At 35.0% G+C, this 112,788-nt stretch overlaps 11 protein-coding genes across 23 annotated transcripts; 5 read left to right on the top strand and 6 right to left on the bottom strand.

Moving 5' to 3' along the window:
• Nucleotides 1-6,478: 6,478 nt before the first annotated feature.
• Nucleotides 6,479-9,261, bottom strand: LOC138942459 (G kinase-anchoring protein 1). Its single transcript, XM_070312700.1, has 6 exons — nucleotides 8,798-9,261; nucleotides 8,577-8,642; nucleotides 7,955-8,192; nucleotides 7,589-7,846; nucleotides 7,316-7,470; nucleotides 6,479-7,179 (listed from the first exon to the last, which is right to left on the bottom strand). Exons 1-6 carry the CDS (start codon nucleotides 8,984-8,986, stop codon nucleotides 7,147-7,149), a joined length of 939 nt encoding a protein of 312 aa, XP_070168801.1. The 5' UTR covers nucleotides 8,987-9,261; the 3' UTR covers nucleotides 6,479-7,146.
• Nucleotides 9,262-11,295: 2,034 nt separating this feature from the next.
• LOC138940897 (uncharacterized) lies at nucleotides 11,296-24,549 on the top strand. 2 transcript variants are annotated; one of them, XM_070310153.1, is made up of 4 exons: nucleotides 11,296-12,106; nucleotides 12,402-12,692; nucleotides 12,774-12,850; nucleotides 12,976-24,549. In XM_070310153.1, exons 2-4 carry the CDS (start codon nucleotides 12,517-12,519, stop codon nucleotides 22,236-22,238), a joined length of 9,516 nt encoding a protein of 3,171 aa, XP_070166254.1. In that variant the 5' UTR covers nucleotides 11,296-12,106; nucleotides 12,402-12,516; the 3' UTR covers nucleotides 22,239-24,549. The 2 variants fall into 2 exon arrangements, with proteins under 2 accessions (XP_070166254.1, XP_070166257.1); XM_070310156.1 differs by having other exon boundaries at nucleotides 11,296-12,300.
• Nucleotides 24,550-24,744: 195 nt separating this feature from the next.
• Nucleotides 24,745-29,532, bottom strand: Pi3k59f (phosphatidylinositol 3-kinase 59F). The gene is made up of 10 exons (XM_070310144.1): nucleotides 28,629-29,532; nucleotides 28,172-28,366; nucleotides 27,663-28,092; nucleotides 27,487-27,582; nucleotides 26,755-27,369; nucleotides 26,215-26,687; nucleotides 25,953-26,141; nucleotides 25,693-25,868; nucleotides 25,543-25,617; nucleotides 24,745-25,473 (listed from the first exon to the last, which is right to left on the bottom strand). The coding sequence occupies exons 1-10, from the start codon at nucleotides 28,700-28,702 to the stop codon at nucleotides 25,073-25,075; spliced, it is 2,724 nt and encodes a 907-aa protein (XP_070166245.1). The 5' UTR covers nucleotides 28,703-29,532; the 3' UTR covers nucleotides 24,745-25,072.
• Nucleotides 29,533-30,349: 817 nt separating this feature from the next.
• On the top strand, nucleotides 30,350-33,023 carry Cct3 (chaperonin containing TCP1 subunit 3). The gene is made up of 4 exons (XM_070310110.1): nucleotides 30,350-30,567; nucleotides 30,749-30,810; nucleotides 31,222-32,359; nucleotides 32,454-33,023. Exons 1-4 carry the CDS (start codon nucleotides 30,531-30,533, stop codon nucleotides 32,867-32,869), a joined length of 1,653 nt encoding a protein of 550 aa, XP_070166211.1. The 5' UTR covers nucleotides 30,350-30,530; the 3' UTR covers nucleotides 32,870-33,023.
• A 7-nt stretch (nucleotides 33,024-33,030) lies between these two features.
• Cog8 (conserved oligomeric Golgi complex subunit 8) lies at nucleotides 33,031-36,131 on the bottom strand. The gene is made up of 10 exons (XM_070310097.1): nucleotides 35,675-36,131; nucleotides 35,498-35,569; nucleotides 35,276-35,400; nucleotides 34,918-35,193; nucleotides 34,635-34,848; nucleotides 34,383-34,543; nucleotides 34,050-34,325; nucleotides 33,749-33,937; nucleotides 33,531-33,686; nucleotides 33,031-33,422 (listed from the first exon to the last, which is right to left on the bottom strand). The coding sequence occupies exons 1-10, from the start codon at nucleotides 35,727-35,729 to the stop codon at nucleotides 33,153-33,155; spliced, it is 1,794 nt and encodes a 597-aa protein (XP_070166198.1). The 5' UTR covers nucleotides 35,730-36,131; the 3' UTR covers nucleotides 33,031-33,152.
• Nucleotides 35,777-37,167, top strand: Mrpl48 (mitochondrial ribosomal protein L48). 2 transcript variants are annotated; one of them, XM_070310131.1, is made up of 5 exons: nucleotides 35,777-35,811; nucleotides 36,036-36,226; nucleotides 36,352-36,441; nucleotides 36,537-36,670; nucleotides 36,735-37,167. In XM_070310131.1, exons 2-5 carry the CDS (start codon nucleotides 36,203-36,205, stop codon nucleotides 37,018-37,020), a joined length of 534 nt encoding a protein of 177 aa, XP_070166232.1. In that variant the 5' UTR covers nucleotides 35,777-35,811; nucleotides 36,036-36,202; the 3' UTR covers nucleotides 37,021-37,167. The 2 variants fall into 2 exon arrangements, with proteins under 2 accessions (XP_070166232.1, XP_070166223.1); XM_070310122.1 differs by having other exon boundaries at nucleotides 35,782-35,871.
• A 351-nt stretch (nucleotides 37,168-37,518) lies between these two features.
• Frtz (WD repeat-containing and planar cell polarity effector protein fritz homolog) lies at nucleotides 37,519-43,909 on the bottom strand. Of its 4 annotated transcripts, none has more exons than XM_070310063.1 (15): nucleotides 43,744-43,909; nucleotides 43,493-43,622; nucleotides 43,239-43,416; nucleotides 42,969-43,162; nucleotides 42,781-42,881; nucleotides 41,766-41,880; nucleotides 41,453-41,662; nucleotides 41,107-41,270; nucleotides 40,899-41,006; nucleotides 40,611-40,819; nucleotides 40,406-40,529; nucleotides 40,153-40,322; nucleotides 38,360-40,086; nucleotides 38,087-38,216; nucleotides 37,519-37,980 (listed from the first exon to the last, which is right to left on the bottom strand). In XM_070310063.1, the coding sequence occupies exons 1-15, from the start codon at nucleotides 43,824-43,826 to the stop codon at nucleotides 37,895-37,897; spliced, it is 3,729 nt and encodes a 1,242-aa protein (XP_070166164.1). In that variant the 5' UTR covers nucleotides 43,827-43,909; the 3' UTR covers nucleotides 37,519-37,894. The 4 variants fall into 4 exon arrangements, with proteins under 4 accessions (XP_070166164.1, XP_070166173.1, XP_070166181.1 ...); XM_070310072.1 differs by having other exon boundaries at nucleotides 40,899-41,003; XM_070310080.1 differs by lacking the exons at nucleotides 41,766-41,880; nucleotides 43,239-43,416; nucleotides 43,493-43,622; nucleotides 43,744-43,909 and having other exon boundaries at nucleotides 42,969-43,054.
• A 691-nt stretch (nucleotides 43,910-44,600) lies between these two features.
• LOC138940833 (small ribosomal subunit protein mS27) lies at nucleotides 44,601-47,066 on the top strand. Of its 2 annotated transcripts, XR_011448066.1 has the most exons (3): nucleotides 44,601-45,748; nucleotides 45,835-46,245; nucleotides 46,413-47,066. XR_011448066.1 is itself a non-coding variant. In XM_070310056.1 (2 exons), the coding sequence occupies exons 1-2, from the start codon at nucleotides 44,687-44,689 to the stop codon at nucleotides 46,117-46,119; spliced, it is 1,347 nt and encodes a 448-aa protein (XP_070166157.1). In that variant the 5' UTR covers nucleotides 44,601-44,686; the 3' UTR covers nucleotides 46,120-46,326. The 2 variants fall into 2 exon arrangements, 1 of the variants encoding a protein (XP_070166157.1); XM_070310056.1 differs by lacking the exon at nucleotides 46,413-47,066 and having other exon boundaries at nucleotides 45,835-46,326.
• On the bottom strand, nucleotides 46,286-49,588 carry LOC138940825 (coiled-coil domain-containing protein 22 homolog). The gene is made up of 8 exons (XM_070310049.1): nucleotides 49,416-49,588; nucleotides 48,843-49,014; nucleotides 48,448-48,748; nucleotides 48,103-48,347; nucleotides 47,614-48,030; nucleotides 47,095-47,535; nucleotides 46,818-47,009; nucleotides 46,286-46,696 (listed from the first exon to the last, which is right to left on the bottom strand). Exons 1-7 carry the CDS (start codon nucleotides 49,463-49,465, stop codon nucleotides 46,890-46,892), a joined length of 1,746 nt encoding a protein of 581 aa, XP_070166150.1. The 5' UTR covers nucleotides 49,466-49,588; the 3' UTR covers nucleotides 46,286-46,696; nucleotides 46,818-46,889.
• Nucleotides 49,589-50,338: 750 nt separating this feature from the next.
• Nucleotides 50,339-74,511, top strand: Pns (DENN domain containing pinstripe). 6 transcript variants are annotated; one of them, XM_070310006.1, is made up of 19 exons: nucleotides 50,339-50,735; nucleotides 59,165-59,274; nucleotides 59,612-59,832; nucleotides 59,925-60,119; nucleotides 61,091-61,562; nucleotides 62,008-62,144; nucleotides 62,225-62,412; nucleotides 62,496-62,665; nucleotides 62,796-63,007; nucleotides 63,126-63,332; nucleotides 63,736-63,910; nucleotides 64,139-64,403; nucleotides 64,897-65,004; nucleotides 65,568-65,832; nucleotides 66,360-66,627; nucleotides 66,803-67,115; nucleotides 67,363-67,539; nucleotides 67,600-67,810; nucleotides 67,949-74,511. In XM_070310006.1, exons 1-19 carry the CDS (start codon nucleotides 50,618-50,620, stop codon nucleotides 68,136-68,138), a joined length of 4,002 nt encoding a protein of 1,333 aa, XP_070166107.1. In that variant the 5' UTR covers nucleotides 50,339-50,617; the 3' UTR covers nucleotides 68,139-74,511. The 6 variants fall into 6 exon arrangements, with proteins under 6 accessions (XP_070166107.1, XP_070166113.1, XP_070166116.1 ...); XM_070310012.1 differs by lacking the exon at nucleotides 64,897-65,004 and adding an exon at nucleotides 64,575-64,610; XM_070310031.1 differs by lacking the exon at nucleotides 50,339-50,735 and adding an exon at nucleotides 57,275-57,520 and having other exon boundaries at nucleotides 59,626-59,832.
• Nucleotides 74,512-74,904: 393 nt separating this feature from the next.
• Nucleotides 74,905-110,856, bottom strand: Cycd (cyclin D). Of its 2 annotated transcripts, XR_011448065.1 has the most exons (6): nucleotides 109,684-110,856; nucleotides 103,091-103,306; nucleotides 83,536-83,698; nucleotides 79,434-79,579; nucleotides 78,098-78,629; nucleotides 74,905-77,428 (listed from the first exon to the last, which is right to left on the bottom strand). XR_011448065.1 is itself a non-coding variant. In XM_070310042.1 (5 exons), the coding sequence occupies exons 1-5, from the start codon at nucleotides 109,879-109,881 to the stop codon at nucleotides 78,405-78,407; spliced, it is 948 nt and encodes a 315-aa protein (XP_070166143.1). In that variant the 5' UTR covers nucleotides 109,882-110,856; the 3' UTR covers nucleotides 74,905-78,404. The 2 variants fall into 2 exon arrangements, 1 of the variants encoding a protein (XP_070166143.1); XM_070310042.1 differs by having other exon boundaries at nucleotides 74,905-78,629.
• Between the last annotated feature and the right edge of the window lie 1,932 nt (nucleotides 110,857-112,788).

The raw sequence follows: 112,788 nt of genomic DNA, 5'->3' as shown, positions 1-112,788 counted from the left end.
ATGATACTTTTGCACTCGGAATATGCGGCTGAGGTTTTAAAGGCATCGTGCCAGAGATTTTTTTTTTTTTTTTTTTTTTTTTAATGGAAATAAAACACGAGTGTGATAGACATCACGCGTGAATACATCGTTTCTAATATCATAAAGTATTCCAAATACCACGTATATGTACATCGAGGAAAGAATTAGAAAAAATTGATAATGGCCCAATAAAAATCCACCCGTATCTACAATTTAAAAAAATAGATATGTCTTGAAATTTATTGTTATTAATCTTGTGCGATATTTCTATAGATTAAACACCAACTAGATTTTTTTCAAATTTTCTTTTCATGCGAATCGAAATCAGAGGAATAATTCCAACATGAATTTAATTTACATACACCGTATCGGAATAAGGATCCATACTCTCTCTCGGAGCGTACATTCGATAATACGATTCGCATTTTATGCACGGTGAAGAAATAATAACGATGGAGCAGGAGGTAGAATATCACGTATGAAATAACAGCCACGATCCGGCCGCGGCTGAAAGGAGACGAGGTAAGTTCGAGATGACAGAGTGGGGTCACAGAGGATAACTCGGGTCTCGACCGGAGCTGCTTTTGACACGAATACGTTTACGGGATCTCGCGTGGCCTCCCGTTTCTCAGGACGCCACGCGAATACCGTCACCTCTATCTCGTTCCCCGAATCTATGACGAGATCCCCCCCTCTTCAAAAATTCTATCCTTCAAAAAAATTTTTTCCGCTTTTCTTTCACTTCGTTCGAAAGAAGATTATTTCCAGCATTCAGAAGCGCAAATAACAATAGTTACGAATAGTTATCGTTTGCGAAACTCGTAGATGAATTTTATCCGATTCGTGTAAAAAAAAAAAATAGAGGAGCCGGCGAAAATTGATGAAAAAAATGGAATATTATATTATATTTATTCTGTAATGATCTCCCGTTCGCCATTCGGGCGAGAAACGGGGAGAATTAATTGGACGCGCGCGGCATTAATAAATTTCACGTCGCGTCGCGCGATGATGCATACGGCCCGATTGCGAGTTCCGGTGACACGATGACGAGCATAACTCAAAGGACGCATTTAATGTTGGGACAATTAAATGCGATCCCCTTCCCTCTCCTCCTTCCCCCACCCCACCCCCTCCCCTCCCTCGTCACGGGAATGCGCTGCTTCCCGGACGGTAAGTTATCCCCCAAAGTTTCCAAACTTGGTCGCGCAAACAACTTTAATTAAATATCTACCGTCGCGGCTGTGTGCGTGCGTGCGCGCGCGCGCGCGCGTGTACTCGCGAGGAGAGGGCGAATTCGCGGGACCGGTGGTATAATTCCCATTTGATTGTCTTTTCGGGGAGTGCGCAACGCCGCCGTCGCCGTGGCGAATATATAAACGAAAATGAATAATGAAGGGTGCGCGTTAATCGTACCGTATCGACGGCAACGATAGAGGGGATAGAGTGAGGAAGGGCTGTGGGGAAAGGGGAGGATACTGCGCTGTGTACCATTTTCTAATTGTGTCCATCGTTAAAGGCATCGACCCTTGTTAATTATGATCCTCCGACGAATTCGGGAATCCCGCGGATCGTACCCCCCCCCCCCCCGATGCAACACGATTTCCCCCTTCCTACCTATACGAACGCGCAAAAACATCTTTATAACGAGCGGATTTTCTAAATTAATATCCGCGCGCTGTCCGCCGAATTTCAATATGAAAAAGATGTTATACAAGAATGAGCTAAATAATTAAATTTCTCGTATATTGACGCGTAAAATTAACATAAATGTATCGAGAATTTGTCTCGAGACAAGATTCTCGTCGTCTTTATGAATAATGCACAATTGTTGCATAGAAGAAGAAAAAAAAAAAAGATATATTTTTCTTTCGCATTCTTCAAATTGATAAAATCAAGAAAGCAGAGTCTCGTTCTCTTCTTCAAATTCGTTTAACAGTTAATACAGAGGGGTTGAGGGGCTCTTTCTTTATTTCCATTGATTCTGAAATGTTTGAAATCGTGCTCGCATCTCTCCTTTTCTTTTAACATTTTCATAGGAAGGGAGGAAAGATCCGTACGAACGATCGCTTTCATATACGGAAGGCCCGGATCAATTACATAATGGCGCGGTTGAAACGGATGCTCTCCAACCGCGAACGACCCCTTCGCGGCGAGGCAGCACCCCCTCCCCCTCCCCCCCCCACGCCCCGTCGCCCCTCCGCCTCCTCCCCCCGCGCGGTCGGCCCCCTTTTCGTAAAATGACTATAGAACAAAGGGTTTGAGCCTCTCTTCTCTACGGGACCGCAGTAATTATTATGCTCTTTGACGATCCCTCTGTCTGTCAACGGTTAACGCCGTGGTAGAATCGATACTTCTAAAACTTTAATCGTTTCGCGTGCGCGTACATCGACGAACGAACGAACGCTATGCGTCGCGGACTCGTCGCATCGGCCTCGGGGGAAGGGGATGTAGAAGTATCCCTCGATTCGAATTTGTACGGTAATCAAAGTCGCGATCTACGCGAGGATCGTTCATTTTTCACACGTGACGTTTTATACCGTTCCTTTATACCTTTCTCTTTTTCTCGCGACCTTTTTAGTTTTATGGCCACGCGCGGAGTTTGGTTTTATAACGAGATGGAGGTCGTAAAGGCAAAAAGTTTCTCGCGGAATGGGCGACGCCGCGATTTCAACGTACATCATTATGATACTCGCGGAATGTATCCGTGTACTCTCTTTATAAAACGGAATTACGGCGCGTGATTAGATTGTCTGTCAACGTACAGTCGCAGAAGGGGATCGAAGCTTGCGATAATAAGGTTACGCCCAATGGACCGAGCGGAGATGTATCACGCGGGATGTATCTTGGTCTTAAGCGGCAATTTGCCGAACGGTGTACTGAATATGGGGATGCGGTTTGATCGTTTGATACATTGTGCGAGATCTACTTGATCTTGGCCAGATGTAATCTGACTAGTGACACATTAGGTATTCAAAGGTCTAGTGGCCGCGACGATTATCGTTCAGTAATCTATAAATCATTATTCAGAAAGAATATTCATGCCGCGATATCCGTATGATGTCCAAATTCATGTGTACATGGTAGATAAAAAAAAAAATATATATATATATATATACACGCTACAGATTGCTAAGCGAAAAAATTTAAAAATAACTTCTTTAACGTATATAGCCGAATTTGAGTATACAGTTGAAATAATACGTAACAATGTGAACCCGCATCGGGAAGGACTGCAGGTGCAATTTAAATAGACCGTGTTGGCGGTTCAACATTTAAATTGCACCTGCAATCCTTCCTCACCTCTCTTTCTCCCTCCTCCCCCCTCCCCTCTCTCTCTCTCTCTCTCTCTCTCTCTCTCTCTCTCTCTCTCTCTCTCACTTCTCCCGCTTTTACAAAACAGATGTACAATCAGACATTGTTGCCGAGATTCCCGAGAATCTTCGCTCCTGATTGTATCAAATTACACAGAGAGATGCCGTTTGTCGATTTATCTCTCCGGATATTATTTCGATCAAACGAGGCGCAAAGATCGTGGATCGTTGCCGCGATCTCATTATCTTCTGCAGAAAATTCATTCTTTCCGTCATCGGAGTAAGTCATCATCCCCTTTGTGCTACGCGACAAATACTTTCCTCGTTACTCTTAATTTCGTCGCTTAACAATATATACGCGTATAGAAAGACGACGCACTTGGCGCGCGCCGCTATACATATTATATCCGCGAAAGGGCGTTAATGATACTGCGGATACGCACCGCGGATGAATGACATTGCGACAGCGAGAGCCCTCGCCGATCGTTGCCGCGGCTCCTTAATTTTCCTGCCTAATGTTCGAATTAATTTTCCGCTCGTCTTTTCCATTCTCCGCATCTCTCGCGTTTCCGATAAATAATAACCGTCCTTTTTCGCGTGGGAGATCGTCCGCGCCTTTACATTTAATTCATCGTGCATGAATACGGTATAGTTTACGGTGAAAGAGAAATAAAAGCATTTAAAAGCTTTAGAATAATCGCTCGAGAGGGAGATGTCTCTTTGCGTTCTTAATTTCGTGCAATTATTTTCGTCCGTTACCAATGATTCAATTTCGCGAAACTGATTTATCCAAAAATTATTAAAATCTCTTTAAAAAATCAATGGAATAGGGACATCGAAATTTAAAAACTCAGATTTTATTAATAAGAAAAAAGCGAATGGCAATTGTTAAGTAATATCGCTGCTTAAAAATTAAATTAGAATTAAAAATTTCAGATTCGTGAATAAGGAGAATTTTGGAAAGCATTCAACTATCGGTATTAGAAAAAAACGTCGAATTCGTCGTATCATCCATGGGTGAATATAAAGGCAAGAGAGAGAAGCAATGTGCATTATCGTTGTCGTGCGTAAGTGGAAGTGTAGCCAACTGAAATCCTCGACTTTTCAACAAACATATTTTTTTGAAGATATCGCGTTTCGTCACATATACATCTATAGAGAGTAGTAATGCCGCGGTACTCTTGGCTCAAGCAAAATCTCAGTCCGCAGGAATGACAATAGACTGTCAGATAATGAATCCCCACTGTCACCCCCTATACTGCCGCGCGTCCTAAAACCCTCAATCTACCGTGTTCTCTTTCGACGCCCCCTTTCCCGCAACCCCCTCCATATTCATCCACCTCTATCTCTTTCACCCTTTCTCCCTTCTCTCCTTCCCCCATACTCGTCTATCTCCCTCCGCAGCGATGGATTCGAGAAAGTCGCGTTTTATCTCCTAAAAAATTATATTTGCAAAATAAAAACGCAAACGTCCTTACGGAAGATTTCAGCAATTAATTAATATGAAACAAGGAGATCATCGAATTAATCTCAGATCTTATAAAATATCTTTTATCGTGTTTAAAGAATTGTTTCATTTTATAAATTATTAGCATTTCATGATATAGTAAAGTATAGAAAAAATAAGCTGTTTATATTGTAAAAGATATAAAATGTGTCTCGCGAAAAGTATGTAAGTATATATTGTGTGTTTAAAAATCCTCGCGTTTACTTCTAACTTTTTTTGGAAGTTCGATACATTGGCGGAACCTGTCACAAATTTGTTGGCAGTTATATCTGTCGCTAAATACATCCCTCGCGCTTTTGCACTCTCCGTTCTCGAGTAGCAAACAGGACTATGACCGAGTAGGCGAGGCGTCCACTTAGCGCTAATGCCCCTTTTATTGGTCAAGATTTCAGTCAGAAGATGAGTACGCGCGCGCTTGTACCTAGATCGCTATCACATATCAGTCTCCGAATAAAATTAAGCCATCATATTAATTGCTATCTATTCAACATAATTGTTGCGATTTTCATAGATAGATTTATTAAAAAGAGCAATCGTATTTCTTTAATAAAAACACAAAACTTAACACTAAAGATTTTTTGACTTATTGAAAATGGAAAGCTTGAATTATATATAAATATCTAATTCATTTTATTTCATGAATATAGATATCTAATTTATTTCATTTTATATAAATCATTAGTATTTCTTCAATTTTATATATATGTATATATATAATTGTTAATCTTTATCGTTCGCTTATAGGGATCATCTGTTTTTTTTTTTTCTTGCATAGAACATAATTCATATTTTAAAGCTAACACGGAATACAAAAATTCTTTTTTTACGCATGCTGAAGAGAACGAATGGAGCAAAGCCGTACAAAAAAAGGGAAAAAAAGAAAGAAAGAATCGCGAAACGTATCGAACTGCATGTTGAAGTCGCTGGGAGCGAGTTCGAAAAAAAATCACGCGGAATAACTCGAGGCAGAAAAAGCGAACAAAAAAATTTCCATAAAAATGCGCAACCGCACGTATAATCCGGATGAAGCTTAGTATCGTGCGAATGGATGTAGCGCCCACTGGAATGGTTGAAAGGACTGGAAATTGGCAGATATAGAGATGATGACAATCGCATAAAACGAGACTGAAATCCACGAATTTGGAAATCACATAGCATTAATTTCAAATCATCTCTGTTAAAATAAAGATCGCATTTTTCATATCATATTTTTTAAGTAAATTATAAATAAAATTATTTTTATAAAGATTTTACAATAATCCATGAATTTAAATTTACTCAGAGCAAAATATATTTTAACATGCAAAAATATATTGAAAATAATTATAAAAAATTATAGAAATTATAGAATTACATTTATACAAATCGAATAATAAATAATTAATAAGAATTGCTAAAAGAGTCAGATTTTTTTCCTTACTTATTAAATTATGTAAAATTTGTTAAACAAATTAAATAATTATATTCTGATTAATTATATAAAAACATGAGAAAAATAAATAGAAATGGTTAATGATTAAAAGTATAATATTATATAGAAGGTGTTTATTACAAAATATTTTAAACAATATGTGTGTGTGTGTGTGTGTGTGTATGTGTACATATACATATACATATATATATATATATATATATATATATATATTCACATATGTATATTAGTATATATATGTATCGCACAGTTCGGAAGATAATATATTATAAAATATTTATTCTGGAAGAGCCTTTGCAGATCTTGTTTATAAACATTGTGAATTTTTTTGTAACGTTTAATATATTGCCAAATTAAAAAAAAATATATATATATATACTCATTACCCCTGCGACGCATTTTAAATGAAAATCATCCGCTATATGCAGGTGATAGTATCCTATAGTATGTATAACAAAACTGATGATCGATTTTCAAAAGCGCATATATAAGCATTTGCTGTTTGCAAATGAAAGTTTACTTTTTAAGAATGCTTTTCACAGCTAAACAGTTTAAATAAGAAAAGTGAGAAAAATAAAGCATATGTTGCAATCTTTTGAAAAAGAAACAGAAATGGAAAGTTGCTAATGCATAGGCTCTAATCTTATTTTCATAATATACATTTGTGAAATAATCAAACTAACAAGAGCTGTCATCTAGTTGTATATCTTAAACTTACATTTAACAAGTAAAATATAAAATATATTATAAGAGATCGAAATTTTTCTTTTTGCAAACGTAATGTTTTTTTCAGATTGCGACTTTATCAGTATGTATCATCAATAAAAATTAGATCACAATAGTACAGTTCTTCGCAAAAAGCGAATTAGGCATTTTCATTGGCCGACATTTTCAAACCTTTTCTTGTTCTGAAACAAATATACAAAATGCATAAGTGTAACATTTTCTCCAATGGATTAAAAAAAAAAAAAAAAAAAAAAATTAAAATTATATATTATGCAGTTTTATATAAAAAAACTACATGATATTAAAATGCTATCTTACAATTTGTTTAGACGTTTTCAAATCTGCGCTGGATGTACGTGTTTTAGATCTTTCTTGCTCCAATTGAGCATGTAAGGAAGTTACTTCGGATGTTAATTCGTCTCGTATTTCTTGCAGTTTTGCTACTTCAGCTAATACAGATGCTTTATCCTTCACTAGGAGAAAATGATAATTACATATATATATATACATACACATACATATATATTCTTAGTATTCTTAGTATCGACAGATTAATGTGGACCATTTACTCTATAAAAATGCAATACTCACTCTCGCCATGTGATAATATTTGATATAATTTTTTATTTCTTTCCTTAACTTGTGTTAATTCTTCTTTTAATGTATGTACTTCGGTTCTTAATTGGCTGATTATTTCATCACGTTTTTCAATCTCTACTCTTAACTGCGCAGACGTTATATCGTCATCAATTTTATTTAATCTAGCTTTCAGCATATCCTTTTCTTTTCCCTTTGTTATTTCTTCTTTTGTTTCCTTCTCTACCCTCTCAAAAAACTCTGCGTCTATTTCTATAAGAATCAGAAAAAGTATCACTTAAATATTTTCTATTTCTTTTTATACTATATTTTTTCCATTCATTCCCAGATTATTAAACTCATTACTTCATAAATCATTACCTTTTGATTTATTGTCTACAGGTTCACTTGGTAATATTGGTGATGATACTAAATTTGATGATGACAGACTATTAAATTCTACTAGAGACATAGTTGCTTTCTTTGACTTTTTACCAGACTTTTTAATCTGTTCTTGATCTTTTTCATTCTTTGCTGTACTGACTAATTGCTCTTCGTATGCCAGTTTTGATAGCAAGATGGCTTGGTGTAATTCCTGTTCAAATGCTTCCTCGATAGCCTTAGGGAAATCATTATTGCATGATACACGAGACAAAATCATAGATAATTATAAAATATTATAAATATAAAACTGTAGGGAGATAATTATGGATATTGAATTATATATTAATTTTAAAATTAAAATTATATTAAAATTAGATCTCTCAAAATTTATGCAACTTTTCTCGTTTCTTTAATACAGCTTGTAAAACTTATGTTAACAACTTATTAACTTATTAAAATTACTAAAAATTTATTATTAAATAAAAAAAAGAGAGAAGATACTTAAGAGATTTCTAAAACACTTATTCTAACATCACAAATTTTTGCAATAAAATTATAAAGTAAATTATTAGATAAATAAATCTTACATATAAAATTCCATCAAAGATTTATATTTTACCATCGTATCTTTTTGCTTCCACTGTTCCCATTGTTGATCATCATTATTCATTTTTTTCTTCTTTCCCTGAAACCAAAAAGAAGCATAAAACTTACTGACAAGTGGAAAAAAAAATAAATTCGAAATGTCCAGATTTCCCGCCGCAACGTCACATCCGGTTGACGTTTCACCGGCTAATTAAAAACAACACTATCCACAACAAGAATGAACGCATGACTTACTTTGTTCTGTTTTTTTTTGTTTGCTTGCTGCTGTTGGTGTTGCGGCTGCTGCTGTTGTTGCTTCGGTTTGTCGCCTTTGTTCTTCGCGTTAGTCTTACTCATTGTCGTGCTTTTCTGCGTCTTCTTCGGCTTGAAGTCGTCATCCTCAATGCTAAGAACAGCGAATCGCGATGGCACGGCGGTCGCCATTTTTTCGTCTGACAACGAACGAAAGCGCACGTCAAAAGTTGACAGCGACGTCGAATCGGCAGCTCTTTCACTGTCAGGCCAGAGGTGTTTGGCAAGAAAATTGGCGAATCTCAGATCTCAGCGTCAAAGACGACCTCGTCTCGTCGACTGTCGGTGTTGCGACGCGTAATAAAACCGACAGGGCGATCGGAAGATAGAACGCGCGCCGAGAAAAATTGGCGCTGTTGAACGTCGACCGTCGACGACGTATCACCGGAAGCGAATCGCGACGTCAGCGTCACATTGCGGCGATCAGCGGCATCACGCCGCCCGGCGACACAGGCCGGCTAACTGCACCGCGATAAAAAATATTTCCGCGCGATTTCGCGCCATTGCAAAATATATACGAACTATGATCTACGACTATAGCTGCGTTCCTATATTCGCTGCAAGACTGAAAATCTATAATTTACGTCACGTACATTATAGATTCTCAGTATACTGGCAAGTGAATGTCGAAACGCAGCATATATAAATATAAATTGACAAGTTGTTTTTATCGCAAAAAAATTATCGCTACTGCAAATCAAGAAAAAACTGAAAAACGTTACATTTTTTTGTATTTCCTTTCTTTTATACGTGTTTATATATATATATGACATTGGCTGCATTCGGGAAGACGCTATTAAACGCTATAAACGCAAACGCTACAAACTTTGTTCGGGGAGCCAATATAAACGCAGCCGAATAAAATTCGCAACATGGCCGACATTGGTACAAATATAAACGATAAAGCAATAAATGTTTTCATTCTTGTTTTCGTTTTTTTTTTGGGGGGGGGGGAGGATTGTGCCTGCGCAATCAAGTGTTCGAGCATATTCGAAGAGAGAATAAGCGCCAATCGGTGCTAATAGCATCTCGTGCCTCACCTCGAAAATAATAGCGCGAAATAGCTCGAATAATGACGTCACGCTGCTTTTTAGAATGACGTCATCATCGATTTCATAGCGCCAAAAAGCGTCTCCTCGAACGATCTCCGACGATAATTGCGCCAATAACGTGTGCTCCCCGAATGCAGCCATTATACAATATTATATGTCATAGAAAATAAGTGATATATATCATGATTGACGTGTGTGAATTGGATAGTAAAATAAATAATAAATTCACACACCACACACAAAAATTCGTGATTTTTTTTTGAAAATCTATAATATACATATATATATATATATATATAATGACTACTAGATTCAACAATCTTAAAAGTGACGAATGAAGCTGCGCCTTATTTTTATTAAAATTATTAAATAAATAAAAATTAGTTATATATAGCATTTCACATGTCATCGATTCATATGTTCTCAGATGCATCAATAAAATATGAACTTTATAAAACGAGCGCAATTATTGTCTCATATGTATTTAACAAACGCACTCACCTCGCTACCTCTAATATTAGGATGAAAATTAAACATCTTTCTCCTTATCGAATGTTTATCTCTTCGTCACAGAAGCTTTTATGTCAGCTTCATTTTATTGCCACACTCCGTCAACGCGTGCATAAGAAACGTAACCTTCTGTTCATGCATATCTTACATCTTTCGTGATAAAAATGACGTATTAATAACTTTATAAAGAGAGGAAGGAAAAATATTATAGAAAAGTGCGGAATTTTTAGAAACAGGTCCATTATTATCATTATGTATATATATATATATATATATCGAATGTTATAACCATTATATGAATTCGCGCGGTACTTTCTTGCATCTATACAAAATGAAAACTCGATATGGTAAGCAATTTTCACATACCTTGGCTTTAATCGCTCGCAAATTAATCGGGAACTCTCGATTTATATCAAATTTTTCCGAGAAGACGCATCATCGTGTCACAAAAGTCATACTTATCCAATGAGCAAACAATATTTTCGAAAATGTTCTTAAAAGTTTTTGAAAAATATTTTTATAAATATTAAAATAATGGATTAAAAGTCCCCTTTTAATCATTAAAAAATATGTTTATATTTTAACATTTGCTATTTCAAAGGAATATTTGATATAGAATAAATAATTAATAAACATTAAATAAATGTTATTTTTACAATCAATTGTACAACGTACAATTAATATATGAAGAATAAATATTTAAAATATATTTAAAAAATATTGTCTGCTCATTGGGTACCGAAGGAGAAAAGGAAGTGAAGTCAAACTCGAAATCGAAACTTGAAACGCGCGCGCACGTGATTTGCGCGCAGTTGGCAAGTCTGCAACAATAACGTTCGAGACAGAGAAGGAGGTATTCGGTCTACACTTGTACACATTCAGGCATTCAGACGTCGCATCTATCCACCGTACGAGGCCCCGTTGCAAGTCGGGTAACCGAGCATGTACTACGTATGTCGTGTTGCGCGAGCGACGTAGCGCGCCTTCTAAACGTCGTTTTCGTTCGAAATTCGGCCTAGCCCGGTACAGCCCAGGCCTGTTTCTCTCTTTACGGTTGCATGCGCGCGGAATCGCGCGTCGAGGCGTTTCTGGCGGCCTCCTGGTGCTGCGTATCGAGGAGAACGGGAGTCCGAACAAGGTGCCGCGAGAACGAACGAGTGAGAGCGAGGGAGAGGGGGATAAAGCGGAGAGATAAGGACGGAAAGAAAGAGAGAGAGAGAGAGAGCGTGCGCGCGCGCGCGCCCGCCTTCCACCGTTGCGTTCCTGGGACAACGCTCGCGTTAATTTTCGACGCACTGTGTGTACATACGCGTGAAGGTGTCCGTATATATTCTCGCGTTGATTCAGCGGGAACGGATCTAGACGAATTGCAGACGACCAAGAATCAAGAATCGCACATCGAAGCGGATCGCTCGTCACGCGACTAGTCGGGCTAAGATGCCCGACGTAGTTGCTGCCGCATGTAGCAACGTCAGCATCGACGCAGCTAGAGCACGCACCACGCAGCCAAGTGCATTCCTTCAGTTTTCCGCGAGCACGCTGTGAGATCTACTCCTAAGGCTTAGCTCTGTATATGGTCAAGGAGTATGCTGAGTATTCCAGAGGGAGATTTGTTTGAGAGACAATTGCGGTGTGTTTTGCAGATGCGAGGGAACGTTTCGAAGGATGTACAGTAACAGTTCTGGTGATTGTAAGTGTATTTTGAGATTGTACATTGATTGACGATCTATGGAGAAAATCTACGAGTGCATAATGTGCTTGATGATTCTTATATCTAGAAACTGACTGCGAAAAAATAGAGAGATCACTGTGAAAACATAAAAGAATATAACATTAAAGTGCAATTTGTATATTTTATCGAATACTGTAATTCTGTATTTATTTGTACGTAGTTGTAAAGGCGTCTTGTTTTTTCTGAATAAGTTATAATTCAATCATATATTAAGATCACAATGTAATACTTAGAAACTTTTTTTGTTATATAGCATATTGATCCTGGATGATATTCCTGATATTCCTGTAAGAATAGATTTATAAGAGATTGTTTGGTATTTACCAATGTTGATTTTATGAGAGAACTCGATCAAATATTACGCTAAGATGTGTGAGCAAACGGAAATCAATTATCTCGATGGGGATGTTGTTTGGGTTAAACTGGGGGCATGCTGGTGGCCTGGTCAAGTAACTGGATTGAATAATTTGCCAGAAGATATACAAACTGAATTTCGAAAGAAGCCAATAATTGCTGCTGTGAAATTTTTTCAAGAAGATACCTAGTAAGTTGCAAAAATCTCAACTTTAGTGCATAATTAAATAAATTATCTAAAGCAGCTACTTAAATAATTAATTTTTTTCAGTGAATTTGTCAAGAACTATCAACAGATCTACAAGTATAATTGTACACTTAAAGATGAATTTATTAAAAAAGGCTTGGGTAAGTATCGTAACATTTTTTCTCTTAGATATATGATAATTAATATCTAATATATCAATTTAATTTTTTAAGTAGATTGTCTTTCTCGATAGTTTTATCATCAATTATTCAATTTTATTTAATAGATAAATACAGGAGCAAAAGTAAGGATGGTGCCAGTTATATGGACAAGTTTCCTGGCGATGTAGAGACAGCGGAAAAATTAACAGGAGGAAATCCCGACATATTGAGTCAAGGGAAATTCTGTCCAGAAGAGAAGCCGGATATTTCTGCTTTATTCGGCGAGAAGAAGATTCCGAAAAAGAAGCGCGATCGCGAAGATGGATATAGGCGAAGCGATGGTGCGGACATGAGGAAGATCACACATCCGCGCTTTTTGCGCGGAGAGAGCGAGCACGAAGTTCGCATTCGTCAGCAGCCCAGCAGCTTACCATCAACTCCGACTAACACAGGTTCCCCAGTGTATCGTTGTCATTTCTGTACTTTTACTTCCTCGCGCATTAATGTGATCATATGTCACATAAAATGTCATCGATCCGGCGACCCATCAACGCCACGATCGAGGGTGAAAACATATTCTCAGTCGCGCAGTGGAAGTTCTGATACGAGTACACCAAAACGAAAATATGTAAAGAAAGAGAAGAGTCAATTGAGTAAAAAGAAGAGCGAGAGTGGCTTGGAATCAGGTAAACGAAGGCATTCGAAACAGAATGAGAAATCCAGTAAGAAAAAGAAGACCGATCCAGAATTGCGTGAAAAACTGTTAGCTGATTGGGAGGATGAATCGGATGAAGAAACAATTATTAATGTAAATAATTCTCTGAATAGTAGTTCGTCTATGAAGAATCAATCAGATATTGATGATAAAGAATACAATCAGGAGAATATTGTAGAGAATAATGAGATTATAGCGGAAACAGAGAAATTACTTAAAGATACCGAAGGATTATCATCGATACAAATGATACAACAATTGAGTAATTTTGATAAGAAATCTGAGTCTGAAACAGATGTTAAGGTTGGCAGTGTATCCAATGAAACATTCAATAAGTCGCCAAAAAAGGACACTTCAAGTTCTGACAGTGAGAGCAAAAATGTTTCTGACAAAGATGACAAAAAGTCACGGCTATCGTGTTTCGATTTTGATGAGGATGATTTGAGTGAACCTTCTATACCACCTGTACGAAAAATTCCCAGAGTATTTGGTGAAAAAAATTTATCTTTGAAGAAAGAAATTATCAAGGAATTTGCAATGAGTCAAGCTTTGAAAAATGAAATAAAGAAAGAAGCCGAAATATCTGAACTAGGTAGAAACATGGAGTTAAAAGCTGATGAAATAATGGAAATAATACAAGGTAGTGACAATCAACAAGAGAAGAAAGAAATCAAAATAAATAAAAAGCTTGATGAGAATGTGTCACAAGATGAAATAGAAATGAAACAATCTGAAGATAAAGAGAAAAAGAAGATCATTCAATCAAAAAATGATCAACAGAAATCTAATATTAACATCTCCGAGGCTGAAGTGGAAATTGTAGAAATAGTTGAGAGAGAAAATGGTAATAATGAACATTCATCAAATGTTACAAAACATAATGAAAAGAAATCTAAGATTATCACACCAGACGTATCAACAAAAAGTGATGAAATATTGGAGAAGAAAAGCGAAACATTATCGGATATGAAACGTAACAATGATAAATTGCTTCAGTCCGAGAAAGATGATTCGGAGGACGTGATCGCAGAATCTAATGATAACATATCTACAAAAGAAGTGGACGATACTTTGTCGGAACGATTTACCACGGAAACGGAAGATGAAACCGTATCCGAATCTGCAGAGACTATGCCTGAACAAAGCGAAAATTCAGACACTGATTTATTGGATCGGGATCAAAATATTGACGATGGTCTCTCAGGTATAGGCCAGACATTAATCAAAAGAGGAAGAGGGCGACCACGGAAAAATGCGAAAACGATTAATAAAAATGCTAATATAGATAAAAGTTCGAAAATAAAAACCAATAGAGGTAGCAAGAGATTTCGTTTAAGCGAAAGAATTGAAATCGAACAAAAGACTTCGGATTCTGATACAGATCGATCGTACAGTGGTAGAAGACGCAAACCGAATAAGAAATACTTGGAATCTGATATATATGTTCAAGATTCTGATTACAAAGCGTTCAAGACAGATGAGAGTCAATCTGAAAGTGAAACTAAAGTTTCCGAAAGAATTATAAGTAAACCCAGAAGAGGCAGACGTTCGAGGGGTGCTGACAAAAAGAGCAGTGGACTTGTCACTCAGAGAGATAAGGAAGAAATAGAAGTATCAGATCAAACATCAGCTGTTATTGAAAAAAGCACTAGCAGCTTATCAATCGATATGAAATACGAAATGTTCGATAATCGCATTTTTAAAAAGGAAACATTGTCCGAAGAAGAAAAATCTGAAGAAGCAAAATGCGATGTATTCGAAGAGCGAATAAAAGCTGCTTTGGATGAAGCAGCTGTCACAAAAACTGATATAAATATACCTTCAGAAAATGTAGAAATGACTACAGTGTTGGAAGCTACAAGTAAAATGGAGGAAATAAAACTTGATTTGAATAAATCTGTCAAGGAATCATCAGAAGAGAAAGAAAAGAGAAATTTATTAAAATCAAATAAAGATATTGAGAAAAATCTTAAGGATCAGAAGAAATCTTTGAGTCTAGAGCAAACTGAAGATACCATCGACAAAGTAGAAACACAACAAGATGTTTCAAAAACAAGTGTGGATATGTTACCGCCAAAGAAGTCACAGATGAAAAAATTTGAATCATCACAAATAGATCTTTTTGATACAGATGTGCTGGCTAATAAAACTGTAGAAGACGAATTTGAGTCTGGATGTAAGGTTGAATTTGAATCTAAGATTGAAGTCGAATTTGATCCTCAGTTTGAATCTCGGAATGATGCTAAAGAAAAAGTAAATGAAGAAGACGAAATAGTGATAAAAACGACAGTAAATAAAATAACGGATGAAATCGTAAAAATTTTAGACACCAAAAAAGAGGAGCATGAAAACCTGAAAAACTTTGAACTACAGGAAGAATTAAATAAATCAGATGAAAAAGAACAAGAAACACAATCGATAGAGAGAGTATTGCAAAAATCACAAGATGTTAATCAATTTGAATTACAATCGCTGGAAAAATCATCCACAGTTTCCAAACCAGATGATGCAGGAAATACATCAAACAGTCCAACCAAAATGATAACCGGACAACAATTAACTCCCAAGAAGTCTTCTATGGAAACGAGATATAAAGGTAAATTTACTCCAGAAACGGGTAAAGGAAAAAAAGACAAAGATCTGTTTTTGGAAGAAAGGCCAGCCAATACATTCCAGGAAGCTTTCCTGAAAACTTTACAGATGGATAAGAAGAAGATTATGATTGAAGGTGCCGAATCACCTAAGAGTAAGAAAGAGAAGAAGGTTACCAAGAAGAAAGCTGAAGAGGTTAAAGTAAATATTACTGCCATACCTGTACAAAGTACAAAAATCGAAGATTCGAATAAAGTTTTAGGAATTCCTGAAAATATTCCAATTGAAGGAAATATATCAGATGTTTCGGTTGTGAACAATTTTGAAAATATTAAGGTAGTTATCGAGGAAAAGATAAAGATCGATAGCAAAATTAAAGATAGTAGTTTCGAAACTACTGATACCCGACTTAAATTATCGCCCAACGAATTTATTATTACATCTAAATCATCCGTTTCTGAAAATAAAACTATCTCCGATATTAAAAAATTGGGTGAAATCTCGAAAACTTCTTCTGGATCTACATCTTCCCTATCGTCTGATATCAGCGTACCGGTAAAAAAGCGCGAGATGCCGCGAATAATAGAAAATGTTACGTTGACCGAACCAGTGCAAATTTTGAAACCAAACAAACTATCGCAGAAAGGTGTAAAGCATAAATTAGAAATGGACGTTATGAAGAAAAGCGATCAAAAGAGTGGACCTAAAGCAAAAATAATGAAGATAGAAACTCTACCTTCGAATAGTAAGTTAAAAACTATAAAGTCCAATCAGACTAGTCCGCACATGTCTCTTACTAAGAAGCTACAAGTTTTAAAAACAGAAGAAACGGATGCATTTCTAGAGGCGCAGAACAAGGAACAAAGCAGCATACCCACGACGCAGACTATCGTAACTGTACCGGTGACAGAGAAATATATACAACAAAGCTCCCAAAGCCTAGCGGACATGGAGCTGGACATCAACTCAATGCCATTTGTTCTCAGCGAGGACGTACTAATGCCTGAGAACATTGAGCAGATGCCCGTTGTCATATCTTCTATCATACCATCCAGTTCAATTCCAGCCACGCTTTCCTTCACTCCGACCACGCAGATAATATCGCCTACTAAACAGACTCAATTTAAGATCACGAATGAGATCACCGCAGCTGAGACCTCGCCGACAAAGAAAAAGAGTGGCATGCCGGCAATATTAAAAAAAGAAAGTAAAGCGAAACCGACCATCACGAGCGTTAAAACATTAGTACCACCGCTTACCGGCGGTGTAAAGGGTTTGAAATTTCAGAGCGCCCAATCAACTGGTAAAACACCATCTCTCTTAACGCAAAAAGGCAAATATGTCGTTGTACAGACAGGAGGCACTCAACAACTGCGTTATAGCGTTCAAGGTAAATCTGATACTCAACAGAAAATTACCATTCCAACTACCAGCAAGCCGGCGGGCAACGCGCAAGTGATTCAACAAGGTAACAAAGTCGTCATACTGACGTCAGGTCAGTCTAAAATGGTACCATTGAATATTTCCAAGACTCTGAGCGGCAAAGTGCAGAGAATCGTGACGAGTAAGGGCCAGTTATTATGTCCGATCAGTCCGCAAAGTATAATCACTTCAAAGATCATTGCGCCGAAGGCTGACACTGCTGCCACTGCCAGCTCGTCCACCACATCCAAACTAGCTACCGGTAGTCATAAAATCATTAATACGCAAGGCATAATCACGTCTAAAGGTGTGCTCACTCCGATTTCAGGTACTATTGGTAAAACGGCATTATTAGGCACATTACCCCAGGGAATTCTCACGAAGGGTGGTATTTATACTCCAATTAGTGCTTCGTCTTTGAGCGGAAAAACTATTATTAGCTCGAAGACTTTAATCACAAAAGGCGGCGCAACTCTCTTGTCTCCGCAAACTCAAAATCTAGGCGGCTCGAAAGCGATCTTGACACCAGTGTCTCAAACTCTCACCGGTAAGACCATATTAAACCCGCAGGCTATCGTCAGCAGCAAAGGTACTATCCTGACGCCAATAACCGGACAACAAGTGAAGGCTATTGCTGCCAAAAGCCCAGTTAAAGGCGGTAAAATACAGTATCAGCCGGTACAGCAGAAGGTACAGCTACCTATATTGCAGAAGTCATCAAAAGTACCGATATCGGCTGCAGGCTCGCAGGCGAAATTATCTGGGAAATCACCAGGTAGTACATTGATTCTGCCGAATGCTACCGGCACAAGGACTCAGAAGAGCACGTCGCATAGTAAGAAAAGTATCAAGCAACAAGCGGTGATGCAACCAGGCGCTACCACCATTAATATTGCTTCGCCGAGGGGCGCGCAGCAGACGGTAACGATGGTTGCACAGCAAATGCAGTCGAAAGGCAAGACTGCAACTGTGCAAAAAGTTGTTATTCCTAAAACTGGTCGTCAGACGAAAACTCAACAAAAATTTGTCGTCCAGAAAATGCAGGAGCCGGCTGTATCGACGATGCAGAGTATCCCCAAACAGACGATCACCACGACAACTTCGACTAATATGCCAATCGCTACTAAGACGGTCGCCCAATCGAAACAAACAACGCCCGTAACTCCTCTGAAGTCCTCCACGAAATCTCACGCCTCAAGCAAGGCGCAGAAGAATATGCTGAATATCGCTATGAATTCGATGAGCACTGTCACGACAAATGCGAATATCGTTACGACTATGGCGTTACCTCCGCTGGAGCCGATCGACGCAGAGAAGAAGGCGAAGATGGATCTTCAATTTACGGATATCATTCAAAAGGAACAAAGTAAAATCGAGAAATTTCAAACTGAAAAAAGTAGCGGCGACGCCGAAAAAACGGAAGAACCGAAAGTGGTCGCGCAACCACAAATCATGGCCCTACCGACAGAAAGCAGTGATGGCACACAAACATACGTGTTGGTTACGATTGACGAACAAGGACAAATACAGCCCCTTGATAATAATGCTCTTATGTCATTGGAGGGAACTACGCAGAATCCTGATGGCACAAGAACCCTATATATAGATCCTAGTTCTCTGGGAGAAGCGGGAACCTTGGATAACATTGTTCTCCAATTCGATAATGGTGTCTTGCCTAACATACAGACCAATGTGACGGAGGCTAGTCAAACGACAATTATAACTGAGAGCTTCCCCACGTCGGAGATGATACAGACGTCCAATCAAGATATACTGGCAGCCGCTCTCGCTAATACAGATTTTCAGCAGGAGATCAACTTGCCAGAGAATCAAGCATCTGGCAGCGTCATGACTCAGACTGGTCTGACTCAGACGAGTCTTATTAATCAGACGATACTACAATCGACTATTATACCGCCTACGGAACCCATATCATCACCGTCGGTACTGGAGACCTCGTTGACTTTGAATCAACCAATCATGACGCCGCTCGAAGTACCAAGCAATCTGTCAATTCAGTCGACGGACTCGACTCCCACGTCGGTGGTATCTACTATCCCGTCCTCTCTCGAGCTACCGATCACCATTACAAATCCCAGCATTTCCTACATATCTGCTACAGGTGAGCCGCAGATTCAGATCCCCGGTAACTCTATGCCGGATATTGGCGAGATTATTGAGGGTCCGGCGTCGAGCAGCGGAGATATTGATCGCGCAAAGATTCCCGTGAGTACTCAATACTTGGTCATTCCAAACCTGGAGACTAACATCACGGCCGCAGAGACGCAAAACATGCAGACCGCTGAAATAGCTATTACGCCGTCGGTTTCGTACACGGTTACCATGCCGAGCAGTATAGTTTTAGAGAATCCACAGGTACAAACTACTCCATCGATGCCGATCATCGATGATACGTATGCAGATAATTCGCAATTCGCCACGACAATCGTTGCCGAACAGACGTTTGTGGATGTGCCAGTCTCGGAGATGCTAGTCTCTAAAGCGCCAACAGTCCAACATATGCCGTTAGAGGACATTGAGGCGACATCGGAAATGATTATTTCTACGCATCAAATTCCGGCTTTTCCACAAAAATCAATTATATCAACCGACAAATCTAAAAGTTTGGACAAGGAGCAGACCACGACGATGCAGGAAGTTCCTATCACAGCCGAAGAGTTGATCTTACAGCAACCGGCTAAGGAAGATAGCGCCTCCAGCACGATGAAAGTAGGCCGGGAAAAAAAGGATGACAATAAGGAGAGCGATGCACCGATGACTAACTTACCGATAATAGACGAAACCACCTCGGTTACATTTAAATCCAATTCTAAGATAAAGTCCATAGAACAGGTGAGTTTTGAAGTGACTGATTCGAGCGAACTTAAAGCCGCTGAATCGCACGAAGCAGATACGGTGGATAAACTAAAGCAGCTAACATTTTCTGAAGAATCTAGAAGTAAAACTAATTTGATAGATCAGCAGGTAGCCGGTACGTCAAACCAAATGGAGACTCGAGTAGTTTCGCAAATTCTACCAGCTGAATTGTTAAATGCCACAAGCGACGCGACTATGGAGGTGGACGAAGCAGTAGAATCGGAGTTGTATGCTGGTAGCACAAGTGACAAGAGAGATGTGAAAGATAGTCAAAAAGACGAGCCGTCATCGCAGGAAGAATCGGACAGGCGTCGTTTGCGTCAGAGCATGGAGTTGCATTTCGAGGAGAAGGAGGAGGTAGCGATTGCGGAAGCTAGTCAAGAGACGCCATCGCAATCTCAATACGAACAGTTTAATGTATCCATCAGCAGTGACTCCGCGGATCTACCTAGTCAGTCCGCCGGCAAGTTGGAAAGCTCGTTGGGCGAAGCCACGCAATCGATCGCGTACGAGTCGATGGAAACAGACGAGGAGACCGTCGTAGCGGAACCACCGACTCAATCTTTCGAACATTCGAAGATCAACGAGGCATCTCAGTCGTACGAAGTTTCAGTGGAGGCCAACCTAAATACACCGACGCAATCTTTCAACGAGATACAGAACCAAGTGGAACGACCGAGCGCCGACGAAGCGATCGACGATCAGAGCTTCCCCACGCAGAGTTACGAAATTGACAAGGGGGAAAATATGGCAGAGGACATGGAAACCGATGCTGAGATCAGTCAAGAGGGCAATATACCGTCGCAGTCTAACGATGTTGGTGCCGACGGTATTGGCACATCGTCCGTGTCAACGAACAATTCCGGATTGAACGAGGATGAGACGGCGAGCTCATCCTATGTGCCAGAGACACCCGAGAATCAGGAGCGCGATCAGGATCAAGAAAGTGCGATAAGCACATCGTCTTATGAAATTCCACCATGTGAAGAGCTCAACATTGCCTCGTCTAGCGTGATACCGGACACATCGGTCAGCGCGGAACACACCGGTATCCATGACAACGGCGTGCCGGAGATTCCGACCTCCTCGTCGTACAACTTGAATCCCGATATCACATCGACTCATCACGTGGACTCCGTGCCCACTTCCAGCTACGAAGACCAAGTAATAGTTGAGCAGAACGTGTCAACGTCATACGAAGTACCGATCTCGATGCCTGGCCTGGAGGAGACCTGCTCGCAGAATTTCGTCACGGAAAGTAGCGATCATCACCGAAACGAGCCGTCCAGTTATTACGCCCATCACCAAGAAGTGACGGCCAGTTACTACGAATCCGTGGACCAGGATGCAAACTCCCGACTGGAGGAGGATCCACATGAGGAGCACGTCACACCTGGCGGCTACTACGAGGGCAATCCACAGGAGGTGAGTCAAAGCTATTTTGCACCGACCGAGGAGGAAACGCCCAATTATACCAGCCATAGTATCTCGTCCGGCTACTACGATCCCAGCAGACCGGAGAGCGAGGCGAGCCAGAGCTATTATTCCACGGACGATCTGGATGGTAAAACGGAGCAGTCGTCGTCCTCATCGCCAAACATCGAGGCATCGCAAAGTTTTTATCAGGAGAGATCGAGCGAGTTGAGACTGAGGCAGCAGGGTGAGGCTACGCCGACCTATTCCGAAGGATACCCGGTGGACTACACACTAGAAAACTCGCCGATCGAGAGGCACGATCTTGTGGAGAGCTCGGTACCAGCCACCAGGCCTATGGACAGGTAATATATTGCGGGGGACGGTAGTAATGACTAAGAGTCCCCGCGCTGACTTTGCAGCCTCTGCAGCCCCGTCAACATACAGACTTTTTAGTCTATTTTCAAATGTAAATACAATGTTAAGATAAAGTTATAATGTGTTAAATAAGCGCTAAAAATCTTAAGATAAAAAAAACTTAGTGTTAGGTTTTATCATTAAGTCCCTTCGTACAAACAAATGCGCGCGTGCGTTTATGCATGTTAAAATGGAAAATAAAAAAAGCTGCGAATATGTGTAATTCGTTTTTAGAATCCGGTACGGAGGCATTATATATATATGATTTCTCATATTACATTATATCGTTATAATTTTGATTTTACTGTCATCGACATTTGATGAAGAAAGAGGAAATGTATATAATCACATATATAAAAATTAAATCAACTATTTATACAGGATGTGTTTTCTGTGTTTTCGAACAATGGATAGAAAATACCTAGCTTAGCATATTTCAAATAGGAATATGTCAGACTGGATATTTTTTATATCATTATCCGAGAAAGTGACAGAGAGAAACACATCTGTATATAAAAAATATATTATTATTCTTTCTTTAGAATATTATAAAGATTTATGTCAGAGATGTTCGATTTCTCCGTCAATATTTCTGTATATTTACGATATAGGAATAGTGAGAATCGCGATGGTGATCGCGATTTTCTTATAACAAGGATCTTTTTATAACAAAATGCTGAAAATAATAAGAAATGAAATATTCTCAAAACCAAAAAAGAGGAAGAATCGTAATCAGCATCCCAAGATTTCACTGCTACTCCGTAATGTTCAGTCGTAGTGTAAACAAGTTCGTTTATAATACACTTCTAAGAAATAAGAGAGAGAGAGAGAGAGAGAGAGAGAGAAGAGAGCTCATATAATAATTATATGAAAAGGAAAGAATCGTAGTAAATCCAATGGTGCTTCTGGCAATACATCTGACTTTAATCCTTAACATTATCGAAATTGGCATATTCTCGCTTGTTTTGTATCCTTTTACCCTGTACTCTGTCTGAGTGCTGCCTAGTTTATTACATTGATGCAAAAAGCACAATATGTCTCGTCATATATCCACTACAATGTATACTTTGCAATTTGGCGGAGACGCTATAAATGATATGATATAAATGAGAACCTTCTCATTTGAAGACTTAACTTTTTCGCGGATAAGTTATGCCACGCCTCGCTTTGCTCAATTGTATATGTGAACAATATAATAATTTTTAAATTGTGTGCGACATAAAATATGCAAGGCTTTGAGCGAAACGAGGATTGTTCTCTATTAAGCTTATGTTTTAGTTGTAGGATAAAAAGTTTATAGACAACATATATATGAAAAATAAAAATGTTTATTATTTCATCTAATAAGATGTGTATCTTATATGTTAATGAAACGATTGATGTGTAAAGGGAACGCGTGTAGAGATTTTATTACAGAAAATCTGTCGTGTTTGAGATGCCATTAAATTAGCTTGGAATCTATCATCTAATACTTAAATAAATCAATTTACTTCAGCAGAAATGGAATAGATGTTTAACAATAAGTAGCGAAATTTGAAGAAATTTTTTATTGCGCAATCCTCAAACAAGACAGATTTATTAGAATGTCATAAGAATGTTATACTATATTCTTTATATATAACTTCGTGTTATTTCAAGAATAAATCTGTTTTTATTTCTCGTGGCGTTTTTTTTTAATTATGGTCATATATGTACATATTACACGTCGATATCGAAAGGTAAAATAGATTTTTGTGAATTATTGTATTACACTAAATAACATAGATATAACTCAATAAAATATCGTAGAAAATAATAAGAACCTGAGAAATCTGCAAAGATGGACTGAATTGTTAATGTTCTGTAATTTTTTTTTATATATGTATATGCGTATATATATGTGTATATATATATATATATATATATGTATATGTATGTATATGTATATATATATATATATATATATCAGTTACATTAAAATTCGCATATACCTACAGATAACATATAGTATTGTAAGATGGGGAAATATATATATATGTAACTACATTTTCTATTAAAGAAAAAAAATTTTCTGATACAAATGAGATATGTATGTATGCTATATATACATTGCTATGTTTTGACTTCATTAAATTCATAAATGACAAAGTGATATTGAAGAATGAAAATAGAGAGAGAGTACTCTGCGTTTCACATATATAACAATCTAATATTTTCAACACTAACAATATAAATCTATTTACATTTATATTTCTATTGTGTGCACCACATACACGATTGTAACTAAGAATAAAATAAATATACGAATATTTACATAACAGCTTACATGTACAATGAATATATATTATTTCTATGCAATTAATATCTTATTTTACCAACTGAAACGTATTTAATAGAATAAATAAATAATAGTTATGATTAGATACACTTTTATTAAAATTTTGATAAAATAAGGTATAAAATATTTTATAATAATTTGTAAATTATTTGCCTAAAGTTTAATAATTATTTTTTGCACATATATCTAGAATATAATAATTATATACATTAAATAATCGTTGCCTGTCTCTCTCTCATTAATATATCATCAAAATCGATTGAAATAGTATCAGGCAATAAAAGTAATAATTCTTATCAAATATTTATTGCTTAAAATGCTCTGAAAATACAATAAATTATATTAATACGTTATATAAACATGTCGTGGTAGTTTTATATATAATATAAAATAATAATTCTAGCGCTTCTCTATGGAAAGGAACACAATTTTCATGATTTCGCTGTACATTGGTGTATGTTTCGTCTCATTACTTTCTCCAATATTGTGCGAATTTATGGAGTTGCTCCACTAGCACGGCCATCACGGCGGTGACAGACAAATCCAGAAGATTATGCACGTAATGTACAGCCTCTTCATCAGTCAAATCCAATCGTAATTTGTCCTGGACTTTTTTCACGGCTTTGTCCGGTTCCAGAGCGATATCAGGAACACTGGCATCCACCATTAGCGAGAATAGATTCAATATCAAATTGGCGTGCCTACGTAAATGAAGAAACGCTGTGTAACATTGTTTCCGAAATTCATGATAATGTTCAGAACCGACGCCGCCCATAGCTTCGACCATTTCTTTGCTGAGTTTCATCGGAGGAGGTAAAGGTTTCGGATCTCTACCCAAAATATAGCCGAAATCAATGTGAAAGAGCGTGCCTATAAAAATAGGTATTACAAATCATTTAGTTCATTCGGTTTGTACAGTCTTTTATTTGAAGAATATACCTGATGCTGTGAGAAGTAAATTATCCAAGTGACGATCGCCGACGCCTAGTACGTATGTAATTATGCAATAGCCAGCTGAAATTTTGAAATATTAATTAAGTAACAATAATTATTCATTTTATTTTATAGAGTTATATTAGTCATATTCACCGCAACTGCGAACATAAGTGTCCATAACTTCAGACACTACTCCATAAGGTCCAGTTTCAGAAGGATGATGTTTTCGAAAGAAATTCAATATTGATCCCTCATTAGCTAAAACCTCTGCAACTGTTGTGGATTCGATAAATTGTACAAAACCATGTTTAGTACTTGTTGCGAGTACCCTGAAATAACGATTAAAAATCATAAAACGATAGTTTTATGTAACATAATTTATATTATATAATCTTTATGTAAAAAGATTTTACCTATATGGAGTCAACTTTAAATCTAAATTCTCTCTTCTTAATAATTTATCCATAAGTGCTATTGTTTGTAAAATTAATTGATCTTGTCGTAAATCGTCTCCGTGTTTGAAAATGGCTATATATTCGGTATTATCTGTTGTCAAAAATGTAAGTTTTGATGGCATGAGTGCAGACTTAAAGAGACTTGCCCTAAATAAAATTAATAAAGTAAATTCGAGAATAATATATAAATTAACATTAATCGAATAATTTGAATATATACTTTTCTGGAATAATTCCTTTAATACAAATCTCGGGATCTAATGGGAAAGGTATTGGCTCAAAATTTGAAAAATTAATCTTGAATGCCGGATCTGGATCCGTTAGTAATGCCCTCAATCTATCAGTCTTTTTCTTACGATTTCCGCTTTCTCGCGCAACAGCTTTTACGAGAGATACCAATTGATCGATGAACACTTTCTGTCGTAAAAGAAACGCTCTTCTCTTTTGCCAAATGGTATTCCCCTGCGCTAATGTCATGGAAAACATTTTCATTACAGTGACATACATTTCTCTGACTCGCGTATCTTGTTTGGCGCTTATCGCGGGATCAATTTGATCCTCACACTCAATAGAGAGATACCAATAAAAATAATTAGCTAGCATCGAGTTCTGACAAGCACGTGTAATTAAAAACGATGCTAGATCCATAAGCGGTTCTTGACTCGTCGATAATTGACTCTCCGATTCACTAGACTGTAAAGAAATATAATTATGTAAAATATAATATAAAATTAATAGAAAAATGTTATGTTTGACTTACAGTTGTAACTGGAGTAGATGTAGAATCACTATTTCTTATGTCTTTATCTAATTTGTCAGTTTTTTCCATTTTCTCCAATCTTTCGCTTTTTTCCAATTTTTCGGTATTCCAACTTTTTGACTCCAATCTCTCTTCCTTCTCCTTCAACATTGCTTGATAAGCAGCCTTAATACTTTCAAAGTCTTCATATTTCAATGCTTGCACTAATTGCAGCAAATACAACATTAAATCATCATCTGGCGCTTGATTTAGTCTGCTAATCGCGTATCTCCTAATGGCTGGATGAGTGAAAGCAGGTCCTAATAACTCCAAAGCATCCTCAGAATCTGGTAGTGCCCATAAAGCTAACATCTCCAAAGCTTGACGTTCTTCACCAGCGACTTTCCAATTAACGCATTTTACGAACTTGGTCAACGCTTTCTTCTGGCTAGACAAATAAAATCTATACTTCCAAATCAAATCCTGTTCCTCGGTAGAAAGTGCAGTTGTCGATGGATATCCCAATATTGTATTTAAGGCATCACGCACAGTCGAAGTGGGTTTTAATTCACGAGTGTTACCGCCACTACGTAAACTACGGGCTAATTTATGGTGTTTTGCCTCTACAAGATTCTCCTGGAAAAAAAATTAAGTTCCATTTTTTTTTTCTATTATTTCAATATAGCTTGGAGCATATATTGTATATGCCTCATATACATTACTTTATATATTTTTTTTTTGTGAAAACCTTACTTGTAAAATCTCATAATCAGGAAGTGTTACAACATCTGGTTGTAATCTATGTTGAAAAACTTCGTCACCATCTTTTTCATAATACACAATTGAATACTATAAAAAAAAAGAAAATAATTATATGTATATTATTTTTTTATATATAAAAAGTACTTTAAATTAATTGTGCTATATACCGGTACACCATCCATTGTGACTTCTGGAAATTCTATCATCAAATACAAGTACTCTGATGCTCTTTTCTCCCTTTCATTGATTAATTCGATCTCTCTGAAAGTTAATCTGTCTAGCCAATCAATCTTATTTATTTGCCCATTTCTGTGTTTCTTAACAAGTTTTGCGAGTCTTTGCATTTGTTCTTTCCCATGATCTCTAGCTTTCCCTGGTGTACTGGTTGAAACACTACCATCGGCTTCTACCCCGGGCCATACTCTAAGATCCAACATGCCTTGTCTGTACACTCCATGTTTGCCAAACAGCGATATTGTTGTGCCACCTACTGGAAGCTGTCTGCCAGGTCCTGCACAATCGTACAGAGTTATACATAGCTGTGCATCGCGTGGCAGATCCGTATAGGAGATTGGTAAATAGACCCACTGGTTCCAGCTAAAAATATCACAATATTATAGATATCATTTAATGGTAACAATAAGTCATGTAATATAAAATTTGAAATGCAACCTACTTCCAACGAGAGATGAAGTGTTTGTAGGCTGTATGTATAGGCAGAGCCAATGGTCTACCACCAGCCCATACTTGCAGAGATGCAGCTAAATCACCACGAATCCCACCTGTCTCGTATAAACCTGAGTATTTGAGTAGAGGATCCAGAAGTAGCTTGTCGTATTCAGGTCTGTGTCTCTTGCCCTCTAAGGTACCTCTGTGAAATAATAGAACAATTATGTATCTAATAAATCATTTAAACATGAGGACGTCATATCCTGTAAATTACATGCAGTTGGTATTAAAGACAACGACCAGATGGTCGGACACACATATTGTTGCATTAATTATCCTGATCCGATTATATTTCACACTAGTATAATTAATATTTACATCATATGGAAAGAATATTAAAGTACTTTTATCGTCCGATAACCTGAGGTCGATCGAACAGTGACGTAAACGACGTCGAAACTCACATTTTAACTTGTATCCTGGTATCTAATGAAGAACTGTACACGTAGAAAAACTTATCGCTCGTACTCTCCATCATGTTGATGTCAATTAATCAAGAATTTGAACGCGAATCTGCTTTCCCATCACTGTACATTACATTCACTTACTGACGCAATTTGTGTTGGCATAAACACAAGTATGTAAATACACAAGCGTAGATAATGCGTATGCTATTCATCGAAGAAATCGCAGGACAATCTATCGAAATTTGCCCCAAGATATTGTATGAAAAGCTACTGATTGTTAATGTCATACAGAAAATTGCATCAGAATAAATTATTTTCGACGATACAATTTATAAGGAAGCCACACACAATCGAACAATTATTTCAACTGGTAGAATTGTCTACAGCAAAATTTCCAACTATATAATTCGTTCGTAATCTAATCTTTCCACGATATATAAACGCAATGAGAAGAATTATGTTAAAAATATTACAAATATTACAAGCTAATCAATTAATTATTCCAAATAGTCAAGTCGGTCGAAAGCAGACCATTCCAAGTTCCAAGTGTCTGCTATCAATATTGTTGTCAGCAAAAAGGCTAAAGATACCAATGAAATATTATTAAAGAATTAAAGAGATCGCTCTGGCCCTGAGTAAATTTTCGTAATCGTAATTATATCAAATGAGTCCAGTGGGCTCGAAGATGATAGAAGATTGATGACATTACCGGCCGTTTTGACTATAATTCATATACGATTATTTTATTAGTTCATTCAGTTATTTTATTATCGAAAATGTATAGTTATATATCGAATATCGGACGCAATTAGATGCAATGTGATTTTCCAGATAAAATCAGCTGTTTTGCGATGTTGCCAATTTCCTGCATCCACCAATAATTTCTCTGCCGCAATAATAATTATGCTGTAAGAGCATAAATATATATTTCACCAAATAATTCTATTATTAGAAAGTAAGCGCTCTATAACTGAATGGTTTGTGAAAGAAGCTGAGTGATGTATTTTGAAAACGTAATGAGAATTTTTACTATCTAAAACATATTACATATATATTATAATATAAAGTTAATTTGAATTTGATCAGAGAGCAGTTTTAAATAATCGGTATTGTTTATTAAGCGTTTAATGTACACATTCATTAAATCTAAATCTTGCTTTAAGATGTAGAAAAGTGTCGAACAAGTTTCATCGAAAATTGAAGTATGAACAAATTTCTTTCGATGCTAATTTTTCCCACCGTAATATATGTATATATGTAATATATGCCTTGGCATGCTTTGGGCGCGTTCCACTTAACGATCCCAACGCTCACGGTATCATTTCATCCTTGTTGTTCATCGAAAGTTAAACAAAGACAGATGATGCTCGCGAGCGTTGCGGTCGTTAAGTAGAACACGCCCTTTGGCGTTCGAAAACCCTGGGTAAAAAAAACAGTTATGCGGCGTCTACAATAGAGATTTTAAGCCCTAAGCCTTAAGAAATTGACCAATCACAATCAAGTATGAGAAGAATACTCGACTGTGATTGGTCAATTTCTTAAGGCTTATGGCTTAAAATCTTTATTGTAGACGACGCATTACCCTACGACGCGGTAACCAATCAATTTTTCGCTCTTATCGGAAAGTTGTAAATTGATTGGCTACTGCCTCGCCTTTAGTCGCGCGTTGCCGCGTCTTGCAGGAGTTATTTGTCGTACGTCGTACTCTATCAAATAGATTATTCGTGCTTTGTGGGCCTCCGTTTTCTCCGTTTAATGAATGTGCTTTTCGTACTCCTCCGGAAGACATACGATCAGTGTTTCTCGCACTCTTTTTTTTCGGAAAATCGCGATTGTATACGCGCCGATAATTGTAAGAAAGATCACAATATAACAAGGGAAAAAAAACTATAAAATACGATGTTTGGACCGGGAGCAGCGCCAATTGTGGTTCTAAGTAAGTTAAAGGTTACCTCTTTCACAAGTATCGTCGATCTGAGATCTAGACGCACGCATGCGTCAAAAAATCCCACGATCTGAAATTACTCGACCGTCTTTTGAATTTGTTATTTGGCGATTCGCGTATATTATAAAATAAACCGTTCCTCTAATCATGTCAAATATTCTGGTTATTGCAGGCCAGAACACGAAGCGGGATAGTGGCAGAAAAGTGCAGAGGGAGAACATTCAGGCGGGTAAGGTGAGCGTTTAACTTGTGAGCTAAGTACCGCCTTATAAGGTATTCCTGGCATTATTGCTGGCACACCCACATGCGGCTTTCCAGAGTGGCAAGAACCTGATAGCTCGTGGATCAAGTGGCGATTATTAATTGACTTATATTTATCGTATATTATCATTCTTAATTTATACATATAGGATTCTATAATAATAATCTGTACAAATTGATTCAGTGTAAAGGATTTCTCCCTGTACGCAATTTATAAATTCAGTTATAACATGATCATGGCTTGATTTTTAAATTTGACAAGAATGATAGTATCATGATCTCGGCTTATTTCAAGATACAATTTAAGTCTGACACAAAAATATAGAATATTTATATACGATGTTAATCTAACAAGTCTTGATTTTTATTATTTTCATTTTCAAGGCAATTGCTGATGTTATTAGAACATGTCTGGGTCCACAAGCTATGTTGAAGATGTTGATGGATCCAATGGGTGGCATTGTAATGACAAACGATGGAAATGCGATCCTACGTGAGATCACTGTGCAACATCCTGCTGGAAAGTCCATGATAGAAATTGCGAGGACTCAGGATGAAGAGGTGGGAGATGGTACTACGTCAGTCATTGTCTTGTCGGGTGAGATCTTGGCCACCGCTGAACCATTTTTGGAACAAAACATGCATCCCACTGTCATCATAAGAGCGTATCGTCAGGCCTTGGAAGATATGGTCACAATTCTTCACGAGCAAATCAGTATTGATTTAGATTGCAATGATAAAAAGAAATTAATCCAGGTGATAAACTCCTGTATAGGCACTAAATTTATCAGACGTTGGTCCGAATTGGCATGCCAGATTGCTCTGGACGCTGTTTATATGGTAATGCTTGAGGAAAACGGTAGAAGGGAGATCGACATCAAACGTTATGCCAAGGTAGAGAAAATACCAGGTGGTACGATAGAGGACAGTGTTGTCTTAAAGGGTGTAATGATCAATAAGGATGTGACACATCCAAAAATGAGACGTTACATCAAAAATCCGAGAATAGTGCTGCTAGATTGTCCATTGGAATATAAGAAGGGCGAATCTCAAACGAATATAGAGATAATGAAGGATACCGATTTCACGAAGATCCTAGAATTAGAAGAGGAGCATGTAAAAAAGATCTGTGAAGATGTTATCTTGGTGAAGCCGGATGTGGTAATAACGGAGAAGGGTGTATCTGATCTCGCTCAGCATTACCTTGTCAAAGCCGGCATATCCGCGATACGCAGGCTACGAAAGAGCGATATTAACAGAATCGCTCGTGCCTGCAATGCCACCGTCGTGAATCGTACGGAGGAATTAAAGGAAGAGGATGTTGGTACAGGAGCTGGTCTTTTCGAGATCAAGAAGCTCGGCGACGATTATTTCTGTTTCATCACAGAATGCAAGGATCCTAAAGCTTGTACCATTATTCTGAGAGGAGCCAGTAAAGATGTCTTGAACGAAACTGAAAGAAATTTACAAGATGCGTTACATGTCGCCAGAAATCTTCTCATCAATCCGAAACTTGTACCAGGTATGTGTGTGTGCGCGCGTGCGCGCATAAGATTGCTATTTTATTTTTATCGAAATTGCATTAATATATTTTATTATAATTCTCTGTTTCATAGGTGGCGGAGCAGTGGAAATGGCTGTATCGCGGCTATTAACTGAGAAAGCGGCGGGTCTTGCCGGTGTGGAACAATGGCCGTACAAAGCGATCGCACAGGCTTTAGAAATCATTCCCAGAACTCTGGCGCAGAATTGCGGTGCGAATACTATTAGAACTCTGACGGCGTTGCGCGCGAAACATGCGACGGAAGGAACTACTTGGGGCATTGATGGGGAAACGGGTAAATTGGTTGACATGAAGGAATACGGTATATGGGAGCCGTTGTCTGTAAAGTTACAGATATACAAAACGGCGATCGAGACCGCTATCCTGTTATTAAGAATCGACGATATCGTCTCTGGAATCAAAAAGAAGAAAAATGAGAATGAAACCGCGCAGCCGAGTCAAGTTACGGAGGAATCTATGAAGGAATAAATATTTTTGATATCCGTGATGAAGCCTAATTGCTTTGCATCTATTTTAAGATTCAAATATTTTGCATTCTCGCAGAATAATCGTCTATTGAATTTTTATTTTCTCTGTATGCATTTTCACACATTAAAAATAAGTTGTCCAGAATGGTAAAAATTATTTTTATTTACACTACCTTCAATTTTTTTTATTTACACTACCTTCAACATATATATAGAATAGCAAACAATATTGTGTGTTCAAAAATTAACAATTAAATACTTTGATTTATATTATCAACAAAATTTTACGAATTTTGTACATTGTTCGATATCGTTCCCTTTTGAGTAATCTCTTTCTCTTTTGTTTCTTCTGTTTCAAATACAATAGTCTTTGAAATAGAATCCACAATTTCTGTTGGCGAAGATATTACTGTTGTAAAGGAAGGTTTTGAATCATACGATGTTACTGGCTGTATATTAGACACGCATAATTTGGAGAGCAAAGGATCTTTTCTAACAGGCAACAGTGTAGCCACTGGTTCTAATATACTCTGCTTATCTAAATATGTAACTTTCTATAAAAAAAAAAATAATTTTACATTATTACATGTATCTATTTTTTACGCATATATATATATATATATATATATATATATATATATATATATATAATTGATATATACCTCTTTTTGGAGTACATTGACTGATATTCCTAAATGCATTGCAATCTGAACGGGTGGAAAAATCAAATGTATACAATATTGTATATAAGGAATCAATTGTTCGCTCAAACATTCTGTGAATTTAATCATATTCTCTCGTTCTGCTGCTGCAAAAGCCTGTAAGACATTTTTAAAGAATACAGAATTTCCTTATGAACAAAAATATTAAGACAACTCACTTGTTGTTCTTGCTTGTAAAATAATAGCATAGCTTTTGCCACATTATGCAATGATTCCTGCAGCAATTTTGTGCATAAGGTAGAAAATGCCACTGGTGAACAAAGTCTCAATTCATTGAAAGCTGTTATTATTCCGTTGCAATATTCAGCTAAAGGATAAAATTCTACCAATTGTTCAGGCGGATTTTCCTGATAAGAGATAATTGTACTTGTAGAAATATATATATATATATATATATATATATATATATATATATATATATATATATATATTTCTCGAAAGATAGAATTTTATACTTACAGAGATAATTGCAGTCTCCGCTTTTATATCGAGTCGTTGCGTTTTGTTGATCAATGTAAACGTTTCCATATCTTTCTCAAATTTCCTGGTTGTCCTACGAATGTCTTGTTCAAACTTTTCACCGATAACTCGCACAAATATATCCGATATTCGACCAGTAAAATCGACGCCTACTCGACCAAATGATAATCCAAAATATGTACACTGGCCTAGAATAGAATCTATGGACGTTACACCCGGTAAATCTTGCTCCAATGTACCAAGAAATTGCGATATCTAGAAAAAAAATTTAATCACACATTTCTGTTGATATTTCATCCGTTTCCTATTTACCTTTTCCTCCAGCCAATAATAAAATATCGCGGATTCATTTAGCGTCAAGTCGCGGCCGGGGATTACTAATTCGTCATCATTGAACATAGCTTTGTATTGAGTTATTATATTGAACAAGTGTATCCTGGATAATTCTATTGTTTTGGTTATATGAAGATTAGCTGCAAGTATAGAAAGGAATCAATGATTCTTTCAATGATAAATCAATATTTCTCTTGATTGCAGCTTATAATTCAAATAAAACGCTCTTACGATCTTCTTTCGGTATCGCGTTTAACAAGCCTTGGAGCCAGCTATCTCTTGCTTGAAGAAATTTTATACGAAGTTCTGATTCTGTAAACGCATCCATTGACCGTAGCAAACCTACAAGCTGAAGACATCTTGGAAGTGGTAGATCCCCTCTTAGAGATCCGACTACTTGTCCTACCATTCCTGACCAGCTGCTTTCAATCTCTGCTACTATAGACTGAAATATTCATAAAAAATGAAATCAAACATATACAAGAGTGTCAAAGAATTTCAATTAAGTTTATACCGAAATAATAGGAATATCTCCATGTTTCACTCCTAATTGACGGGCGTATTGAGACAATTCTAATGCTTCATTATATTGGTTGCTTCTCAAACATGATTCCATTAATTGGGGCATTTCAAGAATTTCAAGTAATTCTGCATTTCGTGTCAGTGTTAAGCTGTTTAATCTTCGATGTGCATTAATATCCTTTGAAGCGTCACAAAATGATTGACACTTTTCTATAAATTTTGGGATTTTTTGTACAAGCTTGTCAAGACGGCTTTCAGTCTCATTGAACTAAAAGTAAAATAATGCAATTTGTTAATATAATTATTTTGAAGATCTATGCATTCTTTTAGCCTATATTCCTTGAGATTACATGATTGAGTATCTCTCTTGAACTTTCTGCTGTCTGGATAAAAGTTTTGTAGTTCGCAAAAACCAATTCTTGTGTAGTTTGAAGCACTGCATTTTTCTCATCAGACAAATGATTGGGTTCTTTACCTGGAAAATTAGGAGTAGAGAAAATTAGACTAAAACAATCTTATAGATGTGTATTGCAAAGATTAAATTCAAAGTGAACTAATAAAAGTATCCTTACTCAGCTGATCTACATCAAAGCCACCAAGTTTTAAGAGATACTGATAAAATTCAGGATTTTCTTTCCATGATTCTAAAACAAAAATTATATAATTATAAAATTATATAATTATGTACACAATATTAAACAATATATTAACAATTAATTTCCAAGTATATATAGTAAGGGTAATCCTACCTGGAATACTTTCTGGAAATACCAGATTTATTACATTTTCCGTCTCGATGTCCATGATTTTCTTAGCAAGCTAGATAATATCAAGATTAACATTTGTTGTAGAATATTAGCACAAGTGGAAGATTGACAGGTGGCAGGTATCAGAGTTCTTTCGGCATGCTATATAATTTAATAGAATCTTCTTTTCATAATATGATGTAATTATTTCAAAGAACACTTTCTATCAATTAAGATTATAAAATAATCTTCTCTTATACCGCGATAATATAAATTTTACACATAAAAATTTGGCAAACTTTAGGTTAACTTATTTAGGATAGGATTTCCATGAAACGATACATCTTACAGTCGTCAACGTCAGTTTTAGGAACAAAGGGCGCAAAGTATAAGTAATCAGCTGATTGGGGATGAAAGATGAGAAGAACCTTATATTTTTACAAAAGTTGAAGTGACACTATTCTTGACAATCAGATTTTTGAATTAAAGTTTTCTGAAGATCAGTTTCGTTATTGTTTCTTATCACGGAAAATGACTTTAAATCTGATCAAACAGGTATATTGTATTTCCGTGATAATTAATTATCTAATTTTCATATTGAATAAAATGACATGTGAAAATGCAATTTTTACATTATTTATGTATCACAATATTGTGTTTAATTATTACTTTTATTTCAGATTATACCGATTAAACAACATTCAATCATAAGGAAAACCTTATCGGCAAAATTTTATACCGGAAGCTTATACGAGCCTGATTATCTAGAGGTTAGACTTTTGGATCGTAACATAAAAAAAAAAAAGTATATATATATATATATATATATATATAAGGGTTTATTTTTTTGAATTTTTTTTTATAGACAGGAAAATCGAAATTTCCACTTTTACCTGTGATAGATATACAAATTAAGGGTTACAACTATTCGGTGCTGGAATGTTATCAAACATTTATGGATAAATTGGCAGATAGTATGCAAATTGATGTAGACAATAGGTAAGTTTCCATTAATTTATTTAAATATTGTTTCTTCAATTTTTCTAACACCGTGTTCCTTCAGTTGGGCATTACCACCTCAGGAATTGAAGATTCAAAAATATAAAACTGGAACAACGGCAATTATATCTGAATACAATCTTAAAATTTATGAAAGACACACACAATTATCAGAGGTATCTGGTATTAAATGTTCCATATTAATCAGAATATTAGAAGCATCTCTTCCACAAGGTATTACTCTTAATGTAGATACTTACGATCCTGCATTAAAATGGAAGCGATATGTACCAGACAAAGAATTACTTGATTTGAAATCTACATTAGATACAATGAAGAACAAAACTTAATAAATTATTGCAATTGATATAAAATCTAAATGCAAATACAATGCTCTTATATGTATGTATATTAATGTATAAAGATACTTTTCCATTATAAGAATACTTCTTTTCAGTACATATAAATTTTTAAAACAGCAAAAACTTAAGACTTAACAATAAAATCAATGGAAAAAATAACTTTTTCTATTCTATTTCTTAAGATATATATATTTATAAAAATTTTTCTAATTTATAAAAATGCAGACAAAAAAAACAAACATAATAAATATAAAAATACAAGTATAATAAAATAATAATATGATAAAATTAAAATATAAAAGATTAATATTTGTGTATAATTCTCTTTTTCTGTAGTTTAAAAAAAAAAGATAACTATTTTACAAAAAACGAATTAATATAACAGTTTAAAATAATAATGTTGCAATGTGTATTGCTTTTGAGAAAAAGATATATTTTCTTTTTGTTACAAATTGCTTAAAATTTTGAATCAAATTGAAAATGAAATGTGTATACCTGTCTGAGAAAGTATATTATCTATATTTGTATCTTGTTTATGATACTAGGTTCTTAGCTCTTTGATAATATATAATATAAAATATATGTATGTATATGCACTCATATGTTACAATATGTAACAAAAGATATTTTCAACAAAGAAAATTTGTGAAGGAACTAGGGGGTGTTCAGGTTTTAAATATGAATTAAGGGGAGTGCTCGTTTTTGTGACTTAATTATCCGTCTGACAACCTCTATCTTGTTTCTGTCACTGTTTTATCATAACAATACACATACACATAAAATGGTATATGCAAATACAATTATTCTTACAACAGGTATTAAATTAATTCTAAAAAATTCTCTTAATACTTTACTTATAGATTTACAATAAACCAAAATGCACAACTTTAATCTTTGTACTGTCATCAGATTTGAGAGATTCTTTTACTTTCTCATCTATACCGTCTTCTGGAAAGTATCAAAAACATAGAACTAATGATAAAGCCATGTTCTATACAAATTATTTCTTAACACACATAAACATGAAACATATCATATTATGTAAAATACTTACTAGATAATGGTTGAAAATCTTTAAGATAATCTTCATTACCCAGGCAGAGTGGAAGACTTTCAGCTAGTTCACGTTTGGGATCCGTTACATGTACTTGTGTAGCAGGTCGTTTCTGCCTATGTACTTGAATCTATACAACATATGCATATGCACATACATACATACATATGTATATACATATATATATATATATATGTACACACACACATAAAAAAAGATATATCAGATATTATTTTAGATACAAAATATATCTTTGTTAAAAATTATACTTACTGTGCCAGGTACTAATATGTGAGTAACAGTATCCGAGAACTTCACTTTTGGCTTTTCATTGGAACTTACTGGCACGTCGATGAACGGCGAACTTGTAGTGCAGATCGAATTGGCAGTAGATGTATTAATCACAGGCAGAGGTGGTATGTTGGAAAATATTCTAGTTTCTTTATTTACATTAACGTTTTGGAAAGATTTCGACGAATACCTATTCTCGAATAATCTATGTTGCGCACTATAACTAGGATGAAAATTTTGTGAGGGAAAACTTTGTTTACCGGCCGTTTGTGAATAGTACTGCAAGTCTGTGTCATCGCGAGCACCATGAAATGGTACATAATCTAGATCGTAATTGTACCTATAAGTTTTAAAAGATGGGGTCGGGATTTTCTGGTTTTGAGATATGTTAGATGACATGGAATTTGGTTTTCGTAAAGTGCGCGACGGAACATAAGTCGCTTTGCTCGAGGGAAACTTGTGGATCGATTCGTCCGTGATGTCCGATAAACCTGGAGTGCTTTTGGACAAAGGATAATTTTTTCTGGGTAGACCATGAAGATAATTAGCGAGAGAACTTGTTAAAGAGGGCGGTGGTGGAATATCGACGTCCGTTTCTTTCTCTTCTATTGTTTCAAATTGTTGTAATTTAATACCTTGATCGTTGCTACTAAATTTATTGGGAAACATAATTCCGCTACTTTCGGAAGCAACATTACCTTCGGGATAGTTAAACGAGGTAGACATCAGATTGTTGCAGATATTATCTGGAAGAGGCGATTGAGCTTGAGGTAAACGATCGGTGTCAATGAGAATTCTGGTTAGTAATTTATCAGTTATCTTTGACTTCGCACTTTGTAACATGGAAGAAGTTATTTCAGAGCTATTATTCGTTGTTGTTACATTTAAGGAGTTACTATGCAAAACGGGAGCGCTCGTGATTCGAGTACTGAATGACGTTGACATAATGTTACTGTCAACAGCATTTAACGAGTTTGCCAAATATTTAGATTCAATGTCTTCAGATTCATACACCGGTTTGTTGAAGGGAGTTGAGATAAAGCTATCGTCCTGTGCACAAGTTGTCATCGCATTGGCAATGGAACTATCGAAGGAATATGGTATTTCATTAAGTAACGACTTGTCATATGACCTAGTATCAAAATTGTCGCCGGATTGATCATCGATTATTATTTCCGATTCGGTTAGAGAAACACTACCGAATGACGTAGTCATTAAATCATCTGATGCATTATTAAACGCCAGAGAACTGTTGATGATGTTCGTCGTGTTAACTGGTGTGAAGTTCGATTGTATATTGTATAATGATTTGTTGAAAGAAGTCGATGCTAGAAATGGATTCGAAAGGTGCGAAGAGTGATTAAACGAAGTTAAAATACTGTTAGAAGTATCCAAGAGCGAAGGTATTCGAGTATAGTCAGTCTTATTAATGGACGGAATATTGTTATAGGATGTAGAGAGTATGTTCTTGATATCGTGATGAGGATGGATAACTGGTAATGGTGGGATTTGACTGGAAGCTTTTCTATAATGGTGCCTTTTCGATTGTTTTAGATTGGCTCGGTCTTCCTTCCGAGAATCTTCGCTCTCTTCACTATATGTTTCTTCCTCCTCTTCCTCTTCCTCTTCCTCCTCCTCCTCTTCTTCTTCGCCTTTCTCATTGCTTGAATCAGAGCATATAGAACACGATGCTCTCGAACACGTTGAATCTATAAAAAATTGTAAATATATATTTTATCATATTCTTTTTGGAATATCTTTTATGCGATTCTTACGTGAGTCATTGCAGCTATTTGATCTACTCAAAATATTCTCAGCTTTTTCTTTAGCTGCAGTTGCTAATTCCATGTCATTTAGAACCACAGCATAGAAATGTATATCCATGAAGAGATCGTGATCATTTAAATCAATAGCTAGTCTGAAAGCTTTCTCAAACATTCTATATCTACAGAATTTATGGTTGTTAGAATAAATTTCGACACAATACTTTAATATCATACTATGATATCATTGTATAACATGCGTTACCTTAATAAATGATAGAAGAATCGTCTTGTTAAATCCCTCACTTCATCTCCGTATTCCTCTTCGACAGCCTGACTTATCGGTTTAATAGGCACATGAAAACTACCCAGAGCATTTTGTATCAGACCTGTTTCAAATTAATAAGATCGCATTTTTTTAGCCATTTGTAGTTTACTAGTAGATCAGAAACAACAAAATTTTATTTTACCTTCCCGTTCCGTTGTTAATGGTAACTTGAATAAATAATTTAAGATTTGATTGAGCGATTGCATGCATATATGTGAATGTGTATCCCAATTCATCGACAATAGTAAGGCAGTTGCCTGTTCTATTCGAGAATCGGACAAATATCTTCTGACTAATTCGTCCCCAGATAAAGTATTGCCTTCGATTACTTTAATAACGCCAATCGGTCCTCTGTTGACACATAACAGATATCGTTCATTTATATATCAAATATATATATTGTTATTACATGAAACAATGTGATCCTCACCGTTCGAAAAGTAACAAGAACAAAGCATTGTTATTATTGTAATAATGAATCTGATTTGTGTCACTTTTCCTGTTCCATTCCATATGTAACAAGGTATGCTGATTCCTGCTTTGTATAATTATTTCATGAGTTGGATCTTATTGCGAGTACATATATCTCTCTCTCTCTCTATATATATATATATATATAATTATTTTATTGCTTGTACTTGAAATACGGTGACAAGTCGAGAATATTTGCTGGCGTCGTTTCGTCGTTTAATGTCTGGCTTTTGATACACATTAAAGTGATATCAAAATGTTGAAATTGGCCTCTGTCATTGCCCACCACGAATATTATACTGTCGCTATGCCAAGCAGCCAAAGTAGGTATCTTGAAGAAAGAGAAAAAAAGATATCAATATTTTTCTAATGCTGCGTTCCGATTCCTCACCCGGGTACATCCAATATTATAATATATGTCATGTATACTATAATATCGGATGCAAATTCGGGTGGGAAATCGGAACACAGCCTAAAATGTGTATGTGTATGTGTATTGTATAATATACTTACAAACGCGGCTTTTACACTGGTGGTTGTCGATTTCGTTTGATCGTATATCATAATAGTCCCATCAATGCAACATAATAGCAATAATTCTTGATGAGGCGAAAATCTCACGCAACTTGTATGCGTCGGCAATGATACGGAGATCACGGCAATTCTTTTTAATTTATTCTGCCGAGAAACTTCATAAGTACGCCACTCTACAGTGACTTCTCCCTATATATTACATTGATATATATGCATTTTTTTAAATACAGCATATAACTAAATCTAGATTAAATTGAAAGAAGAATAAAATTATGAACTATACAACAATTACCTTCCTTGAAACTTTTTGTTCTACAGAATGAATAATGTTGTCATCACATATATCAAACATAATACACAAAGGATCAAACTCAGTACGAATGTAACACAACAATTCTAACTTTGTTCTGAAAATATGAATTATTAGATCTATATACATTTTTATATGTAGAGTACATACACACATATATCATAGTATTTGTATATATGTACATACATATGTAATATACAATAGATCAATAGTTTTACATGACCATAGCAACAGGCATAGCGATATGCATAACTAACCACATAACTTGACATCACAGAAAGATTTATAATAAGTAAAGTAAAGTTGTATAAAATTGATATTTATTAATATTATAAAAGAACAAATTGTGCTTAGAAATGTCTCAATATTGGCATGGCCATTGGACAGATGATGCATTTGCACCAAAAAGATTGCGAAATTGGGAAGTATCGAAATGGTATCCAAGTTTGCCAAACAGACACTGTGTTACTACTAAAGTTATTGCAGATGATAATGGACACATACTAGATGATGTCAACAAAGATAAACATTCACCATGGGGAATATATAAAGTTTGTAAAATTATAAATGTATTAAACATTTATAAATATAAATTATTTATATTTGTATAAAATAGTTTATTTTTTATATAGTATTATATTATTTCTCTTTTGAAGTTTTTCATGTACTATGTAAAAATTATATTAAAAAAATGTTGTAAGGGCACATGGGATTTACCAAAGAAGATTACCAGAAATATTGCTAAAGAATTGTCAATGATTCCCCGGTACAAGAAAGATTCATGGGAATTATATATAAAGAGACATCAGCAATTATGTAAGAAAATGGAGCAAAAAAAGACTAATTGTAAGGAAAAAGCAGAAGTCATGGAACCATCAGAAGATAATGCGAAAAGAAATCAAACAGACAAGCAATGTTGTATATTTGTTGAAAAGGATGAAGAGGATTAAAAAAGTATGGCATAATTATAATTGTAAGAATATTCCCTAATTCATACCCTGTAAGCCGAAACAGATGCATGTTTGCACGATGATATTGTTTCATAGCAGGACTCCATGGATAAACTTCATTCATTGTAGATTTTCGCCAAATTAATATCTATAAAGGTACATAATTTCCTACAGATTGGCTATCAAATATATTTTTTTATTTAAAATTTTTAGAAAAAATTTGGAGATTATTTACCAAGTCAGCAGACTTATTTACTTGAATTTTCTTGTCAAGTCTACGTCCATTAGATACAAATAAATCTGTTGTAATTAACTTAGGTTCTAACTTATTGATCTTATCAAAGACATGTGTTTTAACTTTTGAAAAATACACCAGTGTCACTAAATTATCATTGTATATACAAACTAAATGATTCTTAGTAATAATGACTGTGAACAAAGAAAGATACAATATTATCTTTGCATAGTGAATAATTTTTAGTGAATAATAAAAATAATGCATTACCATCGGACACATGTTCTGATAATTTCCCTACAAGATATTTATCAAAATGAATTTCTCGTATATCACCACTGAAGAGGCAAACTTGTATTTGTACCAACAAGCCATTGCTGAGCATTAATTGTACAACAGAATCATTATACCATTGGCAATAAATTACAGAATTATCTCTGAGTTGATCCTGTATATAATAATAAAAATTCTATAGCATATATTCTCTATAAACTTTATCTAAGACATTGAATGGATTATTATACCTCTAAATATTTAATAGAATATTTCAATTTGTTTCCCTTTTTGTTTTCTGGAACGTAAATCATACCACGTTCTTGGCAGTAAGATCTTTTACCTTCTTCATATGTGCCATCAATTCGTTTGTCATGATATCTATAAAAAAATTACAAATTATTACCAAAAAAAATTACATAAATTATTGCAATAGTGCAATAGATGCACTTATGGCAAGAAATATAGAAATTGTTATTAATAACAGATGATATTTCTTTACTTGAATGCACCAAAATCTGTATCTTCTATGTTTATATTATCGTCGAAGCTCCAGAAAATCACTTCCTTCATTAACGCAAACATTATAAAACGCACCTTTAAAATATCATGAGATACGAAAATTTGTGTATACTATGATACTACGTAAACAATACAGCAAAATAGGTTATGTGACACCGCACAAAGCCACAAAAAACATTTATAATAGACTGGAAGTTCCAGTCCCAAGATTGAGATTGAAGATTCAAGATCGAAATTCGACCAATCAGGATAAAGAAATTTTAGTTTCTTTTGTTCTCTAATTAGTCAAATTCCAATTTTTAATCTTCAATTTTCAATGCACAGTCTGATACGGGCTTTATGCATATGTTCATGCGACTATACAAATCCGTCTGGAGAGGCTTACTATATTTGATTTTCTTATATATTGTATGCAACTATATGCATTAATATGGTATATCGTTTTATATTTTATAATAGCTAATATATTTTAAATTTATATTGATTTTTAGGTTTTAATCTATACGTTTAATACATACTATTTTATAATTTTTAATCAATACGTGATAAAATTTTGGAAAGGCAAATATGTCTTTCCACGCATTATATCTAATTATTCGTGCATTATGGCTGCGGTCGAGAAGACGCTAGAGATGCTTCGAACATTGCATTAACCAAGATTAGAATAAAGAAATCTTTACTCTCTTTGCCCTGATTGGTCAATTAAACGCTTCAAAGCATTTCTAGCGTCTTTCCGATCGCAGTCTATGGCTGGACAAAATCGTAGTGTTGTATTGGTAGTAAATTTTATTATCGTCAAGTTGGCTATACTGACAGCCGGTGTTCTGTATAACATAACCTCAATTAATAAATAAAAAAAGTACCTACCATAATGATATAACGTTACGATCACGCAGTGTGAGGGATAATAACAAATAAACAAAATGTTGAAAACACTTAGATTTAGTCAGAGGCTCTGTCGCGTTTGTAGTGGATCTAAAAACGTAACACAGAGAAGATCATTTCTATCGGAGGCGTATCGTTGCGAGGAGTTGTGGAGTCGTCGATTGGAATCGCCGTTATTGCAGAAGATTGAGCCGATGACGATGTTCGCCGAGTTGGAACAGAAATACGGGAGCGTGGGCAAGATAAACGCCGTCGACGTCGACATCTTCGTGAATAGCGTCACCGATGATTCGTATATTGATGAGGTGATGAAGATTCTGCACAATCTCAGACAGTCGACGGAAGCGTCCAATATTCTCGACTCTACGCATCACGCCGCGATACGATATTTCTTGCAGCATGATTTTATTCAGGAACTGCACGAGGTGCTGAACGATAGACTCAATTACGGCGTCTTCCCCGATTATTTCGACTACAACATGCTCATGGACCATTTCGTAAAGAGAAAAGATTATGCCTCCGCCGCAAAGATTGCGACCTTGGTCATGTTGCAGGAAGATACGGGTCATCCTATCACGAACGCGTTTTGCATTTACGCATGTCATAAGTATCTGGAGAATCCTGACAATTGGAAGAAACCCGAAATTCCACAGGATACATCCAAAGAGGAAATAAAGGTGCGTGTAAAGTACTTAAAAAATCCTTACTTTGATGATCACTTTGATCTTACTGATCCAAGAGATCTCGTCGGCAAAACTCTGAATTTTCAAGGAAAGCATAGGACAGATGCTCTAGGAAGAACTTGTCAACTGAGAGGTTTAATATTATATAAAAAATATGATGATGTGTTTAAGTTGATAAAGGAATGGCTGGAGATGATACAAGACAAAATAGTTTATGAAGAAATATTTGAATTAATATCGAAAGACAATAGCAATCTTCAAGATCAAGATTTTGAAAAGTTCAAACTTGTGGAGGCTCCATTATCCCTCTTAAAGGAGAAACAAAACCTTAAAGAAAATTTAAATGAAACAATGGAGGATCTTATTAGAGCCATTGTAAAGGAGGAAGCTGAGAAAGATATCTCTAAACAGTGTCAGGTATTGAATATCTATGAAGGAAACTTCTTCTCGATTCGATTAATTATTCAATACTTGGCATGTTAATTATTTCGATTTTTTTTTAGGCTTATTCCGACTGGGAACATATAAGGGCTTCAATATTACAAACACAAATAAAAGCAATAGAAAAAGAAAGAAGAGTAGCAAATATAGAGAAAATAAAGAAGGAGTTGAAAGAGAGAGAACAACTTTTGACATTCTTTGATAATGAGGAAGCTCTCGAATTACGAATAGAAAGGATACAGGAAAAAGAACGCAAAGAGGATGAACGTATACATAAAATGCACAAAAGCGAAAAGAAATTAAGAGCACTGATTACTGCAGAGTCTTATATACCACCAGATATTTAAGATAGAAATTAAGAAAAGTGTGTTATAAAATAAAAAATAGAACATAATACATATACAAAGGATTAAAACGAAAAAAACCAACAGAACTGTTATTTTTCAAAATATTGATATTGCAATATTATATGTGTAAGTGTCATACATATACCACTTACTTTATAAAAATAATTTTTACAAGGAGAATATGTGTATAAAATATTAAAAATTGACTTTACCATTATTTGTACATATCTTATATATTTTGTACATGTTCTTTACTCGAAACTGATGCGTTTCAGCATTTATTTTATTTACAGCTGTAATCAGATCTTTTCCAAGCTGCATGAAATACGAAAGTTGAACTTGATGCTAAAAAATTATTAGGCTTTGTAACAAATGATGTTCTTTTGAGCATTGATGTTAATGTATCATTATACACTTGGCCCGAGGTTAGCACCTGACTATTCCAGGCCAAGGCACGTTTTTCACCAGCCAACTTAGATTCGCAAGGATTCTTGCTGGCAATATCGCGTTATATCTTGCCAGCTGTACGGCTAAAAATGTTTGGTCTTCGATGCTTTTGATCGTATTCATTTATATTCTGTAAAGAAGCAAAATAATGTCTATTTTATTTATATAATGTTACGGAGAAAAAAATCAAATCATTTATATATGATTCTGGTATCTATCATACACAATTAATGAAAAATAAACTTTTGTACCTGTGTTAGATATATTTTTATCTGGTCCTGAATATTACAATATGTAAAATGCGACCACGCTATACATAATAATCACGAGGCTTTACTCTGTAGTTGTGCCGTTAATGCTGCGGTTTCTTGTCTCATCTGTTTCAAATCGGCAGTTATCCTCTCCAAATTAGCACCGACATTCTTAGCGGATTCGGAATCGATCTGAATAAATGTTACATAGAAACATAGAGAATTTTTGCGCTACATAAATCTACATTTTTCATTTTGCATATTATTGTCATTTTACCTGTTCTTCCAAATCCCTGATTTCTCGTATTGTCGCGCCCGTTTCTTCGACTAAACTTACGAGTTCGTTGCAATCCGAGTGTAACATCGCTAATAATTTGTACGCTTTTCTCGAAGCTTCGTTCGTTCTTGCGTCTCTGAATATTAATTCATCGACAACGGTAAAAGATCTCTCTAATCTGCCAGTAAGCATATTAATCTCTTTCTGAATCTCACGAGTGTCCGCCAGAACTTTGCTTATTTCATCTCTCTGCTTTCTAACATTATTTATTATTTCTAAGATTCGTTGAGTGTATGCGGATCTATTCACTTCCTTTGGAAGTTTTTGAACTTCCACGACCAGCTGTGAATGCTGTTGATCCTTATTTCGACATTCCTCTTGGAGTTCTTTCTCCTTTTCTTTCAATAATTTTATTTCATCTAATTTCTTTTGGCTCGCATTCTGTAAAATAGATCTATGCGTTTATAAAATATAAATGATTTTTTTTTATCTTAAACTTGCTCATTTCGTATTACTTACAGCTTTTGTGGAATGTTTTTCCCTTTCTTGTCTATACTTCATGATTAAGGGTACTCTATGCTTCTCCCATTGATTTGCTAAATTAATCAATTTGTTTGTGCTAATCTCGATTGCACATTCCAATTTCTTTATATTCTCTGGTCCATCTTGAAGCATTTCGTATGCTCTTGCTTTAATCTTTTTTTGTTCCTCATTCATTTTTAATTCCTTTTCTTCATTTTGACCAATGATCGTCGCATGTGCTAATTTAGTAGTTAACTTTTTAATCTCGTTTTGCATTTCCTCTATATTTACTCTAAGATTTTCGCACTCTGCTTTCATGTTTTCTATTTCAGCTTCCTGTTTTGCTTTGTTTTCTAATGTTTCCTGATTTGGAAGCATTGAATGTATTGCAAATTCTGATTCTACTTGAGAATCCTGAAAGTTTAAGGATCATATTGAATTTGCAAGATATTCTGCTGTATAAGTTATATAACAAGATATACTTACCGCTGAAGTTTGTGTCTTGTTCTCTAACGAGAACTTGCTAAGCTCATTGACAATATTATGTCCACTTGAATGAGTTATTTTTTCAGACTGTTGGCTATTAAGCCAATTTATACGCTCCATAATATCTATCGAAGAACTGTTAAGTGCTCTTGCATTATACGATATCATAGAAGGTAAAAAGCATGAAATATTTTGCATTTGATCAGGCATTGGTTGTAAATAGCGCATGTAATAGTCTTTGTAATCTGCAATTAATGATAATACTTTACTCGTATATCAATGATATTGTTTCTTGCCACATTAGCAAAAACAAAAATAATTCAACTTGTATTGATATTACATTACCATCCTCCATATTTGGTACCGGTACTTCGATATTTACAGATACATAAGGGATACTTGCTCTTCCTCTGTTCCTGATTCCCTTTTTATGACAATAATATGGTAGCCATGGTATTGAAAGTCCTTGCGATATCGCAGATGCTACTGATTTTTCTAATAAAGCAACTTTGCTGACGGATTCATTTACAGTTTTCTCACTTTCCTTTGGCAGTTTTTCAATGAGGAACATGAATACCCTCCGTAAATCTGCTTCCGAGTTATATAGGAATGTTTGATAACCAATATCACCTCTGTATCCGAGTTCCTAAAATTTGAGTTAGTTAATGGAAATCAGTAAAAGCAGATAAATAAATCATGTTATATCCAAATTGAAAGTTTATTAAAAGAAAAATATTTACCATGCATGTTTGCGCAAGAGTAGCACCCAGTCGAAAACGTGCTGCCATGTTTACAGGTAGTACAATAGATAATCCTAAACCTGGCCTTATTGCTTCTAAGCATCTCACTGTTGCTTCAACAACTAGTTCAGTATTAAAGCCACTTAGGTTTATTACACTCTCTTCGATGTTACTTGAAAATAAAATTTATATTTCTAGTGAGAAAAACGAAAAGATTGTAGAATTTGTAATCAGATAAGAGTATCCTCGATATACTTCATTTGTAAGAATTTCTTTTTCCGAGGCATAAAAAAAGAACATATATTCGTTTCATCTTAAAAAAAAAAAATATATATATATATATATATATATATATATATAAAATTTTTTGCCATAATAATCCTTTTGTGAATTACGTTTAAAAATTCTTCGTTTCTGTTAATATGCAATTTGACCATTTTAGATGAGGTGATCATAGACGAGCTCTCATGTGTACGACATTAAATTACGAGGAACGTGCAAAAACACCGCCCATTGGAAAGAACAGCGAACATCTGTCTGTGCGAGTCGAACTGCTCGGGAATTGATACTTACCAGCCGATTTGTCGCAACGAGTGAATTATTATATTGTCGATCTCCTCCATTCTACGTAAAAAGATGAAAATCTTATGGAGCCGCTACCGCCCCGCTCGTATCTCGCGTGTTTATGAGGTTCGGCTCGATTTGATCATAGAGATCTAACCTTCCAACGAGCGTGACAAATACTGACATATACTTACAAATACTTCGAATCGACTCGCGCATATATATAATATGCGCAGATGGCACGTTTCAATATTGCCAATCGGGAGTGATTTGAAATCTCTCTAATCAAATTTTCAAAAATCTTCCTCGATATAATTTATATATTTATAGATCACGTATGTATAAAATTTTTCTTATTAAGTTGCGGCTCTATTAGTAAAATAAAATGCGTGGACCAGCGAATAATATATTGTCATACGAATTTATGCGCAAGTGTTTGCTATCCTGTAGGTAGATTACATTAAACATATATATATATATATATATATATATATATATATATATATATATATATATATATATAAAGAATATACTAATATAAATTAATAAAAATAAATTAATACAGAATATATGGACATAAAACTTAATTATATCTTTATGTGTCTATGATATTAAATCGAGCGATCCGAATAATATTAGAGTAAGTTGCAATGCGTGAAAGTTAAATTGTTGCTGCTCTTTTCTGTGCCTTTTTTTAAATTATATTAATTATTATTATTATTGTAAATTATAAATTGTTTAAATTTCTTTAGAATATTAAAATATCGTACGGAGATTGTGGGACACCATTCGTAATAGTCGGCATATGCTCCGAAATGAAATCAAATCGCGCGCCAAATCGCGGCGCGTTCGGCGCGCTTTGCGGTCAACTTCAAGCGCCGCGGTAAAAGATCAATCGTCCGCGGGAGACCCGCACTCCGCGCTCTGCAGCGCTTCGCTTCGCAGAGCGAGAGCACCCAGCATCGGGTCGTTTCGTGCCGTGTTCCACGCGCGTCGCGTGCCGTATGCAGCGGCGCTCGCTCAGCTGTTGTCTCGCTGTGAAATGACAGTCTCGCATCGCGTCGGTGGTGCGCGATGTGGAAATCAATTTCGTGAAGCTCGGCAGCGTGAAGCAGCGTGAAGCAGCGTGAGACAGTGCTGGGTGAAGTGAACCGCAGAGCGTCGCAACTACCGTGTTGCAATCAAGATCAAGATCCTGCGTCGGAAAAAAGATGAACGGGAGCTTGGGAATAGCGCGCGGCTCGGAGCAACATCCGCAACGATTTGCAGATTACTTCGTCATATGCGGCCTGGACAAGGACTCCGGCCTGGAACCGGACAAGTATTTCGGTAAGTCTCATACTTTTCTTTGCGTAATTTGATACCACTCTCGTCGCTATCTCGCGATTCTTTATTTTCGATGTGCAATAAATTGAGAGAGAAAGAGAGAGATAGAGACAGAGAGAAAGAATGTATATATATATATGCGCGCGTGTGTGTGTATATATTTCATATTAACAATGAGATAAGTTCAATTGTCATGGAAAACAAAACTTCTGTCAATAATAGGATAAAAATATTCTTTAAAACGAGAATTCTATAAATATAATATAATAATATAAACGAAAAAAATATTAATTTTTAGTTTGCAAAAGAAAATCTGCAATCATACAAAGTGAAGGATGCTACTTTGCTATATAATGTATTTCGAATCCATCGCTAATATTTGAGTAAAAGAAAACATTAAGATTAATATATGACTGATGATAAAATATTTTATTAATAATAACTTTGAGCTTCTTTTTCAGCATGACAGCATGAATTTAAGCTTTACACAATATAAGCATCATCTAACTAAAGCTTTAATTATTATTGAAGATCTTAATTCTCATTCGCAATTCAATTAGACGGTGTTGTATGTAAATTGAATTAAAAATGTAGAGTTTTAAAGATATTACAAAACCGATTATATTATATTTGTATGCTGAGACAATTCTTTATTTAATATTTGTGGATCTTTCTTTTTTTTTTTTTTTTTTTTTTTTTACGAATGATCATGCAATTAACGTTAACGAAATGGAAGACATGTTTTAAGAATAGAGTATATAAAGTGCAAAAAAGTAGGTTTGTTCGTTTCAGGGCTACTTTCTCATACTTTCTGCATTCGGAATGAAATAAACTTTCGGGACTTTCGGGGAAGAAAAAGTGCAAAACACAATATAGAAAGTATAGCTTTCCTAACATAAATCAAGAGAATGTTTAATATTTGATTTCTTTGTGAAGAGTAGCTGAGTTCATGGTACGCGAAATGGACCGCGCGGTCGATCCCGTTGGCTCTTTGTCGTTAGGCTACCGGGCTACCGTATACCATCCGAATATAGGGAGCATTACGATACGCGGGTGTAGCATCCTCCTGAGAGAACATCGTCTCGCTCGTGCGGGACGATTTTCTGCGAAAAGATCGTTTTGCTGAAGGAGACTCCCTTGAGAACTCCCGCAGCTAAAGGCGCTTATATCTCATGTTTCGCTGTCAGCTGTTGGCCAACATCATCCGGGACTCCAAAGCGCCGATATTATTTGCGGCTCTTGCTTTTGGACGTTTTAAGACTAATCTGGAAAATTATAGATGAATAAGAATTCATTAATCTTGAAAATTATATATAAATGAGAATGGGGGAATAAGAAATAATATTATAAAGGTATTTACTTACAATTAAAATTATTATTCTTTTTATTTTTTCACATAATTAAATACTAAAATCTGAGAAAATTGCTAGCTTTCATATGATATAATATAATTTAATCATAATCTCTAATTTCATATAATATAATTCGATTTTGCATAAAATTTAAGATTAATTCTTAGCAAGATTGGCAGCCTCCAAGATCAGGAGTGTAAAAATATCCGTAAAAAGAGATAACGCGTGTCCCTGAGAATAAGGTCAAAGTTTACATGTATGGGGAACAACATTTCCATTTTATTACATAGGATATTTCCGTAAAGAAATTTTTTTTCTTTCTTTCTCTTCTCTCTCTCTCTCTCTTTCTCTCCCGAGAAGCGAATAATATCTTGCGAATAAGATTAATGACAGAGAGTTAAAAAAAATTGAAATCTTCTTTCGGATTTAATGAAATTACACAACATTAGACATGATTGTCCGAGAATAAATAGAATGAAAATTTAGATTTATAAATTTGTATTCGAGAAATGCTTATTTTTTTGTATCTTAAGCAAAAAATAAATTTAATTCCCACAATTCAAATAATAGCTTTTATATAATAGTAAGAATCTAAATGTTTAATATATGCTGTCGTTTCATCACAATGTATGAATGCAGAATGCATACGTTATTTTCCTCCTATATTTCTTTAATTAATCTCTGCCACTTCTAATTAATCCACATGGCTGATCTCTCTTTCTCTTAGCTAACTTGCCAAGTTGCACATTTTGTAATATCAATAACTAGAGACTCTCGAGCACAGCACTTCACCCAGTTTTATGACAGTTCTTCATTTTCTACTTCAAACGGAATACAATAACTCGGTTGTCTAAGCGACTCTTTGTTAGAAGTATTAAATATACACCTATAATTATTCATTGGACGCATACATCGATGGATATTTCTCTGAACATTTCTTCTTACTTTATAATTTGTAGCAAATGTAAATTTTCTGATATCAAGAAAAAAAAAGAGATATATAATTATTTATCAAAATATTTAAAAATATTTTGTGCAATCTGAACGGTTTTTTTTTTTACTATTTTAATCAGTCATTAAAATATAATAATATATAATTCTTAATATAAGTTTATATTTATTTTTATAGCTTTTAATAATAATATTACTCTCTTACTTATATAAGTTTTAATGTGAATTTCTTCTTTTTCTTTTTAAAAACTCCTTTTTCTTTTCAAACTTCTATAGTTCTTTACGCCTTCCTTTTTTGACAAATATTAACTGTCGATATTTTTCTTATACTTCATTCCTTTCACTTAGGTTCTCACCCTTCTTTGCGTATGGGAATATATCCAATGATCTGCAGAAGGGTTGCATATTATCCCTTAAATACGTATTTTTAGTCTATTGGATAGAGATTTTAGGTACCTAGAAGATATTATTATATAATATGACAAACACTATAAAATATTTATGTTGTATCGATAAATTTGGACCAGCTATCGATAAATTTTTATCGTTACGAATTTGTGGGAAGCTACTCCGTTAAGTACCACTTTATTCACAAAACATATAATACAACAATTTTTCATATAAATTGCGAATAAAATTACAAAAAAGAATAATGTTTAAATAATATAATATTTAAATAAAATAATAACAGTTTTATAGAGATATATTTTATCATTAAGAAATTTTATATTTGAAAAACTTTGATTTTTTTGAAATACATATATTTAAAATTTACTATATTTCAGATTTTGCATTTAAAATAAATTTTTTAGGCGAAAATTGATTTGATGTGAAACGAGTTTTTTCTTTTTAATTATTATGAAGCAGAAACGTTTATTACGCTTATGTACATGTGTGTTGGTCCTATATAATCACGTTTCCGCCTTTTAAACGCATACTTAAGTGCTGGTAGCCCCTTTATGTATAAATGACCCCACATACGATGACATCATACGTGCTCACAAGAAGGGGAGAGCGACTTATCCGAACAATGGGGAAGTTTTAGACAGAACGGGAGCGAAACCGAAAACACATAATTTACTCTATTCTTGTATTTCTAATAAATTGCAAATCAGATCTGTTTTCGAAACTACAAAAATTTTTAAACAGTACTTTTTCAATTTTGTGCGATATGTAATATTTTTGAGAGAATTGAGACGTATCAATTATATAAACATAGAACCTAAATTATATTTAAGATAAATTATGTACATGTTTGTTTAATAATATTGATGTTTTATTAGTTGATGCAAGAGGATATAATTAAAATCTAGTTTTTTAATTAAATAATTAATATAATAAAATAATTTCTATTTTATCATGAAAGTTTTACTGAAACCAGAAATAAAAATTAGAAACAGATAATTTTTTTTTTGTTTTGTATATGAAGTTTGAGATCGTTTTATAATGAATATTGTTTTAATAAATATAGTTTTAATGAATATAGTTTTAATAAATTTTTCTCTCTATCTATATTCTATCTAATTATTGATTTTCAAATTTTATATTTATTCTAACATTTTATGTTATTTTATTAGTAAGAAAGAAATTTTATAGTAAAATTTCTTTGTAAAATAAAAATTATATATGTATACAATGTAGTTATTGATAAGTTATATACAAGTTAAGGTCAATGATAATTTTTTATGACTGCAGATAAGATTTATCCAAGAATGATACTCTCAAACGCAAATCATGAAATTCTATTATAAGATAGATACATATCATACATTTTAATATTATTAAAATTTTATTAAAATATTACTCAGCCTTCAAATTTTTATTTAAGTTTTCATTTTTCATTTGTATAATTTCTCTAAATTTTTTTGCCTAAATTAATTTTTTTTTTTTTTGACGAATTATTTAAAGAAATTATTTTCCAAAATTTTAATCCTTGATATTCTCAATAATCAAATTTAATATTGCTAATTAACTATAGATTATAAATGTTCACTGAAAAGTTTTCTAAGGAAATAATATATGTATTTAGTTTGTGTATAGTGCTTTTTCAGATATTTTATATTGCATATAATTTCGCAAAAAAAGTCTGCTCCCTTTCTTTCTAATCGTCGCGTGACATGCAGTTGATACACATAAGTACGCGTGGGCGAATGCGCACGTGTACGCACCATGACACAGACGGATTCATAGAAAATATTCGTTTATTCGACGCCTCACATATGTGCATCAAGCTCTTAAATCAATACTTTCCATGATACAGAAGCTTGTCGGTCATTTATTGCTCGTTTTGTCTTTTTCCCCCTTTCTTGTTTGGATGTATACTTTTCTTTTTCTCTTTCTTGCGCCTATGGTTTGCTTATTTTGCATCTTACGTGTGCGCTACTTCGTGTGTATATAAAAATCTGCCGCCGTTCGTGCATTGTTTATTTTTGACAGGCAAGTGTTCCCAGAACAGCACATGTCTTTAAAAGACGTCTAAAAGATGACTTAAAGATGTCTCTTATTGTCCTTTAGACATCTTTAAGATGTCTTTTGACCTTCTTTTGTGCTGTCTGGGATGTGAACTCTTCACAAACGAGATCTCTCAACGAGATATGCGAAATAATTTTGAATATACATGATATAACTTACAGAATAACTGTATGGAATAAATAGTTCCATATACATATGTATAAGAAATTTTTCAACTACAGTTTTGTTCAAAAAAGACTGCAAGTTACGAAATCATCTTCGATGACAAAATGACTTTCCAAATGCTGTGATATGACTCATAAATTACATAAAATAAAAAAGTAGGCATATTAAACTTACATAAATCAAAAATCCTGAAACAAGAATTTTGTTCTTAATTCTTTTAATATATCAAAGGTTTATTATAATTTATAACAATTCATCTTTTTCTACATTGTTTTATACATAGCAAAAGAGAAGCTTGTTAGATATTTAAGAACAGCGCAAGATCGTATCTTTAGACTACCTATTTTATTACCGTTAGTAGCCGTACATATTATTGAACGTAAGAGTATATAATTACGAGTATGTTCGTAATAAGAAACCATCTTGGCAACGAAGCGTGTACGAGAGTAGAAAGTACGCAGAGCCACACGTGTATCTGGATTTAAAGACAATATATTGGCGTAATAACTAGAACGAAGATGTAGTAAGAATCTATAAACGTGAAAATCTTTACGAGCGATGTTCGTACGATAATTGAATATGTGTTGAAAGTAAGTTTTTCTTTAAATTTTTGTCGGTCACATATACCATATGATACGTAATACATGAAATATACCACTAAATTATAAACAGATCTACAAGACATACAAGTGTTTAACTACAATATAAAGGATTGGCTAACAATTTTCTACGCTCACTTAAACATGATGACGTCGGATCTGCATGACTCATTTTCAAAAGAAGTATGCAATGATTTTAGATAAGTATTGTAGATCGTAGATAATTTTCGATAATACCTATTATTGGATACTGAATCATAAAATGCGATTTTTGTTTTGTGTGAAATATAAAAAGAGACATTTTTTGTCTTTGTTTAAAATAAATAAAATTAAAAAATAAGTTTTTGTAAATTCTAGGAAAAAACATAAATCTTTGTAAACTTTTTATACCATATATGCCAAAATATATTCGCATGATTGCATTGCGTAGTTTTCTAAAAATATACGAAACATGGATATAAAAACTAAAATTTGCTGGAACATCTGTCATGTGTAGCGGTTTATTCGGAGACTTTTCATGTCTGTAGATGGGAAATGAAAATATCGGAAAAAGGCTATCGGCCTATTAATGGAAACTGGTGATTTCGGCGATGACCGACTCAGTCGCTCTATTCGATTATCACCACCGTTACTCTGTGAATGTTATTTCCAAGCGGAGATTGACTGTTGATATGCTAGTTGATAACGACAATCAAGAGATCTCTAATTAAAATCAATTCTATATATATTTATTCATTATATATATATATATATATATATATATATACACTTTATATAATATATTGTATTTAATAAAAGCTTATTTTTTTATCTCATATTTTTTGTTATAAAAAAGCGTATTTAAAATGTTTATTAAAAATTATATAAAGTACAATTTTTGTTAGACATTTTTTATTTTCTGCAAATAATTTACTGACATATAAATAATATAAAATATGTGTAGGGAGAATAATATGTGATTAATATATTTATTAATATTTGTATTAATATTTAAGTTAAAAATATATTATAAATATTTTAATATTCATATTTTAATATAAAAATATAGAAAGCTAGTCGGAGGGTTGGAAGAAAAGGATTATTGTTCCGATTATAAAGAGGGGAGAGGACGGGAAAGTTTCAAATTATAGAGGAGTGACCTTGATACCAACGCTATATTATATAAGATCTACACAATGATACTGGCGGAGAGATTGAGAGACGAAGTGGGAAGAAAGGATACCGAAAAATTAGACAGAGTTTAGGAAGGGTAATGGATAATATATATGTTTTACATTATTTAGTACGGAGGCAAATAAGTAAACCAAAGGAAAAATTAGTGAGTTTCTTTGTGGATCTAAAGGCGAAGTTTGACTCGGTGGACACGGACTATTGGTAGGAACATTAAGGGAAAGAGGGGTACGAGACGGTTTAATAGAGAGGATAGAAGAGGTAATGAGGGAGACGAAAAATAGGGTAAAGATAGGGGAATTGAGTGAAGAGTTTTGCTTGGGGAGAGAGGTAAGACAAGGATATCCGTTGAACTCAGTTCGATTTATTAATTTTAATATACAGTACTGGCTAATTTTGAGGAGGTTTTGGCGAGAAGAAATGGAGAAGGGGAAGATATATTCATTGGCATATGTGGATAATATGATGTTAATAGCGGAAGACGAGGAGGGATGAGGGCGATGATAGCGAGAATGGAGGAATACATAGAAAGAAAAAAGCTAAAGGTGAATGTTGGTAAAACAAAAGTAATGGTATTTATAAAGGGTGGGAGAAGGAAAGAGAGGAATTTTACAGAGAGAGAGAAGGCTGAATGGTGATGAGAAAAGTGAGGAGGAATGCCGGAGTATGAGATAGTAGAGGAAAAAGAAAAAGAAATGGGAGGAAAGGGAGGAAAGACGAAAATCAAAAACTCGAATTATAATAGATGGTAGAAAATAATAAAAAAAGAAGATATACCGGAATATCTAAAAAAAGATGGGTAGAGGTAAGATAGAGGAGGACAGCAAGGTTTAGGCCTTTATAACAATACGCAACATAACTATTTGTTTAAATTAAAGCGAGATTCAATTGTTGAATTGCTGTAACATACGGCGAGAATTATTCCGTACAACGGATTCTCAAATGCACATAAGTAAATTAACCCAGAATACGAACTTGAGATGTGCTATTTGACTTTAATCAGAAAAAAGTTAGACATCGGTTTATAAAAATTTACAACATATTTTTGCATATGAAGTAATGCTTCGAATTCAATTTTTCTCCAGTTCTATTTATTATCTATCTTGATAGTCATAAAAAAGCGAGGTCTCAATTGATATCTATTGGTTGTAATTAATAAAGTTGCCAATATCTTACAATTTTTTCGGTGTGCTTTATTTTTTTTTATTTTTTTTTATTTTATTTTTTTTTTTTCATCTGGCTAGAACAGATTCATCGCCCGCTGTCTTGGGTGACTCTTTAATCACAAACAATTAACCTTATACAGAAGTACTCTTGTATTTCGAAGTAGTTGGATTGACGCCAAGGTCTCCTCGACCGTGTCTTATTTAAGTCTGGTCCGAGAGATCGTACGGCGTATTTGATAACAACTTGCTGATTCTGTTGTAAGATAGTTCTTGCGAGAGAGAATTTCCAAGCGAAATTTTCACGAAAGATTGAGCTCTATGCTAAATTTTCTTTTCCTCCATCATGAACATTTTCACTACATGTTTACGAAGAAAACTGCGTACCAGAAAAGTTTAGCGAGCGTAGTTCTTTATCTCTTTGCGCTTAAATGAAATTCAGCGGAAATCGATTGCAAAATATCGTTTGTAACTACATAAAGTCGTTTTTCGTAAGCAACTACAAATAATACTAAATATTCAGGAACGATGTATATCATTAGGGTTTATCGTTTTTGCAGGTGATTCATTGCAGTGCACGCCTCTGGATCGAGCATACAAAAGTAAAGTATTGGGACATTATCCAGACTCAGTACCATGGAATTCTTTCGACGAACATGCTGTGTGCATGGTACATCTATTATGATAACTAACTATTAATTGTAATTTCATTTTGAATTATATGTTAATAATAAATATAGATTTATTTGCAATTGTATATAATTCGCTATACTATCGAAAAATGCAAAAGACTTAAAGACCGAAATAAACATTTTTATTTATTAATATCTAATTACAATATTTATTCGGCTGTTAATAAAATTAATTATTGTTAAAATATATAAATTTCGATATTGTGGAAAGATATTAGATTCGAAGTGTTTTTAGCTCTCTGCTGTTAATTAGATTCAGAGAACATTTGCGTCGCGCAGTCAAGGGGAGTAACTTATCGATTACATTGATAATAGCTTTGTCTGCCAAGCGGTTTGCGCTTTCGCACCCAGAAACATTCGGTAGAGCCGACCTTCCACTCCTTCGTCCTGACGAAAGAAGACGGTCATAGAACGTACGGGTTCAGTCTCGTTTTCTACGAGGAGTGCCGCAATCGCAAAATATGCGCCGCAATGCAAACGTTACAAGCGATGCACATCACGGAGCTCAGCAGCGGTCAGAACGGCACGCCTCCCACGTACGTCTATTTTCCGTATATTTTTTTTTTCTCTATGACTCCTTGTATTACTATCAGTATTGAAACTTTTTAAGCATGGTTCGATTTTTCAGCGCGAGGAAGGGTCAGGATGGACATAACACGAGATCGTTACCACGTCATTTTAAATTGTCAACCCATTCACCTGGTGCTGCATTGGGATATTATGATTCTATCAAAGACAAGTTGCTAGTGACTAAATCAATAGCCTTGCTATGCCAACAGCCTTACCTCTTCGCGGCAAAGACGTTCCTCACCAATCTTTATAAGTAAGAAATCTCTCACGAATCTTTATAAATCTCTAAAACGAGCTAACATTGCCTTTTTCTTTTACACAATTGCGTTTATGTCATATATTGTAAAGTTATTCATGTTATAGTGTCAAATACTTAACGAAAAACTTCAAATAATATTAAAAGAAATAATACGAAATATTATAATATTGAAGACAATATTAATTATATATTTATAATATAGACAATGTTAATAATATGATAATATTATAAGTCAAATTAAATATTTAAATTTTGTCAACTAATGAACACAAGACAACAATTTGATTCCTAAAGACAATTTATTTTAAAGATTATAATTTTTTTCGTATAATGTATTTCTTTCGTTATTATCAATTTTCTTTGAATATCTTCTTTTTGGATATTGTTTTTATATCTCCACAAAAGCAAACTATTGATTACAATTTATCTTAATAGTCGTAACACTTTCCATATATGTGTATTGTAGAAATATTTTGTGCTACATTTATTGTGTGCACTATGGCTACATTGAATTTCGTATGGCGCGTAACGCTTTATATGAACTACATTACCGGTTATTCTAAATGTTTATACGATTTCTTCGAAATACTTTGATAGACTAACGAGAATATCTTGAGTTAATCTTCTTATTCTGCTGTGTAGGTCTGTTTTAGAACCTGAGAATTTCTTAGAAGCGATAAAATCATTCCTATTTTCGCGTTGAAGATTTAACGAACAAAATATATATGCAGCAACATAATATATGTATATTAAATTATATATATATATATAAAATTTAAGACACACACACACACACACACACACACACACACACACACACACACACACACACACACACACACACACACACACACACACACACACACACACACATATATATATATATATATATATATATATATATATATATATATATAACGATAATATATGATATTAAGAATTGTGATAATCAACGAAATTTTCAGGTGTGTTCCTAGACATCCTGGACCTGGTCTTAGCTTAGAATCTTATGTCTATAACCTTCTGTACAACGTACCGGTACCATTGCCTGGCAAATCATTGAAATTTTTCGTACCTAACGATGAACCAGCGAAATCATCCTTGGAACTGGTTATCTATCAACCATCATCATTGCTGGAGCTTCCGATGTTGGACTATCCTCTCAAGGACGTATTCACATGGTTAGGCGCAGACTGTCTGATTCAGTTGTTCACGTGCGTGTTGTTGGAGAATCAGGTTCTCTTGAGGAGCGCCGATTTTCACAAGCTGATGGTGGTATCCGAATGCATAACGGCACTCTTGTTTCCGTTCTCCTGGCAACACGTCTACGTGCCAATATTGCCCGCCAGTCTGCATCACTTCTTAGATGCACCGGTGCCCTTTATAATGGGTCTGCATGCACAAAGCGAGGGCGGCGTATTAAAGATTGCTAGCGAAGTATGTTTTCCTAGAATTCTCTTTTGTACTTTGTTTTTGTTTATTGTATTTGAAAGAAAATAATTGCATCTACATAAATAATAATGCATAATATTATTAATCTTTTAATGTATCATGCAAATCTGCAATAAACCGTAATTTTAATATTTTAAGAATTATTTAACAATTTCAATTTTGATGTTTTTTTCTTATTGACGTGATACTTCAAATGTCCAATATTGTAAATATTAAATATGATGATTCATTAATACCAAAAATTTTGAAAAATGTCGGTTTTACTTTTGTTTCGCATATCAGTTAAGATATATCTCTTGAATCAGAAAAAATGATACATGCAACTCTTTTTTGTTATTAATATCTTTTTTTATGTATTCTGTTGATAGTGAAAAATTAAGACAATTGTTTACTATTAGCCAAGTGTAATGTTAATTGTGCCTGTTTACAGGCGAATCTTTGTTATGTAGATATAGATAAGCAGAGTAGTCAATTTCCGGAAGAATTACCTGTGTTCCCTCATAAAATGCAATTTATTGCTGAGATTAGAACGCTTCTGAACAAGTACAAAATACCAAATTCAGGAAAGTGAGTTAATCTTTATCTTTAATTGACAATGAGATGAAAATCAGGATATTAGTATCTAAACCAAGCAAAAATTTTACTAGGACTGGTAACATGGTCATAAATTATTACAATGGCGACATCATGACTAGTAGTCTGACGCTTCCTGGTTCTGGTTTTCATCTTCCTCGCAGAAAACATTCTCTACACGACGTGCTAGATTGGGATCGACTGGAAACGGAGCCACAATCGGACAATTTGCAAAGAATAGTTGATATTGTTAAGAGATCAGGTAACGCGCAAAATCTTTTTTAATCTTTAGAGATATGTTATAATAAAAATTATTTCTTTTAATTCTTGATTTTTTGGCTACAGTAAATGTAGATGATATTGATCCTATAGAGGATAATATGGAAAAGATACTCACGCCGCAGGAGGAATATCGAGAAACTCTCGATTTCAATAATGCTGTTAGAGAGATTTTTTTGAATCGTTTCGTACAAATGTTTTCTAGTTATGAACATTTTGTTATTCAACCGAGTCAGGTACGAGAATGTAATAATGCTTCTGAAAAATAAAAAATTAAGAGAGATGTGTGCATATGTATATCATACTATAAGTATTAAAAAAATTAACTAATATATATATATATATAAATTATCTTACGTTTTGAAGGACAAAGATGAATGGATAAATAATAGAGATAGTATGCACGTTTTCGACAAAGCCACGTTTTTATCCGATCAGCCTACGCAACATCTGCCGTTTTTGTCGAGATTCCTAGAAACACAGATGTTTGCCTCTCTCGTCGACAGCAAAGTAATGTCAACGTGGAGCGAACTCGATTGCAATATTAAAGTTTTCGACCAAAGAATCTCCGTTCTTAAGTAATATAATGTCTTCCTTATTTAAGATTTTAACGATTTTTATTTATCATATGAATCATGGAACATATAGATATAGAGAAAACTTTTTAATCTCTGTTTGGTCCTTTCTGTATTTTAGAAAGAAAGTCGGAGAAAGCATCATACGATCGATGCGATATGAGCCTTACACAAATATCGCAGATACACAACAAATACTCAAACAGAGATTAACCAATGTAGACTTTGAAACAAATCCGCCTACGGAGATTCTTCCTCATAGAGCCGCATATTTCCGCAGTTTTCCTTTGCTAGATACCGTCGCATTAAATAAAGAGCCAGCTCAAAGGTTTGCTATAATTATTCACAATATATTGTACTTTTAATTGAATTAATATAATCTTCCATTTCCAAATGTATTAATGTTTGCTATCCCTATTTTGTGCTTCCTGTGTAGTATACTTCGGTAAGAAACAATTTTTACTATAAATAGAGTAGAATGATGGAGCTTTCCTTAAAACGCATTAACAATAAGTCTCTTTGCAAGGAAATAAGTCTAATTTGCAAGGTTAATCTAACATCCAAATTTATTTCGAGAGAAAATCTTATGAATTATATACTTGATCTATTTTTATTGTAAATCTTTTAGAAATGTATTTTAGCATGTATTTATAAATCGTGGTGTGCTCTCGTGGATTAATAATAATTTAACTAAATTTTTTTCGTCAATCAGTCTCTCTTTTCGTCTACAGTAGTAGAAGAGGGCAGACACAATGGAAATACAAGATGAAATCCATGGATACGAATGGAAAGCCTATAACGCCTCAAGAATCTCAGTCGCCTCGACCTCAAACTAAACTCTCAGCGGACATGAGCCCCGCTTTAATAGCGCAAGCTAATTGGACGTTCGTAGAAAAATTGCTCAAGGTACTCTCTCTCTCTCTCTCTCTCTCTCTCTCTCTCTCTCTCTCTCTCTCTCTCTCTCTCTCTCTCTCTCTTATAGATATTGTTTAATATAATTATTGAATGTTTTATTTCAGTTATTTTTATTAATTAATTTTATTATTTTGTAGTAATATCATTGTAGTAATATTATTATCTATATGTAACTATTACAATTGCAAAGTCGCTATAAGTATGTTATTTTGCGATAAGGATTGTAAATCCAAGATAAAGAGAATGCTGGTGGAGAAAATGGGATCGGAAGCTGTCGCGCTTGGTCACGGAGGCGAATCTCTGTCCGATGTCGAGGAGAATACTCTAGTCGCTAGCCTTTGTGATCTATTGGAACGAGTATGGAGCCACGGGCTGCAAAACAAGCAGGGCAAAAGCGCTCTTTGGTCGCATTTAACCATGTATCAAGAATCGGAGGAATGTAACGATACGACCAAGTCTATAGACGTCAATTTTCTTTCTCCCGGTAAGATATGCTGCTTCAATGTCGCGCAAAAAAATTACGGTTTAATATATATTTTAAAGTATTTATACCTATCTCTTTTGTATAATATAAAAATATATAAATACGTGTGTATAACAGAAAATAGTAATTCATTGATTGCAAATTAAATATCACTATTTTGCGGAAATGCAGCGCTAGCGTGGTCCGTGCTGCGGAAACGACTCGATTGTACGTGTCTCCGTTTTATAATAAGATAAAGTGTTATAAAAAGTAGAGATTAGTTCTTCGTACGTAGATATTCTGCACTATTAGTTTTGTAAGTGATCCACCAAAATAGTTCATATTACGTTTACGCTGAGCCGCACGTGTTATTTGAGTACAGAGATACTTTAGCGCATAATATTAAGTGAAGTTAGCAATAAAGTAAACCTACGCGAAATTTTATTATTTTTCTTTATTGTTATTAAGTTTAATTTTTCTTTCTTTCTATTATTTCTTTTTATGTTGTAATTAGCAAAGAAATTGCCTAATAAGTTTTTCGGAATACCGGACCGTTTGGTTTCATCTTTGAGAGGCAAAAGTATTATTGAAATTGCTTCTTACATCAAGGAAAATTTGAATGGTAAGCCTTGATATTGGCTTGCCGTAAAATGAAAGAAACACACGCGAACTAACTTAATGTTAGCGATGATTTTTATATTTTCTTTGCATCCTATTGCATTTTTTTGAATTGTATTGTAAAGCTCGTAAATGTGCTCGATTAATAAATATTTCAATAATAAATTATTATAAAGTGATATTTTCTTCATTACATATTATTTTAATATTCTTGCTTAAAAGAATCTATTTATAATATTTTTTATGGGGAAACAAAAATGCATGTTAAAAATTGATACCGTGATACTTTATATATATATATATATATATATATGAGATATTTTTAATAAAGTATATATAAAGATTATGTGTGTACGTGTGCGTATGTACATATGTATTTTTGACAATTCGCATAAAGCATGATATCGGATTTGCATGTGCATATTATTATAGCTGCAAAAGTATGTACTGAATACAATCAAAGGAATAACTGTTTGGCCAAAAAGAATATTGTTCTTGTTTTCGTATCCTTTGCTTGACTGGCACGGGAAATGTCTGTTATCTAAAATATTTTATATATTGCGATAGATTTGTCTAATTTGCAATTGGAAACGGACGTTTCGCCTACGAGGGGTACGGACAAGCATAAATCTCCCGGTGAGAGAAAAACCGTCGGCCCGGAACACTTAAGGCCTCTTCCGGATTCCTTAATCTTTGATATTCGTAATGTACAAGCGATGACTGATATTAAAACACACATTGGATATGCGAGAGCGTGGGTACGATTAGCGCTTGAGAAAAAATTGCTGTCGCGCCATTTGAAAACATTATTATCGGATAGTGCTTTATTGAGGTATGTTCCGAAAAAGATTATAAATTTGGTTATTTTCATCTTTGGTGCGATAGTATTAGCGATATAATACTCGATAGATTATTAAATGAAGCTAAATAATAATCATGTACGCTAATAATATACATATATTTTCCATATACCAGTGATTATGAAAGCGATACAAATATATGAAAAATTATTAAAAAATTGATCATATATTTTGTTTTCTATCGGCTGATAAGCAAGACACTCATGGAGATTATACAGAATAACTTTACAGAATTATACAGAAATAAATTTGTACATTATATTTTATATTGCGATAATATTGATACGCGGCAAGAAAATGAAATTTTATAAATATGTATTTTTAAACTTATTATAGGATAATTTTTTGATGCATACAACAAATATAAGATTCTAATTATTTCAAAGCAAACAATTTTTTTAGATTACTTCCATAATCACGGTGCGTAATTAATAATAGATTTAATTTTTTGGAGTTTTAAAATAATTATAGTTGCTTATTTCTTTCAATGGTTTATTAGGAGTCAGTATAAACGATCAGCATTTTTGCGTTGTGAGGAGGAGAAAGAGCAGTTCTTATATCACCTTTTGACCCTCAATGCCGTCGATTATTTCTGCTTTACGAACAATTATCCGACAACAAAGTTACCGTATCGAGTTGTGATATTTCCCAGCCGAAAAGCAAGTGCTGCTACCACTTCGGCTAATAGTTGGATCGCTATTTCCGGCACGCTCTGCGAAACCAATCCCGTACCCATACCGAGGGGAGCATTAGAATTTGTATTTCATGTAAGTATATATTTATTATATTATTGTTTTTAATATGTTGTATTAAATAGAATTATTAACTTCTCTTAAATTTTAATTAAATTAGTTCTATTTATTAACTATTTCAGTCAGTCATTTTTTATAGAATAAATACATTTTATCATAATTATCTCTATATATTTATCTTCCTTTTTAGCATAAAAATTTAGGCGTGTTGTCTACGTTAAGAATTGGACACGACAATACTGGATTGTCGCCAAAATGGATGGTGGAACATGTTGTAGTGAGAAACGAAGTAACTGGACACACGTTTAAATTTCCCTGTGGTCGTTGGCTTGGCAGAGGAATAGACGACGGATCCACCGAGCGTTTATTAGTAGGCGCTTTAGTACCACGCAGCATTGACAGCGAGGAGCTGGTGGAATCATGCTCCACGCCTCCGAGATGTAGATCTCCAAGTATACCCAGACGTCCCATACTCTCGCAAGTCGAATTGCAACACATGCTCGGTAAATTAGTAATATAATTAAATACTGTCTCTGACACTGTATATGTGTTATTATATGTGTGGCAAGATGTTGTAATTATTACAAGAAATAAAAAAATTTGTTGTTAAATTATAATGGTGTTGAAACAAATGAGGAAAGATTCATATATAATATTGATAAAGCAAAAGATAATGAAAGTTTTCTTATTACAATTAATTTAAATATTTAAATTATATGAAAATGTTAACTGGAATTTCATCTTATATAGGCGAGGCTGTAAATGCCATAGTCAAATATCACTACAGAAGAGAATGTCAAGACGGTTCTTTAACGGCTCTGTTGTGCGGAGAGGGCGGTCTTGTGCCGTCTTTAGAACAAATATTTTTATTTGGTTTTAAAAATCAAAGAATATTCGGAAGAAACTTTTACGTGTGGGACTACTTTTGTGAGTATAGTTAAACATTAGAAAAAAAATTAGGACAATATATAATTGAACCTATTGCAGTACGTGTGAAAGAGAATTTCGAGATTTCTTTGCTGGAGGAAATGGACGAATATTCTCAAAGACTCAATCGAGATAGAAGAGTATATACAGAAAGCAACCAAAGATTTACTATCTTAAGATGTTACTGTCATCTCATTGATCAAATTAATATGTTTAGTCAAACTTTAGGGAAGGATGGGAAATTTCAATTATTTATCTGTTTAGCAGTGAGGTATATTTACGGAATATCTTTGGTTATATATATATATATATATATATATATATATATATATATATATATATATATATATATTATCTATCTTTGATTCGTCTTTCATTTAATGTTATCAATCATCAATGTAATTTCTAGAGAGCAGCTTCTACATCCAATGTTGCGTCCAATGAGCGACGCACGTTCCACAGCAGATATGTATGAAGAAAATTCGTTTTTACGAAATCCTACGTTATTGACTTTCCTTGTTCATATTCTTGAGCCGTTGAGCGAGTTCCATATTGTCCTCGAGAAGAGCTTGACTCACGGAATCTCTAGTATATGTTAGTATCTGCCAAACGGTATCAATTGCAGATATTCCGTGTTCCTTCGGTAAGTGTTGCGAATTATATGAAATATTTATAATCATAAGAATGTCATGTCAAGCTTTCCAACGTTATATAATAAGAATGTATTTGTTACTATGGCGTTTTTAATTATTGACGAAATTAGAATGATTAAGAACTTTTCATAAATAGGAGCACAGGAAAATACCTTTAATTGATAAAAAAGCCAATTAATTCTAGACAGTAACAAATGAAGAATTCAATTGTTATTACGTATGACGATAAAAGGTTCGACAAATTTTATTATTATAGGAAAAATTAAAAAAGATTTAATATTAAAACTAAAGACTGTTATGGGAATGTAGCTGTATGATACGCGTCTATAAATAACAAATTAATAACGAGAAATAATACGAGATTTATTAGATATAACACATTAAATAAGATGAACATATAAATCTCGTCCTATTTCAGAAACTTACGATAATATCTTTTCAGTGATAAAAAAATTAGTATATAACAAATATATTTGACCCTATCTTGCCATAATTATTAATGTGAAAGATGGAGTTTGTTGAAATTTATACTAGTGACGAATCATGTACCAAAGATGTGATCCCATTTATTATCATTTTATATTAACTTTTGTTATTAGATATTAAGTTTCTTTAATATTATACATCGTCATATATTTTGAATGCATGCAAAATCTTTTGAAATCATTTTTGTATTTATTAATGATAAATTTTTCTTGCGAAAACAAAATGTTTGAAATCTTAATACAAAGAAATATCACAAAATATCCACATATATATATACAATCTCATGAATTTCTCAATGGGCTATGCTTATTAGATATAGGAAATAATTATTTTTTAATGGCTGTGCTTCACGATATTTGCATGCTATGAGATTGTGAATACAACTTGTGTTAATCGCGTGAGTACCAACATGACAATTTTATATTATATGTATTGAAAAAGAAAAATAATGATTATCACATCTTCTGTTATCGTTATTATGTTAATTTCTGCAAGTACTTTTTTATCTCTGGTTCTATACAGATTTTGCTTTTATCCCAATGAGAGATATTATGATTTCACTCAAATTAAACTCAATCTCAATCTACGATATGCCATATGAGATCGAAATTTTATTAATTATCAGAGATGATTGTGTCTAATTAATCTATCTCTCTTATGTATAATTATTGCTGAAAATTTTAATGAGGTATACATTCTAAGTTACAATCATATGTACATGCAAAAGTCTTTTGATTTTATTAAAAGGATTACTTTTTTTAATTCTTTTCGTGTTTGTATATTTCACGAGTTTATACTTGAGTAATCATTTACATGCGAACTTATTACCTACATATTTTAATGCATGTTTTAATCGTAATCACAATACGAGAAAACAAGAAAATTGTGTCATTGAATTTCATCGCAAATGGACCAAATGACGTAATCATGTTTAGATTGCTGCATCTTTTCCGAAAGAAAAGAAATTGATAAGTTGATTAAAAAATATTGCTTGTTTTTTTTGCATGACTCGTGAAACAGTAAATGATATTTGATCAAACTTTTTGATCAAATATTACTCGGAGAAGCTATTATTACAAATTTGATATATATGGTCTTTGTAAGCAACATGGGATAATAATATTGTGTCTATTGTAAAAAATAATTCCTAAGGTACAATCCTACAAATATTTCTAATTGACTCAGAACTTCACTGGGCATCAAAGAATCAAGAACTGTTTGGTATTTTTTTTCAAACTAATATACATATCTTGATTCTACGATTATATTACATATATCGAGATATGTGCAACAAAGTGACATTTAATATCGTAGAATCAAGACATATATATACATTAGTTTGAAAAATATATCAAACAGTTCTTTGGTCAAATATGAGATTATGATTGACTTTTGCATTCATCTGATATATATGTATATATATATATATAATTCTTCGTTTACAAAGATGACGTAACGATCTAAGAGGTTTCAAATTGACCAATAAGATATGCGCGCTTACACACACACACACACACACACACACACACACACATCGCGCCATATTAGTTTCGCGCCAGTCAGATCGGATAGACGCGGTGTGAAGCAGCTCCGTGTTTTCCGTATCTTTTTCCGACAAAAGTATATCGTATTTGCAAAAATGAGTCGGAAAATGTGCTGGATGATCACTTTAGCAGATTAATCGTCATGCGCGATCGAAATTCGTAGTCTTTTTTCCGACATTCATATTCACGCGAGTGAGAGCTCTCGATTTAAGTTGTGCGGTACAGTCTCGATGAAAAGTTATGTAGAGCGATATCTGCGTTACCGTTTGGTGAGTAAATTTGTTACGGCTGCGCCATAATTGATCATCTATTTATTTCTAATTATCCGGGTATTATTTTCGCAACATGATAATCGCGCTTTCTTAAATATTTGACGATGAACCAGGAATTACAGATGATAGAACACACACACATATATAATCGTCTTTATAATTTAATTTACAGTACAATTTATAGCTTATTTGAAATTATGAGTGCCAAGTATTGTGAAGATTGTAATATCTTTGCGTATTCATCTTGTAAAATTTTATATTAAATTTCTTTAATATATTTTTAATATATGTATATATATATATATATATACATATATTAAAGTGATTTATGAAACTACATAGATAAATTAAAAATATATAAGCATATATTTTGAAAAGTGATATAAGTTCAACGTTACAAATTTTGCAAAAATTGATTTATATTTGTACGTTATTGGAGTTCCATTATGTTTAAACATGGATCTTACACTATTACTACTTTCGAAATGAACGATTCGCATAATACTATCAAAATTATGCAAATATGATAATATTATAATTTCTTGAGACGCATATTTGATTCTTATATTATCTTTTATCCTGCATATACTATAATTAATAGTGTAAAGAAGAAATGGATCAGAGAACCGTAATTAACTTATATTTCATTTAACTGATCGCATGAAAATTTCGTTGTCGGCATTTCTGGTTCGTAATATTTTATATCTGACGATTCAACATCATAAATTATATTCAATGTAAGAAATTTATAATTTAAAAAAATGCACTATAATTCTCAGCATCAATCAATCATCAATTTATATAACATCTGAATTAATTTTTGCTACGTGTTTCAAATTTATGCCTTATATATGTAGAATACTTCTTATTGTTAGAGTTATCCGTATATCTAGTCATTTCATAAATAATGTGTTGCCTTTAAAATAATTCTGGGTAATAAATAATACATTACAAAAACAATTTTATTTTAAGACTACATTAGTCATAATTTACCAAAGTAATCTTGCATTTTACTTTTGCACAGTCTATCCCATAGGTTTATAACTATCCAAAAAATGTAGATTATTGTAGTAAAAATTAATATAAATTTACTTTCTGATTTATAATATGTTGTCAAAGAGCCAAGTTAATTCTGATATCAAAGTTAAGGTTACAAAAGATAAGTTTAAAGAATATATTTTTAGGATATAAAAGAATATATTCCTTTTCTTTTTTTTTATTATTATTATAGATGTAATTCAATATATTTATTATATATCGTCAAGAACTAGAGCGTACATTCTACAATTAATTAACGATGCATTTATATATAATTTATACTATATTTAAAAGGGAAAAATTTTATTTTAATAATTTTTTTTCTATCAAAAATTATATCATTACTCAGTCGAGTTATCGTTGTAGCAGCTAATCATTGATGTATTTCTAAAGAAAACCGATTCGAATCTAAGAACAGTATATCCGTAATTATATAACCGGTTCTTGATGAATAATAGTTTCTTATTTATACATACATATACGCATATGTATATCTACGTGTGTATAAATTTATAAATAAGAAATTCTTATTCATCGAGAGACGGCTATGAATGCCGATTCCTAGATTTCCTTTAGCAAATAAATGAAACCTTTCTTCGTGTTCTCGAGGCGTTATGATATTTTAAGCCTTTTAAATCGATATGTCATCTTTATAAAAGAATAATTTCTTCCTCGAGCTAAAATAACGTATAAGCGTTATTCGAAAAGAACTTTTGTGTTTTGTAGCCGATATTATGTGATCATCTTAGATAAGGGATAATATCCGCTTATTATTTTTAAGTGTATATTCGAATCTCCTTTGTATCCGGATTTATCTCGTGGCTGCGTTTTACATCTCGTCACATTGATAGAGTCGCATAGCCCTACATGCGATCAGGAAATTTCATGACAAATTTTTATAAGTATACTTCGAATTACGTATCTTTTTGGCGTTAGTGTTATATATATAAATATATGCATTTTGTAATATAAACTCGAGGAGTACAAAATTGTAAAAATAAAGCGCTTTTCGACGATGTCACACACGGCAGCGATATTTCCTGAGCTCAATAACCGATTATATATAACACCGATTTAATACTCATTGCAGTAATTCTTAATAATTTCGTAGCTCGCTCATTATCGTAAGATCGTTGCCGTATTGTGTATATATATGCATGAATTATATTAAAATTTCATGTATAACAAGTTTTACAAAACATGCATTACATAAGATGTATATATAACGTAAGGTATATTATTATGTACACATACACACACACACACACACACACACACACACACACACACACACACACACACACACACACACACACACACACACACACACACACACACACACACACACACACACACACACACACACAGAGAGTAGAATATAAAATATTATTCGAAGGATTAATCTGTTTTTATTATTTAGCGAAAGTATACTTTGCGCTTCCTATAGAAATTAGGGCAATAATGTGGTGTAAAGCAAAAAAAGATTCGTTATTAATATCTATGTTAGCAATCTGTGTTAGGTATAAATAATGTCATGTAAAGAGAATAATTATTCAAATAAATTTACAAAATATTTTTTAAAATTATTTTTTAAATATCGCTATATTATATATATTATAACAATGATATTTAAAAAAAAATTTAAAGAGTTATCTTGGAAATTTATTCATGCACGCAAACACACACATATCTTAAAAGAAAATACATACACTTTTTTCGATTCAAAGAATATAAATATTTTTTAGTTATGTTTGATTGTATTTAAGCTGAACAAAACTTTGAACAAAATTATGCCTTTGTATTGTATTATATACTCTTTTTCATACTTTGAGAAAGATGGAGAGAATAAATTACGAAGGCTAAGAGATGGTGAAATAAATAATCAAATAATGAGATACATATGTATAAAATACCGATAGTTTATTTTCAATCTTTTGCGTTGCCGCGAGGATGCATAAGATATGTACACAGATGTCGGATTATTTTACGTAGTACAATTCTTATCTATGCATTAAAAGAAGTAATTTACGTGCTAGCTTTAAAAATAACGCATTATAAATGTCTCGTTTTCCTCTGACTTGGTAAAAACTACGGTAATGATTGGATACATCAGGCATTTGATGAATATCTCGAGCGAAGTGTGATTTGAGGTATATCAGTGGTATTCTATTGCGCGCTATTAAAAAAAAAAAAAAAAAACACGAACAAGGAAGAGACAAAAAAAATAGTTGATTGGTCTTGATAGAGACCATTGAAAAGTTTCGTGGCAATATACTTGACATATACACGTGTCTAACCGATTGTGTATTTATTACTTATAAACGTAAAATTGATAAATGAATCGATAATCGGAGTATAGCGTAGTATAATTTCCGTTTATGCAGATCACATAGGGGGAGATTATATTTTCTTATTTAAGAGACTCGATCTTACATTTCTGACGAGATCCTCTCGTCCTTATATAAAAAAAAGAAAACTTAATTCGCTGATTTACTATCGCTCCTATTTACATCGAGTTCCAATCGCTTAATTTTTTTCCTCCAGTTTTCTCTTAACTTTCTCTCTCATCTCGATTTTTTTAGATTTATGACTGATTCTTATTAGTTTCCCTCAAATTATTTCAAACAAAATTATTTTGGACAATATTGTCAAGTCATATTTACTTTTCCCGAACTGTTGAAAATCTTCTGAAAGAATCTTGTATGATTGAAGTTTATGAAAAGTTAATGAAATAGAATGGATTGAATTACTTACAATGACTATAGATCGGTTTTTTTCTTCAACGCTATCGCTTCTCTATATATATATTTCGCTGCTTAAACGCTAAACACGCGCATCAACGCTTGCGTCTCATATCTTTCATTCGCTCTCAAACAACCTTTGTCTCTCCTTAGGAACCTGCGACGTTACGCGGTATTACATCTCTCAGCGCAGTAATAAATCATCGCATATACGGCAAGGGAATATCTTGTTTCTTATTTATAAAAAAAAAAAAAAAAAAAAAAAAAAAAAAAAAAAAAAAAAAAACGCTCTTTAAATTACATTAATTATATATATACACACGCGATAAGTGAATACAATCGTGTCTCCCTTGTTTCCTTAAATATAAAAATCGGGCATAGTTAATAATTCTCAATTGGTATTTCGCAGTGATTCCGCGATGCTAAAGGATTCTTCTTTGATTTGAGAAAAGAAAGTTTTTATTTTTGTATAAATTTTATACATTGACATAATTTTTTATTTAGATTTTCTTCTCCGCATGTGATTGAATAACTATATTTTTATAATTACTAATTATATTTTTATTATTAAACAATCTCGTTTTTATTTAAAATGACATTTTGCGGAAAGAGCTCAATTTCCCGGAAAAAAAAGACATATTGAATTATCCTTTCTCAATTCAAAGGTTTCGCGAGGCGGATCTCTTCTTGTCTCGAATCGATTAATCGTACTCGTCAACGACGATATTAACGTCAAAATGCAAAGTACGACGAAGATATGTATCAACGATTTTCGACGATATGTATATGACGACGATTACAAAGAAGAAAAACGGGCAAAGAAAAGAAAATGAAAGAGAGATCAGTCGCGCAGATCTCTCTTCCGCGTAATATCTTTGTATTACTCGACTCCGATTACATTGTACTAAGATTTGGTTAATTGACATTTTTTTTAACGTACTAACTAGTTTCCATTTCGTGGCACATTTGGGATTTTGTCAAATCCCCCAGTCCTGACACGACATTCGCGCATAAACTCGAGTGATTCGCGTAATGATTTATTAGTCTTTGTGCTTTCTCTGCTCAAACGGACTCACGCGCTTGGATAATTCGGATCGATTCGCGAATCTTGCAGAAATGATCAAAGTCGCATAACGTGAACCTGTCGTTCACATGTTTCTCCGTACGATCGATTCGACCAGCTCGGTCAATCAGGTCAACACGACGAATCGCACAAGTATAAGAATACTTGTGCGATTGATATACGAAATATTCGTTCTTCCGGTATATATATATATATATATATATACACATGTATACGCCCTCACTTCTTGCGTCTCTATTCGAATCGACTCGCGATGCGAGAATTCTCGGAGCTACCGGGACGTCGATTTTAATTTGACGTCTGATTCTGTCCACGCGAATTTGGGCAATTTTGAAAGTCGAACAACGTCTTCTGCGAAACTCACGCGCTCGCAAGTATGTCGTTAGAATTTTCGGAGTCATGAGACGACGAAGTTCCCCGTTTGAGACCGTTTCTTTGAGTGCTACTCTCATTAAGTACTAGCAATTCCATATTATTATTATTATAATTTTTTTTTTTTTTTTTTGGATATCAGTTCCATCCGACGATCACGCGTATGACGATCGTTGGCTTCGCCACGTCACCACGTCACATACTATCTAGAATGAAAATATTGATATGATCAGAACCATCTATCATATAACAATAATCCCGCATAAGACACGCTCGAAAGTTAAACATTAATTCACCTGAGGGAGATTATCTTTTTACAACAGCACTTGAAAGATGTGAAAATACTCTTCTAGACAATATGTATTTGACGTAGCGAAGGAACTATCGATCAGATTTCGATTTTCTTTTATTGTCATTTTGTACGAAATTCTTCTGAAACACGATCATCATCAAATCGTGTTCTCTCGTTTCTTGATATATCGTTCAATATTTTCTACTCGTTGTATTTTCACTTCGCTTTTTTCCCTTAAATTTACTATGCGTTATCTTATTTAATCGTACCGTCTAACTATCTACCTACACATATATACAGTCATCTATGTGAACGTCCTGGAGATATTGTATATAATATAATATCTCGCGGATTATATTATATATCGACGACATTCGAAAGGAGGGGGAAAGTCAATTTTTCTTTTCTTTTTTTTTTTGGTTTTTCGTTCGATTCTTCTCCCAACGCTTTCTTTCTCTTTTGTATATCTTCACTCTTATCTCTTTCACATGCACACATGGACTATAATAAACTGTACACTTCGCGAGAATCATTCTTTTCATGCTTGCATTACATTACGCGTACGCGGGAGGGGGAGGGGTGGAAGGGATTGGCACAACCCTTCTTAGGAACCGAGCGGGATAAGCGAACGGTCGCGCCATAATCTTTCGAATATATAAAGACTCGCATCGCTCATCATTTGGATAAACCTTAGTCGTAATGTGAAACTTTACAAAATTAAAAACAACTGGATCATATCGCGCGATAAAAAACTGCGAGAGACAACATTCCGTGTCGTATTGTAGATCACAGATACGGTTCGGTTTATTAGTATCTTTACGAAGAAACGAATATCTTTGCGTCTTAAAAATATCTGCATGTATTCATTCTTGAAATATTCGAACGTATTATTCTATATGTGTATTTAGTCATTTTTCGAATGATAAATCTCATAGAAGTAGTAGAAATTAAAAGAAATAAAGCGATCTTAGGCGATTTGGACTGCCAAGCAATTTCTACATTTCTCTTAAGTAAATCACACATTTTTTTAAACTCTTAGATATTATTTCATTGTGTGTATTAAACATTTGATTTAATATCGTAAGCAACATGGTCTTATATCTTTTTTTCTACTGATTGTTATCTCTCACTTTTCCTTTTTATCGCGCATTCATTTTGTACGACCCTTGATACCGCATCCTTTTTATCTCTCTCTTTCATCAGTTTATATATCTATATATAGATATTTTTTCGATATAATATATATATTTATTCGTACGCATACTATATATGTACAAAAACGTTAAATGACTCTGGATATGACTAACTGAAATTTTTTTTCTTTTTAATGCTCACGCAGAGGATAAGTTCCCTCCTATTTACGTTGTCGTATTTTTCGTGTTTCTCGGTAATTTCTTATCTCGTCACCTAAAAGTTAAGTTATATATGTATATATATAACTTAGTTAAGAATATATATACATTCCTATTACAAAATTACAAATGCGTAAAGCGTATTGCATTGCCTTCCCCCAAACAGCACGCCTTTCTGATTTCTATATTCTTTTCTTTCATGTTTTACGAGCGACACACGTTGGAATAGTTCAAATTCAGACACAAATGGATCGCCCGGTGGTCGTCAAATATTTTTCGCATCATCTCGAGCATATATATCTTTAATCATTCGTCTCTTTGTTTATTTTCGTTTGTCTTCCGCAATTTCACGGGTTTTTTAAAATCAATAAACCAACCATGTTCTTTGTCACAGTTCGTGAATCATGAAGCAATTTCGAAAAATAAAGCATTATTAAAATTTGACATCAACGATGATGAACGCATATGTCAAATAATTGTATCATAATTGATATATTCGTTGAAGTGAATTACTGCAGTCTATTTGAATCATTATGAGAAAATAAAAATTTTTCTTTAATCCATCTAGGACATATTGTACGCACACATCTACATCTCGCAAAATACACGTAAATCCAGGAAACATAAAAATTCTCTCTTACATAAGTACGTCCCGTCAATCACATATCGAAATAAACTTCATATTAATTCAAAATGCATCCTACATGCTTCAAACGCGTCCTACCTGTTTTTGGTTTGTAATAATAATAATTCATGGCCCAGTTTTCAATCAAACGCGTGATTAGCGATCGATCAGGTGCATCAATCTCGAGATTCTTCGGGAGGAGTTTTTCGCTTCGAAGGACAATCAGCTACTTCCGCATCACGTTTCTCTTCCGGCGTGTCCTGTTGCTCTTCCAGAATCATTTTCCGTTTCTTTGCCGATTGTCCATCATCGTCGTCGTCCTCCTCGCTGGAGGGCAATTTCTCCTCCTCGGCTGTGAGACTCACCGGTGTGTCAGCCCCTACAGAGTGTCCCCCTACTGCGGTTTTCAAAAATGTACGTCCCTGACGTCGGTCGGCGTGCCCGCTTTCTCGTGCTCCAGTATTTTCTCCTGACTCGTATTGTTTTGGTCCCCCAGCGGCCTCTGCGGCGCGCTCGTGACACTGGTACTCATTGTCTGATGTCCGCTTCCGCTACCGGGGCTATCGGTGCTCACGTGGGCGGCCTGCGAGATCATCTCCTCTATCTGCTCCAAGCAGCCTTGCAGATAATCCTGCAGGAAATAATTTTGTTATATCGAAGTTATTTTTGTACTTATGTATTAAAAAATAATTTTTATTATTTATTAAAAAAAAGAATATTTTCTCTAGCTTCCGTATATATTTATGGGTGAATCAAGATCAAGGGTTACCTAAAACTGTCAAACTTAAAGTTCTAAGACTGATATGTCTCGCGGGCTACAGCTGTGACCCGAGGTCATGAATGAAAGTCCAGGGAGACCGGATGCCGTCTCGAGGACGATATCTTCCTACTCTTTGGGCCCAAACACACAGACGAAAGAGCGGACCGCTTAAAAATATTGCACTTTACGGGTCACGGACCCCATGCCGCGCCATTCATTCGCGCTTCGTTTTATTTATACTAGGCGATAGATGGAGAAAGAAAGGAGGAGAAAGCGAGAGACCGCGAAAGATGAGAAGACGAAACGGCGACCCCGCTCGTCTCGTCGTCATCGTTCGACGCGCATACGGGGCCCGCAGCAGCGGACCCCGACTCCTTTTTTTTTTCTCTTCCACTCCGGCGCGCGCGCGCGCGCGCTCGCGAACATGTGCCCGGCACCTGCTCCACTGTCTCCTTCCCGTGCACTTCCCGTCGCCCTTTTTGCGAGTCCCGCGAGTCTGTCTTTCCATGGTCGGGCTTACGCGAAGGGCAAGTTCTATCGTTTCTTGCCGATTTCGTGTCTCGGCACCAGAACATTGACGGCGTTCGTTTATGTCAAATCTTCGAGGTAATATAGATGGGAGAATTTCTTTGTTTTTTACACATACGTGATATTTTTGATACGCACGCTACTAACCTGTTCGATAGCCGTGATGCGAGTGAGCTCGTCCAGAAGACCGGCTAGCCCGTAGCCGCTTTTCCCGGTCCAGTCCAGTCCGTGTAACGCCGCCGCGACGCTCGCCGCCGCTATCATGCTCGGCGTGTACATAGAGAACTTGTATTCTAAACATAAGATAACGGTACACATTAAAGACGTATAATATATTTTATATACTGCAAATTTATTATATAAATTTTATTACTCTAAGTACGTTCAATAATCGCGTATTTAAATACGGGATAAAATTATCAAAAATATGAAATCAAATTGCGAAAAAAATGTTAGAAACGCATTGTTATTAATTTATATGCGCAATGTTGAAAGTCCTTTAAATTAATATTTAAACAAGTCATATTAGACGAAGCGATATTACGTATTCCCTGTCAATTATTTATCGATTTACGATTCACGCTAAATTTTCCTTAAGGACGACCTCTCTTCACGCGCGTTTATTTCACTTTAAACACATTCTTTGTCATTTAGCGCGCCACATGCTGCGAGAGTTAGTAAACAATGTTCCGCCAAAGGAGAGAACATTTTCTAGACATTTCCGGATAAAAGTCGAAATTGCGATAGATTTATGGCAAACTGGTACGGGCGGAAACCGAGCACGTGGTGATCCTTTGTCCCACTTCCGCCGAAAAAAAAAAAAAAAAAAAACCACCTAATGTTGCAACGTAAACCAGAACAATACAGTTCTCGAAAGATCCAGGATGCCGAGTGTCGTTAAATCTGTTCGTTCGAATCGCGATGCATCTCGGCCATTGTTTTAACGATATTATGATTTTCATCTTGGTGTATGTGTATAAAATCATTGCCTATTTTTTCTAATATTCGTGAAGTCAAAGCTGCAAAACGAGAATTATACCGTCAGTGTTTCTCAGACTCGAAATACCCAAAATCTACCGGAGGTAGATTGGAAAAGATTGAAGGGAAAAGGAGGCGCGCAAAATTTGTCAATGATTAATTAGCAATACTTTATCTTGTCATTGTTTCAAAAGTAGCTAACGAATTTAACGTTATCCCAAATATGAATTTGATTTCTACCGAGTCGACTAAAGAATAGCTGTACCAAAGATCAAGAGAGAAATTTGTCGGGACGTTGTTGAAAGCGTACATACGAAGAAAGAAGTTCAATCACACTCGATATGTAAGGTTGAAAAAAAATTTTATATACCGAACACGTACGATGATCTACGCATTGGATAAAACTTTTTCTTAAAATTAAAAAAAAAAAACGTTAATAAAACACTCCAATAAAAACGCGAACAGTGCATTCGTATTCGTGTTACGCTCTGAAGCCGAACGGCGGTTAAATCGCTCGAAGAGAAAGACAGAGGGAGAGAGAGAGAGAGCGTCGGTTATTAACCGGCGAAATTAAGAGCGTGTGTGCACAGCGTGTAGATATATCGTGATATAAAACCAGTTTAAGGGAGAATACAGACAACGAGAATACGGGAGGTCGGCCGAGTAGATATGGGTGGAATGTGAACATCAGACGAAATTATCGCGCATGTGCACCAGGAGTACTTTTGCGCGCACCGAAATTTAATCCCGTCTGAGAATTTTTTTAGCTTGCATAATCAAAGCTCGCGTCGCGCGTCACTTCCCGTCTGCTCAGACAAAAAAAAAAAAAAAAAAAAAACTCTCCCGTCTCCACGCGTAAACAATAATAATTCGCGTTTATATCGCTTATATGTATAAAGCAGCGATTCCTACGAAAACGACAGCAATCTCTGTACAAATTTTGAAAATAATTGCTTCGTAAACTGATTCATTTAACCCGAAATCTACATCGCGCAACATTTAAGATGGATCGTGTATAGAAATATAAAAGTATAATCTATAGTTTATAGAGTGAGTCAACGGAAATAGAATGCTTAAATATCTCTGTCCTGAATTTGAAGATACAGAGAGACTCTCGATTTACGCTTTATAAATTCCACTTCGCGCATGGCTTAATTCTGATTGATATTGATATGTAATCTATCGTCTTTCGGATACATTTCTTCGACAATTTACTTTGCCGATTTGGCGGAAAACTCGCTACTTTTGTGCTGACTCCGAAAAAACACGAGGCGCCGTTCAAGAGTGCGACACAACCTAGGTTGGTCCGTGAGAAACGATCCGTGTCTTCGTCCTGCTCTCCTTTCTCTCTCTCTCTCTCTCTTTCTTTCTTTCTTTCTTTCTGTCGGGACCGTCGAGACCGGTCCAACACAAGTACTAGAACTAATGACGAAGGACGAGGGTCCTTTCCGTTCTTTTTGCCATCGCGATTGTAATAACAACCGACCGACCGACCGATGCGGACTTCGGGACGAAAAATCGACGAGAGGAAGGAGAGAGGACAGAATGGAGAAGAGTAATCGCATTGTAGGAGGAAAAGGAAGGAAAGACACGCAAGTTATGCCAACGTGCCTGTGACCGCGAAGACATATCTAGGCATTTAAATGCAACTCGTTCTCGCGATCCTTTTTAGCCTCACGCTATCTTAGTCTGCCTATCTTGTCGCGTACTTGCCCAACTTATTTTCTCTCTGTTTTCATGATACGTGTGTATGAGGGATCTACTTACGATAATTCTTGAAAAATAAATCTCTTTTTACATAAAAAGATATGATGAGATTATTATTACATTATCTTAGATCAGTGATTATTTAATTTTTTACACTTTGAAAATTAATTTTGAAAGTTTTATATTTAAAAAATATTAATTCAGCATTTAATCTCATTTTTATTCGTGAGAAATTGTTAAATTGTTTAAAGTTGTATTAGATAGATTGCAAATTGTAGAGTTGTGTTGACTCTTTACTTGCGCATGGAGAAGACGCTGTTGAAAACGAGGCGAAATTCCACGACGGATTCCAAAGAAACCGAAGTCGTCCATACCTAACGTGACCGGGCATTTAAACGGACATTTAAAGTCTTCTTAAGCAGGATATCGAGTTTAAAAAATCGAGATACAAAATATTTTCAACGTTTGTCGTGATTAGATTAGTGGTAGTTTTGGAATTTTTCGAAAAATTTTATAATGAGAGAGAGAGAGAGAGAGAGAGAGAGAGAGAGATGAAGAATGGACATATATCTTTGTGCGTAATAATTACAATAATATTTATCTGTGACATTTTAAGTGAATATTGAGAAATCAGATCCTATAGTAACATAACAGAGACGATAATAATTATCGCCTATTATATTATTTATTATTAAAAATAATAAAAATGAGTAGTACATTTTTTATACACACGATGACATATATTATTTATTTTTTCTAATAATATTTTTAATATTATTTATTATTTTTAATAACAGAGACGATAATAATTATCGCCTATTATATTATTTATTATTAAAAATAATAAATAATATATGTCATCGTGTGTATAAAAAATGTACTACTCATTTTTTATACGCTTCATACAGGCATTTCCTCATCTCTTTCGAACTGTACTAATGAACGCGAATGTGATTGTGATAATGCGTGGAAAATGTGTAGTACTAGTACATAATGAACGGATTATTCCTTCTAAAAGCGCATTTCGTGCCGCGCATGTTACTGGTACGGTCTCGTTTATATGTATATGCATGACCTATTTAACAAAAAAAAAAGAGAGAGAGGAAAAGCAAAGAAAAGAGGCGTTCGTGCGACTGACAGTTACGTGACGGTTTCCGCTGTCGGCGTACGTTCCACGATGCACCGTGGCGGTATATTCATTAATGCTTACGTTAACGATGTACGGCTTAGGTTGTTTCCTGCACATACGTATATGTTCGTGACACGATTACGTCACATATAACGTGTAAAAAAGGTACATTTCAAGAGGCGCTTGTCTACCCGCTTAGAAATATTTATGCGCCTCTATATTCAGAAAATCAAAGGTTATTCGGGATTACCCGAATATTTTCTTTTGTCAATAATATTTGTTAACAATAATAATGACGAGTAGGTAATAAAAAAAGGCAAACGAGCCTATCGATCTTTAGTTATCAATTCCTTGATCGCGATAGTACGTCTACGAATATTAATTTTATTAATTCCTCGATTTTTCTCGAGTTCTTATTAATTAACTAATTCTTACCTCGAGCGCTGAGAGCAATGAAGGTCTGCGCGTGCCTCCGAACCATCACGGTGTCCCAAGTGCGCGGCATTGGCAATCTATTGAGGATGTGCATCAAAAAATCGCCGGGTGTTACCGCGGACAGTTCCCATTTTAGCTTAGAGACAACCAGCTGCTCCCACCTCTGCAACAAATTGGGGATAGACACTCGATTAATTTCGCGATAGACTCCTTTTATTCTGGCTCTATGCAAGAGCTATAGAAAGGAAAAGAGATGAACATTCACTAGTTACATTAGTAACAATTTAATAGATTCTGGTTAGCATAATTTTCCTCTCGTCATCGAAAAAAAAAGAGGCGCAGTAAAATGCATCGTTATTTTGAAGTACAATTTTTTTTCATATAAATTATTGATGTATTTCAATTTATTTTCTTACATTAAAAATAAAAAATTAATCTTAAATCTGCACATATTACACATATCGGTGTAATAAAGATGTTTATAGACGAATAAGTGTTTATAAATATAATAGCTGCATAGTTATTATATATATATATATATATATAATTTTTATTTTTTAGTATTGTATTTTGATAATGACACGCGTGCCATTAAGAACCATTAGATCTTTTATTTCTACTGAAAAAAAAAGAAAGAGAATAATTTCCCTTTCATCGTAGATTAATGGAAAATGCGATCCGAGATCTTCCCTTTAAAAACGCGGAAATACGCATTTTTAATTACGCAGGTGCGACAACAAATCACGCGCGGCGGCAACGTCATCAAAAATCGCGCAGCCTTGATTTCTCTTTGTTCCAAGTGTTGAACACGAGAGAGAGAGAGAGAGAGACCTAGAAGAAACGAGAGTAAAAGGTAGAAAGACATAGAGAGGTTTGCCCTTTCTCCGGCGAGGTTACTACGTCCGTTCTCTAGAGTACGTACTCTGCTAGAGTACCCCCGTTCTCTTTCGACCGTGAAATTACACGGCGGGAGTTACGCGCGACGAGTACTACGTGTCCTTCGTCTTGATTAAAAGTCCATTGAATTCGGCGAGGCCTCCCATCGCTCAGCTGTGACGAAACCGGGCAACGTGGTTCCGTTTCAAGTGTGAAAGCATGTTCCACAGAATCTTGGATGATTAATACACACGCGCGCGCGCATACATACACATTATATGTTTCTATTATATATATATATTAATATACATATATTATTTTAATAATACAATAATATTTTAATACAATAATAAATTATTTTAATACAATAATATATTAATATACATATATTATAGAGAATAATTTTATAAATGTCTAGAGATGTGTAGATATACATATATGTACATCACGTCACATGATCATTAATTTTATGTATTTTTATGCAATTATGTGAAAACGTTTATCTTTATTTTGCATTATTTATTTTTGATATATTGGCTCTCCGACATCGTACATTTACTTATAAATTTTGTTTTATTCTTTTTTTTTATATATCACCCGTTTGTTATACAGGATTAGTCGTTACTAGTTTTATGATATAAAACAATTAAACTTTTACTGCAAACGGAACTTATATATCCAAGGTACGATTTTAAAAAGTATCCGTGTTAATAATATTAGTCATGGTACGCAGCATTCGAAATCGTACAATGAATATTTCATGTAGTTTTCATTTAAAAGCCCATTTTGAACTATATTTACGACCTAACTCACAGGCAGAATTCTAAATATTAATATTTGATATGTAGCGTGTTTTTCTGATATATCTATATATTTTGATATGTATCTTGTATATACGTGTGTAATTCTCCAAATTTTTCCGTATCTTGTAAACAAAATTATAAATAGAATATTGTGTTACAAATTATACATCATCTTAAAATAAGTTTTAAAGTAATAATTATTAAAATAATCATAAAGTGACTAATCTCTCTCTTCTTCTCTCGCTTCTTCGTAACAAATTGTAATTAAAATATAATTCCCGAATAAAATTTAAAAAAATTATAATCACATGGATTATATAATAATGTACAAAAATTTAATAAAATACAAAATATTCGTATTAAAAGTATATCTGCGAACACGAGTCCCGAGAGGAAAAGAAAGAAAGCAACTTGTTTGTCGTCGTAGTCATCGCGTACGAGCCAAATTAAAGTTCTCGCAAAATGAAAGAGGATGTGCGCTCGAGGGAAGATAAACCGAGGGAATCGTCCCTCTTCTCCTCCGGCTTATTCTCATCCTTGAAGGGGTTCCGCGCTCGAGTGCGTGCGTGCGTGCGTGCGTGCGTACGTACGTACGTACGTACGTACGTACGTACGTACGTACGCTCGCCATTCCCTCGCCAAGTCCCTCTCGTCTCTCTCGTCTCTACACATCTCTTGTATGTCGGACGTCGAGAAACCGGTGGTGAATGAAACAAAGGCTCGTACACACCGAGAGTAGGAGAGCGACAATGTCTAATGACAGCGCGATGATGTGTAAAACACTATATTCTACTAGGCAGAACGGGGATCATCATAAAACGTGTCCTACTTTCATTTACCGTTGTAATTTTTCCCTTTTTGATGAAACAACTTGATTAATTTCAACTACTCTGCTATTGTCTATTATGTAGGTAAATTTATTTAGTACCGTTATTTTCTTATATCATTATCTCGATTAAACTTTTTTTTTTTTTATTATATTGTTCTTTTGGTTTGAGAGCTATAATATATGTGTATATATAAGTATTTATCTATTTCGTATCGATATTAATTATATTATTTATCTAACTACAAAAAATTACGATTATTATACGATAAATCATAAAATTTGAAAAAAAAAGCTGTATACTCATAAAATCAATAATTCATGAGACATGAATTTATGTAAATATTTCTGATACGAGATGTTGTGTTTTATTGCTGCGTTTGATCTGCCCGGCAGGTATATATGTGAAATGTTCGGCGCGACGATGCGCGTTCTGTCATCGCTCGTCAGAATGCGGAGTCTACGATGCACTCACGGCGCGTGTACGCACGCTACGATACGCGCGTACGTAACGTAATGACACGTAATGATTCACGAGGGGGACAACGATCTGCTTCAGGGATAGTTGTTGAATCGACGATCGGGACGACGATAAGCGTGCCTCGCATCGCGTCGCTTTAATGATAAAGAGTACGTTCACCGTCGTGTTCACCCTCTATGATACATCACCCATTTAATTTCTACATTACATTATATTACGTTACATTACACTCATTACATTATGCATATTAAGTGTCACGGATAATATGATATATTTTTACAACAATATATCTAATCTATTAATTATTAAAAATTACAAAACATAGTTCTCTCTCTCTCTCTCTCTTTCCTTATTTGTTTAAAGTTTATGGATAACAAAATTAATATTTGTATTTTAAAAACCCCCCAAAAATTTAGAATCTTGTATAATGAAATTGATCATCTATACGTGTAATAATCGATGATAATTCGCGTTCAAGTAAGTAATCTGAGAGAAAATTTCCACTCTATTGAGCCAATATCAGTATGCATCGATGTTCGATTATTACGGGATCAAAAAGGATGTAGAAGTAAAAGGAATAGGGGGCGAAAAGATATTGAAGCATGCTGTGAGACATAGAAAAGCAGGTTGCAGCTAGCTATGACGCTTTCACTTTCCTTATGCAACACCTTTCGATGCACTTTGGGAATCTAAAGTCACATTTTGCGATTAATGTGCGCGTATTCAATCTATTGCATCTCCCGTTACGTCAACTTTCACACACTGTATAAAGGACGTAAATAATATCTTGTATATTTGAAGTATATTTTATCGAGCTTCACTTGAAAATAAAAAATAAACATATTGTAAAGTAGAGCTGTAACCGTAAGAAACAGAATGTAACACATACGATTTAATTAATTTATCATCACATCTCTATTCTGTGCGTTCATTTCTATTTCTTAATATATAACATTTTTATTTAAAAATGATTACCTAGATTACTTTCATTCATGTATCATTCATTATTTGTCTAGTACATTACATGTTGCTTTCAAATAAATTGAAGACTGAATAATGCATCGGAAGATTAACTTTATTAAAGTGCGTGTACATGCTTGGAAATACGGAGTGCGGGGGTAAGATTCACGCGAAGCACGCAAGCATGCGTGCGTAGCGCAACACGCGCGATTTAATCGCGTGTAGTACGCGATAAAGGTCGATTCATACAATATTATATGACGGCAACGACGGGGCAGAATATTACGCAGCGAGGAATGATGAAGCAGCGGGCCATTTATAACGCGTTCGAGATACAGCGACAATCGGAATAAAACAAAGCTAATGAGGCCAGAAACCTCGCAGCGGATAATGCTCGAAGGATTGCAAATCGAGAACAATAAATTCATTAGTATCTAGTTCAAATCTATAAATATTCAACTCTCTGTTTTATTCATCGTACGTCCTGGTTAATAGAAAATATATTTTCAATATTAATTTCCTATTTTGAATATTATTTCAGCTACTCATTTACACACATGCAAAAATATTTAATACATAATTTCAGCTAAAGCCAATTTTTAAAGTAAATTATGTTGTCTTTTAAAATTATAAATATCTCTTTTAATATAAATTAGATTTTTTTTTTTTTATATATATAATATATATAATAATAGTAAATGCGGTTTGTTTAATTATGTCCAATCAAAATTTTCTGGCGCTTTAATAATTTATAATTTTTTATATATAATAATCCTGGATGTTATATAAAAAAATTAATATATATTATGCAATATTCCATATACGTGTTGCGATAATACTTTAGAGCTTATATTATAGCGGAAGCATAAAGGTATGAAAAATTTCTACGGTACTTATATTTGCATTTCCGGTCTACAATTTATAGTCGCTCTCGATTCCCGCCGCAACTAGTATCGGCGGCTAGGTCAATAACTATCGAACGATCGATAAGGGGAGAGAGCGCGGTGCATTTATGCGTTTCATTCATGCGCGCGCGAGCGATCGTGTTCGCACGGTTTGAATTGCGCACCTTGGGGTTCCCCTCCCGCCCTCCCCACCGTTTTCCTGAGCGTGAGAAAGATAATCCCGATGAACACATGTGACTCTTTTTTTTTTTTTTTTTTTTTTTGTTAGAATGTTAGATACGCCGAATATTGTGACACGGAGAAAAGAGATAGTATGTCGTGATAATGGCTAGCGCGAACGAAAACGCGTAATTATGATCATTAATCGTAATTACCGCGTGTACACGTGAGTTTCGCCACGTCGATGATTTATCCTCTTTTTTTGTGTGTGTGTGTGTGTTTTTTTTTTTTTTTTTTTTTTTTTTTTTTTTTTTTTTTTTTTTTTTTCATTTAGTTAGAACGCCCAGATGTCGGTTTTGGCCGGTGGGTGGTGAAATCGCCGCGACAGGTGGTCGGCGCATATATCGAGGAGAAAGACGAGGGATGAGTGGAGAAATGGGGGACGCGGAAAAATCGTCTTGCGATCCCCCAAGTCAAGAGAATGACGCTTTCTTTAACCCTTTTAATTTACTTAAACATAATTTAATCAAAAAGCTAATATTATTTAATCGAAAGTATGACTGAAGTGTACGCTAGGCAAACGGCGACATGAGAACAATAGATCAAACGGGAGTAGGAAAAGATCCGGGAGTTAAGGTCCCCCCGTTGTGCGTTGGCGCCGCGCTACCTGGTCGATTCCGAGAAGTCGAGGCCTTCGATTTATCTGATTCGCAATAAGGGATCGATACGAAGCGAAGCGCACTTCTGGCCGCAAAGGGTCATAATTATGTATTATATTTCAACATGTGAGTCAAAGAATTATATAATCAATATTTTAACATCGAAATTGTAATTAAGTAACTATTGTCATTTTTCTTGTTGCGTATTAATTTAATAGAGTGAAATTATGGATTTACTGCATTCTGAATTCTTTAAATGATATTACGATCTCTAAATGTCACTTTACGATTTTATGTAATAAATAAATAAATTAATTAATTAATGCTTCGATACAACTTGTCGTTTTTGAGATACTTGAATATTCTAAATGTATTTTTAAAAAAATTAAAGAGATCACCGATATGAGAGAGAGAGAGAGAGAGAGAGAGAGAGAGAGAGAGAGAGAGAGAGAGAGAGAGAGAGAGAGAGAGAGAGAGAGAGAGAGAGAGAGAGAGAGAGAGAGAGAGAGAGAGAGAGAGAGAGAGAGAGAGAGAGAGAGAGAGAGAGAGAGAGAGAGAGAGAGAGAGAGAGAGAGAGAGAGAGAGAGAGAGAGAGAGAGAGAGAGAGATAAATGACATACATCGCGCTTGAAGTAGTTTCTTGGCAAAAAATGCGAGTATGCGATTCCAAAATCTATTACATCTTCGAGAAATTCTATTAGCGCGAAATCCCACAGGTGGTTACATCGAAGGAGAAACAAGGCAAAAGAGAAATCGAAAGGAAAGAAGAAGACGGCAGGACGGTGCAAGGATCGAAGGGCGGCGCCTGTGAGCAAGGTGTTTACCATTCTGGCCAAAAATAAAGTACAAAGGCCAGGCTCTCCCTCTTGGCTCGGCATAACTGGCAACAAAAACCAGAATCACCGTCCATGCATTCCTCGTCCGCCATTGGCGTGACTCGGCTTAGACTTGTTGCGATTAGGCAAAAGGTAAATGATATATTTCTATCTGCGACTTTACTATGAGTGAAAAAAAAAAATAATAGATAAATAGATAAGATAGACTTTTTTCTGTTGGTAGAAATAATCAATCGAACAATATATCCGTTAACAAGCCGAACGTAAGGAAGATTAGAAGATTATATATTTTGACGTACGTATAGAAAAGTTTAAATACAATATGTGAGAGAGATCACTTAATGTCAGAAAGAAAGAATCAATTATATCTTTTACATTTATAGCAAATTTCAAACGTTTTATATATAATTTAACCCATTACATAGGATATAATTTGAATGCCAGCTTTGTTTAAGTAACCTTTAATCTAATCATGCGTCTCGCTGTTAATCGCAAATCAGTGGTTGCCGCCGAGGCAACAAAGCTAATTATGGAGGACGCCGATAGTCGAAATTTCAACGTTTGTTTCCGTCACGAGAGAGAAAGAAGCGGGATCCTTTACGGACCCCCTTCTGGGGAGATTCGATTTAACTGACATCGGCTACGCCAATGAAGCCGCCTCTTCTCGAAGTTACTTCTAGGAACGCCGCCTTTTGCGGGACACATCTGCTCCGATTACCGGAGCATATCCCGGGTCCTTTTTCGCACATAAGAAACCTCTTCTTCCTTTCCTCGCTTCGACCGGGACCGGAACACTACTCCATGGCCGAGTTTCATCTTCTTTTATTTCTCCTGCGACCGGCAGGATTTTAATTTTCACACAAGTTATAAGCCGACGATTTAATAAATTCGCGATTAATCCAAGAACCGAATGCTAAACCGTGCGAAGCGATCAAAAAAATTATGCGCGAATCAGGTATGTCGACAAAACCTGTAGATAGCTCGATCCGGATTTTTGGGACTTGGCATGGTTTAGATTTCAGGTTCTGAATTATAACTGCTGTATTATGACCGTATAAATATTTTTCTCTCTGTTATCAATCTATTTGACTTTTATTCATTTTTTAATTTTTCACAGAAACATAAATCCGCCGACATATTAGATTAATACACATCTGCGTAGTAAAATAGCGAGCGTCAAGTTTTATTTCCTGTTATTAATAATTGTAAATTTTTACCAAAAAAAAAAAAAAAAAAAATCTACTTTTTTTCATTCAAAAAGATGAATAAACATTATAAAACCAAAAAAATTTTTGCTTGATAAGAAAACAAATAAGCAATTAAAATTAGTCTTGTACCGGTGATAAGCCGCCACTTTTGAAAGGCACGGCACCGGCTCGATTTGCCTTCAGCGCGTCTGACGTAGCGCCGGATGTAACTACTGATTCTCCATTCAGAGCGGGGACTACGCGTAAGTTCTTAGAATACGGTAGATATCTTCGATAGATATCTTCTATTTTCGTATTCATTTATATAGAAATATTCTTATTATGGGAATATTATAAAAGAGAGAAAGAGAGAGGAAAGTGTGTAGTATTATATAAAATAATTATATAAGATTTTTAAAAATACATATCGTTATTTTTTTACAAGAATAAGGCACGCTGTATTATAATAAAGAAATAAATCAAATAAATAAATTAAATTAATAAATTACCGGAAGGAACATAGATTCGTTTTTGATGAACGATGACATACTGGCCGCGTTGGTTGACGTCAAATATGATTTACGATGTCATCACAAATCTCCATTTACAACGTGACAGTCGCTTAATAATATGACTCACAAACAAGGCTTAATTAAAGTCCGCCAGGAGCTTTCCGGGAAAATATCGATACGTATATATGTACCTGGAGTACGGGTACCCGCATAGCGGATCAGAGAGCCACAAAAAATTTGTCTCATCGCAACGAAATTAAAAACGATCCAAACGTGCTTGCTTCACGATGAAATACGACGAAATGCCGTTATAACTTATAACAAATATAACAGTCGAGCGAGAATATCGTTATAAGAAAAAATAAAAATCTTTAAGCCACTCATTTAAAGAATCTAAACGATTATATTTCATGCGTAATCTTCTTTGAAGAGAAAAATTAAGTAATTTTTTTTTGTTCCAAGAGATTTTAATTAGCATATCGTTATATGTATATATTGATATCTTGTAAAATCTTTTTTTTTTTAGCCTAAAAACTTTCTAACACACACATAAAGAAACATCCTCTTTATTATAAAACCACGTCTCCGTATATTTAATTTCATTTTTTTTTTTAAGTGACATATAATGTCGAAAGTTGGATGTTACTGAAAGAATCAAGTCGGTAAAATTCCAGGACAATCGCGAGCTTGTCGAACATTCATTCTGACTTTTTCGTATCGCACACATGGTGGGATTTGGTTATGCTACCGATACGTCACATCCGCATTCGAGGCCAGCGCGACGCGACGCGACAACGAAAGAATCGACCGCCTGTTGGTTTAGAAGTTAGAAAGGCGACTCGTGACATATCGCGTGGCCTCGACTCGGCCAATATTTACGTAGATTCAGCGAGAGGAAACGAATATTTCGATGTAACTTTATTCATGGGGTCCACGTGTATTCTCTCTTATTATATAATAACTATTATTATTATTCTTATATATATATATCATTCTACATCATTTTACCGTTACGTTAGTTGCTTATAGCGAAAATATTAGCTATAAGCGCATGCGATCGGTTGGCGTTATCGTGAATTAGAAATTAATATTAGAAATTAGAAGAAAAGATATTGTCTAATACATCGCGATATTCGTATTGCATCCGTATTTAAAAATAATGAGAGAACGAAACGAACTATTATTAGCTAGCAAAGTTAGAAAGTCAGTTCGCAGCGAGTTGCTCGTCCTCGAACGTCTGCAAATCGACCAACATTCCATAGCCGTGCGTTTATTCTTTGAATTAGAAGGTATCGAAATAAAAGCACACTGTAGTAATTACATCTTTTATCCCATCTCCGCACATCGGGGCATAATACATCAATAAAATTTTGTGCAATGAGAGGTATAAAAAAACATTCAACGACAAGAAATATTCAAGTTCTTATTCGTAAATCTGCCGCTATAATCTAAGATGATGGTAAACGTCCCTAATGGAGCATGCCTTAATCGAGGGCTTACTATAAGTTGATTTTCTATCATTTCTTATATATATATATGTATATATATATATTATTTCTGAGATATTCTGATATATATTATTTTTTCCGTAGAATTGAACACATGCGTATTCTCTTCTCAAATTTGACACACTCACTCGATCTATTGTGTCGCATCGTCATGACGGATACTCGGTCCGCGTGCGGGCATTAGACATACATATTTTCTCCGTGAGGGCATCATAGGTGGGGGCGGTGACCGGCTCGAGGCCGTTTTAACCATCGCTTCTCACAAGGCCAGCACTCTAGTCTAGCTAGAAATCATCGGTATTACCGTGCAAAAATTTGGCAAAGTTTTCTCTCGACGTTTGTTGGAAAACTTTCCGTGTACGATTAATCCCTAAGCCCTCTTTTTCTCGCCTCTTTCCTCACCCCCTCTCCACTTAATTGAGAATAAAATAATAAATATCTCCCGTTATCGACTATATCGCGGTCAATACTTCAAAGTTCAGTATGCCGGTATAAAATAATCCATGTCGACTATATCAAGATTTATCTTCTACTCGATCAAGGGACGAGCTCGAGCATTACTTCACCGCGCCATTTCACCGAAGGGTCTCATGTGCGCGACTCCTGTGTTGTCTGGCATTGGCGTTTCACACTACTTTGCATAACCGCCTGCGGAACGTTCTCACGACATCGCAACTACGTCGTTAAGATATAATTCGCTGTGTATTTGGTATGTCAGCACTATCGCGATTCCTTTAGCCATTGATGAAAGTTTAAAGCCAATTTTTATTCGATGTAAATATTTAGCAAAAAAATTATGATATTAGGAACGCAACATTTTTTTTTTTTTTTTTTTTAAATATAAACAAGATCTGATAAAAATGATAATCGACACATATCAACTTAATACATGAAACTCAATTATATAATTTTGTAATATTTAATCAATATATTGTTATATATTATTTTATATATTATAAAAAAATTATTATATATATTTATTATAATATATAGATTTCAAAGAAACTCTCCAAGAGCGTTTCTTACTTCTCTTTTCTCCGTGCATATGAAACATTGTAAGATGCGAGAATATCGATAGTAAATTGTTGAAATAAGAAACGTGCCTTCGAAGTATTAACTAAATGTCGTACTCGACTCATGAAAAGTAGTCGAGGTCAAATCGTCAATTTACGGGAACAAAAGACCGCGTTTCCTTCGCGTCGCGGAAAAGAAAGAATCTTCCCCCTCTCAGCAAAAAAAAAAAGAAGAAAAAAAAAGAAAAAAAAAAAGAGAGCTGTTCGCTGCCCGGAAAGATGAGTCTTTTTTGTCCACGAGTTCCGTCAGAAAAAAAATTCAGAAACGACATAGAACGTGCGCGATGCACCTGTCGCTCAGCAATGAACTAAAAATGGTGCCATCGATCGGGGATCTTGCAAGTATGTTTTGTAAACATACATATAAAAATAGCGTGATAAAGGTAGATGCTTAATTAAACTTCTCTTAAGGACAGTTATATGCTCCCGTTGAGTGAACTTGTCGCATGATTTGCGTATTGTTGTCACGTGTTCCGCTGTTTACTGATCCACGGTTAGTCGTCTAATGCATCTGCAACATCGATGGTATCATCTCTCTTTCACCAGATAATAGGATATGATAAACTAAGAAGTAATTTCATTCTAGAGACGTCAAATGAAATTTTTTCTTCTTCTATAATATTGGAAATTTTATATTCTATCAGAATTAAAGATTCATTGTAATAAATTAAAAATAATATCCTTTTTGAGTGAATTTGTTAACTAGATATTACCTCTTTACATATTTCTCTCGTAAAAATTTGAGTAGTGAATAATAATTCACGATATACGCGAAATATTCATTACCGTTTGTCCTAATTTCGTCCAAAACGGAAGTATAATTTTGCGGAAAAAGCGGCACACCTGTCGTCCGTCCATCTTAAGGTACAACATGTCGAGAAAGGGTTATTTGATGGATTAAGGGCCGCAAGGTGCACACATTACGAACGCAACAGGTAACATGTGGCCACAACATTTTAAGACGATATATTCTCATGGTAAAAATTTTGGAATTTAATATATTTTTCTGAACATATGTACCATATAATTTATATTGGATAAATAATATTTTCTTTATCAATAAATTTTAAACTATTCTATAATTTTTTAAGTATAAATTTTTAATAATATCCATGATATTGTAGCGTTTCTTAGCATAGGCTGAATAACCGCGGCGCGGCGCGTGCGCTTAAGTCGCGTGCTCGCTTAATTATGGGGCTTAAATAGGGGCAGGTGGGCAGCTGTACAATCCGATGCAGCTATCCTGGGACCCCTGAGTTTTCGTTCTAGCGAAATGTTGCGTGAAAAACAAGACGTCGCGCTGCGCTGGTTTCCGACATTCTGCTTGGGCAAGACAAAGCGGAACATCGGAACAAATAAATTCGTCGATCGTCTGTTGCGTCTAATCGTTGCGGCAGGTGCACACGCGTAATTCTTTTTCTTTTTTTTTCGCTTCGTGCAAGATCGAAACGGAGATCGGTAAACGGTGGCCCACGTTTATTTGTTCGTCTTCTTATCGCAAGTACGATAAGATCGTTTTCGATAATGATGGCATGTGCAGATGCAGATAAAGGCAGAAATTAATCCCCCCGTGCAATTATTAGCTCATCTATGTAACATAAATGTCACAGAAATTTTATTACGTTACAAATGTTACTCAATAAATTTTGATAAAATAAAAAATTGAAATTTCGAAATATATGTTACACATATATGTAAAGTTTAGAAATTTTCAAAATTAAAATAGAATTGGGATATTAAAATGAAAGTAAAATGTTTCACTGTTTACTTCAAATCGTTTAGAGATATATTCTTTAGTTAAAATATAATAATAAGTTTCGAAGATTATAATCCACAAAATCTAATACAAAGAACTTAATAAATTTCGTAATTGTAAAAAGATGAACCTAAATCTTTTTATATTTATTCAACAACACGAACAATGACATATTATTGTTACACCTTTGCTTTCTACTACTTTTTATTTAAAAAAAAAAAATCAATATTTCGCAATATCAGATAATAATAAAAAAATAATCTGTCAATAATTCAAGGGTCAAGAGTTAATATAATTAAAATTGCGTCATATAGGAGCATACTAAGAACATATACAGAAATTATCATTGAGATATTATCAACGCCTTTGTTGGAAAATTTGGAGCACTGATATACCGTCTTCTTTCTATCTAATTGCAAGTTAAAGCATTAATTTCAGAAGGAATTCCAGAAAGTGTTGAAATCTAAGAATTTAGCAGGTGACATTCGAGAATCTCGATATCGCCAAGAATACCATAAGCATTTCCTCGACGAAACGTGCGTTTCTTAGAGGCTCGCGTGACACGAAAGGAGCGAGTGAGGTAGGGGAGGGGGGGGGGGAGGGGGATTATACCTCTCTCAACAAAAGTTCGGAAAGAGGAAGGGGTCAAAGGCACCAGCTGCACCAAGGTGTCCTCCCTCCCTCTCTCCCTCCTCGCCCCCTCGGCCGTACGCGTGCACTTCCGAACGGCGCGCGATGCGCGCATACGAATTCGCACGTGTTGCGCGCCCGTTATAAGTGGCGGAGACGGTCTCGAAACGGGAGAAACGGGCCCCGTCACTTCTTCCACGGGGTTTCCTGACTTCGCGGGGAGGGAGGAAAGGAGGGAGAGAGGGAGGGAGGGAGGGAGGGAGGGAGGGGGAGAAAGAGAGGAAAGCAGAAAAGGTCTCGTTGCTCGGGCAAGGGGTGCATATTCACCGGTTCGCACGGCACAGATGCAGCTGCTGCGGGGCGTCGCGTCGGGCACGGGTCCGGTGCACCCCTCGTGAAAGAAACTAGAACTCCGCGGCACGCACCTGGCCCTCACCTGCTCCCTCCCTCCCTCCCTCCCCCCTCCCCACCGCCTCTCTTTTCGATACCCGCGGCAAACACACATCGTCATCCACCCGGCCTCGGAATACGAGTCCTCGTACGCGATATGTGTACATATATGTGTGCCACATACATGTATAGCGCTAGATCTCTAATATCGCATTGTACGCGATACGTTGGTATGTGATTTCGACGTCCAGCTGACTTTCCGCTCCTCGCACAATCGAGAATGAGAGGCTTGCTTCCGTATCACAGAAGTATTTTTTTTCTCAATCTTTAATATTAAATAGTTATGTCTTTTGACATACATTGATATTATTGATATGACAATATAAGTTCAAAAAATATTTAATGTTAGTCCTACAAATTTTCAAAGATACCTCTAAACAAACTAGGAAAGAACTGCTAGAGGATAATCCCATTGCATTAATTCGGTATCGCGTCTAATATTTATTCTATTTTCCCCCTTTCTTTTTTTCCACGTAACAAAATCTCTAATTTCTCGTAAATTCTCTTATTATTGCCATTGACTTCATATTGATTATACATAATACAATTTTTAACTATTATCTGAGATAAATACAATGAATACGATAAATTTACGCGTTGCGAATTTGATGAACGGATAAAATAATAATCGAAGATTATTGATTATATAGAAATTACTACCCTTTTAATCGTACGGAGTCGTATTGAAAATTCTCAATCGCGACAGAATGGACAAGCGGTGTGTTTTCGAATTCCCTATACCTGTGGATTCGATGGAAATTTATTCATTCCGACAGAGTGTTTTGACCGCATGTGCACAGTACCGTGATGCAGGTGCGTCACACCCTTACCTAGCACCTTCCTGTTTATTTATCGATGATTAGTCACTTTTTTCACATGTTGCACGATTCGGAAAGTATTAAGCGTGAAACGTCAGCAGTATTTCCGCGAGGTTTACGGCTCCGCTAAATTGCCCTACAAAAAAAAAAAAAAAAAAAAAAAAAAAAAAAAAAAAAAAAACCACTTCCCTCAACTGTTCCCCTCTTACTCCTATTCGCAGCTGCTTTCTATATTCGAGAAACATCGTCCCATTCCCTTTAACATCTTGTTAACAATTCAATCGCAATCGTACGCGACAAACAAATATATTTTTATAAATCACACGATTGGTATTATTCTTCTTCCAATTTCGGATTTTTATTCCTTATGTTTAATTTAACAAGTTTCATTATATCACTTCTTACAAATAAAAAGAAAATTGCGATCTACGAGATTGAATTCTTTTAGGTTTTTTTTTCTTCTTCTTTTTTGTATATCTTTATGTGTTAAAAAAACATATTTTATTATGATTAATAAAATATTAGAAATTTGTAATATAGACGACTAATTAAAGTACTATTCGTTTTATAATCACAAGCATAAGTATTTTCATTTTTTTTTAAATAAAATAAATATTTGAAAAAAAAGTATAGAAGCATTCTTGTTGAAATTGTATACTCTTACAATTTCGTGTAACCTTGAGAGATCGAGTGTTCGCGTATACGAATAACGACAAGCTGTACGGCCGAAATGAGAGAGAGAGAGAGAGAGAGAGAGAGAGAGAAAGTCACTGAAAATTAAATAACCGTTTCTCGTATCAGCTGTTATCTATTTAGGCTTGCTCAGGCTATCGCATGTTTGTCCGGGAGCACAGAGAGTCGTTGCGCTCCCTCTCCTAAGTGCTTCTCAAGAGACGAAATTCGTCGCCGTGCATACACACACACACACACACACACAAATGCGGATATACACAGACTATCATAATGTATTGGTCGAATGACGAGCATTTAAATTCACGAAGCTATTCTCTTCACGTGGACAACAGCCGTGTCGGTCGATCCGGTCTTGTTTGTACAACTTGCAGGAACTATCTAATTTACGGAGAAAACGGCCGTCGGCGTTGCAAACGAGACATGTATCGGTCTTTCCGACAAGGGCGCGAACGAGTGAATGGAATTTTTTCGAGCAGCAAGCGAGAGAAAATTCATTGTTTCCCTATGACGTCCCAGCAACTTACGTACAGAATGACTCAGAAGTGTCGCCGCATGTCTTCCATTCAAGGATTCTTTCAGGAAAATGGGAGGTTCCAGGTACGATGGTGACTTAGAAGCCACTTCTTCAAGAATTTGAGACATGAATCTTAAATTTGAGAGAAAAGAAGAGACAATTAAATTTTTATCAAACGAATTAAATGTAATTTCATTGAGGCGATATGCGATCGTAGAATGACGTTTGCACGACGACGGCTAGATTCTGCGTAGTTTGATATCCGATACTCGCCATGATAATCATCTTGAGTTTCACGTCACGCACGGTAATCCGCAAAAGCCGCGGTATATTATAATTTCTGCAAAAAGATCGGTTTATCGCGGATAGAATGCAACGAGACAAATTGCGATACACCGATACGGAGCGAAAACGTAATTGAGATTATTCCTTGCTGAATTAACATTATTCCTAAAAATCGCGAAAATTTTCTAATTAAAAGATTAGTAATTTTTACACGCCCATTTATAATTAAAAAAAAAAAAAATTCTAGGAATATAAAAAAAATTTGTATTCCGATATTATATTTAAAACTGTCAATCTCTCTCAGCGAAAACATGAGCAACATCTTGTTGCTTTCATTATAGTGAAGAATTTTTTGTCTCTTCTCTTAGAGATATACGTGTATAATATTGTGTGTTACAAGGTCAATAATACAACAATATTTCTTCTCTCAAGGAATCTTCAGAAGTAAAATATTACGCGATACGCCAATATCGCGCACAATTTTTTGCGACTAGAACGACGATGGTTAACAAAAATGACGTTGACGTTTCATAGAAATAATGATCGGATCGGAATCGTGTCGATATAGATACGCTACTGATGCCAGTACGATGACGAGTTATCTGGCATCCGACCAATAGGAGCGCTTAAACAAGATATCCTTGTACTCTCGTAAAACGAAGAAGCAAACGCTGATGTAACTCTCGTGTTTCATCGGGAAGTGCTCGATCGGAGTAAATCCATGGAACGTACGTATTAGGATAATCTCGTGTTGTGTGATAATAATAATTAAGTCATTCGGAAAAACTTTTCTCGAATGAACACACGTATTTATTATTGCTTTATTTATCGTATTTATCGCTACTTTATTTATCGTTTCAACTTTTTGCGTAATACATTCTGTGCATATTTTTAAAACTTGGCCTTTTTTTCATTCTGATCTCAACGGATAAAATTCATTTTAAATTCAGAAATCCACTCACACAACTCTCAGAGAGCAAAACACTTTTTTTTTTTTTAAACCATTTTTTGAGATTACATCGGCGCATAAAAATGTCGCGAGCGGTTTTGTCATTATCAATACAATTAACAATTGTCAAGAAAAACGCAGTTTGTATTTAAACAGTTATTTCAATGAAAGAGTATCAATGCACGATTAATTGCTCCGTCTGTCTGGCGGATGGCAATGATGATTCGACGGCAGTGCCCGATCACGCGCGAATATCTTCGCGAAAATGTACGAGACGGACGCACGGAAGGTATTTAACTTTCGAGGCTGTAAAAAAGCCGCGCGACGTCAGAGAACGGACGAAAGAGAAAAAAAAAGTGAGAGAGAGAGAGAGAGAGAGAAGGGAGATGATCGCTATCCCATTATAGCCGAAGACCGCCTGGCATGGCCCAAAATAGTCCACATGAAGCCACGTCACCGTCGATTGAAACTATCTCGCATCGAAAATTGTACTTCTGGACAAGCCGTATAGCTCGTCTAACGAACGTGATCCGACGAAATGATTCGTTGCATCTTTATCTCGGAGCAGTTGATACGCAGTTAACTCTTTCGTTACGATGGTGTAGCTCACTTGAGATTATTGTAGAAGCAAGGAGAGAGATATTGCGATCAAGAGAGATGTGCATTTAATAAAATTTGCGTTCTTCGATCCCTGCTCCGAGACCGGTTTCAGACCACGTTCAGTTTTTTGAAGGATAAAATAACTTCTCGAATTTTCTTTAAGATCTCTTCGTTAGAGATGTATATATATATATATATATAAAGCCTATAAAACAATTGCCTCTTTGTTTCATCTCCTGGATCACAAAAGACAATCTCTTTTTATTAGATCCTTTTTTGGCATCTTTTACAAAGATATCTAAAAAAATTAAACGTTATTGTTACGGAAATTAAACTTAAATTTTCAGATTAACTTTTCGCAAATAGTTGAATAGTTATGCGTTTAATTCAATCTAATAGTTGATATATATTTTTACCTCAAAGTCAAAAATTTATCGAATTTGTGATTATCGATTTATAGTTCGCTTGTAAATCTTATGAGGAATGTGCAAATTCATAAAAAATTCAAAAACATGTCAGGTATATCACAATCAAGCAATCAATTGCTCTTTTCGATGAAAAGTCCAAGTATGTACATACTGAGTATATACGATGATCATGAAAACAAACAATAGGCTCTATCTCTCTCCCTCTTTTTCTCTTCTTAAATCTGCAAAATGGGCTTAAAGAAATCTAAATATTGTGATTTTGCTGCTTCAGGATAGCCTGCATAAAAAATGGGAACTGTGTGAATTCCGCGCTTGAATCTAGACAACAAATTCTACTGTCACCACATAGACGTGTCCTAAATTTCTCCCATAAAAGTTTCATGGTATTAGAATAAAGGAGCGATTGATCGATCGAGATAACAAAGGGAAAGCTATTATCGTTTAGACGAATCGTAAAACAAATACCACATTGTTTGTTACAAGATATTTACCGCTTGAAATCTTGATATTCTAACGATGATTAATTTCTAAGAATTAGAAGATTTTTTTTTTTTACAAATTATACAAGAAAAATTCAATTTTATCTAATTGAAATTAATAACACAAGCGAATATTTAAAATAGAAATAGTAATACTGAAAAGAGATTCAGTTACTCTCTTTTTAATTTTAACTTTAATTTTAATATTTCTGACAACTAATTTGTAAAAGGCTGTCAGTTTAAATATTTTTTTATTCTAGCAATCTCAGCATGGAAGAAATACCTTTTATTTGTATCTACATCTAATAAGTTTAAATTTACGAGAGGGAGAAAGAAATTCGTATTTGCAATCCGTGAGCCCAGATACATATATGGATTTAGAGATAAGCGATCGTACAATCGTGATTTTTTTTCGCGTATTTTATTTTGTGTCCGTTGTCACTCTACATTCTACATTCTGCATGCAGAGGAGGACAATAGAATCGCGCCCGATATCAATCATTCCCGTAGACTTTTCCCGTAGACTTAGTTAGCGAGGACCGCTTCTTCGATCTCTCGTTATAGCGTTAGTAGGACGCCTGCTTGAAGAATTATACAACGAGCAGGCAACGCGTACGCACAGCTAGCGGTATCATGCGTGTACTTTATTCGTTTTCACGTGTCAAGAACTCGTCCGATTGTGCCCGCAACATCGGTACACACATCTCCGCGATAAGTAGAACGAGAAACTAGAACTCGAAAGGGCAGAGACAAGAATATATGATTGAAAAAATTTCGTGATTGTGTAGCAAAATATATAAAGAAAATTACACGTGAAAAATAATTTTTTTTTTTTTCCCCGTATATGTATAAATAATATTTAGAGAAAGAAAATTTTTTTCGCGTTGGGATAGTCGTCCGTACGATTAAATGTGTTTAAAAATTTGTTAATTCATTATTTTGTGCGATGCTCCTCTCACATTATAGATAATTCGCTTGTTGTAGAAACCTTTTAACAGTATCGTGAGATAAGATAAAGTCGCGATTTGCGCCTATGTGGGTCAAAAAGTTGATACGCAATTTTGTAACCGTTAAATCGTTGCATAAAATATCGATCGCTCGCGAAGTAAACAACGACGATCGCCAAATATCATGTATCTAACATCCGATCTCTTTAATGCACACTTACCCATAGATCGTCGAGAGTGATGGAATTATCGGTATAGAAAACCAGAACATCGGCCGTGAGCGGTGACGTCTCGCGTAGCTTTGACGCTAGTAGGAGACAGGCGGTGCCGAGTAGCTGCAACTGCGACTTTCTGATCGGACAGATCGACAGGAATCTGTCGACATAGTTCATCGACAGCGGGAAGACCTCGTCCTGGCACTTTTGCTCCTCGCATACCTGCAACATAGCGTACGGAATGATGAGGAGACGTGTGTAACGTACATTTACGTGATAAAGCGACGATGAGATCGTTTCAAGGCCGAATGATCGGAGAGTCGTCGCTGTGATAACGTTTGAATATGAGAGAGATGCAAATTTAGCTCGTCAACAAAGCAAAGCCAAGAGTTACGTTGCAAATCGTAACATGTTTCTCGTAGAAAATATCAAATGTATCTTTGTTCGTACTTTTGTGAACGCGACTCATTGTCAACTAGAATAATTTCTATCTCCTGCCTCTTTTTTTTTTTATTCTTTTTTTCTAATTTCTCTAACTTTAAAGGATTTACGAGAACGCATTGTGCGTGTATGTCAGAGAAAAAACAAATTTTTACACAATGATCGCTCTCGTACTAACATAGGCGTAGGATACACATATCTCACCGGATTTCCTTTGATCGTATTTTAACTTAACAAGCACGGTCGCAACATGATTGCATATCGATCGTCGTAGGTCGGAAGATTATTCGACTATGGAATTCTTTTGTCGCGTAAATTTCGCCGTAAAATTTATGAAAATCTCTTTGAAAGAACTGACGGTACTTAGAATAAAACTTAACTTTACTTCTCTTATCGTGGAAAAGGAACCGATCGCCTCTGACAGAGATAATCAATTGTATGTCTCTATAATCAAACTTTCGTCCTTATAATTTTTTTACGACATTTTCATAGCCTTTCCGAGAACCCTTTTCTACCAATCGTAAGAATAATTTAACAATAAAGACCTTACCTAATATCTTATCGATAATAATTTATCGCATGTGTCAACGACAATTGCGGCAACGAATGAATCACGTTTTTTGTTACCGCGTTTATTATCGCTTGTTTATTATTGCGTGTTTACATAAAACGCGCAGCGATCGGCGCGATCCTTTGAAGTTTTGTGGATCGTTGAATTGCGGTAGAATCGCGAATTAACTTTGCTCGGACATCTCGGGGCTACGTGTGATGGTGCGAGTCGTCGAGGCGCGAGAGAGGAATTTATTGAGCGTGACCAATGATTGTCGGCCCAGCCCTCGCGGCCGCACGCACGCACGCACGCACGCACGCACGCATATGCACCCTCTCGTAATTACTCCGCTATAGCCACCACCGCCAATTAACAACAACACCGACGTAATGAAATAATCGCGTTAACCTGACTATCGAAAACCATATGTGAGATTAGTTCTGTCCAAAGAGAATAAAGATGTGTGTTTCTTTTGTTTGACGATCATTGTTATTAACCATAAGGCTTAGAAAAAGTTTTATCTAGCCCTTTTACGTATGGTTAATATTAATCTGTAAAAGTCACATGGCCATTTTGATCCTTTGACATTTTAATAATAGAATATCCCAAAGATCTCGATCGATAAAAAAATATTTAAAATTTATTTTTTAACTTTAACATGATCTTTTTCTACATATGTCAAAGATTATAAATCTTTGTATAGTTTTTCAAACACTGTAAGACAGCTAAAACTGTGACAAGACACTTGTGACTCGTATGTGATCAGGAACAGAGCAAAAAAAAAAAAAAAAAATATGTGTGACCTACAAGGATTAATTATTCAAAATCGATAAAGACAGGGACAAAGAGAGAACGCACTTTTAACGAAATCGCTTCGAAAGATTATCATGCATCTGTTCAAACATTGACGAAAGTCGAGGCAAAGTTAGGATCAGAGCAAAAATCCATAAAATGCAGAAGTGATGAAATGGAGCCGCAAATAAAAAATAAAGATAAAGAAACTCTAGCGATTTTTCATTAAATTGCAATGTTATATGCATACAATATTTTTAATAACACAGAATCATATGTTCGCGTAACAATACGGTTTTCCTTATGCAAATTTTAATTCTAAAAACGTGCGAAAAATACAATATTTACCGAATGCTGACTGAATCAAGCAATTACCAAAGTTGTTGCATCGAAACGCGGCTTTACATTTACATTCACGATCCGCTTTTAATTGGTAACCGATAACGGATGTCTCGAATCTTTTCGGGATGATTTGCCTCAGAATTTTGTTACTCTTATCTGCGTGACATTATCGGGCTTGCTGATCTTTTTTATAAGTTCGGCGCCAATTAGGCAGAACTGTCGCCGATAAAGCCGATAGCGACCGGTCTCGTATGTCTCGTATGCATCGATAATAATCGAATAAGGCCCGTCAAAAAAAAAAAAAAAAAAAAAAAAAAAAGAGAGAGAGAGAGAGAGAATAAGAAATTCAGTACTTTTAACGGAGAAGAAAGTTTGGAACCGGTATAAATTCGATGCCTAATTGTCTGTGACGCGGTTTCGCGAATCGATAATTTGATACCTTTGCTATCAACATCCTTATAGAATTATATGTATAGGGTAACAAACGAGAAATGTTATCGTGCAAATCGCTTCTCTTCGTTTCGTAAAAGATTGTTAATGTACTTGGTGCATCAAAGAGTTAATTGCATCTTTAAATTTACAAAATTAAACCCGCGAATTTAGAATCATTTAAAAACTTAAAGAATATACATACTCTTTCCACATAAACACACGCATTCTTTTAGCAAATTAGATGATTTATTTCGTAAATTATTTTGTATCAAAAACTTATATATATATTTAACAAGCTAAATTGTAGTTTTTTTAAATTAGAATTTTGAATAGAAATGACAAAACCGCTTCAATGTCTGAATAAGTATTGTATTATGTATCACGGAATTATTTAGATTGCAAAATAACTCTCATTTTTCTATAGTAGATTAATCTATATCTTGTTTTAGATTCAATTTTAATTAATAGAATGTCCAATGTTGAAATGTATATAAATCATCAAAAAATAATTATTTTAGATTTCTAGTTTGGAAAATTGCTAAAGGAGGAATAAGTGAGCGCTTAGTAAATACCCTATATAATTACGATTACTAACTGCAATAGCTTTTAAAAGCCGAATACATTTCATCAACGCATACGACGACCTGTCATTACGCCAGTTGGATCGACGAGCCAGCGTAATGTCGAAGAATTTGAAGCGCGATACGGACTTGGCATGTGCGCGTGTGACACGCACGCACGCACACGCATACGCGGCTGCGTGTGCGACCCAGGCGACTCGCTTTCGTCGTACGGAACAAGCCGCCGAGGTCATCGCGTGAATTTGGTTGTTGCGATTAAATGTCTGGGACGCAAGAGCAATTAAATGCTCGAGAGAAAAAGAGCACGCGATATCGATACAACAAAACTGCAAGGAAGTCTGGCAGCTGTGATGTAACAAAGAAGCTATATCTCGAATTGTCGTTTTATGCGATTTAAACCTACCGTAGTACAAGTTTCGAATCATATTGTAATTTCGTTAAATCTGCCGAAAGAATTTGTTGCGCTAGAGAATTTCTTATATTTATATATACAATATATATGTTATGAGATTATGACGCGTATCATTATTTCTACAAAACGATGTTAATAAGTGTTTTCTTTGCAACATGATTAATAGCTTTCCGATATCAATATCAATCAAAATATTGAGTATTTTTAATTATTATATATGAATAAGAGCCCTAACCTAACTCTATAGATATCGTATGACTGATCGAATAATGAACAAGCTTTTTGTAAGCCGCAATGACAAAGTACGCGACTTTGGTGGCGGCGAAACAACCGGCTTATCGAACGCACAATTGCAAAGAGAAACTTCATTTGGGCTTTTGTGCCAAGAGGCAGAAGAAAGAGAAAGAGCGAGCATATATCGAGCGGAGCACGCTATCGGTGCGTGAGTCGAGCGATATACCCGTATCGTTTCGGCTCTGATCTAAACAAGAGCGAGGTAAAGCAACGCCGAAGGAACACAACGACACGGGAATCCGGTCCGGAAGTGGAGGAATTCATTACCATATCCGACGAAGGAGGAAGTCTAGGCGGGGAGGTGACGGAATTAATATACGTCGACGCGATCAATCGGTCTCTTCCCGTACGGCAAAATTCAGCTGTCATCGAATTCTATTTGTTATTGTTATTAATTTTATTTATCGCAAAATCGTTAACAGAGAGTGAGGGGGCTGTGTATCTAATCTTAGATTTCTAAGAATATATTTAATTCTGTCGAATGTAATTAAACTAGACACAAATGTGCGATAATTCTGTGGATTGCAATATCGTTATCGCAAAAGAAATTGAAAGGAGAGAATAAAACAAACAAGAATATATCTTATGCTCTTATGAGTATGTTAAATACCTTTGTCGTGTTTAATAGCTGCGTGTTATGCAAGTCTGTCTTTAAATCGCCGTCGTTAGATGAGAATAGGAATTCGATAACGGCGCGATAGCACGTAGAGATATTCGGTCGATCGGCTGCCGATTCTGCTCTTTAATCAGCGAGAATACGTGCTGTGGATGATGTCAATCGCGACGAATATAATTCCCTTATCGGCAACTTGGGAAACGATGACGTAAGTTAAAAGAGGGGATAGGGGAGGAATTTATCGACGACGGCCCGAATTTCTTGTTCAATGACAGTTAAATATAAAAAATGTTACATAGTTGCATCGCCGAATTGAATTCGTATATATTGTATAATATTACACATGTATTAAGATCAAGTGTATTATCTTCAAACAATGTCAATCTCATTTGAAAGTTAGAAACAGATAATAATTCTGGCAAAATCGTCGAGAAATTTCGATTTACACGGTATGCTTCTATTTTAAATTTCTAACATTTAAAAATCGAAAATACTTAAACTTAAAAGTGAATTAATTTTTTAATCAGTTACGTTTTCAAGAATATTTCATATTTGACAGATTGATTGAGAGAGAGAGAGAGAGAGAGAGAGAGAGAGAGAGAGAGAGAGAGAGATATCGCGTAACAATGTAAGCAACGTCTCTATTTATGCTTCGTTGTGCACCGACAAAGAGTTTCGCAAGAATATGAACTTGATCCCAGATCACAATGCTTTCGTGACAAAAGAAGGGCAACAGGTTTTCAATCGCTGCCGAAACATTCGACAATCGTTTACAAGGATCGATTTTTTGATTAAATCCAGACAGCTATCTTTTTTTTTTTCTTGGAGGAGAAAATTTCAAAACATACCGTCCTATTTCATAATCTTTGAACAATAATTAATTTGGGAGTTGAAATTTAAAAAATCATTATATCATTTAAATCATTTATGCCACAAATATTTGTGTGTGTGTGTGTGTGTGTGTGTGTGTACGCACACACACACACACATATATATATTAATTCTAAATATAAGAAGCATCACAAAACGCTCTGTCAACATAAAATCCAACGATTAATAGGCTCTATGATGATTAATTTAGAAAATTCAGTTGTAAATTTATCATTTCGCATAATATAAAAGATAAACATTTCATTTGTAGATTACAAAAAGAAAGACATCGAATCGTGATTCGAGAGAACCAAAATTTACATCTCACAAATCTGACCTTCATCCGTCCCGGGGTATATATATTTGGATCTAAATCAATTTCTTCTTTAACAGCGCCGATCAGCCGTGTTATCTCTTCGCTACGTTTTTAAATCGACGAATAATAAATTAACATTGTCGCGCGCGGTCATGTCTAAGAATAGGATTCCCCAACGACAATCACAAAATTCGATCGAGATCTTTAACTTTGTAATGGAAACATAATTTAAAATACCGCGATGTATCCTTTCTAAGCAGACGTGTGTGTGTGTGTGTGTGTGTGTGTGTTTTTAGAGATAATTTTTCTTCTCTCTATTTATTTAAACAAAAATTTGACTGTGTAATAAAAAGGAAAAGAATAATTACTCCCTTGTCTGTATACTATTGTACAAAAGAAAATCAACGTCGATCTGTCAGATCATAGGTCATCGGTGTAAATTTTATTTTTAAATTGCCGTAACTTTTTTCCTTGCAATCGGCATTTGTCAAGATACATAATCATTTTGTCTCGGAATCGATTTCTTTAACATCGAATTAATTTTAATCGTCATTCAATTATCTTGCCGTTTTGCAGACCCTATCTTTGAAAAAAATAAAAACAGAGATGGAGAAAGTGAGACAGTTGAAGAGTAATCAAAGTGTTATTGGATTCTATTCTATATATATGGTATCATTCTATCGTAAGATAGAGCACTTACATAATTACATCATAATTAAGAATTGTCATCGTTTATAATCCGAAAGTACGATTTAAAAAAAAAAAAAAAAAAAATGGGGAATTAAATCAACTGGAACTTAATCAATCTTTATATCCTGTCGACTTTTTTATTTCTTTAGCAAGTGTCACCATTTTGCGAAATAATCTGATTGAATCGCGCGACCCGACGGCTGATCGCGATCGCGATAATATACACGTATATTTACTTCGTAAACCGGAAACAATCGCTTTACCTCTAACATCCATTCGGCGACGATCTTGCGCATGAGCGGCGAGATGTCCCTCTGCACGCACTCGAAGTAGGAGCTGCTGGGCGCGTAGCGTTCCTCGGTCTGCAGGAGATTCTGCAGAACCCGGTCGTCGCCGAGGAGGGCCGGATCCGCGTAAGCCCGGCATTCGGTCTCGGTCGTCTCGCAGCACAGAAGATCCATAGCGATGGTTCACGAAACGGGGACGCGTCGATCGATTCTCTCACCACGTTCTTCAAAACACGTTCGGGATATATTCTGTCCACGTGCTCGCTCTCTCGGAGGATCTCTTCGAGATCGATAAATCCCGGTGCGAGAGGAGAGAAAGAGAGAGAGAGAGAGAGAGAGAGAGAGAGAAGAGAAAGAGGGGACACTCAACACTTTTTCACAGCGGACGAGGCAGAGACTCGGCTGATCACTCACCTCGCGATGAATCGTGAACCGACGACGACGCGACGATGAATACGCACGTATTACGTGCGTGTGCAGCGGTACATGTGTATGGGTGGACGACGGCGACTGGCGATAGGCTCGAACGGTTGATTCGATTCGTTCGATCAGAGTTTCTCACTTTATTTTCTTACTCGCACATTTTCATCGCCTTTCCGAGAATGTATCTTCTTTCGCTCGGTTTCTTAATCGGCAAAACGTAATCGTGCGATTATATACTCTTCGTTTTCTTCGATATTTCTTCTTCACGCGCACGATATATTCCGCGAATCGAAGCACACAAAAAAAAAACAGATAATAAATAATGCGTTGCGAGACGTTTCGTGGATCCTAATAAATAAGCGTAGCGTTGCGTGGAAAGTTTTTTTTCGGCCGGTGCCACTTAATCGTTGCGCGATTCGTGATTGTCGAGTCCACGAGCGACTAGTTCGTTTATTTTCTCGGCGAGATCACGAGGAGGAGAGATAGAAAAAGAGAGAGAGAGAGAGAGAGAGAGAGGGAGACAGGAAAGCTTTTTCAATCGGCGCACAAGAGACGGCGGAAATGTGACAATGAGATTGACGCGACGCGCGAGCAAAAGCGGTTTGCTTCTTTTTCGGATAATCGGGTTCAGATCGTCGGTCCGTCTACCTACGGTCGATTTAAATGTCCTACGAGGTGCGAGGATCCCTCTCCACTTACTCACGATCCGACACTGGCGACTTATCAGGTCAGAATGCCGGCGATTCTTGTCGTGCGGTCGTACGGCCGTCTCGCAGCCGGTCCTTCTCTCCCACCAGCTCGGCGCCAGCTGATCACGTGACCGCTGCCGGTTTCCCCCACCTGCGCGGCGCCAACGTGTCACGTGAAACGTGAAACGTAACTGTCCCCCACCGAGGCGCAAGCGTGAGCGCCGCTTACCGAGCGGTCGTGGCGCCGGTTAAGCTTCGGTCGTTCAGTCGCCAAACGACTGTGCAGCGAGACGGATGGAGGATCTTCGCATCGTGTAAAACTCGCCTGCTCATTCGACATTTAAAAACCTCGTTTATACATGCCAAGAATGTAATCGTTTCTATGTGATACTCGTTCCTACAAATATAAGATACTAATTTTTGGCATATAATTTCAATCATGGGCTCTTTAGAAGGAAGGATTAATTATTGCATTTAGCTTTTATATTCGAAGTGTAGTCAAACGCTTATTTTGTTTTCGGGGTATGTATATATATTTCCTTAAAAAACACAAGTAATAGGATGTAGAAAAAGTACTCTCTGTTAAATAATATAATGTTGAAATAAGAAAACATAATAGAATCGCAATAAAAGAATGAGAAAACATAGATAGAATTAATACAAATGAGACAAAATAAAAAGAAAAATAGGAAATAAATGTAAGAATATACGAGAAAGAAAAGAAATGTACAACAGAAAAAGTAATTAAAAGAATAGAGACACGATCGATTTTAAAGCGTAGTGTACATAAGCAATTGATAAGTGGAAAAGACTGCAAATCTTAATTTTAAAATTTTGATTTTAAGATCTTTACATCAATTTGTCTTAAATTTAAATTGGCATAAAAAGGAAGTTTTTTTTACGTCTACGTGTCATATGCGCCGTTAGTATGTGACAATCTGTTACCGATGATGGCGCAATAGTATTCAGCAATTCAAACTGGCTTTTAAATATATAACTCATAGATCTTATATTATCTTTTAAACACGGTTCATATATTTTTTTTATACGCTCACGAAAAATTCAAGAAGGACAAGAATGTTATTATGAATTATGAGAATTATGAGAATTATGTTATAAGAGATTATCTTAAATATTACAAAGATGTTTTAAAAATTCTAAACAAATCTTACGCAACTCTATATAAAAGCTGTCAGCGATTGTCGTTTATATGTCGTGATAATTTAGCTAAGTTACTCTCTCATAATCGATTTATAGTCAATTTTTGCGCTTCATACGTAATGCTCTTGAGCGTAACAGAAATATTCTACACGTTTTCTTCGTGAGAAAGTTAAATATCGTACGTTTTTGAATAGTCTCTTCTCGCTCGATTCTGCCGGCCTTGGGGCCCCGTTTGAATACGACTCGACACTGAACGAACGGAGCAGCTCGGTCAACCTCGGTCCCATTCGCTTTCGTTCGTTCATCCGAGACATTGGAGCTCCTCCACGTTGCTCTTCGCCAATGAGCCTCTCTCCGGGCCCAGCTCTTGGCGAGCTTCTCGTTGTCGTGGCTTTATCGTGAGAACCAGAATAATCAAGGACAGAGATCTCTTAAGATACAGATTTCTAAATGACAAAACATTTTTCCAAAATCTTCGAATAAAATCGTTTCATAAAATAAGGTATTACACGATGTGTTGTCATTATATTTGCGAAGTTGTAATGTTTTTCATCAAAAGGTCAGTTTTTTTTTTAATGAAGAAAGTTTGGATGTATACATTTAGATAACGATATCGAATTAAATAAACGTTGCAGTCAAAAATGATATTGTATTTTGACCAAAAAAAAAATTTCTTTAATAAGCAAAATTCCTTGCTCTTCAAGTTACTAACATACAGAGGCTTCTAAGCAATATATTTCAACGCATTTGCAGCTTTCATAAATAAATATATAAGCGTAAAGAGACAATTGTAATTATGTCTGAAAAA

The sequence above is a fragment of the Polyergus mexicanus genome, unplaced genomic scaffold (assembly GCF_030449975.1).
Source record: "Polyergus mexicanus isolate NDT 795.1 unplaced genomic scaffold, iyPolMexi1.0 SCAF_2, whole genome shotgun sequence".
Classification (NCBI taxonomy): Eukaryota; Metazoa; Arthropoda; class Insecta; order Hymenoptera; family Formicidae; genus Polyergus; species Polyergus mexicanus.
The sequence above is the reverse complement of the archived record's forward strand: the minus strand, read 5'-3'. Positions and strand labels throughout refer to the sequence as shown.

What these genes read in the sequence shown, in the direction of transcription:
- LOC138942459 (XM_070312700.1), bottom strand. Translation starts at nt 8,986, where the DNA reads ATGGCGACCGCCGTGCCATCGCGATTCGCTGTTCTTAGCATTGAGGAT. An exon ending in GGAAGCAAAAAGATACGATG is followed by an intron (nt 8,193 to 8,576) that starts GTAAAATATAAA and finishes GATTTCCCTAAG; the next exon opens with GCTATCGAGGAAGCATTTGA. An exon ending in TGTAGACAATAAATCAAAAG is followed by an intron (nt 7,847 to 7,954) that starts GTAATGATTTAT and finishes TGATTCTTATAG; the next exon opens with AAATAGACGCAGAGTTTTTT.
- LOC138940897 (XM_070310153.1), top strand. Translation starts at nt 12,517, where the DNA reads ATGTGTGAGCAAACGGAAATCAATTATCTCGATGGGGATGTTGTTTGG. An exon ending in TTTTTTCAAGAAGATACCTA is followed by an intron (nt 12,693 to 12,773) that starts GTAAGTTGCAAA and finishes AATTTTTTTCAG; the next exon opens with TGAATTTGTCAAGAACTATC. An exon ending in ATTTATTAAAAAAGGCTTGG is followed by an intron (nt 12,851 to 12,975) that starts GTAAGTATCGTA and finishes TTTATTTAATAG; the next exon opens with ATAAATACAGGAGCAAAAGT.
- Pi3k59f (XM_070310144.1), bottom strand. Translation starts at nt 28,702, where the DNA reads ATGATGGAGAGTACGAGCGATAAGTTTTTCTACGTGTACAGTTCTTCA. An exon ending in CTGATTATGAGATTTTACAA is followed by an intron (nt 27,370 to 27,486) that starts GTAAGGTTTTCA and finishes TTTTTTTTCCAG; the next exon opens with GAGAATCTTGTAGAGGCAAA. An exon ending in CACTTATGTTCGCAGTTGCG is followed by an intron (nt 25,618 to 25,692) that starts GTGAATATGACT and finishes TCAAAATTTCAG; the next exon opens with CTGGCTATTGCATAATTACA.
- Cct3 (XM_070310110.1), top strand. Translation starts at nt 30,531, where the DNA reads ATGTTTGGACCGGGAGCAGCGCCAATTGTGGTTCTAA. An exon ending in AGCGCCAATTGTGGTTCTAA is followed by an intron (nt 30,568 to 30,748) that starts GTAAGTTAAAGG and finishes TGGTTATTGCAG; the next exon opens with GCCAGAACACGAAGCGGGAT. An exon ending in CAATCCGAAACTTGTACCAG is followed by an intron (nt 32,360 to 32,453) that starts GTATGTGTGTGT and finishes TCTGTTTCATAG; the next exon opens with GTGGCGGAGCAGTGGAAATG.
- Cog8 (XM_070310097.1), bottom strand. Translation starts at nt 35,729, where the DNA reads ATGGACATCGAGACGGAAAATGTAATAAATCTGGTATTTCCAGAAAGT. An exon ending in ATTTCCAGAAAGTATTCCAG is followed by an intron (nt 35,570 to 35,674) that starts GTAGGATTACCC and finishes TTTTTGTTTTAG; the next exon opens with AATCATGGAAAGAAAATCCT. An exon ending in ATTATTGGCTGGAGGAAAAG is followed by an intron (nt 34,326 to 34,382) that starts GTAAATAGGAAA and finishes TTTTTTTTCTAG; the next exon opens with ATATCGCAATTTCTTGGTAC.
- Mrpl48 (XM_070310131.1), top strand. Translation starts at nt 36,203, where the DNA reads ATGACTTTAAATCTGATCAAACAG. An exon ending in CTTTAAATCTGATCAAACAG is followed by an intron (nt 36,227 to 36,351) that starts GTATATTGTATT and finishes CTTTTATTTCAG; the next exon opens with ATTATACCGATTAAACAACA. An exon ending in CAAATTGATGTAGACAATAG is followed by an intron (nt 36,671 to 36,734) that starts GTAAGTTTCCAT and finishes GTGTTCCTTCAG; the next exon opens with TTGGGCATTACCACCTCAGG.
- Frtz (XM_070310063.1), bottom strand. Translation starts at nt 43,826, where the DNA reads ATGTTTGCGTTAATGAAGGAAGTGATTTTCTGGAGCTTCGACGATAAT. An exon ending in ATTCTATTAAATATTTAGAG is followed by an intron (nt 43,417 to 43,492) that starts GTATAATAATCC and finishes TATTATATACAG; the next exon opens with GATCAACTCAGAGATAATTC. An exon ending in ATTAACAACGGAACGGGAAG is followed by an intron (nt 40,530 to 40,610) that starts GTAAAATAAAAT and finishes AATTTGAAACAG; the next exon opens with GTCTGATACAAAATGCTCTG.
- LOC138940833 (XM_070310056.1), top strand. Translation starts at nt 44,687, where the DNA reads ATGTTGAAAACACTTAGATTTAGTCAGAGGCTCTGTCGCGTTTGTAGT. An exon ending in ATATCTCTAAACAGTGTCAG is followed by an intron (nt 45,749 to 45,834) that starts GTATTGAATATC and finishes ATTTTTTTTTAG; the next exon opens with GCTTATTCCGACTGGGAACA.
- LOC138940825 (XM_070310049.1), bottom strand. Translation starts at nt 49,465, where the DNA reads ATGGAGGAGATCGACAATATAATAATTCACTCGTTGCGACAAATCGGC. An exon ending in TCGTTGCGACAAATCGGCTG is followed by an intron (nt 49,015 to 49,415) that starts GTAAGTATCAAT and finishes TTTATTTTCAAG; the next exon opens with TAACATCGAAGAGAGTGTAA. An exon ending in CTCTTGCGCAAACATGCATG is followed by an intron (nt 48,749 to 48,842) that starts GTAAATATTTTT and finishes CTCAAATTTTAG; the next exon opens with GAACTCGGATACAGAGGTGA.
- Pns (XM_070310006.1), top strand. Translation starts at nt 50,618, where the DNA reads ATGAACGGGAGCTTGGGAATAGCGCGCGGCTCGGAGCAACATCCGCAA. An exon ending in CAAAGAATCTCCGTTCTTAA is followed by an intron (nt 63,008 to 63,125) that starts GTAATATAATGT and finishes TCTGTATTTTAG; the next exon opens with AAAGAAAGTCGGAGAAAGCA. An exon ending in CGTCAATTTTCTTTCTCCCG is followed by an intron (nt 64,404 to 64,896) that starts GTAAGATATGCT and finishes TGTTGTAATTAG; the next exon opens with CAAAGAAATTGCCTAATAAG.
- Cycd (XM_070310042.1), bottom strand. Translation starts at nt 109,881, where the DNA reads ATGGATCTTCTGTGCTGCGAGACGACCGAGACCGAATGCCGGGCTTAC. An exon ending in TCGCCGAATGGATGTTAGAG is followed by an intron (nt 103,307 to 109,683) that starts GTAAAGCGATTG and finishes GCTATGTTGCAG; the next exon opens with GTATGCGAGGAGCAAAAGTG. An exon ending in GCATCACGGCTATCGAACAG is followed by an intron (nt 78,630 to 79,433) that starts GTTAGTAGCGTG and finishes TATTTCCTGCAG; the next exon opens with GATTATCTGCAAGGCTGCTT.